Source organism: Miscanthus floridulus, chromosome 8, assembly GCF_019320115.1.
Source record: "Miscanthus floridulus cultivar M001 chromosome 8, ASM1932011v1, whole genome shotgun sequence".
NCBI classification, from domain to species: domain Eukaryota; kingdom Viridiplantae; phylum Streptophyta; class Magnoliopsida; order Poales; family Poaceae; genus Miscanthus; species Miscanthus floridulus.
Genome location: NC_089587.1, coordinates 2,272,635 through 2,416,813, shown reverse-complemented (window position 1 = coordinate 2,416,813; position 144,179 = coordinate 2,272,635). Strand labels below are relative to the sequence as shown.

Below are 144,179 nucleotides of genomic sequence, written 5' to 3'. Positions count from 1 at the left end.
TCAGTGGGTAGGCCCCGATCGCGACTACCGCAGTGGGGGGAGCAGCGGATCCGGCGACGTAGAGGCCAGATTCGATCTATGGGGGCTCGGATCTAGTTCGTCGGCCAGCCAACTCGCCGGAGAAGACGGGGAAGGCTGCGCCGGGGAAGGAGGTGACGACACCCGCGCACAGCGAGCGACGCCCCTTCCACCTCACAGACCGCAGATCCAGCATGGGGAAGGCCAGATTTGGCCCGGGGGGGGGGGTCCGGATCTAGGTCGCCGGTCGGCCAGCTCGTCGTAGTTGCCGTGGAAGGTCGTGGAGGAGAGATGGAGTGGGTGGGGGGGGGGGGGGGGGAGGGAGGAAAGGGGCTACAACGGGGCCCTTTTTTTCGAGCCGACGTGGGCCGTCAGAGAGGAGGCGGGAGGAGGCCACTGGAGCGGCGGAGGCTGGCCGCCCTGAGTCGCCCGTAGGGGGCGCTTGGGGGGGGGGGGGGGGGAGTCTATGAATATGTGGTTACAGATAACTGCTCAAATGGCTTCAGCTATCTATTTTGTTGAGGAAGAGGATACCCAAGTATGGCAGTACATTTCTAATGGTGTCCATTCCTTAACAGTCTCTACAAAATTATTAATTTTAGGGGCATTACTCCTATTCGCATTCCTGTTTACTTTGGCTGTTGTCCAAAAATAAGCTCTGGACTAGAGATAACTTAAGTTTGAGAAGGAAGGTAGACGACCCATTTTGCTTTTTCTTTGATTGTGTAGTTGTGAAACAACTCTCAGAAGAATTCTTAATAGACCTAGTGGTGCTAATTTCTTAGGATGTGGCTAAGTGATAAAATTTTTGTAGTTGCTAATAATATCTTTTCTGCCGCGGGCCTTTGGGGGCTTTAGAAATTGAGGAATGGGTTTGTGTTTTCAGGAGGATAGATATGTGGAAAGGATGTGAAGTCCTTGATCCTGAAAATTGCGATATCATGGTCCAGGGGCTGGTTGATTCTCTGCCCACCGGACCACCATCTGGAGTACAACTCCAAACTTACTTGCCGAATTCAGAAGAATTGCATCAAGTTCAGAAAGATTGACATGTTGAAGCATGCAAGAGATCAATGGGAGAATTAAGCTTCTTATTCCTGAATGCTACAAACGGGAATGACAACTACCTGGCGGCCGAAGCAGAAAGGGTTAATCGTTGTCCAAGAGTACTTCCTTTGAAGAAGCAGTTGGTTCGGACAAATGGGTGAATTTGGCTTGGCCCTATAATAAATCTAAAAAAGTTTTCGAAATAATAAACGACATGTTTGTTGGCCATTAGTTGAATGATGAAACCTGGCCTGATCGAGCAAAAGGAAAGAGGCTAAGTCAGTCCAAAGTGCTACACTACCTAGCCAGTATACGACGACGACGACATTTCATTTTTTTTTAAAAAAAAGTGAAAAGGAAAAAAGAAAAAAGAAGAAGATGCATCCACTGCACATCCTTGTCTGTCCGTAACAGAATACTAACTACACAATACAGAGAACGCGATACCTGAGATATGAGTTTTGTCTCATCAGGTCGGGGAATATATATAATGAGATGTTAGGGCCTTGTTTGGATTGCAAGTTTTTTCACTCTCTCTCCATTACATCAAATCTTTGGACACGTGCATGGAGTATTAAATGTAGATAAAAAAATAACTAATTACACAGTTTGATTGTAAATTACGAGACGAATCTTTTGAGTCTAGTTAGGCCATGATTGAACAATAATTGTCAAATACAAACGAAAGTACTACAGTGCCAAATACTAATTCCTAACCCCAATCTAAACGCTGGGCATCAGCAGCATGGGGCGCGAGAATTGAAGAGCAAAAGGAGACATGGTGTGTCATGTCTGTCTAACACCTGTCGTGCTAATCCGAGCAAGCTAAGGAAGGCATTAATTGAAGGAACTAATAACTAACTAACTGATCGTCGACGACGCTACAAGTATATTCACAATCACAAGACGGCACTCGATCGACCCGGCCGGCCGGCATATCTATCTCTGTCTCTCATGCATCCGATCCCTTTAATTTGCATTGCAGGCAGGCACATCATGCCTGCCCTCTGTAGCAAGCAGCATATACTACCTAGGTAGCTAGCTAGCTAGTATCCCTTTTGCATGTCCTCTTCTCTATCAATATATTTGCCTCGCATAATTCTGCCAGCAATTTTCGAAAAAAGAAAAAAAAAAGTATCCCTTTTGCATGCATGCTTATGCTTTTGCTTGTCAAGACAAGGCAGGCAGGCAAGAAACAGCAGGAAAGCAAACGCAACGACCCTGCCTGCCGCTGCCGGCATAGAAAAACGTGTATGCTAGGCTCATGCAACCCCGGCCCTTGTCGGTCGTCCATGATGATATATACTGTATATAATTTCATATAATTTATATATATGTATATGTATGTGTAGCCAGCCACACACACATATATTATTCCATTCGTGTCAAAAAAAAGTATATACGTACGAGAGATCATCACAGGATCCGGAAAAAAAATTATTTATCTGAATATATATTTCGATGCGAGGACGGGTCGGGTCGGAACCTAGCTATCATATGTGTGCGTAGCTTGGTAGAATGTGCAGATATATATAAACCAAAGTCTGAGACTCATGAGCGAGCATGTAGTGTCTGTCTAGTTGCTATCCTGGCAGTCAAATGCCTGTCAAGCAACCAATTAATCCTAGCCACCAGGATTGCTGCTTGTGCCTGGGTAAACAACCAAACACCCTCGTATAGCTAGACTTTTTTTTACCATGAAATAAAATTAATTTGTTTATATATTGCATATATATCGTTGTTATTGTTTTTTATGAACGTAAGTCTTTGTTATATTGTGGTTGGCCAGCTGGTATATATATATACGTGTAGTAGTCATCAAATCAAATAATTAGGCAACAATGTAAGCTAGGTTTGTTTACTACTGTACTTAATTACTTTGTGACACGAGCATCGTCTTATCTAAAGTTGCTTCATATAAAGTTACTATTGCACACATGCATCAATCATGCTGCAATGCATTAATATAATTGGTGCGTACTACTAGGTGGGTAGAGGTACCTGTCAAAGTAAAAGGCGAAGGGAGCGACGACGATGGCGCCGATGAGGTTGCGGTACGCGAGGAGGACGAAGGGCTCCATTCCCACGTTCAGCGCCAGCTTCGACAGGAGCAGGGCGCCCATGGTGAAGGCCTGCACCAGCACCATGCTCGCCGGCAGCATCACCGCCTCCATGGACCATGCCATCTTCGTCGTCGTCGTCTTCTCGCCCGGTCCACCTCCACAATCCTGATGTTCGACGCTGAACGTACGATCGATCTCGCTCGATCGTCGCCGACCAACGACGAGCTCGACGCCGCCGCCGCCGCCGCTTCCGGCCGATCCTATATATGAAGCCTGATCTGCAGTCGTCTCGTCTCCCTGCACAGACGACGACGACGATGGATGGATGGATGGATGGATTCTCACAGCACAGCAGACTAGCTAGCTAGCATATATATATATATATATATATATATATATATATATATATATATATATATATATATATATACATGCCATGTCCGCTTAGCTTATAAGCCGTACTTTTTTAGCCAATAAATATTATTTTTCTCTCACAACAAATCAGCCAACAATACTTTCAGCCATGACTTATCAGCCAAACGAATAGGGCAATAGCTAGCAGCTCAACTGCCTAGGTACCCATACCCATGGATGCAATGCAATTCGATGGATCAATGACAGAGCCTAGCTAGCTAGTACCTGAATAGCACTTGCGTAAGCGCATGGCAATCTAATTAGGCCATGTGTACATACTACTACATCTCCATGGATCCATGATGAACGAAATTGCCCGACAATCGATGCATGGACTGCATTGTATTCATCATCTCTACTCTTTTCATCTAGATAGATAGGAAAACTCCCCATTTGCTTTCCATCTCGGCCATCCGTTTTTATTTGCATTGGCTCTCTTCTTCCGTCTACATATCAACCAATCAATCAGCCGGCCGCCCATCCATGCATGCCAGCAGGAGAGTTTGGTTTCGGTGGACAACATACACAGCTTAATTACTATGCAATGTCAAAAAGAAAAAAGAGTCACTAGCTAGCTAGCTAGTCATTCAAAAAGCTAACTGAGACGATGAGAGCTAGCTGATATGATCCAGTGGTGCACGCAACTTAGTTTATTCGCTTTGCTTTGCATTAATATATAAAATATATAGGAGCAGGCAGGCAAGTCTCGCATGGTTCAATTGATATACAGGCACGCACAGTACTGTCATAGGAGATTATTGTATTGTACTTATAGCAACTTGTTACAATTAGCTACTAGTCAATAGGGACCAAGCACAGAGTTCAAACACAACAGCAAACTATAGTTTCTTTAAAGATTAGGTGAAGTACGGTCAAGAACACATACAAGAATATATATTAATAATTAAGCGCGTTATACACTGTGCTCAATCATGCATGCCACACAGCACATATATATATAGATAATAACATCACCTAGCTAGTACAAACGACGTTGGAAAAACTTGCCTATGAGTGAACGCAAGCGAGGCACAAAACTAGTATTATTTAATTTGACCTGATAATTGTAGTAGTATTTATTTGTGACTCATTAATTAGTTATTATCCACTACTATAGAAATTATTTTCACCAGCACCATTTTACCGCTGTTTTTCCTTTAAACCAATAGTGATAATATATCACCACCAGTCTGGTTTTCACCACCTGTTCGAGCCACGAGCCGGCGGTGAAAACCAGCCTTAAGTGTGTAACTAGAACCCTAGAGCATCCTCACTCTCTCCTACTCTTCTCACCTACAGGCATGACGATGGCGGACCTGCCCCTACGTCCTAGCCCGACAGCGGTAGACTCTTGGCTCGTCCCCCTTGTATCGGTGTGACGGTGTCACCTGCCACCCACTCGGCCAAATCCAACATGGATGGGGGGCGGCGCTGGCCTCGTCCTCCCTCCCTAGCCTGGTGGTGGCGGCGCTCCCCTACCTCTCCCAACAAGCCCACCTCACAGTGGCGGGCCCCTTCTCCTGGCATGACGTGGTGCCCACCAACCCCTTCAACTAGATCCACCATGGACAGGGGCAGCGACCCTGCCCTTTCCTCCCTAGCCTGCGGCATCCCTCCCGATGAGCACGGCTCGGCGGCGGTATGCCTTCTAGCACGACAATGGCACCCACCGCCACCCCCTCGTCCAGATCTGTTGTGGATGGGCATGGTGAGACACAAGCAAGGTAGATGGGGACGACGACACACAGACCCGTGACCAACTCCATTTTCACTGCTGGCGAGCAAAACCGACGGTGATAGAGGCTTTAATTAGGCCCGGCAGTGATGGTGTTATTGTAGTAGTGATCTCAGCCTACTATTTATTATGTTACTAGCTATTTATATATAGTAATCTTCTTTCGTAAAGTTTAGTTACAGTTTGGACTCTTCGTTGGATGTTACATACATACAACCGGACGTACATATACCTAGCTAGATGTCATGGAACCCTCTCCCAGGTATATATGGATATCCTATATGCATGATACATCCCAAATTTAACAATGCTTCTTCCATTTCGATAGCTATATATGCAAAGTCATTGCAGTATAAATGGGGAGTGATTATACTTACATACAGTATGTCCCATGAATTAGAATGTTATACTAGCATGGATGTATATTGAGTATATATGGTTCTAAATAGCCCGCTATAGGTCTGCTATATATAGTTTATTCATAGGGTCTATCGTACAATAGTGCCAATTGTTTCGCTATTGCCACTAATTAACGACGCTTTAGCTCCGCTAAACACCGTTAGGCTTAACCATAAATATTTTTCACACCGTTGATCCTGACTAAGACAAATATTCATTCCTTACTCTTGAGGACTATAACCTATGGCTTTCTTTATTTAATTAATTATGTAATAAACCCTTGGATAAACACTGAATTGTTGAATAAACTATAGCCATGAGTATGTGAATGTTGAGATCCTGTTGGCATAGGCAGGTTCACAGATCCCAATATTTCGCCATTCGCCATTGCTTTGTTGCCCCTAGTTCCTACTCTATCTCTGTTTTACCTATATATGCATGCAGAGGCAAGCTATATGTATAGAACTTGGCAGAAAGTCAAGAAAAGGGCAGAATCTAATCGATTAAATAAGGGTATAACCAAACAATTTAAGGAAACTTACTGTTATTGTTTAGTAATCCCTTTTGCGTCCGCTGCGACGATTATTCTTTGGAAACGCAAGAAGCTGGTGTGAAGTTGGAATTGATATGAAATCAACCTTATGGCTCGAGGTAATCATATCCATTTGCCACATGCATATTGAAAGAAAGGCTAGGATGGCGAGCATGATATAGCTAAAATGGATGGAAGGAAAATGCTGAAAGAAAGGCTAGGAAGACGAAGAAGAAATGAATGGATGCTATATATGTGGTGTTGTTGACCATGCACATGGATGTTAATTGTGGAGACAAATTAGTTTAGTTTGTCGGAGAGATCTCGAGAAACAAGCATGCATGGTCAGTATATGACGCACATGGAAAGTAGCTAGCTAGTCCTAACTATAAAAAGACTACTAAGTCTCGTGCATGTGGGCTTTTCTACACGCACCGTCTAACAGATGGATCGAGTGAAACGTGGGCAATTATTTCAGCCAATGACTCTCTTTTTTGCAGTTATGAACTAGAGGAGGAACGGAAAGGATGGAGGTGACCAAACATGTGACATATATGTGTGATGGGAGGGCAGCATTGTTTGCGGGTATATTAGTGCTGTTTAAGCAACAAACTAAGTGTGTAAATTGCAGTATAAAAAAGACTACTAGGTACAACAGCACTCCCGGCCCATCCAAAAAACCGAGAAAGTAACGAGCTTGCATTGTTTAATTTGCCCACAGCGATTGCACACTTGCACTGGCCAGAGCCATTCTTTTACATGCATGTGTAGATGCAGCAGGTGGCCGGTGGACTGATGACATGAATGCACAGAACGGTTTGCAGTTTTTGCAGCACATACAAAACCTTGACTACTACTTGTCTCTCTATTAGAGAATAAAAATTGTTTTCTTCTTCTTCTAGATCTTCCATCCACACGTACGTAGAGACTGAGACCACTGTACCTTTAATTTCTTCTCTTTTTTTCCTGTTTTCATGATTGCTCATCAGACAGCATCCTCTCTTTGTTGCGTCGCTTGCTTTGGTTTCTCTTGGCCGTCTATTGCATTAATATTGCTGGATGGAGGAGGAGCATCTGATGCCTCTTTGGTCTTTGCCCAGAGGACAAAGTATAACCCAGCAATTACAAGAGCAGAGCCCAGGGCGCTGCATGGATAATCATCAAATAATTAAAGCACGTAATAATAATCAATATTGTATTTTTTGACTAAGCAGTTGAATTAATTGGAATAAATTTTCACATTTATGTATACTAGCGAGGGTGATGCATGCATATGTATGTATACTAGTAGTAGCTAGGTACTGTACCTTCCAACATGGAGCTGTTCATGAGAGCGACGACGTTGATAGCACCTGCTATCAGCTGTATGAGAGGTGTGAATGCAGTGGTGAAGACTGGGCCTCTTTGCTCGATGCACCAAGACATGGCCAAGAAACAAACTCCAGACCCCATTATCCCCTTAATAATAAATTAATAACAGAGCAACACTAGTCAATAATTAATGGTCTATAATCATCGATCTAGGTTAATTATAAACTGAATTAATTTGCCTCTCATGTTAATTACATACCACAAAGAACACAGTGATGATCTCAAGCTTGGTTCTGAGGATCCACACTGACAGGTCCCTCTGTGTGGCCAGCCCCACAGCAGCCATCTGAAGGAAGCTGAGCAAGAACATGAGGGCATTTCCAGAGTAGAGTGCCGGGTACTTCTTCCCCAGTCTTGACTGAAGGATGAACCAAAAGGACCAACATGCCGCGCCTGCAAGTAGGGCCACAGACCCAATTGCCCATTGATGATGTGCGCCACCACCATGGCCCGCCGCAGCCGCCATTGCTGCTCCGGGTGCAGCAGGTGAGGGTTTGGTCAGTGATGGACCTTGGTAGAGTGCAAGCAGGATCGCTCCTGTGAACCCTACTGCTGTGCCAATCACCTTCGCTATGCCGGCTCCAGTCTTGAGGTCCAGTTTCTCCATCCTAGTAATGTATAGCATGCAGGTACACTTAATTACAGCATCAATTAATTAAGTAGCTAGGTACTAGCATATAATTTAATTAATTAATTACGTACCCAAAAGGAAGTGCCACAAGAAAAGTGAACATGGGAGTCATGTTGATGAAGGCACATGCAAATGTTGCTGTGGTGTATCGTAGCCCCACGAAGAACAGCCACTGCGTAAGTGAGGCACTACATATATACATACACATACGATATTATTGTGCATGTAATTAACAAAGGAATTAAGCTTTTTGATGATTAGCACAAGTCATGAAAAAAGCATCTCAACTACTACTATACTGAAGAAGAGCGATGAGAGATCACAACTACTTACCCAAGCACTGCACTGAAGAAGAGATACACAAAGATCTCAAGTGTCATCTTAGGCCTTGTCTTCCTACACGCAACATATATGTTATGCATGGTAAATCAGCAAGTAGCTAGAGTACATCTAATTATCAACCTTTACTTTTCTATGAAAATTTCATTCCAACTTCCACACAAGTACATGTACAGACAGACAAACTTAATTAGTGACGCCTGAAAGACACTTGAGCTGTCACTCACAAACTGTCACAAGCAAAGAGATCCTTAGAGATTGTCACGTGTTATAGGCTATAGCACGCAGCTAGCTAGCAATAGCATACCTCTCCCGGTAGTAGGCGATTGGGGCGAGGAAGAGGAAGGCGGTGAGCTGACGAAGCGTGATGAGGACAGTGGTGTGCATCCCTTGGTTGAAGGCCATCTTCGTCAGTGTGTTGAGCACGGCGAACACTACAACAACGGACAGCATTGTTGCCGTAGGCTTGCAGTCACCCCAAGCATGACGACCCATCGATGATCTCTCTAAAAAGGATATGAGATTGGAGATCAAGTGATGTGATGGTATCCGATCGATCCAGCAGCTGCAGGGCACTACAATAGAAGCTCTATGCTAGCTCTGGCTCCAATCTGTGTTTGCCTTACACATCCACACACATTGCATTCACGCAGGGGCTAGCTATTTATACATGTTCAGTTGGGCAATTAGCCATGGCCTCCAGCAAGCAAACTAACCTGCAGGGAGACCTATAGCTAGCTAGCTAGTTTGCTTTATGTGCACTCAAGAATGTTTACAGGTGGGCCTAGGGATATTTTTCTACACCATTCAACCGGGAGAACCTATCTGGCAAAAGAATAACGGTAGAATTGTGCATGTATGCAACTACTTTATGCTCAAATAAAATAGGGCAAATGAAGGATGCTTTCATTTGGAAAAGCTAAGCTTCAGAATTTTCCTTTAAAATAAGGAAACCGTTTTTTTGCATATACTATTAGTGCTAAGCATAGCCTTTGCCGAGCACTCCAAAATAATACACAATAATTTATTAGGTAATGTCCATTTTTCTACTACCTTGCACATCAGTCTGATTTTAAAACCATGAACTATGAAATTAGGGGAAATTAGGTATCAGACGTCCTCCAACTGTCAAAATTAGACAAATGTCATCCTCTTGCTGGTTTCAAGGTGGATTTATATTTTTGTAAGAATGAGAAATTTTGGTTTAATTTCTAAAAAATCATAACTAATATAACTAATAAATTATAAAAATATGAAACTCGTACCAATTCATTTCTAAAAGTTACCTATCTAGGTTTTTTTATATATTTATAATTATTTCAAACTTATTTATTTTTATTTCTATTATTTTATTGCTCATAGCCGTGCTCATTATTTATTAAAAAATGGATATAATCTAAATAACACCAAATAGAGTAGCAATAGATTTACAACAATTTTAAAGAAAACTGGCACTAGTTTCATATTTTTCTAGTTTTAAAAATAAATTAGTTATAAATTTTTAGAGATTAAACCTGATTTTATTGTTTTTATAATTAGAAAATAGAAACCTACCATTCAAACCAGTTTTAAGAATTAGAAAATAGAATCCTCACTTTGATCAAGTTTTATAAAATATACAATAACGTCAAATTAGTTTTATTAAATTTTCATGGCAGAGTCTTGATTTATTTTAACTTGTAGATGCAGTGGCAGATCTCACAGATTTGCCAGAGCAAGTTAAATCCCTTGCTGCGTAGCACTTGCAATTGTGTACGTCAATTGCATAACAGTTGTGTTACTAGTTGACTTGAAATTAACTGTTCTTATGCATATATCTATATATATATGCAAAATTAGCCCCACAGGGTTTGGATCCTGGATCCCACCACCACAGCATAGATGTTAACTTGACCAAAATTAGAGATTAGGACAAAACTAGAGTCGTTGCGCCTATAATTTAGAAGGGATGGAGTTAAAGAAAATGGTGGAGGAGAGAATTAAGCTTGCGTACGGAACGAAAAGAACAATCTGTTGAGGAAAAGGAGAAAGTAAAATGGAAAAGCAAGGGTATAGAAGAACCATGCAGCCCGTGCGTCAATGCATGCATATTTGCATGGTTATGGGGCGGTTGGGCCATGTTTGTTGAGTTGAATTGAAAAAGAAAAGAAACCAAAAGCACGCAGCATCTAATGCTATCTAGCCAGCAATGCAAGCAGCTTTGTTTCTCTCCATCCACAGTTGAGCGATGCGCGGTGGATGGATTACATTGCTTGCTCGCTTTTGCATGCAGTGTTGAGTCTTGTATATACGAACGCATGCATTTCGTTCCATCCATCCATGCATCCAGGCGTTACGTTTATAATGATTTCAGATCGATCGGTCTACGTTAGATACACTACAGCAGACGCGTGCTTTGCCAAGTACAATTGCACTTGGCAAAGCTTTTGCCGAGTGCTGTACTCGGCAAAGAGCTGTTGGCATATCCCTTCACGGTAAAGACTTCTTTGCCGAGTGCTTTTTGTCGGACACTCGGCAAAGCCTTTACCGAGTACCGGAAAAGCACTCGACAAAGATTTACACTCGGCAAAATGAAAATGCGAAAAAACCCAAAAATAATAGTAAAATTTTTCAAAAAAAAAATCGGGGAAGACCGCCACCAGCTAGCGCCCGCCCGTCTTCATCGAAGTCGGTGCATTTTTTGCGCTAAATTCATGGCTAATGCGGCTGGCGGGATTCGAACTCACGACCTCTCCCCCGCGTGTCTGCTGCTCTACCACTGCACTACACTATCACTTGTGTCTAGATTTCGTTATCTATCCTCATATATTATACTAAATCGAGAGTAAATTGCTTGTTTGAGGCCCTAAATGAATTCAAATCAAAAAGTGGTCAATTACAAAGTTTCATAACTTTTCGAGATCTACAATTTTCATTTAGTAAGTTTTTCCATCCGAGGTCATTTGAAAAATTCGAATTTTAAATTTGAGAGATTCAAACGTAGTTTTGCATGATAAGATGATTTCAAATCAAAAAGTTGTCAACTACATAGTTTCATAACTTTTGTAGATCTACAATTTTCATTTAGGAAGTTTTTCCATCCGAGGTCGTTTGAAAAATTCAAATTTTAAATTTTAGAGATTCAAACGTAGTTTTGCATGATAAGATGATTTCAAATCAAAAAGTTGTCAACTACATAGTTTCATAACTTTTGGAGATCTACAATTTTCATTTAGGAAGTTTTTCCATCCGAGGTCTTTTAAAAAAATTAAATTTTCAAATTTTCAAATTCAAACGTCGTTTTTGCATGACAAGATTATTTCAAATCAAAATGTTGCCAACTACAAAATTTCATAACTTCTCAAGATCTACAAAGTTTATTTTGGTCATTTGTACATCCGACATAGTGGTAGTAACATTGTTCACAAATCTTATATCTCTCTTCTACTCTCATGAAATTAATATGAAAGATATGAGAGATGTAGATTTTATGAACAACGTTATTGTCGCTTTGTCAAATGAAGAAATGACCAAAATAAACTTTATAGATCTTGATAAGTTATACAACTTTGTAGTTGAAAAGTTTTTGATTTGAATTCATTTAGGGCCTCAAAAATTGCTTTGAAAAACTGATTTGCCGAGGACCAAAAAAAAATGCACACGGCAAAATGCCTCTTTGCCGAGTGCCAAAATAAAGGCACTCGGCAAAATACATATTTGCCGAGTGCCAGAAAAAAGGCACTTGGCAAAGACGCATTTTGTCGAGTGTTTTTTTTTTGTCGAGTGGGCAAAACCTCCTGCACTTGGCAAAACGCTAATTTCCGGTAGTGATATAGGGCACATGCGTGGGCGACCGAGTGTAGACAAATGCAAAGACAACAAGGATCTATCTCCATCACTTTCCTAGTTCTCTCCATTGCTTTTATTATTTCCTTGCGTCACATGGTATTCTCAAGATCTCTTCATATCAGCTGGTCAATGTAATCAACTCAATGATACTACTTGCATGTCAAAATCAATCGATCAGTCATATCTGGTGGATACATATGCCATATATATAGCTAGAATGATCTATCGCCACTAACTAACATATATTCTGATCTTATGTTCCTCCAATATATAATAATGAGCATATAGGACTACTACTAGTAGAACAAAAAAAACAACAATGTTTTTTTCCTCGAACACGCAAAAGGCTTGCGCGTCATTCTATTAAGGTAAAGAATAATCGTTTACAACGCGCTTGATTGGCACCCTAAGGGTGGTATAGACAGATTAACATGAATGCTCATACCCCACTAGTGTACTATGTCTCTAGGTTGTACATTGGACAATAGACAACCAAGGTTCTTGGCACCAACCAAACCCATTGATCCACCTCGTGCTTGTGTTGCAGCTCAGTGGAGACCCAACGAAAGAATTGAATATGGTGTTCCGCTCCTTCCATAGCTCCCTGGCTACCAGGGCGAAGGCGGAATCGACGCCACGACTGTTGTTTGCAATCCACAACAATCTCCAAGCGGTCCACCGGTCGAAGTTTGTGGCATGGTCAGTGAAGAGCCCTATGGCTGCCCGAGTCTGATGAGGATGTTCCACCACACTTGTTTGGCAAAGGAGCAGGAACGTCAATGGCTCCAAACCTCTAATCCATGCTTGCGTTTATGGTGAATTCTTTGCGAACAAACCTCAAATACTTGGTTGCGGTTCGCTTGAAAAAAAGTGGCATGCCCCCTCACGGAGGAGGCTTCTACCATCATGGTGGCTAGTAGCACATATAGGCATACTTTTGGAGTGTGCACAACCACGCACGTATAGAGTATACTTCTATTCTGGATGTGCGCTTGAGCTATTTGGTCCCCTATTCTGTAGTTCGACGCTCTTGGCCAACACCGTCGATCCTTGCTCATCTTGTGGTGGCTTGCATGCCCTCCGCCCGACTCCTTGTTGTGTGAGGACACATGGGCGGTTACTGCAGACTCCGTGTTTGACGAGATAATGACCTCCAAGATGACCAAAACAGAGATTCACCAAAAGGCGCCCACGGAGCAGGCAATTGAGGTGCCCTTAGGGACCTCCGGTGTTTATATGACAGAACCCATGGTGCTACCGGACTGTCACCTCTATTGAGCATATTGTTTTGGTAGATTACACACCTGATCAGTGGCAGACCTAGCACTAGGGTCACTAGAGCTATGGTCCTAGTCTTAGCCCTTAATTACAGTGGACAAATTTTCATTTTTCCTATAGTCAAGCACAATTAGCATTGATGCTAAATGTAATGGCCCTAGTCTTTGGCCAATCCTGGGTCCGCCCCTGCATCTGATGATGAAGAAGTTGTCTATTTCTCATAACCATTGAACATTGCCCTACACACTACACGATCAAGGTCATCATAGAGGAGGCCGGTTGATAGAGGATCCACTAATAGAGGCAGCGTCCCCTATGGCCACCACTAATAGAAAGAGCGACGCTCTCACACCCTCCTATACGTCATTCGCCTTGCTTCATCGCCGACCATGACAACAAGACATTAAGGTAAGTCCTACAATAGATCACTATTTCATCGGAGTGCCCGTGCCTTGCACAACTCTATGTGCTAAAAGATTTAGACGGCAACACTTTCTTTAGTGCGTTTGATTAATTGTTTGCTGATGCTGCGAGTGAATTGTTGTTAGTAAAGTTGTCTTAGTCATTGTGATGATTGATATTGTGGTTGCTTTCTGTTGTGTCCCCCTCTGAGCCTGTTAGAAGATCTCTTGCTCGACTTGTAAAAAAAAACAGTCGATGAAATAAACATGCGGTCCTCGTGTCGACATATGCAAAGCGGTTGTTACAGTAGTCAGTGGCGGGCATGCAGGACATACACACAGCATCTCAACTCTGACTAAAAGTGAATCAATGAAGTAATAAGAGACACAAATTATAAAATAATAAAGCAAGCAAAGGCGTGCGTTCATGCGTCGAGGATCATGCTTGTTGTGTGCCAGCTTTTCGCTGGTGCCCTGCAAATCTGATGCTCCCTGACCCGCGGATGGACGCAAGCACGCAGAGATGAATTTCAAATTAATAAGCACTATATATTGACGCATTTACAAATTGGGAATCTAGTTATTAGTTCTTCCACACTGAAGAATTGATGCCTGTTACCGACATTAGAAATGCATGCTTAGCAAAGCAAAAGGAAAGCATAGTAGCCACGGAATCTCAGTCTCTTTCTCTCTATCGATCCATCAATCCAATCGACATGATAGAGCTTTTTAATTATTTCCCTTTTCACTCAAAAATAAATAATTAATGGCACGTAGTACGTCATTGAAATAGTAATCTCAAAAGTATATGTGATTCTCAGCGCGTAGCCAGTGCCTTGTCATTTAAACTAAATAGTGGTAGTATTAGTTTATCCGACCGAGCATGTCAATCAAGAAGTATTCATCTAGAAGAAGACAAATTTAAAACGGCAGTACTAGCGTCAGGACGTCTGGACGCCCGCATCAGGATGCCCGTAACTGCACTATGCTTCGTGTGCTCCACACGGGCCCATGTCGCCCGAGCGAGAAGAGGGGGAAGGGGCAACGCCTTTGGTTCGGAAGGACACGGCTGCTGTGTCGTATGGATGCCAGCCGGCTCTGGGAGGAGGACACACCAAGAAGACATAGCAGAAGGCGAGGAGGAAGATGCAATACATTTAAAATATGCAGATGCAACACTTGCAACATACGTATGAAGACAGATGAAATATTTGAAACATGCATCTGAAACACTTACAAAACACACCTGAGAAACACTTGAAACCATTGTAAACATACGCAATATCCAGATAAAACACTGACAAACATATGTATGAAACATATGCAACATCCAGATAAACACACTTACAACATATGTCTAAAAAATAAATGAAACATTGGGAACAGAAGATTGAAACATACGTGTACAACCATTGCAACATATGCAATATCCCGGTCTACTTTTGCAACATCCGTATGAAACACTTGCAACATACCTATGAAATATTTGAAACACTTGAAACATAAACTTGCAACATACGCTTTCAAGTGTAAAATCTACTTGCTGCTTGGACAAAATGGAGGCTGTGGAGCTCGACGCTGACACGGAGATCGATGCCGTGGAGTGGCGAGGGGATGCCAGCGGGCAGGCAGCTGCGTAGCCCCGACGAGCAACTGTGTTGCTCCAATGATAGGGCGAGCGGGTGTGGTTGTAGGGTCAAGATGTCAGACTAGAGGAGGGGTCAATAGTCTTTTCAAAAATTAATCGCGCCAGCTAACCGAAATAAATGTGGAATTAAAAATATCAGTCAAGCCAAGACTACACCCCTCTATCTAAGTTCACAAGCACCTTATAAAGATTCTAATTAGGTAACAAAGGTGTCGGGCTAGATAGAACTCACCTAATCAATTCTAGAGTAAGGTCACACAAACCTATGCACTGGTACTTTGACAACCAGAGAGCTCTTACAGATGCTAGTGATGTAAAAGCACAAAGCTCCTAAGCTCACTAGCAATGCTCAATAACAAGGCTACACAAGCCAAATTAGAGAGCGCAAAACACTTAGCTACATAAACTAAGCAAGGCAACTAATTTACTACAAAAGTAAACTAGTTACACAAGGGAGCTACTTCTGTGCTACACAAGCAAGAAGGTAACTAGCAAGCTACATAAGCTAACTAATTACAAGAGCAACTACATAAGCACAATATATAAATACAAGCTTGTGTAAAGAGGAATGCAAACCAACAGGAAGACAAGGATGACACGATGATTTTTATCCCGAGGTTCACTTGGTTGCCACCAAGCTAGTCCCCATTGAGACAAGTTCCAAGGTTACTGTCGTTCCTCTTGCTAGTGGTGACCTACAAGTCACACTCTTCCACATGGAGTGCTTACTACAAGCTCCAACACTTGACACAGTCGGACCACTTGTCGCCCTTCATGTCTCGCTCTACTGGAGTTGCTCTTCATGGCTCCCGCGGGGCGAGCACAACACCCCTCACAATCACTTCTCCAAAGCACCGCACAATCTTCTTTGCGTGCTTCGACGGAGACCACCGCCAAGCCGTCTAGGAGGTGGCAACCTCCAAGAGTAACAAGCACCAACCAGCTTGCAACTCGATCACCTAGTGCCAATAGATGCAATCACCCAATGCAACACACTAGAAATTGCTCACTTCGCAATTGGATCACACTCTTGCAAGCACAAGTGAGTGAGAGGGCTCTCAAACCAAGCACACATAAGGGCAACACATCCCTAAGGTGCTCAACCTCAGCCAAAGCCGAGCTCTGGACATAGGGTGGTGGTGCCCAATGGTCAAATTGCAACGGCTATTTCAAACTAGCCGTTGGGACCCTGGCACTGGACAGGGTGGCGGTGGCACTGCCCTAGGGGTGGCGGTGACCACCCGGCCAGCCCCCCAAAAAACACCCTCTCTGGAAAATAACGGCGGTGCACCGCCCTCCCAGCGGCGATGACCGTGGCGGTGACCAACCCGGTTTACCCCACTCTCTGGATAAAAACAGTGGTGGCACCGTGAAAGCTCTAGTTTGGTTTTGGTGAATTGATGAAGCCCTAAGTGCTAACCCTGTTATTCTAAGTGATCATGAGATAGGGTTGCACATTCCAAGTGGTGGAGCAAACAATGAAGATCATGATGATGGTGGTGATAGCCATGGTGATGATCAAGTGCTCGGGCTTGGAAAAGAAGAAAGAGAAAAACAAAATAGGTTCAAAGCAAAGGTGAAATCTATAGGGCTATTTTGTTTTGGTGATCAAGACACCTAGTGTGTGTGATCACATTTAGGATAGGTAGCCATACTATTAAGAGGGGTAAAACTCATCGTGAAATGCGGTTATCAAAGTGCCACTAGATGTTCTAACTCGTTGCATATGCATTTAGATTCTAGTGAGTGCTAACACCCTTGAAAATGTTTGTGAAAATATGCTAACACACATGCACAAGGTGATACACTTGGTGGTTGGCATATTTGAGCAAGGGTGAAGAAGTTGGTGAAGTGGAGGAGTTGTTTTTCACTGAAAACACTAATCAGACTATGCTGTCGAAGTAACCGGACGTAGAGTGGTGTGTCTGGTTGTTGACATAAAAATATGGTGATATGATCAACACATAACAAGCCGGATGATCTGAGTGGAACAAGACCAAAGATCTGCTTGGCTTCAACATAGAACCAGCCAATTCTGAAAACACAACGACATGCTAGTCAATTTGACCTGCAATTGACAAGGAGAGAAAATCTTATCAGTAATTTAAGGTGAAACATATTGGTGTTGCACCAGACCATTCCAAATGTACAGCTAGATAGGTGATTCAATAAGGCTATCGACTAAATAGTCAATATCCGACGTATCCATGAAATGAAGATCTTTAGATCAAGGATTATCGGCTAATATTAAATGATAATGATATGAATAAAAAATGATGCTCATAGAACATCAGAAAGCATTATCGGCTAAATGGAACATAATCGATATAAAGTGTCGAGCCAATAAGTTTGATGAAAAGAGTATAACATGCGAACAAATCGACTGTCTAATATAAATGAATCTACAAATAGTTTGAATTTAATCTATTATCATCAATAGTGAGGTTCGATAGGATCGATGCATCTATGATAATGATAACAAACTAAAGCCAAAGAATCTATAAAACCATCTATATGTTGATAGATTTATGAAAACATGCTATATGCGTGAGAGCATAGGCAAATCGGCTAGAATAGCCGATGTAGGCATAACAAACAAACAGAGTACATATCTCGATCATGAATAAAATTAATAATCAATAATTTCTAATCTAAAGTCTTACCAGTGAGGTTCGACCAGATCGATGCAGCTATGGTAGTGTTATTAGATTATATCTCATTAACTAGTGAGTTTATTCAAGATTGAGACATGTCTTTAGATGCATACTATGTTTGATTGGAATAGAGATAAAACAACCGATCTAGTGGAATTAAGCCATCAATTATAAGATTTAAAGCATGACCAGATCAAAGGATGACCAATTAAGAGGATATGATGCCGATCTATCTCTATCTCAATCAGGTGATTTATTATAATTAACAAAACATTAATTATAACAAGATTAATAACTGGTGAATCAATTAAAAACAACAAGGAAAATCTCACTAATCTTAGCAGATTCGATTACTGGTGATATTGTATTAAACAACAAATTATTTAACATAAGATCGATAACTTTAATCTATATTATGATTCATAAGAGATCAATCAGCTGATGCAGCCTTACAAACTACGATACAGATCGATAACTAACTTATATTATGACTCATAAAAGATCAATCAGCTGATGCAGCTTTAGAAGCACAATACAAGTCGTGACGGTACTCACAAGCAAGCTAAAGGTCGATCAGTCGATGCAGTCCTATTTGTCGAAGAACTTACCGAGATCTACAGTACTCCTACTCCTAATGCGATGGTGAAAGCTGAAAAGATTATATTGATTGAGTGTTCGTCCCCTTATACAATAACCAGTGTCTAATATTTATACCCAAAACCCAAATATGAATCATACTCAAATACGACTCATTACAATTCTTAGAATAAAAGAAAACTTTCTAACGTGACTCTTTTGAGTGCTTTATTCTCTTCCTAGGGGGAGTAATGATGAGGACATGACACCATCGGATACGACCATTGTTTATAAGGTGAGCTCGTTCCTACATTTGCATAGTGATTTTTGGTACAATTGGTTCCACATGTACATGTCGTTATTTGAATGTAGGTACAAATATGTCTCAACGTGCAAGTTCATCAAAGTTGAATTTTTGGTTCATCGGCAGCTCGACAGTGCATCATTGGGAAGGCCATAACTCAGACATCTGGAGTGCGATCGAGGTCAATGAGCACTTGATGGAAAGCTTGTTTGATAAGATTTCAAATGGATCTAGTCTCATCTTAATATCACATCAGCAACACCTCCAAACCATCAAAATATTCTGTCGCTGTTTCTGCTGGGAGCTACACTGTCGTTATGGGCTTGTTATTCATCCTTGGGACCCTGGCCCAAGTGGGAGCACACCCCAAGGACTTGGAGAACCCACCAAGAAAGCCCTTGGACATCCTCCTCCTTGGCCACCACCTTAGGAGGCCAGCAAGGACGTCCAAGCCAAGCCGGAGGCCCAGTCCAACTTGAGTTCGAGTCCATCTCGGGCTTCAGGACCAGCGTGTAGTAAAACGGATGTCCAGGTCGCATACGGACTCTGTTTTTTATGATACACATATAGATGGAAAGATAATTTCATAAGGAAACCAATGGAAGTGGTCCCACATCAAAATTCCATCATAATCAATGGGAATCATTAAAACAACTTGACATCCAGAATCTGTCACAGCGCTGCGTCGTCGTCTTTTGGGCCGTTGGGCATTGTAACATGTTGGGACACCTTTAGGACGTGAAGAGAGATCCTTGGATGTCCCTTAGGCTATATAATCAGTAGCCACCACCTACTTTAGGGTTTGGGTTTTGTTTTAGATCAATCTGTCATTGAATAGTCGCCGTTATCGGTTTGCAAGACCCCAACTTCGAGTGCTTAATCATTCATCTGCAATTGTCACTTTAATTGAGTTGCTTTTTATCTTGTTCTTGCTTGTGTTCTTCGATTCGCAGCAGGGATTAGCCTTCTTGGCGAGGTCAACCGGATTGTGACACGGTTGATAACCAGAGGAGACGTGGTGCTAAGGTTGCAGGGTTCGGGTCTTTGTGATCTGAAACCGGATCGGTGTGTTGCTCTCCGAACAAATCGTTGTTTATCTTGAACCTGATGGAAGATCGGGAACCCCGTCTCCATTAAGTGGTAATCAGAGCTCCAGGTATACCGTCAAGTTCGCATCTTACCCTTAGTTCGAGTGTTTTTGCTTTTATCCCATAGTCCAATGCTATATTTGTTTCCTATCCTATAACCATCCGTGCCATAGCCTTTGCATTATTTAGTTTCAGAGTTCGCTTTGTTGAGTTTGTGTCCTAGGTTAAAGTCTTGTTGCTAGTTTAGATTGTGTTCTTTTCTAGTTTGTGTTGATCCCTTCACCCGCCGCTATTCCGTATCATCATCGGTTTGCATCTTGTGTCCACTAAAACCCTGATTCGAGCAGCTTCCTTAAAACAGTCATAACTTTTGCATCCGAACTCAAAATGGGGCAAATTTTATATCTACGGAGAATGCCAGAAAATTTTAGATCTATTTCATCCCAGCGTTGCTGGGTTTGCAAAAATTAGATTTGTGAAATTCAATTAGGAAAATTGAGTTTCTGAGCCCACAAGTTTTGATATATTTTTTAGAGCACAGTCCTAATTTTCTATAGGCCACATCTTTTATTCAATTGAGCTCAAATTTTTTGTGGTTTATTCTTGTGTGCTCCTTGCTGAGAAAAAAATATCAAAAGAGCAAAAGCAAGAAAAAAGATTGGACAAAAAAATAAAATAAAAAAATAGTAAAAGAGAATATAAGATATCAAAAAGGAGCACATAAGGAACACTCAATAGCTCTATTGTTTGTGGTATCTTTTGCCTTGTTCATATCCGTTGCTACCTTTAATACTTGTTTCATTTTATCCTTGTTTCCTCTCTTGTTTATCACAACTGGTGATAGAAACACGTATAGGCCAGCAACTAGGACAAGTGCTCTGGACATTTATTCAATATTGTTGTCTGTCACTGACTTATGTGCCACATATATATATTTGTTCTTTTTCATGCCTCCCAAGCTCCACATATACTTTAGATCGGTACAGAAAAAGACCCTTGCAATCTTGGTGTCACACCCTCACAGGTATCACGAACCAGCCACCAGTTGTACCGTCCACTGCTTTGCGTTGGTAAGAACCTTGTAAGAACTTGGTAAGACGTGTGAGAGTGTGATTCCACTTACCCATAAATAGTTGATAGGGGATTTATATTAATTTCTAACAATATCAAACAACGAGTTTCTGTTTAAGAGTGAATTGCAGGAAATCATGGACCAGAAGTTTGCAAGGATGGACCGAATAAAGAACAATGAGCCCTCACATATAGACTATAATCATCAAGGTATGAGAGGTAAATTGACCATACCATCCTTTTTGGGTCATTATGATGCTGAAGGATACCTTAATTGGGAGATAATGGTAGAACAAAAGTTTAGTGCCCACCTTGTACCTGAGCAATATAGAGTTCAACAAGCTACTAGTGAGTTTAAGGACTTTGCCATTATTTGGTGGTATGGGCTAGTTGCAGAGGATGTTTTACCTGGTACATGGGAAGAACTTAAGATAGCTATGCGTGATCGTTTTATTCCTCCTTCTTATAAACATGAATGGCATAACAAATTGCAGTGCTTAGAGCAGGGCAATATGTCTGTCCAAGAATATTATACAGAGTTTCAAAAGTGTGCAATACGATGTGGGATAGTAGAGGACATGGAAGATAATATTGTTCGTTTTTTTGGTGGTTTGAGGCATGAAATACAAGATATTGTTTTCCATATAGAATTTTATACTCTCAAACGTTTGTTCTAGCTTGCTATGCTTGCAGAAAAAAGAATTGCAGGAATGTCAGCAAAAGAACCATACCAACATTGGCGACAACCTCAACTAGATTTTAGCAAGGGTGGAGCAACCATTTGCGAAGGTTGAGACTGCGATAAAAAAGCGAGTGGTTACTTTCGCCACTACAACAACATCTTCACCACCACCACCTCACACACATACTTTGGAGTCTGGTAAAACTTTAAACCATGCTGAAAATGCACAAACTAATAGAGATAGAGCTGCTAATGAAAGGAAAGAATTGGATGTTAAATCTAAATTGCCTTTGTCAAAATAATTATTCTAATAATGCTAGTGATAAAGAAGAGCTGTGTGAAAATGCTTTTATTATACGTATGCCACAACTAGTGAATGAGTATGATGCTTTGGCTTTGGAACCAATTACTTATGCTGAACATAAAAATTTGCTTCCCATTGCTACCGAAAAAGATGAAAAGAAATTATTGTATTCTTCAAATACTTTGGGTTATATTGAGTTTGATACTTTATATGCTCTTAGTAGTTTAGAAGAGAAACTTAAATGTGTTGAATTGTCATGGTTGTCTACTTGTACATATCATTTTATTAGAAAATATAATTGTAAAGGAGAGTATATGGTGCATCGTGTCTATATTTGTTCAAATCTGAAATCTCCTTATATTGTGCAAAAGTATGATCAACCAAAGGATTGCAATTGCTATAAGCTTGTCATGTCGAGTTCTCCTAGTTCTGTTATAAAGAAACTTGTTAAATTTCAAGAAGGGGAGCAATGTTGGCTACTACCAACAACGTTTTCTTCAGCTAATTCCAAACCGAGGACAGTTTGTTGTCAAGAAGGGAAGGATGATGAGGACATGACACCATCGGATACGACCATTGTTTATAAGGTGAGCTCGTTCCTACATTTGCATAGTGATTTTTGGTACAATTCACTTGGTTCCACATGTACATGTCATTATTTGAATGTAGGTACAAATATGTCTCAACGTGCAAGTTCATCAAAGTTGAATTTTCGGTTCATCGGCAGCTCGACAGTGCATCATTAGGAAGGCCATAACTCAGCCATCTGGAGTGCAATCGAGGTCAATGAGCACTTGATGGAAAGCTTGTTTGATAAGATTTCAAATGGATCTGGTCTTATCTCAATATCACATCAGCAACGCCTCCAAACCATTAAGATATTCTGTCGCTATTTCTGCTGGGAGCTACACTGTCGTTATGGGCTTGTTATTCATCCTTGGGACCCTGGCCCGAGTGGGAGCACACCCCAAGGACTTGGAGAACCCACCAAGAAAACCCTTGGACGTCCTCCTCCTTGGCCACCACCTTAGGAGGCTAGCAAGGACGTCCAAGCCAAGCCGGAGGCCCAGTCCAACTTGAGTTCGAGTCCATCTCGAGCTTCAGGACCAGTGTGTAGTAAAACGGATGTCCAGGTCGCATACGGACTCCGTTTTTTATGGTCCACATATAGATGGAAAGATAATTTTATAAGGAAACCAATGGAAGTAGTCCCACATCAAAATTCCATCAGAATCAATGGAAATTGTTAAAACAAGTTGACGTCCAGAATCTGTCATGGCGCTGCGTCGTCGTCTTTTGGGCCATTGGGCCTTGTAACGTGTTGGGACACCTTTAGGACGTGAAGAGGGATCCTTGGACGTCCCTTAGACTATATAATTAGTAGCCACCACCTACTTTAGGGTTTGGGTTTTGTTTTAGATCAATCTGTCATTGAACAGTTACCGTTATCGGTTTGCAAGACCCTAACTTCGAGTGCTTGATCATTCATCTGCAATTGTCACTTTAATTGAGTTGCTTTTTATCTTGTTCTTACTTGTGTTCTTCGATTCACAGTAGGGATTAGCCTTCTTGATGAGGTCAACCAGATTGTGACATGGTTGATAACCAGAGGAGATGTGGTGCTATGGTTATAGGGTTCAGGTCTTTGTGATCTGAAACCGGATCGGTGTGTCGCTCTCCGAACAAATCGTTGTTTATCTTGAACCTAACGGAAGATCGGGATCCCCGTCTCTATTAAGTAAAGTATTAATTATAAGTGTAAGTGTGGTGCTTAGACTTAGGTTAATCATGGATGCACCCAATATTCCGGATCGGTGGTAGCTCGCGAGGGTGACTCTTATAGCCTCGTTGAATCCTTTGTAATCCACCTCTCATTTGTAGGCCAAGTAGGACCCGGTTATGAAGGAAAGCATTCTCTATTGGTGTCTTTCCCTAGTAATGTCCCCAGTTGAATAGTAGAAGACATAGCTTACCGAAGTCAGAAATAGAGAACCTTAATTATCCTCTCTACGCTCTTGTTTATCCCAACCTTGTTGCTACCCATAGTTAAGTTAGACCGTAGTTAGTCTCACATGTTTCCTATGGATACGATACTTGAAATACTTCTGGGTGAAAGCTACAGCAGTATCCATGTGCTTACGGATTTATCTGTGTGCGTTAATAAATACCAATAAGCTTTCTAGCGCCGTTGCCGGAGAAACGGTTACCGAATTAACTACAAACATAGCTTAACCTTTTATCTTTTATTCTTTCTTTTGTTTTAATTTTTCTTTTAGCATGGATAACACACCTATATATCAATATGCTAAACCCACGAGCACAAGCCTAAAGCCACCAAAATCTTCAGAGCCTATCATAACACTTGGTTATGAGCTACGCCCATGTTTAATAAAATTGATTCGGGAACAATCCTTCTCGGGAGAAGGCAACAAAAATCCATACTCACACCTATGGGAGTTTGCATAGACCTATGCATGCTTGCATATCACTGGCATGTCTGACAAAACCTTAAGATGGAAGTTGTTTCTGTTCTCTTTGACGGGAAGAGCTAAACAATGGTATAGTCGAACCATAGGAAGTATGTAAGGAGATTGGGAACGTTATGTTCTAAATTTTATTTACGTTGCTTTCCCATCTCCAGAGTGGTTAGCCTTTGGAAAGAGGTTCTAAATTTTAGACAACTAGAAGAAGAATCTCTTGCCACATCATGGGATCATTTTGTTGACCTCATCATCACTGGCCTGGACCTTGCCATTCAAGACCCGGTACTTCTTCAACATTTTTATATGGGTCTTAGCAAGGATTCCATGGAATCCCTTGATCAAGCTTCTAGAGGAGGTTTCCTTAATTTATCTACTAGTGAAGCAAGGTTTATGCTTGATAGAATTAGTGGAAATACTCCCTGCACTAGCATTCATGATGAGCTCCTCAAGGACGAGATGGAATCATCTCCCGATCAAGAAGAGTAAGTTTTGATAGCCAAATCACAACCACTCCAATCCTAAGATTTAGCTATCAATCCCAAACCATCAATACTCCAAAATCCTCCAAGGGAAGAAGAAATTTAACCTTTTGAAATTTCTTATGAGGATGATCTTTTTTATGCTGATTTTAGGAAAAGTTTAAACTTTCTGTTACATAAGAGACCTTTGAGCGAATATAATTCAATTCCTCTCAAGAAGGGATCTCATAGAAAGCATCCTTATTCCCATGTAGGACGATGGAAAGAATTCAAAGATGGCATGTCTAGTGAACCCATAGAAGGAGAGCAAAGTCATTTAGAAGCAATTCCTATCTTCTCCCCTTCTTATGCCCACATTAGATGTCTCATTCAAACCCATCTTTGACCCTGATGATTCCTCTTATGCTCTTTCACATGAAACTCATGATGATTCTAGAAATCCACCAAGACACCCAAAGCATAGGAGTCATGAAGGCCACAAGGAAGACCAGGAAGAGCAACAACAAAGGCTAAAGGATATTAAGAACTTATGTGCCATTGTCATTGAATGGATGGATGAGGCCTTGGACAAGATCAACCCGAGAGTCACCAATCCAAAGAAAATCTTGGATAATAAAATGACCAATGAATGTCATAGGCATAGAAAGATGGAGACAATGTTTCTGCCTATAGATATTCATGAAGAAACAACCTTGGAGCCTGAAAAAGAAGATGACATCAACGAGCATGGAAGCTATTTCATGAACACCTCAAATTCATGCTCATATGAGAAATCTCCTAAATCAATGGGTCTCTCCAACATTACCACTCATGAGATCTTCAACCCTATCATGCTTCTTGTTCACAAAAATTTTGAAAGGGTGGTTGTAGATGCATATGTTTATCATAAATATTGCAAATCTCGTTGGCATGAATCTTGAGATAGGCACCCAAGGGTTGGTGTTGGAGGGGAACCACTTCACCAATTAGAAACATAATTTGAAGGTTTTCCAAGGACGAGCTTCTGTCCTAAAACAAGCACTTTCAGGAGAAACATGAGCTTTCAACTTTTGTTATAATGCCCTTGTAAAATGAGCATAAAAATATAATTATGAAAATATTCCTTCGTATATTGTTGCCACTAACCATTCTAGGTTTGAAGCAAAAAGAATGAAGGATGATGACACAAGGTATGTCCAACCAATCATCATGCAATATTGAATCACATTCACACATGAGAGTTCTAACATCCAAACTGGATTTTGTTGCAAAATTCAAGCTAGGGATAGACTTCTCTAGAAACATTTCATGCCATATTGCTAAATTATTTTGGTTGTCTCTACCTTTGAGCTACACTCAATTTGCTAAATAACAACCATGCTATTTCATCTCTATTTGAATAAATCTCTATAATGCTTTCATGCTACCTTTGTAAGCTATAGTATGATTAAGGTTTGGAGTATGTTCATACATCTTTTAAATTAAGCATGGTGCTTAGTTTAGGGGTGTTGATCTTACTTCCAAAGGCTTTTTAAATTAAGCATGGTGCTTAGGTTAAAATGCTTTCCTAGATTAAATTAGACATGGTGTCTAGTTTAATTTTTGAACCAAGAGTGTGCTTTAGTAGATACTGGATATTTTATTGGACTAACTCCTACAGAAAACTCTTAATTCAATCTGGGTAAGTCATGAGATGAATTCAAATCAGAGATAATGCAAGACACATGATGAACTCCAATAACTTTGCGAAAAGAAGACACATCTCATTCATCATGGATGGAAGAACTACATAAAACAATGAGTGAGCGGAAGGTCTAACAAGATGTCAAAGATCAAAGGGCAAAAAGATGGCATGACACAAGGATGAGAAAAAAGGGTGCAATCTAGGAGATAAGAAGCTCATGAACAACTCAAGACGCGAGGCTAGCCGAACAAGAAAAACTTCGAGCAAAAGGGAAGGACCATCACGAGTCATCTACTCTTTGTCACATGGTGTCATCATGCTCCAAGGACAAAGGTAACATCCTAAGGTAAATGGTCATCATTTAAAAAGTTTTCCCTTGATTCCGGTAGGCACACAAATAAGAAGCAAACATGTTTAAGTTATAGTTCTACTTGATCTAACCTGATTAACTCGATCTAACCTGATTAACTCAACATATTTAGCTTGTTCCTAGCACAACTTTCTTGATCTCATAGTCTTAACCAAATAAGCTTAAAAGTGCACACCCTATCTCTAGAAGATGATAGTCATAATCATATAAAGTTTGATACATTATGTAAAGATAGATAACCCTTTCATAGGTTAAGCAATTCAACCCTTTTGGCCAAATATCTTCAAATGCTACATTCATGCCCAATCTTCTGATCTTATCACCCATGATATAAATGAATAAAGCACATAACATCAACTTCATCTTGTTCAATGTGCCTAAGGTTAGAGAAGAATAAATAAAGTTTTGATTCTGTTCGTGTGTTCCCACCAACAGAGCCCCTACACTTGATGTCTACCTTGTCTTTATGAGCAGGACACATTTCAAGCAAAGTGTGAGAAGATAGTTGATTCCCTATATTTCTACAAGTGAAAGTTCTAAACTTATCAAATCAAAATCAAAACTCAAAACCAAGATAGGTTTGGCGGAAGAAGGTGGCATCACCATTAGAGGCGCCACCTCAAGAATCCTCATCTTTAGAGCGAACTGAGGTACTTGATCAATGAACTTCACAAGAAGAAGTTTGGTTCAAAGAACTTACAACACCGAACCCTCACTGAAAGAGCTAGCTTAGGGGAGAAGCACTCAAGTGTATCCAGGTAAGTATTCTTTCCCCTTTTATGTTAGTTTTAGTTTCTTTTAAATTGTTAAAAAATGATAAATGAAAAAACCAAATAAAAATTTATCTTTCTTTAGCCATAATGTGTGATATAGTAAAATTGAAAACAAAATAAAAAGGTGTGTCTAGTTTGCTTTAATTTGTTTTTAAGAGTTGTATAAAATAAAGAGGACTCAGAATAATATCTTAAATGGAAATGATGAATAGTTGTTCTATTGTAGTTTTATGGTTGTTTTTCTTTAAAAAAACAAATCCCGAAATACAATGGAAATACACATATATATACTATCATCCAGAGCCATCCGATCTAGGATTCACGGCCCAGATTAGAAGATACCCCTCCACCGACAACTTTGCAAAAGAGACCCTATACTTCCTGCAAATTATGCCCGCAATCCCTGTCTCAGATTTAAAAATCAGATTTTATTTATTTTAATTCATAATTAGTTCAGTTTATTTACGAAACTATCATCTAAAGAGTATTTTCAACATAACTTCTACGTTTTAGCTCCATTTTGACCTGTTCCCGTTGCGCTAGATTCGTAACGACGTAATCCACGCATTAGTAACAATGTTTACCATGTAGCTCACTCTAGAATTCATGTTTTAATTCCTATCTTGATTAGTGATTATGCAACTAGAATTATAAATAAAATATGATTAGAATATATTGTTTTTCAAATTCAAATATAAAATGACTTAACTCAATTTGGATATTTCTCTGAAATATCTTATATATGTTTTTATATATAGTTAAAATGAATGTAGCTAGTAGTTTTCTTTATCCCCTAAAAATAAATCTTAAGATAGTCATTTCTTTTTCATCGTAGCTCCGATTCATGTGCTTTTCTCACCTGTGTTCATAGCAACATGTAGAACGTCTTTAAAACCTTTTCACTCGCTGTTTCATATGTTTGGTGTACTGTTCTAATTTAGTTCTATTATTTGCTTTGTGTATGATTGCATGGATGCTTGTGTGGTGGGTTATGATCTTGTCCAGTCGGTGAGCTATACGTGGTGAATCGAGAAGCAATTCATTGAAGGTTTTGACTTGAAGAAGGATCTGAGTTTAAGGCAAGTATATCATAGGATCATCCTTGTTGTCTATATACCTTTAATCATTTAATTCATGCTGCATGTGTCTACCTTAACTACCACTAAGGATTTTCTAGTACTTTGTTATCTTGTACCATGATTCCTATGGGTTTATGCATTGGATAGTATGATGCTAGTGCTCAACTAAAACCATGATCTTATAACTTGACTAATGGTATATGCAATAAACACTAAAAGATGCTTTTTAGCAACATGGAACAAGGGGGCTAGAGCATTGGGCTGTTTTTATGGTGCTTTAGATTCCTCTCCCTAAGGACTTATCTGTAAGTGATCATCCGAGACTTATAGTATAACCATAAGTGCCACATGGCTCTGGCTTTAGTCAAGTATGAGGACCTTTTTTAGCTTGTTAGTGGTTACCTTTATGGCACAAGAGGGGCTCTGATTGGTTTGATCTCAGCCTGCCAAGGGAGTGCACTTTGGTTTCCTTAGTCACCCATTAGGGAAGGGATCTTACTGGTTGATGGGGAATCCTTAGCGCCCCTAACTTGTTAGATGAACCTTTGAAAGGCTTCATAGTGAACCCTGCCGACCTTCCTTGGTAGTGGGTCAAGTGGTTGGCTGCCTTGGGCGAAAGGGTACATCACGGCTCGTGGTGAAAGTGTATTACCTCTACAGAGTGTAAAACTGGTATATCAGCCATGCTCACAATCACGAGCGGACTTGAAACCCTTATGGAATAGATGATGAACACTGATGATACTGATGATGAAGATGCTCACTAACGATTACTGTTTATGCTATTCATTATTCATGTTTACCTGATCATGTATTTATATGGGCTTAAGATAAACTTGTGCTACTCAATCGCTTAAAATTGTGACTCATAAAAGCTAACCATAGTTAAACCAGTGTCACTATTTTGAGCCTCATGAACCCCATGTTATATTGCTGAGTACGACATGTACTTACGCTTGTTTTATTTTCAATACTTTGGATAAAAATCTCGGATGGGTACTAGATTGCTAGATTATAGAGCAGTTAGGCTTGTGATCAACCAGTCAGATGTCCTTGGCCTGAAGAATGTAGAGTCTTTCCGCTGTCTACTATCTAAGGTTGTATTCTTTATACTAATATGTTATATATTAAGCATTGTCTATTGATCTTACCTCTATTTGTAGCCATATGTGTGATTTGACTTCCTAGGCTCACATATGGTGTGTATCTGATTTTGTCCTTAAAACTAGATGCTACAACAGTCAATGACGGCTTTCACACTTTCTAGTTTCTATTCGAGCTCAGCACGCCTAATTCTCAGCTGAGCCAGTTCTTGTTCAATTTTGGAAGAAGAATTCTTTAGATTGTCGATCAATTGTGCTAATTCTTTGGCTTTCTGCTTGTTAGGGTTCTTCTTAGCCATCAAAGCTTCATGGTCAGTCAGGTTTCTTTGAGCCTTTTTCACCTTAGGAGCTTGATTTTAGATGTTGGACAGAGGTATCAATGCTTCAACAAGATTTGGGGGCAGATCATCCTTAATGGCTAAGAAGATTCTTCTAATTGGATCTGCATCCTGTACTAAATCAGCTATGTTCCTCTCGAGCATTAGTAGCATATCTTTTAGCTGATTTTTGGTCTCATCTGATAAAATTTCTTGAGAATAAATGGCTGATGAGCTTATCTCGCTTTCATCTATATATTTCTCCAAGTTGAAAGAATAGCCCAAGGATGGAGAGTTAAGTGCCTATATGTGAACAAAAGGAGTCTTATTAGAAATAGCAAATGAGTTGACAATGAGATGGATGGTGAGAGGGAGACATTACCTTTTCTAAAGGAGATCCTGGCTAAGGAGAAGGAATAGCTGATGATGTGTCAACATCCTTTTCAACATCCGGTTGAATCGGCTCTAGGTTTTTTATGTTAGTGTCTGCAGGCATCAAGAAGTTTTTTAGTTTATAATTGCTATAGAAGGATAAAATGAGCATATGAATTTATTACCATTGATTGTTTATCGAGCTGGAGAATCGACAGCTTGAGTATCAGTGTTAATAGGGTCCTCTTCAATTGGTGAGTTGTCAGATCTTTGCTCTTATGGAGACATTTTCCTTGGTGGTGTCTGATAAAAGAAAAGGATTAGAGAAGAGTGAGGACTACATAAGATTGAAGGCTTGAGGAGATACCTTGGTAGTATCAGGTGGTGAAGTAGAGAGGTTCTCATCTTCTATCGTCTGGGATCTGTCAGGGACATCAGTTGCTTCAATTATAATCGGCTCCTTAGGAGGATTAGCCGATGAGAGATTAGTAGATGCTAATTTAAGTGCCTAGGACAGCAGTTCAGCACCCAAAGCAGATTGAGATGCAATAGTCGATGACTGCAAGAAAGGAATTGAATTAGAAGTCGAATATCATCTTAAGAGAGAAGATAAGTTAATTTACTTGAGCAATTGATGATTTCATTCTATAAAGTCTCTTTCTAGTGGTGGTTTTCTGAGTTACACCTTGGGTTGCCTTGCGTTTTGAAGACTAATATGTGAGTATTGTTGGGGCAGCTGGGGTTTTCATCAAATTTTTCAGAGTGGGTGCAGTTGATCCCATTCTTGAGGCTGGGCATGGTGGATAATATTCTATGGGATGCCCTTTCCTATCAACACTTGGGGGATCAAATTCGGTATCCTACAAAAAATTTGTTAGATGAACTAACAAGAGAACTTGATAATCCTTCTAAAAGGAAAGTGATGGGTTACCTCACTATTAGAAGCAAAGTCATCGTCTAGGGCTAAATAGTTAGGATGAATTAAGTTGCAGAAGATGTGAGAGTGTCATTCTTGCCACTAGGAGTCAAATAGGTTTGAAAAGAAGGTGGCTCTTGTCTATTCATGCAGACAAAAAGAAGGAAGATTTTACCCTAATTAAACGACTCTGTAAGCTTCCATTATTTCACTGATACCTTCTCTTGGCTTCAGAGTATTCCTAAAGAATAGCCGAGGGGGTAGTTGACCAAGGCCGAATTGACGGGCCACAAAAGAGGGGTTACAGAATTCATAAGTTAGAAGATTATCTGGGAGACAAGCACCAGTAGCCACTTTGCCACGACCATGGTGAAATTCGGTAGGCAGCATGCAGGGTTTGATGAGGCAACTGAAAATTGCAGCGGTGAAAGCTCTATTTTGGTTTTGGTGAATTGATGAAACCCTAAGTGCTAACCTAGTTTATCAAGTGATCATGACATAGGTAGCACATTCCAAGTGATGAAGTAAATGAAGATCATAGCATGATAATGATGATACCATGGTGATGATCAAGTGCTTGGACTTGCAAAGGTATAAATCATAGGAGCCATTTTGTTTTGGTGATCAAGACACTTAGAGAGTGTGATCACATTTAGGTTTGATAGCCGTACTATTAAGAGGGGTAAAACTCATATCGAAATGCAGCTATCAAAGTGCCACTAGATGCTCTAACTCATTGCATATGCATTTAGGATCTAGTGGAATGTTAACACCCTTGAAAATGTTTGTGAAAATATGCTAACACATGTGCACAAGGTGATACACTTGGTGGTTGGCACATTTGAGCAAGGGTGAAGAAGTTAGAGGTGAAAAGGAGTTAGTCTTGCTCGTCACTAAGTGATCGGACGCTGGTCTCAGAAGGACTGGCGTGTCCGGTCAAGTGTGGCAGCATAGATGCCAATGTCGGTCAATCAACCAGACGCTGGGTCATGGACTGACCGGACGCTAGCGAGGTGTGTCTGGTCCTATTGTTGGATAGCGCTCAGAGGCTAGGGTCAATGACCGGACGATGGTAGGGTCCAGTCATGCTTGACCGGACACGTCCGGTGTGCAAAAGGTGTTTCTAGAACCTTACTGGAAACGACCGGACACTGGTGGCTCAGCGTTCGGTTAGTTATAGCATAGTGTTCGGTCAACTCTAGTGACCGTTGAAGTCGGGCGACCGGACGCTGAGGTCCAGCGTCCGGTCAACATGACCGGAGCATCCGATCAGCCCGTGTTGTGCCCAGTGAAGGGGTATAATGGCTCTATTTCGTGGGGGCGTCTATTTAAGCCCCATGGCCGATGGAAGCTCACACCTTTGGACATTTTCATTGACATAGCAACCTTGTGAGCTTAGCCAAAGTCCTCCCACTCATCTCTATTATTGATTCATCATCTTTGTGAGATTAGGAGTGAATCCAAGTGCATTGCTTGAGTGATTGCATCTAGAGGTACTTGGTGTTTGTATTTCGCTATGGGTTTTGCTTGTTACTCTTGGTGGTTGCCACCACCTAGATGGCTTGGAGCAGCGAGGATCATCGAGCAGAGGTTGGTGATTATCTCTGGCTCCGATCATGGTGATTGTGACGGGTTCTTAACCTTTCCTTGGTGGAGAGCCAAAAGGTACTCTAGTGGATTGCTCATGGCTTGTGTGATCCTCATCTTGTGTTGGTTGTATGGCACCCTATTGAGGATTTGGCATGTGAAGCCAATTAGCGCGTGAACCTCTAAGTGAGTGAATCGCCACAACGAGGACTAGCTTGCCGGCAAACAAGTGAACCTCGATAAAAATCATTATGTTCATCATTGATTCCGAGGTGATTGGTCTTCATTGTTATTCATCCTTGTGATTGATTGATTCCTTCATCTACATGGTGGTATAACCTCCTTGATCACTTTCTTTATATTACCACAAACTAGTTGTCAAGCTCTTTAGTGTAGCTAGTTATGAGAGCTTGCTTGGTTGGTTGGTGTGGCTCTTTAGTTAGCCTTTGAGAGCATACTAACATAGAGTAGTGTCATAGCTATTGTGTGAATAGATACTATCTAAACTAGAATTGTGGTAGGTGACTTGCATTTTGAGTAGGCTAGTGCAACACTTGCTTCGTCTCATAATTGTCTAACCATTTTGTTAAGTGTTGTTGTAGAAATTTTTATTAGGCTATTCACCCTCCTCTAGCCATTAGGACCTTTCAAGTGGTATCAGAGCCGAGGTCACCGTGATTTGAGGCTTAACAACCTTCGGTGTAAAAATGGCTCAAATCAACAACACCAAGAAGCCACCCCAATTTGATGGCACAAATTATCCTTATTGGAAGTCAAAGATGACTACACACATCAAGTCAATCAATAGAAAGGTGTGGAAGGTAGTGGAAACCAAAATTGAGATTGGTGATCTGGAGAATCCCACCACCGCCGAAGAAGTGCTTCTCCAAAACAATAACATTGCTCTAAGTGCTATTCATGATGCAATTGATGAGAGAACATTTGAGCAAATAAAGAATATTGAGACAACTCATGAGGCTTGGAAGAAGTTGGAAGAATCATTTGAGGGCACTCAAGCTGTGAAAGGTGCAAAGGCATACATCCTCAAAGAGAAGTTTATAAGCTTCAAGATGAAGGAGGATGAGAGTGTGCCAGAGATGTTCCATAGGCTTCAAGTGCTTATCAATGATCTTAAAGCACTTGGCGAAGAGGTGAAGGACAAGGACTTCTCCCACAAGTTCTTGAGATGTTTACCTTCAAGATTTGGCACATTGGTCACCATTCTAGTGAGAAGCGGTTTGGACACCATGACACAAAACCAAGTATTGGGGGATATAATGACCGATGATACATATAGAGATGATGATGAGAAGGAAGAAAAGGAGAAGAAAGATGAGAAGAAGGATGACAAGAAGAAGAGCATGGCATTCAAAGCCACGTCATCCAAGGGCAAAGCTAAGCAAGAAACATCAAGTGAAGATGATGATTTATGGGATGATGATGATGACGAGAAGATGGCTCTCTTTGTCAAGAGATTTGGCAAGTTCATGGTGAAGAATGGCTATCATGCTAGAAGAAAGAAGTCTTCATCCAAGAACAAAAAAGTGTCAAGAAGGTGCTTCAAGTGTGGAAGCAAAGATCATTTTGTTGCTCAATGCTCATACAATAGCGACAATGATGATGACAACAAGAAGAACAAGAAGAAGGACAAGAAGAAAAAGAAAGAGAAGAAGGACAAGATGGCATTCAAGAAGAAGAAGGGTGGTTCATATATAGTCACTTGGGATAGTGATGCTTCCTCAAGTGATGATGATGATGATAGTGATGATAACAAGACCACCAAGAAGAAGGTTCTTGCAAGCATTGCTATCAATGAGAAGCCCTCTCTCTTCGAATCTTCATCATGCTTCATGGCTAAAGCCACTAAGGTACAATCTTGTGATGATGAAAGTGATGAAGAACATGATGATGAAAATGAACATGAAAATGAAATTGATAGTGATAGTGATAATGATGAACCTACTAAAGATGAGTTATTTGACATGCTAGAAGATGCTAAAGAACACTTTGACATCAAGAGAAGGGAATGCAAAAGCTTGCATAAGGAACTAATAGCCCTTAAGCAAGCCTTTGATGAGCTAAATGCATCTCATGAGAGGCTAGAGGAAGCCAATGAGAAGCTTGGCAAAGCTCACAAAAAGCTTAAAAAGGCTCATTCCTCTTTGCTTGATGAGCAAAATAAAAAGAAGCATGTTGAAACTTGCAATGTAGGTTTAACTTGTGATATAATTGATGAATCATTATCTATGCCTATCATTGTTGCTCCTACTAACCCTTCTTGTAGCACTTCCACTTCTACCTCATCTAGTAGTGATGGTCTCACTTGTGATGCCTCACTAATGGTTGAGAATGAGAACCTCAAGAAGGAGGTCAATAAGCTCACTCACACCTTGGCTAAGGCTTATGGTGGTGAGGACCGCTTGCTTATGTGCTTGGTTAGCCAAAGAGCTTCTCTCTACAAGAGGGATTGGGCTACACCCCCAAGAAAGGCAAGGCAGCCTTTGTTCCTCACAAGACTAGTTTTGTGAAGAACAATGATCGGTTTTACACTAGTTGCAAGCAAGTTGGTCACGTAGAGCAAAAATGCATGAATAAGAAATCACAAGCTAATATATCCTTCATAAAGCTTGATTCATGCTATATGCTTACTAAGAATACAAATGGTGTGAAGGCTAAGTTCATTGATAAACCATGGATGGGCTCAAAGAAGAAAGCCATTTGGGTACCAAAGAGCTTAGTGACTAACCTTTAAGGACCCAAGCAAGTTTGGGTACCTAAAAAGAATTGATCTTCTTTTGTAGGTCAATTACAAAGTCGAAGGAAGGCATTGGGTTCTTAATAGTGGGTGCACTCAACACATGACCGGAGATGCAAGAATGTTCAACTCATTCAACACCAATGACAATGATGGTTATGATAGTATCACATTTGGTGATAACAGCAAAGGCAAGGTCAAAAGGCTTGGTAAGATTGCAATATCTAATGACATGAGCATATCCAATGTGTTGCTAGTAGAGAGCTTGAACTTCAATTTGCTATCCATGGCTCAATTGTGTGATCTTGGATTCAAATATATATTTGGGGTAGATGATGTAGAGATCATAAGTGTAGATGGCTCTAACTTGATCTTCAAAGGCTTTAGATATGAGAATCTATACTTTGTTGATTTCAATGCTAGTGAAGCTAGATTATCTACATGCTTGTTCACTAAGTCTAGCATGGGTTGGTTATGACATAGAAGGCTTGGTCATGTTGGAATGAAACAATTGAATAGATTGGTTAAGCATGACTTGGTTAGAGGCTTGAAAGATGTTGTGTTTGAGAAGGATAAACTTTGTAGCTTTTGTCAAGCCAGCAAACAAGTTGGAAACACCCATCCTAAGAAAAGCATGATGAGCACTAGCAAAGCATTTGAGTTATTACACATGGATTTATTTGGGCCAACACAATACATTAGCATTGATGGAAACAAATATGGCTTTGTGATAGTGGATGATTATACTAGATATACATGGGTATTCTTTCTAGTGGACAAAAGTGATGTGTTTGCAACATTCAAATCTTTTGTCAAAGGCATTCATAATGAGTTTGAAACAACCATCAAGAGAGTTAGAAGTGACAATGGTAGTGAGTTCAAGAACACTAGAATTGATGAGTTGTGTGATGAATTTAGAATTAGACATCAATTATCAGCCAAGTACACTCCACAATCAAATGGCCTTGTTGAGAGGAAGAATAGAACACTCATTGATATGGCAAGGTCTATGCTTAGTGAGTACAAGGTGAGTCAATCCTTTTGGGCCGAAGCTATCAACACGGCTTGCTATTGTAGCAACCGTCTCTATTGTCACTGATTGAAAGAGAAGACACCATATGAGCTCTTGAATGGTAGAAAGCCCAACATTGCATATTTTTGGGTCTTTGGTTACAAATGCTATATCTTGAAGAAATGCACAAGATTGAGCAAGTTTGACAAGAAATGTGATGAAAGATTCCTACTTGGTTATTCCACCACAAGCAAAGCATATAGAGTTTAGAATTTGGATAGTAGCACTCTTGAGAAAGTTCATGATGTTGAATTTGATGAAACCAATGGTTCACAAGTAGAGAATGAGGACTTAGAAGATGTAAGAGGCATTCAACTTTCAAATGCCATAAAGAACATGGATATTGGTGAATTGAGGTCTAAGCAAGTGGATGATGATGAAGATGATCAAAAGCAAGTGCTCTCTAACTCAAATGTGCAAGATGATGCAAATCAAGTTAGTGCAAGTGGATCTCACGACAATGAACAAGATCAAGTGGCTAGTACATCATCTCAACCCAATGATCAAGCAAGTGCAAGCAATCAAGTTCTAATCCTCCAACCAACCAATATTGCAAGAAATCATCCATTGGACACTATCATTGGTGATATTTTAAGAGGTGTACAAACAAGATCAAGATTGGCATCATTTTGTGAACACTTCTCATTTGTGTCATCCATTGAACCAAAGAAGATAGATGAAGCATTGAAGAATGTTGATTGGGTGAATGCTATGCATGAAGAATTGAATAACTTCACAAGAAATCAAGTATGGGAATTAGTAGAGAGACTAAAGGGACACAATGTGATTAGAACCAAATGGGCCTTTAGAAACAAGCAAGATCAAGATGGGATAGTAGTAAGGAACAAAGCAAGATTGGTAGCACAAGGCTATACACAAGTTAAAGATCTTAACTTTGGAGAAACATATGCCCTAGTTGCTAGATTGGAAGCAATTAGAATCTTGCTAGCCTATGCTTGTGCCCACAACATAAAGCTCTATCAAATGGATGTCAAGAGTGCATTTCTCAATGGCTACATCAATGAAGATGTATATGTTGAGCAACCTCTCGGTTTTGAAGATGATAAGAAGCCCAACCATGTGTACAAGTTGAAGAAGGCATTGTATGGCTTGAAGTAAGCACCTAGAGCATGGTATGAGAGATTAAGGGACTTCCTACTCTCTAAAGGGTTCACAATGGGCAAGGTTGACACCACTATTTTCATCAAGAAGATTGGAAAAGATCTATTTGTGTTGCAAATCTATGTTGATGATATCATATTTGGATCAACAAATCAAGATTTTTGTGATGAGTTTGGAAAGATGATGGCTAATGAGTTTGAGATGTCCATGATTGGAGAATTGAGTTACTTCCTTGGTCTTCAAATCAAGCAATTGAAGAATGATACATTTATGAGTCAAGGCAAGTACATCAAGGATATGATCAAGAAGTTCAGAATGATTAATAGCAAAGTCATTAGCACACCAATGGGAACCAATGGCCACTTGGATAGTGATGCAAGTGGAAACATGGTGGATCAAAAGTTATATCGGTCTATGATTGGAAGCCTACTCTATGTGACCGCATCAAGACCGAATGTCATGTTTAGTGTATGCATGTGTGCAAGATTTCAAGCCTCACCAAGAGAAAGTCATTTGAAGGCTACAAAGAGAATATTGAGGTACTTAAAGCATACACCAAATGTTGGTTTGTGGTATCCCAAAGGAGCAAAGTTTGAGTTAGTTGGTTACTCCGACTCGGATTATGCGGGATGCAAGGTTGAAAGGAAGAGCACCTCGGGCACATGTCAATTATTAGGAAGATCACTTGTTTTATGGTCATCAAAGAAGTAAAATAGTGTTGCATTATCAACTGCTGAAGCCAAATACATATCCGCCGGTAGTTGTGCATAAATACTTTGGATGAAGGCCACTTTGAGTGACTTTGGAATCAAGTTCAAGAAAGTGCCATTGCTATGTGACAATGAGAGTACAATCAAGCTAACCAACAATCTGGTTCAACATGCAAGAACAAAGCACATTGATGTCTGCCACCATTTCATAAGAGATCACCAACAAAAAGGGGACATTTGCATTGAGAGTGTAGGCACCGAAGATCAACTTGCCGATATATTCATCAAGCCATTGGATGAGAAAAGGTTTTGCAAGCTAAGGAATGAGTTGAACATATTGGATTTCTCAAATATGTGTTGATGCACCCCCCCCCCCCCCACTCATATGACATGCCTCTCCTTTGAGCTTTTTAAGGTAAAAGTTGATTGGCATGACATACATTCTTGCTAAAAACATGTTTAGTTCATCTAGTCACATTTTCAATCTTATTAGGACATTTCTAGTGGTTCCATTTTATTAGGCTCATTCATGAAAATCAAATGATTTTGTTGTTTATATGGTATCACTATTGCTTCTATGCTTGACTTGATCTAGTGATAGCATATGACATATTTATGGGCTTGTAAACCTAGTGTTTTGCTCTAGAAAATGAACTTTAAGTGTTTAACTCAACATGGTACAAGATAACCCTTATTTAGAGGTGTGAAGAAGCTTGTCCTTGGATCAAACCGAGTTAAATATCTTTGGTAAATGATCTAGATTAGACCAAATTTGAAAATCAAAATGATCCTCACCCCATTGATTGACATTGATAATCTCGACCCTACAAGTGGTACTATCTATATTTTAAGTCTTTGTGGTCATTGATGACAAAGGGGGAGAGAAACAAAGATATAAGTGAGACAAAGACATAAGTGACAAAGAGGGAGAGATAGTGCACAAAAATAAGTGAAAAGACAACACAAAGGGAAAGAGAAATAAAGATACAAGTGATAGGGGGAGAACTTGACATAAGAGGAGAGATATGATAAAAGGAAAGGGAGATTTTGAGCACACAAGTAGGGGGAGCAAGCTCATGAACTTGTATGGTGCATTTGAATGTGCATTTCATATGTTTGCTTTCATGGCATAAGTTTTAAATTTCAATATCCATGCTTGTGTGATGTATGCTAGTTGTAGGTTTGAATGATAAAATAAAAAACTAGCATGCATAGGATATCTAATGATTTCATTTTCAAGTATCTCCAAGTGGTATTAAGCTAATCATGGTGCTAAGGATGGTATAATGGTGCACTCCGATTGGTATCACGCTTCAAAGGTCCATCTTTTATACCTTAGCATCATTTGGTAGATATTGACTCCTATATTTCCTATCTAAGCATATGTGCAAGCTATAATCCAAACTCTTAGCACATATGTAGAGGGAGCAATTGCTACCATTTGGGGTTCATGAAACTTGTCCATATACTTTTACACATGGTAAATATGCTTGGGCAAGCAACATGGATTCAATTGAATTTTATTTCATATCTTTGTATAAGGGTTGTCATCAATTACCAAAAAGGGGGAGATTGAAAGCTCTATTTTGGTTTTGGTGAATTGATGAAACCCTAAGTGCTAACCTAGTTTATCAAGTGATCATGAGATAGGTAGCACATTCCAAGTGATGAAGCAAATGAAGATCATAACATGATGATGATACCATGGTGATGATCAAGTGTTTGGACTTGGAAAGAAGAAAGAGAAAAACAAAAAGGTTAAGGCAAAGGTATAAACCATAGGAGCCATTTTGTTTTGGTGATCAAGACACTTAGAGAGTGTGATCACATTTAGGTTTGATAGCCGTACTATTAAGAGGGGTGAAACTCATATCAAAATGTGGTTATCAAAGTGCCACTAGATGCTCTAACTCATTGCATATGCATTTAGGATCTAGTCGAATGCTAACACCCTTGAAAATGTTTGTGAAAATATGCTAACACATGTGTACAAGGTGATACACTTGGTGGTTGGCACATTTGAGCAAGGGTGAAGAAGTAGGTGAAAAGGAGTTAATCTTGCTGGTCACTAAGTGACTGAACGCTGGTCTCAGAAGGACCGGCGCATCCGGTCAAGTGTGGCAACATAGACGCCAGTGTCGGTCAATCGACCGGACGCTGGGTCATGGACTGACCGAACGCTGGCGAGGTGTGTTTGGTCCTATTATCGAACAGCGCTCAGAAGCTAGGGTCTCTGACCGAACGATGACAGGGTCTAGTCACGCTTGACGGGACGCGTCTGGTGGGCAAATGGCGTTTCTAGAACCTTACTAGAAATGATCGGATGTTGGTGGCTTAGTGTCCGGTCAGTTATAGCGCAGTGTCCGGTCAACTCTAGTGATCGTTGAAGTTTGGACACGTGGTTGTCGTTGGGCGACCGGACGCTGAGGTCCAGCATCCGGTCAACATGACTGGAGCGTCCAGTCAGCCAGTGTTGTGCCCAGTGAAGGGGTACAACGGCTCTATTTCATGGGGGCATCTATTTAAGCCCCATGGCCGGTTAAAGCTCACACCTTTGGCCATTTTCATTGACATAGCAACCTTGTGAGCTTAGCCAAAGTCCTCCCACTCATCTCCATCATTGATTCATCATCTTTGTGAGATTGGGAGTGAATCCAAGTGCATTGCTTGAGTGATTGCATCTAGAGGCACTTGGTGTTCGTGTTTCGCTGCGGGTTTTGCTTGTTACTCTTGGTGGTTGCTGCCACCTAGACGGCTTGGAGCAGCATGGATCGTCAAGCGGAGGTTGGTGATTGTCTCCGTCTCCGATCGTGGTGATTGTGAGGGGTTCTTGACCTTTCCCCGGCGGAGAGCCAAAAGGTACTCTAGTGGATTGCTCGTGGCTTGTGTGATCCTCATCTTGTGTTGGTTGTGCGGCACCCTATTGAGGGTTTGGTGTGTGAAGCCAATTAGCGCGTGAACCTCCAAGTGAGTGAATCGCCACAACGAGGACTAGCTTGCCGGCAAGCAAGTGAACCTCAGTAAAAATCATTGTGTTCATCATTGATTCTGAGGTGATTGGTCTTCATTATTATTCATCCTTGTGATTGATTGGTTCCTTCATCTACATGGTGGTATAACATCCTTGATCACTTTCTTTATATTACCGCAAACTAGTTGTCAAGCTCTTTAGTGTAGCTAGTTGTGAGAGCTTGCTTGCTTGGTTGGTGTGGCTCTTTAGTTAGCCTTTGAGAGCACACTAACATAAAGTAGTGTCATAGCTATTGTGTGAATAGATACTATCTAAACTAGAGTTGTGGTAGGTGGCTTCCATTTTGAGTAGGCTAGCACAACACTTGCTTTGCCTCATAATTGTCTAACTATTTTGTTAAGTATTATTGTAGAAATTTTTATTAGGCTATTCACCCCCTCTAGCTATTAGGACCTTTCAAGCAACTGTTTCACCTGAACAACCTGATTTAAACCAAAATTTAACTGACAGAACTAGCTCATTATCTTCATCTTCATCATAAGGCAGCCAAGCCAAGATGTTTGCATTAAATCCTCTGTAAAATTTCTTGAAAAGGTGTCCTACATCAACAACAATTGTTATGGTTGATGCAGCTTCATCATAATTCATACACTGTTGAGTTCTTCCTTCTTTTCCTTTATAATCTTTAGCAAAGTTGGAAGAAGGGAAGCTCAGATTCCTGAGATTGAGTCTTACAATCTTATGCATGTACAGATTCAGCCATAATTATATCATCCACCAAGGGCCACTAATGGTATGCACTGGTTCATTTTTTAACAATTGGGCAGCTACTTGGTGCATCAGATGATAAGTAGATCCCAGCAGATATTTTCTAAAGGGGATTTCATTACTGGTTGCTAAACGCTCTGCCAAGTACATATGATTATAGGTTGGACCACAGGCTGACCCACAAAAGATGAATTTTTCTAGCCACATATTCAAGAAAAGCTACATGTTCTCTATCATCAACAGTCAATCCATCCCTAATATGATTCAAAATGTAACTTGCTCATCCTATGTAGTCCAATATTTTGGCTAATTTCTTGGATCCAGCACTTAGAAAATCATAACGTTGCACTGATCCTGTTATTCTAAGGCCGGTTAACATGTAGATCTCGGCCAAAGTAATGGTCATTGGACCGTGACAAAAACAAAAGCAGTCAGAGTATTGGACCAAAAATAAGATGAAGAGATCAGAAGTTAATCATTTCTCTCCATTATAGATAGTGAGAGTGTCAAGCATTGGTTTAAATCAGAAATTTCCCAATCTCCAGCTTTCTTTTCTGATATCCTGCGAAACCAATCTTTTCATCCTTTAGGCATTTTGGGCCAGTTTCTAAAAGGAGTTTTGGTGTTCTAGGAAAATAAATCTATTACAGATTGTTTGAAGAGGATTTGGTTGGTTTCTTGGTTGATAAAATCAAATGGATCAGGATCGCCCATAGGTCCAAGATAGTAGGTATTAGGAACAACAGCTGATGAAATCAAAATTTTATTCCTCATTTCCTAGAATCCAGTTGGGATGAATTTAAGAAGAACAGAAAATACAGTGTAGCAGCTAATACTTAAAAGACATAAATCTGAAGGCATACCTCAGGAATGTGATTGCTGGTCGCCATTGCAGCTAAAATGGATCTGAATCTAAGGAAGGTTGTAGAAAGGTGACTTGAACATCAATTTGGCAGAGCAGAAGATCGGCTAGGGTTAAGGCTTTGATGGTGGTGGTTTTGACTGTTGAAGCTTGTTCAAGAGAAAAGGGGAAAGTAAGCAGGCCGAGCAAGTTGGAAATGATACTATTGGGGTATTATATAGAATTTGGCCCGAGAAATCAGGAGTCACGCATATATTTCAAAAATGAGCAGTTGCAACAAGGTGAGCAGATAAATAAAAATTTTGGAATAAAATTATTTTTATCCCAAAATTGGGGGGCATGTGTTTACACCAAAATTTGGGAAGAAGAACGCGAGAACTCGAAGCTTCTAGGATTGTGTCATCAAGGAATCGATTAGATGTGAATCGGTATTAGCTGATTTAGATGCTATATCAAAATCAACAATTTTATAGATGACGTCAGCAGACAACATCAATGGGCTATGCTTGAATGATGCCAGGAAGATGTGTCAGACTCTAAAAATAAGAAAAATTAGGGTCTAAGTTATGTCTCAGAAGTAAGCTCAAATAGAACTTGGATCCGCCAAGGTACAAGCCGTAGAGAGCACCGATAGGGCGGTACTTCCTCCAAACTATTCCCCCACACTCTATCTCACTATTATTTATAAGACTAGATCCTATGGAGGACTAATCTTCTCTTGATTGCTGGCTCTGATCCTGAAGATATGAATTAGGGTTTTAGGGATAGCCTCAGGGAGGAAGGTACATGGCGCCTTATATAGGGGAGATGGAGTAGGGGGTAAGGCATTGCCATGTCATCGATCCGCGTCAATTCCCTCGATCACCGTTGGATGAGCCGACATAAAGAAATGGCGTAGATTTAATCCTTAAGGCGGTGGAGAACCGTCGTAGCAAAGAGGGGCTAACAGATGGGGCCACTAGGCCAGCTGGTCTGCATGTGGGGCTGGTTGGCCCCACATGTCATGCTCTTGGGGTCTACTTCTATGGGTTGCCTTCTGGTGTCTTCTAGAGTCTTCTAGAGTTATTTTTGTCGCGGATAAACGTGATTAAATATGATGATTAGATCCTCCTTGACGGTTTTCTAGATAAACCCTCCTACATTCATAGATTCGCCAAAACTCATGGAATTTATTAGTTTAAACCCCTATACCTATGTTTGGTGATGGAATTAAGTATATAGGTAGGATATGTTGATGGTTTATAATTGATGTTAGTGAACGTCAACACGGTGCCACCGAACAGGGTGGCGATGCTCCATTTAAACTTCTCTGTCTCGGCCTCCACTAGCCGGTCATCGCCACAGGGGTGGAGGTGCACCGGACAGGGCATGGCGGTGCCCTCGGGGCAACACTCCGAGCCCGGTTTCACCTCCTTTTCTTCACCTTTTTCACCACCTTTGCAATGTGCTAACACTCCAAGTGTTTCACCATCACATGCAAGTGTGTTAGCTTTTCACAAATGTTTTTCAAAGGATTAGTCACCCAATTCACCACACCACTCGATCCTAACAACGATGCAAAGTTACATCACTCGAGTGGCACTAGATGACCGATATGCAAACAAGTTTGCCCCTCTTAATAGTATGGCCATCTATCCTAAACTCGGTCATAAACTTCTCTACACACCTATGACCGGTGAAATGAAATGCCCTATAGGTTATACCTTTGTCTTGCGTATTCCATTCCATCTCCTCCATTGTTGATGTAACACATACACCAACCATATCACAAATGAAATGATCCACTTCATATCATCATGTGACCTTGTTGGTTCATCGATCTTGACCTCACTTGCTTTTCACCGTTGCCTTCGTCCATCGGCGCCAAGTCTTTTTCAAGCTTCACCACCACACGATTCATCGCTCCAAAGCCTCCAACTTGCCCTTCACACTTGCAACCAGTCCATCAAGCCAAGTCTTGTCTTGATCTTCTCCACCTTAGTCACATGACTCCATGTCATGTCTCATATGCAATGAGCTCCTTCATCACATGTATAAGCTTTGCAACATATCCAAGCCATTTCACCTCTATGGCATGAGTTGCTCACACAAATGTACCTGTGGACTAATCACATGTGTATCTCACATTTAAATACATTAGTCTACCTAGGTTGTCACTCAATTACCAAAACCAAACAAGAACCTTTCAGCAGTCCCCCACGGTGAGGTGCCCTGGTAGTGGAGGTGGTAGCACTGCTCGCGGTGAGCGCATGCGCTGCCTGCGGGGACTGTGGTGAGGCGCCCTTGTGGTGGAGGTGGTAGCGCTGCCCGCAGTGAGCGACCCTGTGCTGGACAAGGTGAGCAATGGGCGGGTGGCGCGGTAGAGTTGGACGCAGAGGTTAGTATAGTGTGGTGGATAAGGCCTTCTGAATGAGCAGACTGGAGTGGGTCAACGGGTGCATCCGGGCGGACGGACGCCCTATTCTAATCATTATCGAATTTAAAATATCTATCCCTCAATTCCAAAGTGTATATTTTTTTATTAAATATAGAAAAAATAAAGATGTTCATGCATTCTTCTATAATGTTGACCAAACTTAGAAAAGATTGGCTGAGAATAAAAACAAAAAATAACCTACATTTTGGAATTGAAGAGTACTACAATAACTATCTTGCTATTTGCTTGCAGCCATTAAATCCTATTTTGACTGTCGAATAAAGGGTTATATATAGACAACTAGACAAGGTTCTATACTTTTTTTTAATTTTAAATGATGATAAAGTTTCATTAGTTAGGTTGAAATATGGTTGCGAGTCCCGGCCCAAGAAAAAAGGAACAATTTTGATGCAAATGTGGGGCCACTCACCCCACCAGCCCTCTCCTCAAGCATGGCTTCGTCTAAGCATACAAGCGCACAAGATGGGCTAGTGACACTTCACAATTTTTTTAGAAACAGTCAAAATCAATTTTTAGAGCTAGTTTTCAAAAATGTTACTACAACACTAAATGTAGAGATTAAACATTTTCATAATAAGTTTTAAAACCATCCTCAAAGTGGATTTTCAGGGACAATTTTCCCCTAAAAATCGATTTCCAAATGTTTTTTCACAATTTTAAAAATAATAAAAACAAAGCAAAAATATTTTCATGTGCCCAAGGGCTAGCGTATAGTGTTGACTTAGACAACCGCTCTTGAAAATTGATTTCTTAGACAACCGGGCCTGTTCGCTTGAACTTATCAGCCGGCTTATTAGCTAGAATCTACAGTATTTTTCTCTCACAACAAAACAGTTTCAGCCGGCTTATCAGCCGGCTTTAATACCAGTCGAACAGGCCCTAGACTACAACTATAACCGTACCTTGTGCACCTACCTTTCCCCATCTTGTTTAGAGACTTTGATTAATGTTCAATCAACATGTTTCACTCCTTTCTACTATGTCCCTTTCTCACATCACATCTTCGATCTATTAATCTATTCTACTTATTTCATGATTAATACGCATGCACATATGCACTAGTATATTATAGGGATCAAGATCGCCAACAAGAGTGATTGCCAAGCTGTGTACCAAAGCCATTGGGACATTATCCAAGGTAATCACCTCTATGAACCATGAAGCCCTTATTTGGATTTTAATTGCGCTGATTTTAATTTCTTAGCTCCAGATTAGCTCTATTTAGACTCATATGTTTGACTAGAACCAATCCTTTTCCATGTTCCTCTCTCCTTGATGATACTTACCCTCATCCTCATACATGTTTACTTAAGAGTCTCACTTAACATGCTTGGTGCTTCGCTACTTGTAGAAGTCGAGACGTGTCTATAGGTCATAACCACTCGTGAGCTTTAGGATACTTTACTTACTTTTGTAATGCCGATTATCATTGAATGGATAAATCATGATCTATAATGAATAATGACTCGAGGATTGAGCGGGCAACGGGACACGTTGAGAGTGGAATAATCCAAATGGCGTAGAGTTTGATGGTTTAAGTCTTGCAAGTACCTTCGTACTCAGTGATGTCTTTAAATTGTTTTACAGGTTCATCGAAGGCCGTTATGGCTGCAGTAACTTGCTCATTTGAGTGTGCGTGTGGAGTGAAGGCCGGTGGCTTAATGTGGCATGTTTTGGGCATGATCGTCGTCATTTATTACCTAGAGGGCTATTGAGTGTATACCAATGATGCGTGGCATCCGCTATGTTTTGAATCAAATTGGGGGTAAATATGATACCTATTATATTCATTAGAAGGTTGTTTGGTTGTTATTTTAATCATGCATCCTTGCAACACTCTCTGACATTGTGCTAGTGAGGTGACTCCCAGGTGAGCGGTCGAATGCTTGGTTTTTGGCGGATTAATTTGGGTGGTGCTCCACAATTAACGTGGAGGATAAGATGTGATAGTCGTTGGATCTATATATACTCTATTTTATACCATGTCTCATGATAATTAAAATAGAGCCTCCCATGTATACAAATATTGATTATTATTAATTGTCGACAATATAGCTAGATTTGTATCTTCTTTTTTTTTTGGTGAAGATAGTACTCCCTCCGTCCCGAAAAGAATGTGATTCTAACATTCATATGTTGTCTTAAAAAGAATGCAACTCTAAAAAGGCTGCTCTACTCTCATCTTATTTCAGTTTGTTTCAACTTATTCTCTCTCACAGAATACTATTCAATCATCCGAAATCATCCAAAATAAGTCAAATAGTGGAGCAACCGAACACCCCCGTAGTATCTTAAAAAAAGATGTGCTATATAGATGCAATAATGTAGTAGGGGTGGGCATTCAGGTTACCCAAAAATTTCGGATCGAATAATTCGGGTATTAGAAATTGCTACTTGATTTTTGGCCCTAAAAAAGCATTTCCCGAAATTTCGAGTACCCGATAATTCAGGCTTTACCTGATATACCTGAAATTGTGAAAACCAACTATTTTCGAAGAATTCTGGTAACATATTAAAGCAATAAACAACGGTCCTCCAAATCACATCATGTGTTCATATCAATTAACAACAAATCAATTTCAAGCTAGCATAGATCTACATTGAGCCATACCAAATAATAGATTTAGATTGTACTGAACCACTTTATGTCTTCATATTAAGAATAGAAGAGCAAATGTTTGTGATATTTTGGGTAGTTTGGGTACCGGGGAACATTACCCGAACTACACATACTAAATCCGGGCTTATACAGTTACCGTCCGAAATTATGATCGGGTATTTCGGGTTCGGGTAATTCGGGTCTAAAGATTGGGTATAAGATATTTTGCACCCCTACAATGTAGTATGCAATAAAGTATAGAGTTTTTATGTGTAATCATTTAAATTTTATCCGATCAACACATATGAAGAATAAAAAGAGTAGGTTGAGAGTATGCTATTGTCTTGGTTGTGTGCTAACTTCTTCTCGACACATGAGAATCGCATGATACGTGAGAATTGCTCGTCACAAAAAAAAGATACATGAGAATTGCAATCTTTTCTAGACGGAGGGAGTATATGTTATAATAAATACAGACCCATTGGTTGAACTAGTTGAATTGAATCCTGAATGAGCAACGGGTTCCTTCCCTCCGGGACCGTGTGGGCGGAATGAATTTTGCAAGGCCGCCAGCTGGAATTTTGGTGGAGTAGATGGCCACGTGGCATCACACTATAGGCCTGGAGAACAGTTGACTGGATGACTAGTGATGGGAGGTGGCTTGCACAGTCAGCATGTCAACATGCGGTGACAGCGAGGCTGTGACTTATGAGGGAGAGCCGAGGCAGCAGAGGGGCGCACTGCGGTGCAGCGGGACCGACTGACCGAGGGAGGGGCCAGCAGCGCAGCAGCCACTTTGCTCCTCCCCTCGTCTCTCATCTCTCTTCCACTCATCTCATCGTTGGCTCCTCTCCCCATGCATATGGCAATATAAACGATGAAGAACAGTAGATCAAACACAGGAGACACGAGATTTTAACGTGGAAAACCCTCCCAAGATGGAAGAGAAAAACCACGGGCACCAGCCAGCAAATCTTCACTATATCGGGTGAGGTTACAAATGCCGGAGATTTACAACTTGGGGATACCCTAACCTAGGGGCCTTCCCGTATACAAGTCTATGATGCCTATGAGGGAGGTGGTCCGTATATATAGGGAGAAAAAACCCCACACCCTCGTCTATTAGCAATACGGAACTAATAGATGGTGTAGTCCCTCTTAATGCTAATGGGCCGCTTTGCTTCGGCCCAAACTTGAATTTGGATCATAGCTCAACAAACTCCACCTTGAGACAAATTCCTTCTTGTAGCATAAAACGAACCTTCACCCTGAAACAACAAAGAAATACTTTCGGTGCCAAATAGCCTCTTGGACTAAACAGTTATACCAACTAAGCTTGAGCAAAGCTCAAACTTAGCAACAGGAACTGGCTTTGTCAACATATCAGCAGGATTATCATGTGTGCTTATCTTGCATACCTTCAGCTTACCTTGCGCAACCACATCGCGAACATAATGGTATTTGACATCAATGTGCTTCGTTCTCTCATGGATCATCTGATCTTTAGTGAGACATATAGCACTTTAACTGTCACAAAATAAATTAATGCAAGAATCATCTCCACAAAGCTCAGCAAACAAACCTTTCAACCAAACTGATTCTTTACATGCTTCAGCAATAGCCATGTATTCTGCTTCAGTGGTAGATAGGGCAACAACGGGCTGCAAAGTTGCCCTCCAACTCACAGCACAACCACCAATAGTGAACACATAACCTGTGAGAGATCTCCTCTTATCCAAATCAGCAGCAAAATCTGAATCCACGTAGCTAGTGAGTCCCTTATCAGTCCTGCCAAACTTCAAACAGGCATTTGTTGTACCATGAAGGTACCTGAAAATCCACTAAACAGCCTTCCAATGTTCTTTACCAGGATTAGCCATGTATCCACTAACCAAACTCATAGCATATGATAAATCAGGACGAGAGCAAACCATGGCATACATCAAAGAACCAACAGCACTAGAATATGGAACTCTTGACATGTACTCAAAATCCTCATCCGTACTAGCACATTATAAAACTGATAATTTGAAATGAGGAGCAATAGGAGTACTAACAGACTTTGCATCATGTATGTTGAAACGATGAAGAACTTTCTTAATGTAACTTTGCTGACTAAAAAATAACAAACCAGAATTTCTGTCTCTTGTAATTTCCATACCTAGAATCTTCTTAGCAGCACCAAGATCCTTCATCTCAAACTCACTACTCAACAGTTTCTTCAACGTAGTGATTTCTTTCTTGCTCTTGGCAGCAATTAACATATCATCAACATATAACAGCAAGTATATAGGTGATCCCTCAACAAATTTAATGTACACATAGCTATCAAATTTAGACCTCTTAAAACCATATGACATCATAAAAGAATCAAACCTTTTATACCATTGACGAGGAGACTGTTTTAAACCATATAAGGACCTCTTTAATTTGCAAACATGATCCTCCTTACCAGGTGCTATGAACCCTTCTGGCTGGTCCATGTATATCTCTTCCTCTAGCTCTCCATGAAGAAACGCAGTCTTTACATCTAACTGCTCAAGCTCAAGATCTCGTATAGCAACAATACCAAAAAATGTATGAATTGAACTATGCTTTACAACTGGAGAGAACACATCATTATAATCAACACCAGGAATCTGACTGAAACCTTTTGCTACTAACCTTGCCTTAAATCTTGGAGGCTCACTAGGAGACAAACCTTCCTTTCTCTTGAAGATCCATTTGCAACGAACGGCCTTCTTATGTTTAGGCAAGCGCACAACATCCCATGTGCCATTTTTCTCAAGTGACTGCATCTCTTCTTGCATAGCGGAAATCCACTTCTCGCGGTCACCAGAAACAACAGCTTCAGTGTACGTAGCCAGCTCATGAATGTTCTTAACCTGTTCAGCACAACTAAAGGCATAATGAACAATATCACATTTCTCAATTAAATGTGGACGAGGTCCACAACTCCTCTTTGTTCTGTGATCTACAATAGACTGATTTTGAGGCTGCAAAACAGGAGGTGAGTGCTGAACAATATCATGAACATTGTTATCAACAATTTCAGTTTCCTGATCATCTACGTGCTCCACCTGCACGCTAACATGTTCTTGCTCCTCATCAGAACCAACTGGTGAAACATCTGTGGACAAGCTATCATTAAACATAACAGATTCATTAAAAACAACGCTCCTACTTATGAAAGTCTTTTTAGTTTTAGGATTCCATAACTTATATCCTTTAACTCTAGAACCATAACCAAGAAACAGACACTTAATGGCTCTAGGTTCTAGCTTTCCATTATCAACATGAGCATAAGCAGTGCAACCGAAAACTCTCAACTGTGAATAATCAGCAGGCATACCAGATCATACCTCAATGGGAGTTTTCTTATTAAGTGGGATAGAAGGTGACCGGTTGATCAAGTAACAGGCAGTGTTAGCAGCCTCAGCCCAAAAACGCCTGTTCATATGAGCATTGGATAACATGCAACGAGCCCTCGAGATGATCGTTCGGTTCATGCGCTTAGCCACACCATTCTACTAAGGAGTGTACGGAATGGTGTGGTGCCTAACAATGCCTTCTTCCCTGCAGTAATCATTAAAAGCATCCGAACAGAATTCACCGCCATTGTCAGTACGAAGCAATTTTACCTTCTTTTCAGTTTGCCTTTCTATCATAACTTTCCACTCTTTAAAAGCAGCAAAAGTATCATCTTTACTTTTCAGAAAATAAGGCCACACTTTTCTAGAGTAATCATCAATAATGGTAAGCATGTAACGAGCACCACCATAAGATGGCTTACGAGACGGCCCCCACAAATCAGCATGTACATAATCAAGTGTACCTTTGGTGGTATGAATAGATGCATTGAATTTTACCCTCTTGTGCTTACCAAAAACACAGTGCTCACAGAACTTCATCTTACCCACAGTGCAGCCATCCAGCAGGTCTCTCTTGATCAATTCTGCCATACCAAGTTCATGTTAGGATTGATCTCCCACCAGTTAGGCCCAACGGCCTAACTGGGCCTTGTCCTCGCGCCCTGATCGGGGGCGCCCAACCCTACATGGTTGGTGGGCCCCTGTCGCACAGCGCTATAAAGGAAAGGTGGGGGCCGGGGCTCGCAGTACGAGGTTCACCGCACCACCAGTCACCCCACCAACATCCTAACCCTAGACCCGATCGAAAGAAGGGGCGCTGCTAGCGACGGGAAGTACTACCGACGCCGGCAACGCCACCCGACGCTCACGCCACCACCGAGGACGCCACAGTGCCACTCCCTCTCCACCGACCGTCGCTGCCGGCGCGCAGATGGCGTCCATCAACGAAACCCCGACCGGAGCTTCAACAACTACGGCATTCGATGGTTTGTGACCTATCACCTCTCTCTCTCTCTCTATGAAACCCGAACATCTATTACTACCAAGACCTCCCGATCTGATGAACATGCCTAAAAAGAAAACTAACAATGGTACCAGAGCCACGGTTCGACAAGAAATCAGATGCAGATCGGGAAAGAAAGTAGAAAACCGAACCCTAAGACCTAACCCTAATTCCCAAAATCAAAACTGAACAAGGGATTGAAGAAGGGGAAAAGGGAGGGTCAGATTCCAAGAACCCTAGACGTAAATCCAAAAGAGAGAAAAGGGGAAGAAGAAAGAAGAAGGGTCGAACCCTAACCCTAATCCAATTTTTTTCCATTCGGATGAACGAAAAGAAAGAAATAAAAGGCAAAGAAATCGAATCGGCAAGAACAAACTCTAAACCTAACCCTAGTTTTCCCCCATTCGGATAAAACCGAAAAGAACAAACTCAAAATCAGAAAGGGGAAAAATTAGGGTTAGGGTTCGTCTGATGAACCTTCACCGGCGCGGAAGAAGAAGAGTCGAACCGGTTTTTCGCCGGCGCCGGAGAAGAAGCCGAGCCGGGGCACGGGCTCGCAAGGCTCGGCCAAGGGAGCGCCGCGGCCAGGCCGCTCGACGGTGGCGTGCTCACCCGTTGGGGAGCACGCGCGCCGGCGAGGGGGCCGGCGACGGCGCAAAGGACCGCCCGCTCTGCTTTTCCTCGCTCGCGGCTGCTCGGTGGCGGCTGTCGTCGCTACGACTGAGAGAGGCGGGGAAGAAGAAAAGAAATGAACTCTAGGGTTTTCGGGGGCAGAGGTCAGCTGCCGTTTTGATGTGGCAAAATCACCGGACAGCCGTCGGATATGCCGAACGGTCGAGATGCGGCTGCGCTGGGGTGAAACCCTAGAGCACGTGCTCTGGGTGAGCTGGGCCACGCTGGGGCTGCTGGTCAGGCCGCGCGCTGCTGGCGAGCTGGGCCACGCTGGGGCTGCTGGCCAGGCCGCGCGCTGCTGGTGAGCTGGGCCGCACTAGGGCTGCTGGCCGGGCCGCACGCTGCTGGCCGGGCCGTGCGCTTGGGAGAGCTAGGCCGCGCTGGGCTGAAATGAAAGAATGAAGAAAAAATGAAATTTTGTTATTATTTTCCAGGAGTAATTTAAATGCATATTTTGATGAATTTGAATGATTTTGATGTAATTTTTCTGTGCAAATTTTATCCAACGATATTTTGCTCAGAAAAACAGTAAATTTTTAATGCTTCTAGAAAATAATAATATGAAAGATTATTAAAGTTTCCGCTGTGCATGATAATTATTGTTCTCTTTGATTAAATTTGAACCAACGGGATAATTTAATTTTAAGAGAAATGAATTCCTGATAATTTTGATGCGATTATGATATTGTTATTTTCTGACCAACGTTGTTAATAACAATATTATAATTTTTTGATCCATGAGAAATTGTACATTAATTTTACTTCTGCCCAACGGTGATGTAAAATGTTTGCATGGATGAATTATAAGTTTTAATTTGACCAACGTTGAGTTAAAGCATGGAATTTTATGTATAAATGTTTCTTACTTACTCTGGTGTGATTTCAGGAGGCAAATGCATTGTGAACATTGCCAACATCCCGACACTCAACGGAACTAATCACCGTGTGTGGCGGGAGAAATATGAATTGGAACTTGCATTGGGAGAGGTCGATTTTGCCATCACCTCACCGTGTCCTACTGAGCCTGAGGACCCGGTGAGAGGTGACAATGAATCTGACGCTGATTTCGCTTCTCCAAAGCGTGATCATGCTGAAATAAGAATGAAATATGACCTTGAACATAGGCAATGGACTCTCTACAACCGCAAGTGCCTGTTGGTAGCCAAAGCCACCATAGAAGAACAGATAAGGGGCTCAATCCCTGAATGTGCTACTGCTAAAGAATATCTTGAGAAAATCAAGAGTCAGTTTACTGGGTCTACCAAGGCCACAGCAAGTTCACTGATTAAGAAGCTTGTGAATGAGAAATTCACTGGTGGTAGCATAAGAGAGCACATTTTGAAGATGAACACTACGGCATCCAAGCTAAAAGAAATGAATTTGAAGGAGGAGGATTTCCTGATTCATTTGATTTTTGCTTCTTTGCCGAAAGAATATGACACCTTCATTGTGAACTACAATATGCAGCCTGAAAGATGGGGCATAGAAAGACTCATCTCAATATGTGCTCAAGAAGAGGAGAGGATAAAGTCCTCACAAGGTGAATCTGCTCATTTTGTGAAGGACAACAAAAGAAAGAACTTTAATGGCAAGAATTCTAAACCACAAGGGAAACCTAAGTGGGATAAGACCTCTTCCTCCAGTTCACAGGGAAAGAAACCCCAGGATTTTGAGAATCAGCAGTATGGTGGAGCAAAAAAAGATTAGTGCAAACACTACTTCAAGAAGGGACACTACAAGAGGGATTGTCTAGACTTCCTGAAATCTCTGCTAAAGAAAGGTGATGAATTTATTACATTTGTAGATGAATCCCTGTATTTATGTTATGACAAATCCACTTGGTGGGTTGATTCAGGAGCAACTACTCATGTTGCAAATTCTTTACAGGGGTTAAGTGGGATGAGAACCTTGCAAAGAGGAGAAAGAACGATTAAAGTTGCAAATGGACTGCAAGCCAATGTTGAAGCCATTGGAGATTTTTCTTTAGAATTGAATAATGGTTTTGTACTTAGACTTAAAGAAGTACTTTATGTTCCCTCTTTGCGTAGAAATTTGATAAGTGTTTCGAAACTTGATGATGATGGAATTGATTGCCATTTTGGTGATGGCAAGTGTAAGATACTAGTTAATAATAAATGTGTTGGTCTTGCCTTCCGACAAGACAAGCTTTATTTATTATCTCTTGCTGAGAATGCGAACAATGTATGTGATGAGAATATGAATGATTCCCCATCTACGGATGTAACTAAGAAGCGGAAGAGAATTGATACTGTCTCTTCGAAATTATGGCATTGTCGCTTGGGCCATATTTCGAGGGGGAGAATGGAACGATTGGTTAAGGAATCAATTCTCCCGCGCTTAGAATTTTTAGATTTAGAACAATGTATTGATTGCATTAAAGGAAAGTATGTTAAGAAAATTAAGAAAGATGCCAAACGAAGCATAGGAATTTTAGAAATAATCCACATAGATATATGTGGTCCTTTTCCTGTGAAAAGTGTAGATGGTTATGACTCGTTTATAACATTCACAGATGACTACTCTCGTTATGGCAATATTTATCCAATTAAAGAAAGATCGGAAGCATTGGATAAATTCAAAATATTTAAAGTTGAAGTTGAAAATCAGCACAATAAGAAAATCAAGATAGTACGATCAGACCGAGGTGGAGAGTACTATGGGCGACATACCCCATATGGCCAAATTCCTGGACCATTCGCAAGGTTCCTACAGGAAAATGGCATAGTTGCTCAGTACTCCACACCGGGGGAGCCTCAGCAGAATGGAGTGGCTGAAAGACGTAACCGTACCTTAATGGATATGGTAAGAAGCATGATGAGTTACTCCACATTACCGATTAGTTTATGGATGGAGGCACTGAAAACCACCATTCACATACTTAATCGAGTAACAAGTAAATCGGTGCCTAAAACACCGTATGAATTATGGACAGGAAGGGAACCCTCACTTAACCATTTGCGTGTGTGGGGTTGTCCAGCTGAGGCAAAAGTGTTTAACCCAAACATAGGAAAGTTAGACTCCAAGACAGTCAGCTACCATTTTATTGGCTATCCAGAAAGATCGAAGGGATATCTCTTCTATTGTCCTGATAGACATACGAAGATTGTAGAAACAAGACACGCTGTGTTCTTGGAGGACAACATGATCAGGGGGAGCATGGTAGCATGAGAAATCAGCCTACAGGAGAAGCGGGTACATGTACCCACTCCAATGGTTGAAGAACCATTCTTCACGCTACCTGCTGCTGTTGCACCGACAGTGCAGGACACTATAGTGCCAACACCTGTTGCAAGTTCACCCGTGGTGACAATGAATGAACATGAGGAACCTGTCCTTGAGGAACCTATCCTTGAGGAAACTATAGAACCAAATGTTGCACATGAGGAAGAACAACAACAGCCCAATGTGGAACAAGTGTCGGAGGCACCTAGAAGGTCTCAAAGAATAAGACGATCAGCTATTACTGATGACTATGAAGTTTATGAAACAGAAGAATGTCAGATGGGGGAGGATCCCACCTCATTTGAAGAAGCCATGAGAAGCGACCACTCATCAAAGTGGCTTAAGGCCATGGAAGATGAATTGAAATCAATGAGTACCAATAAAGTTTGGGACTTAAAAAATATTCCTAAAGGAGCCAAAACAGTAGGCTGTAAATGGGTCTACAAAACGAAATATGACTCCCAAGGGAATATAGAAAGATTTAAAGCGTGACTTGTGGCGAAAGGCTTCACGCAAAGAGAAGGGATTGATTACAATGAGACGTTTTCTCCAGTCTCATGTAAAGATTCCTTCAGAATTATAATGGCACTTGTAGCCCACTATGATTTGGAGTTACATCAAATGGATGTAAAGACGGCTTTCCTAAATGGAGATTTGGAAGAAAATGTTTATATGGCACAACCGAAAGGTTTTGTCGTAAAAGGAAAGGAAAATATGGGATGCTGCCTGAAGAAATCAATCTACGGATTGAAATAAGCTTCAAGACAGTGGTATTTGAAGTTTGATAGAACGATAAAAGGTTTTGGGTTTGAAGAAAATATTGAGGACAATTGCGTTTATGCAAAGTTCAAGAATGGAAAGTACATATTCCTAATTTTGTATGTGGATGATATCTTGCTTGCTAGCAGTGATATCAATCTACTAATGGAAACGAAGAAATTCTTGTCCTCAAACTTTGATATGAAAGATCTCGGTGAGGCGTCGTTCGTTTTGGGAATAGAGATTCACCGAGACAGGAGAAAAGGGGTTCTAGGATTATCGCAAAAGGCATACATAGAAAAGGTCCTGAAGAAATTTAGTATGCATGCGTGCAGTCCTTCACCTGCTCCTATAGTCAAGGGCGATAGATTTGGGGAACATCAGTGTCCTAAGAACCAATATGAAATTGACCGAATGAAAGCGGTACCGTATGCTTCAGCTGTTGGAAGTTTACAATATGCTCAAGTGTGTACACGCCCTGACTTAGCTTTTGTTACCGGGTTACTTGGCAGATATCAAAAGAATCCAGGAATTGAACATTGGAAATTAGTAAAGAAAGTCCTGCGTTATTTGCAGGGTACAAAAGGCCTCATGCTTACGTATAGAAGATCTGATTCCCTGCAGATAGAGGGGTATTCAGATTCTGATTATGCGGGAGACGAAAGAAAATCCACGTCAGGATATGTATTTACTCTCGCAGGAGGGGCTATATCGTGGAAAAGCTCCAAACAAACCGTAACTACATCCTCGACAATGTATGCCGAGTTTGTAGCATGCTATGAGGCAACGGGGCAGGTGAATTGGCTGAAGAAATTCATACCCGGATTGAAAGTGATTGATGATATAAATGAACCACTGAGATTGTATTGTGATAACAATCCAGCGGTACAGTACGCTCACAACAATAGGTCAAGTGGTGCTGCCAAACACATTGACATAAAGTACTATGTTGTGAAAGATAAAGTTCGAGATCATATAATAAATCTTGAGCATATAAGTACAGAGAAAATGCTCGTGGATCCGCTCATAAAGGGCTTACCACCCAACGTGTTCAGAGAACACGTAGCCGGCATGGGTTTAAGGGAAAGCCTATGATACCCGAACATACGAAGGGCCCAAAGAAAGTTTACATTTCAAAACGGAGAATTGTATTGTGGCTGTTAGTCTAACGGCACTAATTGTTGTGACGATGGGACAGTTCTATGCACTAATCTGTGATGAAATAGGATGGAAGCAAGAAAAATATGAATTGAAAGTTTTGAGTATGAAATTAAAGAACGAAGAATAGATGAGAGATCAAGGGGGAGAATGTTAGGATTGATCTCCCACCAGTTAGGCCCAACGGCCTAACTGGGCCTTGTCCTCGCGCCCTGATCGGGGGCGCCCAACCCTACATGGTTGGTGGGCCCCCGTCCCACAGCGCTATAAAGAAAAGGTGGGGGGCGGGGCTCGTAGTACGAGGTTCACCGCGCCGCCAGTCACCCCACCGACATCCTAACCCTAGACCCGATCGAAAGAAGGGGCGCTGCCAGCGACGGGAAGTACTACCGACGCCGGCAATGCCACCCGACGCTCATGCCGCCACCGAGGACGCCACAGCGCCACTCCCTCTCCACCGACCGTCGCTGCCGGCGCGCAGATGGCGTCCGTCAACGAAACCCCGGCCGGAGCTTCAACAACTACGGCATTCGATGGTTTGCGACCTATCACCCCTCTCTCTCTCTGTGTGAAACCCGAACATCTATTACTACCAAGACCTCCCGATCTGATGAACATGCCTAAAAAAACTAACAGTTCACTCATATGCCCAAGACGCATATGTCAGAGATTAGTTTTACTTGGTTCATCATTAGAAACAGCAGCAGCAGTGACGGAACCATGTAAAGTACTTCCTCTAAGAACATATAACTTTGCAGAGTTCATATCACCTATCATATAAATGAGAGAACCTTTTGATACCTTACACACTCCACCTGAACCGGAGTGTCTGTACCCCTCGGCATCAAGTGTGCTGAGGGAGATGAGATTTCTGGCCATCCCTGGTATGTGCCTCACATCTTTCAGTGTGCGTATCATGCCATCATGCATCTTGATCTGAACGGAGCCAATGCCCACAATCTCACGGGGGTTGTTATCTCCCATATGCACAACATCTCTACTCTGCATAGACTCATAAGAACTGAACCAATCTCTGTTAGAGCATATATGAAACGAGCATGCAGAATCAAGTATCCATTCATCACGACCAGCAACACAACCAGCAAAAACAACCAGAACATCTCCTGAATCAGAATTATCAACAGCGGAGACAACAGAGGCCTTACCATCACCATCGGATTTATTTTTCGGTTTATACGTACCGTTTCTTTTCTCCTTATTCTGCAGCTTCCAACAATCCTCAATGACATGAGTATCTTTCTTACAATACCTACAGAACTTATCCCTGCCTCTGGACTTCGAACGGCCTTTACCATTCTTGCTCTTGTCTCGATTATTGTTGTTGTTGTAGGTTTTCTGCTCGGGCCTGCCTCTAACCTGCAACACTTCGCCCTTGGAGGACGACACATCAGACTGAACCATACCTTTCATCTTCTCCCTCATCTGGAGGGCCTCATATACTTCCGCAAGAGTTAGTTCATCACGGCTTAATAGTATGGTATCTCGAAAATTTGCAAATGAAGTAGGCAGTGAGCATAACAGTAGAAGAGCTAAATCTTCATCATCATATTTTACCTCCATCGACACTAGGTCGGCAACGATCTCCTTAAAGATCGATAAGTGGTTCATCACCGAACCACTTTCTTGCAGCTTGTGCGTGAACAACTTCATCTTCACGTGCATCTTACTGGTTAGATCCTTGGACATCGAGCCCTTTTCCTCCGAAACCGTCCAGCGCCTCATCAAAATCCGAAGATTGTGCCAGAATCGCCCGCATCTTGACTTGCCACAGTGCAAATCTCGTCTTGTAATCCAGCAGCGGTAGATCAAACTTCATCGATGCCATCGCGAAACCCTAAGATCAAACCAAGCTCTGGTACCCTATCGTTTATAACAAGTGGTATCAGAGCTCAACATCCTCTACCTCGCCGGGCGCCAGCCAGCCATCATGCATGGCTGCCGTGACCGCCGCGGCCGTCTGACTGCGGCTGCTGTGCCGATTAAGGCCAAGGCGGTGCACGTCCCCATGCAGCCGGTGGTGCGGGTTGTCCGGCGTGGGAGAAGTTGTACATCCGATCCAGACGCGGGCCGGGCTCATGCGTACTACGTGCTAGACGTATGTAGCAACAGATTAAAGGACGGTACGCATGTTTCATCTTCTCCGATCCTTCCTTCTTACTGCTGTAGGCTCTTGGCCATTCAACTAACTAACCGCCTTGCTTGCATCATCACCGTATCCATCAGGGATCGACTTGATGGAGTACAAGAAGCAGCTCAACAAGGGCGCAGCAGGCAGCAGCCACCGCCGCCGGCGAAAATGAAGACCATCCTGGCCACGGAGACGATGGACATCCCCGAGGGGGTCACGGTCACGGTGGACGCCAAGCTGGTGACGGTGGAGGGCCCGCGCGGCAAGCTCACCCGCAACTTCAAGCACCTCAACCTCGACTTCCAGCTGCAGGACGGCGGCCGCAAGCTCAAGGTGGACGCATGGTTCGGCACCCGCCGCACCATGGCCGCCTTCCGCACCGCCATCTCCCACTTCCAGAACCTCATCACCGGCGTCAGTGCGTCACCAAGGGCTTCCGCTACAAGATGCGCTTCGTCTACGCTCACTTCCCCATCAACGCGTCCATCACCAACTCCAACTCCGCCATTGAGATCAGGAACTTCCTCGGGGAGAAGAAGGTACACGGATTACTTACTTCGTCTGTTAAAGGCAGGCTGTATGTTTCTGCGCCGTGTGCAATGAAATGTTTCCTTTAGCAGGATCAGGCGAACACATGTTGTCTTGCTATTAGGCCTTCAAATGCGCCTACTTACATTTCGTATGTATGTAGAGCTCCGAATTGGGAATGGTTTAGGTTTTCAATGCTAAATGCACATACTGGTACCTTGGGAATGGTTTAGATTTTCAATTGTAATTATACATACTGGCAGCAAAACTCATTCACTGGTGATGACTATGCTGTCACAAATCACAACCACTGCTGCTGATGTGCTACCTAGCTGTATATGTACATGATGATTGATAGAGGCCCCTCACACAATCCATTGCGTATTTGAATTGGCAGACCTATTATGGGACCAACTCTAAAGTTGAATCTATGTTGTACTATGGCATCCCGTGATTATGCAATGTTCTACATTTCAATGTTGTTTTACCTAGTGGCTCTCCTGTATGCGGTTGACAGCTTTGATATCGATGTGGGCTCATGTGACACATTCCGATTTCCTTTACCTCCATAGGTCAGGAAGGTTGATATGCTTGACGGTGTGACCATCTTGCGTTCAGAGAAGGTCAAGGATGAACTTATTCTTGATGGCAATGACATTGAGCTTGTCTCTCGCTCCGCTGCTCTCATAAACCAGGTTAGAGTCCTTGCATCTCTGTTTCTTGACTGCATTGTACATCCTATGTTTTACGCTCTACCATCTTGTTAAGACTTCCATGCCCACTAGTATAATGTCATATTGCTAACTGAACCTTAATTTTAGACCTTGTGTCCACAGTGTTCTTTATCATGATTACTATTTCGGTCTTGTATGTCAGCTAAGAATTCCTATAATTCAATGGAATAAGTTGACCTCACAATATTTTAACGGATGACGTTTGGCCTTCCATGAGAAGCAATCTTTCTTTCTGCAATTGTGGTCGCAGCATTGGAATGGTGTTATTAGTGAACATGCAACTTATCAGAAGTCCTGAACTACCATCCTTAATAAAGTTATATATATATAAATATATATTTTTTGGTCTTGAACAGAAATGCCATGCCCAGAAGAAGGATATAAGGAAGTTCTTGGACGGTATCTATGTGAGTGACAAGGGCCCCATCTCTGAGGAGCAGTGAGGTGCCCTTTGTTCCTAGCGCTAGCAAAAGCTGTGTTAGTGAGAGTTTATGAGGTGGACCTTTTTTGTGCTGTTTTTTTTTTTTTTTTGAGTCAGTTAATTACATCGTCGATTGGATACTGAAATTTTGTACTGTCTTAGGATGTTATTATGTAATTGGAGGTGGCATTCCTATGGTATCAACATTGTTTGTCAGCATATTTTTGTGTTCATCCAAGTACCTCCACTCCTCTCAGTTCCATTCTTGGTTGAAGAGTTTAACTGCTTGTTGAAATTGATGCGAGTGTGGTTGCAAGTGATAATCTTTTGCGATGTAGAAGACCCAGAGTAGAGCACAGTAATGCAAACATTGTATTGGCAGTTGACATGGGCGTTCACTGTATGCAAAACGAAAATTTGTTGAGAGATTCTTGGAGACGATTTGTACCTTATGCCTCGTCACAGTAGAAAATGCGTATAGTAAATGGATGGACGTGAAGCAGTGGTGCTCAGGTTGAAAGCACAGCTCATCTTATTGCCGGTTGTGCCTTTACAGTTGGCTTTTGGCACTGGATTGGTGTGCAAATTGATGAAGAAGATGTTGCTGCTCTTTGGCGCGTTCAACCACCGTCCACCATCCCTGCTGCCCACTTCAATGCCTTTCTTCTACTTTGTTGTTGGCGTCTCTGGAAGCACAGGCACGATGTTGTGTTCCGTTCCCTGTCTCCTTGCTACAATCGCCTCTTCGCGGGGTGTCGTGAAGATGCCGAGCTTTGGGCATGTAGGTTGCCCCCATTAGATAGACATGTTGCCCATGCTTGGGCTTTGTTGTTCTCCTCCCCACCCCATGCTAATTTCTTCATAAACGACATGTAACAAACTGCTCATGTATGCTCCTTTTATGAAATGAAAAGGTGGGGATGCTCCCCCCCCCCCCCCCCCCCCCCCCCCCCCCGAACTTCTCAAAAAAAAAAAAGACTGTACACCACGAATAAGAGCAGCAACACGCTTGAGACAAAGATAATGGGGATCCTGATTCTTTTATGGAGTGCTCCCACGGCTGCAGGGACCACAAGAGTCTTAACCTGATGACGGTAGCATGCTTACAGCAGCCTCAGCATCTGATGCCCACAGTTATCTGAAATTTTGAATGCAAGCAACATGGATGCACTTTGTACCATTCCTCGTCAACTGGTAGCAGGTGCTGAGGCTGCTATGCTGTCTGTCTACCCTCTGCTCCACCTCCAATTGCTTGCTCTGATGACGGGAACCAGATTGTTCCACTAGCCAAAAAAGAACACATGGCACTGATATGCTGCATGCCTGCATGCATCTTATGCCACGGTACACTGTTTTCAGTGTCCAGCTTTGAAGTCTCGTCGCTTTAGAACTAGAAAAACTCTACATGTCTGAAAGGTCAATGCATATCTGTGGGTATACATTGTTAGTGTTTCCAATGGCATGTCATTTTTTTATACTCCCTCCATACTAAAAAATGAAGTCGTTTTATAAATGGCTTGGGTCAAATATTGGGAATATAAATCATGAATAACTTTTAAGTTGTTGAGTTTGGAAATGTGAAAACCATATATATAGATTTGTCTTAAAAATACTTTCACAAAAATTTACATATATCACTTCTTGATAAATATCTTTATAAAAATAAGTAGTCAAAGTTAGGCTTTGGAGACCGTGTCACTGTCCAAAACGACTTTATTTTTTTTTAGTATGGAGATATATAAAAAAGACAATTGTGTGTTGTTTTGTGATATTTTCAGTATCCCCTGAATTCAACTAAAAACCTGCTAATGATATCCATTGTCTTTGTACCAACTTGGAATGTGTTCTTGTCTTCCTTGATCTTTCATCAACATTGAAATGCATGAAAAGTACTCTTTCAGGATCTGGATCTGGAATTTGATTTCAGGAACGCAAAACCAAAGCTGACAGCGGGGATCTTTGCCTACCCAAGTACCTATTCACGAGTGCGTTACTCAGGTAAACTTTCCTGATACCATTACATATATGCTTTCTGATTCTCTGACTATGGTAGTTTTCCTTTCCGCTGAATATACTGTTATGTATATGGGGCACTGTTTGCTCAGCAGTATCTGTTCTTGCTGGGGTTATTTTTATTTGACTAGTGTCAAGGTGCATGATGCATGTAGGCAAGGAGAAAGTGTCTTTGGTTTTGATCTTGATCAAGTTGGAAAGGCAGTGCTCAATTAACATGTATTGGGTGGATTCATCTTGACACTGTTTTCTTATTCGCTGAATATACTCTGTTATGAGCGGTGAACAATTTGCGTTCAAAAAAAAAAAAAGAGGAGCAGTGAGCAATCTCTATGCTCAATACAATCATTGAACCTATTACACCAATCTCTCTCGTTTACAGTAAGCAACTGAAGCTAATTCCAACGAGAGAGAAAGAAATGGCAGACAAGAAACACATTCTTTTTCTGGCACTGTACCATGGTGTCCAACGACTCTGGAATCTTGGTAGTGGAGCATTACAGGAGCGCTTGCTTGTGCTCTGATGCATATTGATGTAGTGGCAGGCTGGCTGACAATGGTGCTGGTGCACACATATATTCACCTCACCTACAAATCATATCATATCATAAACAATAAAGACCCAGTATGGGCAGTGCTACAGGACTTGTTATAGGGCTAGCTTTTGATCTCCATCCAATCCAAAGAGCATCACGCGTGAATGATGAATTCAGATGATTTATTTGCATTTTTGCTCTTGCTCCGATCCGCCTCTTCTTTTTTCAGGGAGTGGGAGTGTCAGGGATAGGCTACGTGCTCATGAGCCCTACTCAGATCATTTCTGCCGCAAGTCATCGACCTATTCATCCTCAACACCACCAACTCTCTACGACCTTGGCAGGTCACCTTTCTTACTTCAGATGGCAAAGATAAATAAGTATGCATGATTAGCCAAATCAACTTTGATATATTTGGTCCTTAACACATCATGCATGATTTATATTAGTCAGGGATAAAAGATTAAATACAATATCATCCATCTAATGAGGAAAGAAGCAGAACAAATTAAGCAGTAGAATATGAATGACTGCAATGTCATCGGCACTAGACTAAGAATCGGCATGTTTAGTTAACTGAAAGACAAGTTTTATTATGTCAGCAAGTGTACACAACTATCAACCAAAAGACAAGTTTTATGTCAGCATATAGCACTTGAGCGGCAAAATATGGGGACACATCAAAAGTCACTTGCGTGGTGTTAATCTGCAGTGCGATTGACTGCCATTGGGGGGCCTCTGTTTCCTTCCCTTCTCTTGAGGAAGAGCTAGCTGTTTGAGCCACCTACTACTGTCAGTTTTTTCTTGACAAAAATATGAGGAGAAGCAAGTCAATTCTTTTCTCGTTCGTCCTTGAAACGGAAATATCAAGTGGATTATAGTATATATTGCTGCAGCTATCTGATTTCACGTTGTATGTGCTATGCCCATGTGTTACGACAATTTTGTTTAAATAATTCAGTGCCAAGTTGTTACATGCTGGTATCATTAAACTGCCATTCTAATCTATCCCCCTTCCTACTAATTTCGGCTTCAAACTTTTGACAGCGTAAATCCTACTAAGCACACAATGATGTTATAACAAAAGATATGAATGGATTACTAGTTTTTACCGCCCACCACCAAAGCACTAAACCACTGACTGAGCAATCAGGACCACGTGCACACTAACAAATGCACAATCTGTGACTGCTCAAGCTTAAAATGGCATCACTGTACCACTGCATCCGATTTGCTATGCTCTTTTTTCCTGTCAAGCACTGGCGGTACAGTTCATCAGGTGCAGATGCTGATCCACCTCAACTTCCTCAAGGGCAATGCTTTTGACGGTTGTTCTTTAGGACCTTTCCCCTTCCTGAAACTCATGTTTACAGATTTCAGCATTAACTATTTACAATATGGTGTCAACAGTACAGTTGTAGTAGTGCAGACAACTTGTATAATATATAGGTGAAGAATGATATAGAGAGGAAATATGGGTGATGCAAGAGCACACACAAGGTGAGCACCCTCCACTACCCCTTTTATAGAAGGGTGAGGATCTATAATAATCCACATACACACCACCTGACAGTGAAGAGCTTTTCAATTCCCTGGAATTTTGTAAGCTGAGTTCATATCCAGCTTTTCTTCACTTTCTTGAAAACTTATGCAGTCAACAGTCACCATGCATAAAGCAGGAAAATATCAGTGCTTGGCTGAATCATGATGTTATAATTTCACTGGAGATCGAGCAACTAGGGATGCTCCTCATAGCATATACCTTTCTCCCTCAGAATGAATGAGAGCCGTCGCTTTAGTTTTCGTTCAGGGACATTGGTAAGTGGAAGGGCGCCAGCAGCCCTTATATACTATATAAATGTAGTCCCATCCATGACCTTTGCAATATCAACATATATATAGAGAAGCATCTTACAACACATTGACACATCTAGTCATATACTCGTATTGTTGGGGGCCGGGGATGCCACACTCACACATGGATGAGTGCAAGCCGGTGATGGCAATGCTGGTCTTCAACCTCATCTCTGCTGTGCTGACAGCGCTGGTGAAGAAGGCGCTGGAGCAAGGGCTCAACGCCCTGGTCCTCATCACTCTTCGCCAGTTGGTCGCTACTCTCTTCCTAGCGCCAATAGCCTACTTCAAAGAACGGTACGTACATGGTTTGATATTCCCTAACTGATGCAGCTACACATATGTATGCTAATAATGTTCTTCTTAGCTGTGTTTTCCTTTTTCTTTAATTTCCTGCAGGAACACAAAGGCCTAAGTTCACGCTAGAGATCTTTGTGTACCACTTCTTCAGTGCAGCGCTTGGGTACAACTAACACACATAGCTAGTATTATATACTAATATAGATATATGATTATATCAAATAAATCCAATACTTGTCACTTTTCTGGCAGATTCTGTACTTTTCAAAGAAAAATGCATATCTCTCAAAGTAAAAATCCAAATGCCACGAAATTTGGTGGAGATGTGCATCATTAAGTTATCTAGCAGTTTTAAAAATTTGAGCTTCATTTGACTTCTAGATTGCTACTAGATTTTAATTCTTCAACCACTGTTATATGCTGAAAACTGCTGCACTATAGCTGACAAGATCCACTCCAAAATCGAAGCATCTCTTATCCAATTCTCATGAAATTTGTATAGCATCTTATATCATTAGTCTAGAGCATGTAAATCAATTTTTTATGCCAATCTAATAAGTTTTGATTACTCGAACATGGCTAAGATCATAGCTAGCTCAATTTTTTAATAAAGGACAGATTTCAATCACTTGAGCTATACTTCATCAAATGTGAATCAAACTTAAAACTAACTTGTTTGAATACTTTCACAAGACATAAATCCATTCAATCCACTTACTAAATGTTATCTTATGAACTTATCCGACATAAATCAATCCAAACTTAATTACTAAGCTATTTATCCATTCAAATATCTCATAGCAAGCAACATTGCATATTTATCCAATTCAATCAACTCATATGCACCCAAATGAAATGACCAACAAGAGATATACATTGGTTAGCTCATGATTATCCAACTAGCAAGCTTCAACACAAATAATTTTGTAAGCCATCAAATAATTCAATAAATCACCCTAACTTGAATATGACAATTGTATGTTGATAGCACTTGGACTTCACTCAATTTTCAATTGGCATTGGGTTTAGATTTGCACTAAACTTCATAGCTTGACTCAACATATGATGATTAATATGAAATCAATTGAATCAAGTCTTCAATGCCGATGGTACCTACAATTAATCATCCACTTTTTGATGGTACCCAAACAAGTTTGGGTCCTCTCAAGTTAGGAACAACATACTTAGACAAAGTCTTAGTATGAGTAGTGGGATATTTTGCAATAGCAACCATAGAGGTACCATTACCATCCTTCCTAAGCACAACATGATCATCAATTAAAATGGGCTTAGAATTTTTACCTAGGGGACATGAATATGTCATGTGTCCCCTTTCCCGGCATGAGTAGCAAACTCTCTTTGATTGGGCCTTTTCTTCCTTGCTCATGTGTTGCTTCTCATTACCTTGCCTCTTCTCTTTTGCTTGAATCTTCTTCTCAAGCTTGGTAGGACACTTAAAGGCAAAGTGTCCCGTATTTCACACTTAAAGTACTTGATGTGAGCATAGACTTTCTTCTCATCTTGTGTCTTGCTCATCATCTTGGCATCTTGAGTTTGCATTGGATGCCTTGTCTTTCCACCCCTTCTAGTTTTCTTTTTCTTCGTCATCAAGTCACCATCTTCATGATAGATCTTGACTTGCTCTTGGAGTGTCTTCTCTTGCTCAACTTGTGGCTTTGGTTGAGGCTTCACTTGTTGCTTCACCGATTACTTGGTTGGGCACAGAGAGGTGAGATGACCCCATGTGCGGCACTTGAAGCACTTGACATGCCTTAGCCTCTCTTCTTCTTTCTTCGACTTGAGCTTTTCTTCATTGGGGCAACCATTTGCAATATGTCCCACTTCATGGCACTTGAAGCACATGAAATGAGAGAGCTTCTCTTATTCTTGCTTCTTTATCTCTCTTTCATATCTTCTCTTGCCTCATCTCTTGCCCTTGATCTTGCTCTTATTGAAGCCAATGCCACTCATGTCACCATAGCTTCTTTTGTTGTTCAACATATGCTCGAAGGTGACTTGAGAGTTGTAACACATCTCTAACTTGTTGCTCAAGTTTTTTTACTTGTTCATTGAGCTCATTGTTCTCCTTCAAAAGGTTAGTCTCACAAGACATAGAAGTAGAACAAGCATCTATGTGTGAAGAGCATGGCATTTCTAATAAATCATCACAAGAGGTGGATACATGTTTTTTCCCTACATCACAAGAGTTAGTCACATGTTGCAATTGATCACTTGACTCATGTGATGAGCTCTCATTATTTTTAAGTTTCTTTAAAAACACTTTAATGAGAGAAGCATGTTGTTCTAATAATTCTTTATGAGATGCAAGTAGTGTCTCATGAGTCAATTTTAGCTCACCATGTGAAGATTTAAGAACATCAAGTAATTTCTTATGTTCTTCACATGAGTTCTTTAGAAATGAGTTTTCATTTTCCAATTTTAATGTTTTAACTTTCTCATTTTCTAAAGACATAGTCATGCTAGCAAGTCTACTAACAAGCTCATCATATGAATTAATATGATCAACCACATTAGCATTTGATACCTTGGTGTCACCTTATGACATGAAGCAATGTGGTGATGTGGGATAGCTTGTAGTAGCAATGTCATCCAGGCATGATCCATACTCATAACCATTAAGTGTGCATGGGGTAGCATCATCATTTGCAACACTTGTGGCATCATCAATCTTATCAAGTGAACTTGTAGTGGATCGATCATCATCATCACTTGACCGTGAGGTGGAGCAATCTTCCACAATCACCAAGTTGTGGTCATGCTCAACATCCTCATGCGCCACTTTCTTGGGCTCATCCTCCTTGAACTTGCCATCATCCCATGTGGAGGAATCACCGAAGTGTGTTTGATGGACTCCCATATCTCATGAGCGGTTCCCGTGTAGTTTATCCTTTTCACTAAATTAAAGCTCAAAGCATCTATTAGATAACAACAAGCATGTGCATCAAGTTTATAGAGAACTCTTTGAGCTTTGGTGAGATTTCTATGGTTCAAGACATGGGTGAGACCACTAGTGACAATCCACCAAAACTTAGGTCCCTTTACACAAAAATGATCAAGCATGTGATTTTTCCAAAGTGCAAAGTTTGTGCCATAAAAAATATATGTCTCACAAACATCTAGCCCACTAGACGTCATCCTCTCGGGTCGGTGAAGACCACAAATGAAAGACCTAGCTCTGATACCACTTGAAGGGTCGAAGATGGCGGACTAGAGGGGGTGAATAGTCCTTTCTAAATTTAATCGCGCTGGCTAACCGAAACAAATACGGAATTAAAACTATCGGTCTAACCAAGACTACACCCCTCTATCTATGTTCTCTAGCACCTTATAAAGATCCTAATTAAGCAACTAAGGTGCCAAGCTAGCTAGAGCTCACCTATCTAATTCTAGGAGCAAGGTCACACAAACCTATGCCACTAGTATTTTGCACACCGAGGAGCTCCTACATAATTCTAGTAAGCAAAAGCACAAAGCTCTTAAGCTCACTAGCAATGCTAAATAACAAGGCAACCAATGCTAAATTAGAGAGCGTAAATACTTAGCTACACAAACTAAGCAATGTGACTAACAAGGTTATACAAACCAAATTAGCCACGTAAGGGAGCTACTTCTATACTACACAAGCAAGAAGATAACTAGTGAGCTACACAAGCTAACTAATTACAAGAGCAACTACACAAGCATAATGTATATGAAATGTAAAAACAAGCTTGTGTAATGAGGATGCAAACCAATGGAAATACAAGGATAACACGATGATTTTTATCCCAAGGTTTACGTGCTTGCTAACACGCTAGTCCTCGTTGAGACAAGCTCTAATGTTGCTGCCGGTCCTCTTGCTAGTGGTGACCCGCAAGTCACACTCTCCCGCGTGGAGTGCTTACCACAAGCTCTAGTACTTGACTCGGCCGGACCACTTGACGCCCTTCGCGTCTCGCTCTACTAGAGTTGCTCTTCGTGGCCCCCACGGGGCAAGCACAATGCCCCTCACAAAGCTCTTCTCTGAAGCATCGTACAAGCTTCTTGCGGGCTTCAACGGAGACCACCACCAAGCCATCTTGGAGGTGGCAACCTCTAAGAGTAACAAGCACCACTGGCTTGCAAGACGACCACCTAGTGTCATTTGATGCAACCTCATAATGCAATCGTACTTGAATCACTCACTCACATAATTGGATGATCACTATCAAGCATATGTGAGATAGAGGGCTCCTAAGTTCTTTCAAGCATGGACACAAAGTCCCCCAAGATGCTCTGCTCTCACCATGGCCGAGACCCCCTTCTATTTATAGCCCTAAGAAAATAGAGCCATTGTATCTCTTTCACTGGGCACAGCTCGGGGTGACCGGACGTTCCGGTTAGATCGACCGGACGCACCTAGCTAGCGTCCGAGCAACAGATGCATGCCACGCGTTGCCTCCGTTCGACCTCAGTCACTGGATCTCAATGTAGGATGTCTCACATCAATAGTCAAGTCGCGATCGGACACAGCACAGTGAGATGACCGGACGCTGCTATGCCTAAGTCCGGTCATTTCCAGAGAGCTCCCCGAGTCTCTGTTTTACGATCGGACGCGTCCGGTCGGTCACGATCGGATGTGGTCCTTCTCTTGTCTGCACTGCCACATCAGTGGGATCAGACGGACCCACCACGCGTTCGGTCGAAGACCGACGCCTGTGCTTTTACTGCTGCCACTGACCGGACGCGCTGGTCTAGTTAAGGCCAGTGTCCGATCACTCACAGTGACCACCATTCCTTCACCGAGTTGATCTGTTTCAACTCCAACATCTTCTCCTTTGCAAATGTGCCAACACCACCAAGTGTATGTGTGTTAGCTTTTCACAAATATTTTTCAAAGGATTAGCCACTCAACTTGCCACGTCATTCGATCCTAGCGATGATGCAAAGTTAGATCACTCAAGTGTCACTGCTTCACCCCCGTTCGTGCCACCACCGCCCATCGCTTCGCGTCAAACCCTAGGTGAGCGTTGGCCTCGTAGTTAGGTCAGCGTGGGTCCCATGTGGCCGGCGCAAGCGCCAGTACCACCACTCGCCACGCCAGAGCGCGCGGGGGAGGCCAGGGGCCTTGCCATTGTAAAGAGGAAAAAGATATGAGGTTTTCATTGCAAAGTCACTGTCTATAGAAATAGTAACGTGGACTATGGGTTGTTTTGCTCATAGTCTAGGGGCATTTTTGCTAATGTACCAGCGCGTACGGGACTCTCCCGCCGTGGGCCGCCTCGCGTGCAGGCCGGCCTCGCGTGGGCCACGCCTGTGGCCCGCCACGCATTTGCGCGCGTGCTACGCCGTGTGGGCCGTGTTGGGCCAAAATCCATTTAGCTTTTTCGTGGAGAATAGAAATAGATTTTCATTTGTATTTCTGAGCCGATCTTTGGTAAATTATATAAAATCATGTAGATATCCAAAAATTATGAAACCAATTTTGTTAAGTTCCTAAAATTGTGCTATATCTATTAGTGTATTTAGTTCATATATATACTTATCGATACTCTATTAAATCATTTGAGAGTGCTTAATATTATTAGGTTAAATATTGTAGGAATTGTTGTGGCAAAATGGTGATAGCTTTAGCTTTAAAAAATTTACAGTAGCTTCATGGTATTATTATGTGCTCCCTGTAATTTTTGTAGCTTTAGCATAGACTTAACATAAGGGTAGTTAAATGCTCTTTGTTTCAAATATACATTAAATCATTAGTAGAAATAAAGATATATCCTTCATTTATAATGCTAGGTGTCTGTTAGTTGAACCCAACACTTTACTTGATGAAGATGATAGTTAGCTTAGTATCTTAGTCATTAGAGCTAGCTTAGTAGTTTACCATGTGTATTCTTATTTTAAGAGTTGCTATTGCCGAAATACTAAGTGTTGCATCATCATCGCATACATGTAGACAATGAGTTGGCGGAGATTGTGACCATCGGAGATCACGAGTTCGATGAGGTGATCGAGGAGTACGAGGAGGACATCCTCGTGCAGGAGGAGGTCCCGAAGCCGCCACTGACTGACTGAGCTAACACCCTGCCTGCCCAAGGCAAGCCCTGGTACATAACCCTTATTTTAAATAATCATTGGAGATATATATATGTGTGTGTGTGATGTGCATTACGTTACAGGATTTATATTAAAACTATATGTATAGATACCTACCTATGAGTCCTACTAGCTTAGGTCGAATAGCTGTTATGCTTAAGTTTTTTGGTAGCGTGAGTAACCTGCCATTACTCACAACAGGTGATTATTAAATATTACTCTCATGATTAAAATGGTGAAATAAAATGGAGACCGGGTAGGGATATGGTACGGGTATTGGTGGGTGTAAGAGGTCGTGTCCCGCGGCCAACGGGGTATAGCTTAGTTACAGTTTTCCCTATCCGTGTTGGTTAAGGACCGACTGTTGCATTGAATTGTAGTCAGGTCACGGACTTATTATCCTGAGCACATACTTGCTTATGGGAGCGGGAAGGCTCGTTGCTCACTTGTCGTGGGTTCTGACTTTTTTGGACCGACTGATTGGAGGTGGGGATGGTGGAGGTCTAAGCACCACACTGAGTCCGGGACTCAGGTGTGGGGGCTTGGAGTCCAAGTTTAGACGGGGGCCTGAACCCTTTGACAGGAGAGTGGTGGGTTGGTCCTGCTTGTGCCTGGGGTACAAACGGGGCGTATGTTTTGGGGTACCTAGCTGGGCTACATTGATTCACGAATCGCCGTGTAATACGGTACGACTTGTCTACGATCTAGCACCGTAGTAAGAACTGAAAGATGAAAGAGAATGAATGGATCTGATTGCTCAACTCTGGCTTGAAAGTGGAACAGGTGCTAACATAGAATGGTTAGCTAATGAACTAATTATGACCGCTAATAAAATACTTATATAAGAATTCACTGCTAATATTGCTTTTTGCAAAAAGGAAACCCAGCAAACCATAAAGTTTATCATATCCTTTGGAGTCGGGAAATTATTCCCACTAGTCGGGTAAGTCTTGCGAGTACATTGTGTACTCAGGGTTTATTTACCCCTGTTGCAGGTGCAGCTTGAGGAGTAGCTGTTGCGTGGAAGATTCTTTTGGTGGGCATAGACGGATCCTTTTATCTTATCGTTAGATGTTTACTTTAAATTCCGCTATTTAAATTCCGCACTCTAAACTTGGTATTGTAATAATGTGTTTTTGAGAACTCTTGATGTATGAAATGGACTAAGTATTGTAAACTCATTCTCATTATTGGATCTTTAAGAAAAAAACGTGGATCGTTCGAGTTCTCTCTGGGGTATGGTCGACGGAACCATCTGATGTAGCTTGTTTTCGGGGTGCTTAGTGTCTGGTGGAAGACAAGCGCCTCCGAAAACGTACTATTTCAGACGGTTCTGTCATACATTCATCCCCATCATCCAGATCATGGTGGCCGTTATCGATTTCTTCTTCCTCCATGAGCCACTGTATCTTGGCAGGTACTGTGCATGCATATACGTATCAGTTCAGTTGTATGGACTGAGCATTCATGCATCTGCTATGTCCGAGCATGAAAAAGTTCTGAACTTTTCCCTTTCGAAACAAACAAACGGCCTGTTTGTTGGTCGGTTTCTGGGCTTGTTTGGGCTGGCTGGTGCTGGTTTGTTGTGAGAGAAAAATACTGTTGGCTGGCTGGTTTGGGCTGGCTGAAATCAACAAGCGAACAGGCTGAAAATTCAAAAAACTGCGTTCTAGGATCCGTGCTGATGATATTTGGGCTCTACCTTCTGCTGTGGGGAAAGAGGAAGGATGCCGCGGCGGCATGCTGTAGTACAGATAGCAAACATCAAGCAGATGATGAAGAGGCCGACATCAACAACAATAAGGAGCAACAAGTAGTGTGAAATCATAAGGATCACTATATATTATATACTACTGTCTGTGTGACTGTGTCTCAGAATATGTATGTAGCTTAATTAATTTTAATTTTTTCTTCATTTTTCCTTCCCTTTCCCAGTTAGTGACTACTTAATAATTACTGTAATGATGAATATGGAACACCGTAGCGTGCAAGTGTGCATTCTGGAGACTTTGTCATACTATATACTCCCTCCGTTTCAAATTATAATTTGTTTGACTTTTTTAACCTCAAAATACGGTTATATACCAGCCACAAAATACGGTCAAGTCAAATGTGTTTGGGGATTTACCAAATGGTATATGTTATATAGTTTCATGCAGTTGGAATTAATGGTCAAGTCAAATGATAAAACCGTATTTTGTGGCTGGTGGACCATGCATGCCCACCGCGTCCAAATATCACCTTTTTATTCATTGCTTGCAGGGAATATATAAAATGCTTTAGTTCAGTCAGCAATCAGCAGTGTTGTTCCCATTATGCGTGCATAGCCTTAGATATATGGTCGATCTACCAGAAAAAAGAAAAGTATTGGCGAGCATATAGTAAAGCCAATTGGGCACACCCAGTGCTCTACAATAGACAAATAGTAGTTGCATCTGTACTAAAAAGGATCTAATTCTGTACTGAGTTAAGCATCTTGACTTTGACCAAATGTATATATAAAAAGGTATCAATATATAATTATGATACTAAATAAGTATCATTAGATTTTTCATTGACTCTATTTTAACAGTATGCATATATGGTGTCATAAATATTGATATTTTTCTCTATAAACTTAGTTAGTTTTACATAGTTCGATTAAGGAGAGAAGATTAAACTTCCATGTTTTTTGGGAGGGAGATAGTATATCATTAGGGTGAAGTTCACTTTTGGCCATCCAGCTTTTGTCCGAGAGATTGATTTTAACCATGAAACTCTAAAACCATAAATCTTTAATCGCTAAACTATTAATACCAGACAAATTTGGCCATCTAGATTGTTTTGACATGTGCTTTTGTATTTCCTGAAAATAAAAAATTGGTTTGTTTTCTAAATATTCATAACACCCAGTGCTCTACAGTAGACATATAGTAGTAGTTGCATCTGCAATTATGCATATATATTGTGAGAAGAAAAGAAGAAGGTGGACTTATTGTATTACTCCATCCGTACGAAAAGGATCTAATTCTAGCTACTGAGTTATAGCATCTTGATTTTGACCAAATGTATAAAAAAGGTATCAATATTTATGATACTAAATAATTAAGTATCATTAGATTTTTTTTTCATTGAATCTATTTTAATAGTATGCATATTTGGTGTCATAAATATTGATACTTTCCTTACATAGTTTGATTAGAGAAGATTAAACTGTCATTTTGGGGGGGGGGGGGGGGGGAGATAGTATATATTATTAGGGTGAAGAAGTTCATTTTTGGCCATCCAACTTTTGTCCAAGTGATTGGTTTAATCATGAAACTCTAAAACCATAAATCTTTAATCGCTAAACTATTAATACCATACAAATAATTTGGCCATCTAGATCATTTTGACATGTGGTTTTGTATTCCTTGCAAATAAAAAATTTGTTTGTTTTCTAAATATTCATAACTAATTCATTTTCGCTTAGAAAACATGATATCAATATGATTTTTTAAAATATAAAATCTATCTTTTGGTGGGGTTCTATTTTGAGTGTTTTATTTGTTCCTATTTCTAGTGTTCTATTGCTTGTAATTATGTTCTTTACTTATTTAAATTGGAAAAAGTCTACGTAACCCCCCTCCCAACTATTCAGGGTGGACTACTTAACCCCCCAAAGTATAAAACGGGGTTTTCTACCCCCTGAACTTTCCAAAACCGGTCAAATAACCCCAAGCATTTTTGGACGGTGGTTTTGCTACAGTGATGGTGATTTTGTCTTTTTCTTTTTAATTTATTTCTGCTGAACCTTTAAAAAATCATAGAAAAATAATAAAATCAAAAACATATAATATAGTATTATTTAGTATAAAGTTTTTGTTGTAGCTTTAGATCTATGTTTTTCTATAATTAAATGGAATAATTCATAGCTGCAGCTTATATGGTCCAATTGTGGTGAAATTTTTATGGTGGGCTAATTATTGTATGCTTGAATTATAGTAAAATTTTCATACTCATTGGATCATGTATAACTTAGTTATAGATAAAACATAGATTTAACAAGGATAAACCTAATTATCATTTTCTGCTCTATGTCATACTCGAGATTGACCAAAAGAATCCACAGCAGACTACAGGCGAAGAAAAGATTTGGAAAATGACAACAACCTCGTAGGTGCCATATGCTCCAACCACATATAAATTGTATTTAGCCACTACAACTAGTATGGCATCACTAACCATTACTTAATTTGGTAAAACAACTTCTCGTAGTACACTGGAAGAAGGAAGCTAGGAGAAGCTGTGAGAACTGGTTTTCAAGAACTTCACATATTTTATTTTATCCCATTTGGTAAAAAAAGCTTCTGAAGTTATTGTTGTACGTGCCAAACGGAGCCTAAAGAAGAAGACCTAGCTTAGCTTAAAATAGCAGCAGTTGAAGCATTCAACGATGGATGGATGGAGCTGAGGCGCGCATGCAGGTGCGGCGGAGGGGCCGGACCGGGATTGGAGCTTGCGATCGAGGAGGAAGAGGAAGAAGAAGAAGAAGAAGAGGTCGTGGACCGTCTGTCCATCAGGAGCTTGATCGAGAGTAATCTCTCATCTGCATGCATGCATGGCAATGGCAATGCATGGGCAATAATATTCCTGCAAAAATACGGCAGGCAATGGCATGCACCACCACGCCGATGGGCTCATCCCATCCCATGCATCCATGGAAATGGAAGCATATATAGCTAGCGAGGCTTGCTCCCCGCCTCTCACTTGCCTCCGACCATCCCTCCGATCCTCCTCCATATCTGCCCGCAGCTCCCTCCATCGTCAAGCCTTCCGATCGATCGATCGATCTATTATATCCTAGTAGTAGTTGGTTCGTTCGATACCATCCCGTGCAGTAGTAGGTCGACCTGATCTGTCTCTCTCTTTCTAGCAGCAACAAACAGCAGCAGGCACAGGTGCAGTGCAGTGCACTGCAGATAGTAGATCGATCGTCCATCCAAGCTAAGTAAGTAGGTCGAAAATGGCGATGATGGGTACTACTCGTGGCGGTGGTGACAGCAGCAGCGGCCGGCGTGTGCTGGTCCTCGGCCTCTGCCTGCTGCTGCTTGGTGTTGCGCAGGCGCAGGCGCAGGCAGTGGAGTTTGAGTTGGTGCCTGATGCTGGTAGCATTGATCCGATGATGCTGCCTACCATGGATGGTGAGCCGCCGCGGGAGTGCGCGACCCCGGTGAGCGTGGAGGAGGCGTGCCGCGGCGCGTCGGAGACGCACGCCGGCGTGGACTACGACCACTGCATGGCGTCGCTGGGCGCCGACCCGCGCAGCAAGGAGGCCGGCAACAAGAACATGCACGGGCTGGCGATGCTGGCCACCAAGATGGCCATCGACCACGCCGCCAGCACCGAGTCCAAGATCGACGACCTTGCGGAGCTGGATGCGGAGGCGGAGTCGCCGCAGGCCCGCCGCGCCCGCTTCAACCACTGCCTGGAGCAGTACGGCGGCGCCGCCGACCTCCTCCGCGACGCGCTCGACAACCTCAAGGCCAAGATCTACGGCAAGGCCATGGAGCAGCTGACCGCCGCGATGGGCGCCTCCGAGAGCTGCGAGGACGCGTGGAAGGGCGAGGAGGAGCAGCACCGCGTCCCCGTCGCCGCGCACGACAGGGAGTACGGACGGATGGCGCACATCGCCTTCGGATTCACACACGCCGCCGCCGCATGAATCATATCAATCATCATGCATCCATGAACGCTTCTCTTCTTCTTGCATCCATCCAACATCCATCATCCATCATGCATCCGGCCGGCCGGCCGGCCATCATCTCCGTCGACTCGCCGGATCGATATATATGATCCCTTCTTGCAAGCATGCGTGCTTCCAATGACATACATATATATAGTAGTATATTCATATCTCCATTATATATGCATCCATCTCTGCTAGCTCTTGTTGCATGCATTGGTTCCTTCATCATACATAGTTGCCGGCCGGGCTTGGTCGACCATGTATGCATTGATGCATGCTTTCGCTCTATATATCTCGAGCAACAAGGCGTACTATCAATTATACATTCTAGTAATCATCGATTATATTTAATTTTGTGTGATTTTCTATTTTTTTCTTTACTTTATGTATGTGCTTCTGTTGGATACGTATATGTTGTAGGGTCTCCTCATCAGATGAAGAGAAACACAAGGAATAAAAAGCCTTATTCATTTATTATTAATCAGTTGTTCATCGTCAGTTTTTAGAGAGATATATATCTGTTGATATGTTTTATTTATAATTTTTTTGTTCTTTACATGTATGCATACTTTTTTTCGGCACTAGCGCCCAGACGTCTGGACGGAAAACCCCCCGTGCTCGGACGCACGCGTCTGCTACAACGCCCGTACCCGCGCCTGTTTCATGCACAGGTGGGGCCCGCCCGCGCCACTCCCCATGCTTCCCAGCTTCCCGTGCCCCTCCATGCCTGCTGCGCCACTTCATGCACGGCGCCCCAGCCTGTGGCAAGTGGCTCACATTGCAACATGCATAACACCCCGATCTAATTTTGAAACATCAAAATAAAACAATTACAACGTTAGTACGAACAGCTAAAACATTCAAATTATGCGCTTGAAACATATGCAAAAACACTTGAAAAACAATTGCAAACATATGCAACATCCAGATAAAACACTTACAATATATGTGTGAAATATGCAACATCCAGATAAACACACTTGCAACATACGTTTGAAAAAATATATGAAACATTGGGAACAGACACTTGCAACATAAGTGTACAATCATTGCAACATATGCAACATCCCGATCTACTTTTTTGCAACATCCGAATGAAACACTTAAAACATACCTACGAAACATGTGAAACACTTGAAACATGCGCTTGCAACATGGGAGAGCCCGGGGCTGGGCGATTCTGGCCGTCGCCGACGCCGCGCGAGCACCACCACCACCACCATCGCTAGCTGCACTGGGCTTGGATGGTCGGGCGGGCGGCGCGCGACGGTGCAGGAGCGAGCGGCGCGGGATGAGTGAGCGGTGCGGGATGGGAGCACGGCAGCAGCAAGGCGGAGTGGGTGCGTGGCATCTGGACAGAAGGCCGCCGCGTTGGATAAGGCCAGCGGTGGGCGGACGGCGCGGTGGATGCGCCCGCGGTCGCATGCGTGAGGCAGTGGGGAAAGAAAATGTCACTGTATTTTTTTTATTTTTTGGAGAAACCACGTTGTACTGAAAGTGGAGTGGAGGAGGTCTATTGGGCCCCATCGTTGGGCAGGCCAGGAACGAGCCGTCCGGATAGAACACGCCTGGATTGGACGCCCGTGTGCCAGCATTATCGCTTTTTTTTTTCGTGAAACACACATTACAGACGCTAGAACTTACACTCAACTCTGTGACCCTAACGTTTCAAAAAAAGAAGAAGAAAACTCTGCGACCCTAATGAACTTTCAATTTTTCATTCGAACTGTTGACTGTCCACACTCCACAGACTTTGAAATTGTCATATTCTTTTTTGTTTCTGTATCATGTGTAATTTTTGTTTGAGTTTTAACTGAAACATCTTGTCTACCGTAGATACGTACAATTCTGGATAATTTGAATATCCTATTTATCAATGTTTTTTTTTTTGTGATACCAAGTAAAGAAATTAAAACCAAATAAAACAAAACATGTTGTCTTTTACTGAAAGAATAATTAAAGATAATCCATTAAAACAAATAAATATTGAACCCACATGGATGTGTGTTCCACCGCAAGTGACCTAGCTCTAGTTGATCCTACTACCGTGGTTGCACAACAAACTCTGCATTTATTCAGTTGCATGCAAATGCAATCCTTTCGAGGGAGATTCGCAAGGACAAAACTGCAACGACCTTGAGCAACAAACGATCCAACAGGTTGCTTGCACGCTTGAGCGATCGACCTTGGCTGGGATCGGAGCTAAGCTAGGGACAAAGCACCAGACACATGACCCTACTGTTTTCTTCGGTCGGGTCCTCTTCAAATTAATTTGCCGATCCATTAGTATTCGTGCAAATGCAATCATTACTCTGCTTTGGCAGCTTAATTTGCTTAACGACGTAATACATATATTATATATACTGCTCCCTCTATTTCATTTAAATTATAAGATGTTTTGGCTTTTTAGATACGTCTTATAATTTGGAATGAAATATATATGTCAAGTTGAACGAAACCATACTTATCCAAATCAACAAGGCAAATGCCAATAAGGAAGGATCCCGTTTTCTTTCGCTATCACCAGGCCGGCTCACTTGTCACACGTCACAAAATTCGAACCTCCCTACATTATTTTTTTTTAAAAAAAAAAATACTTGTTTGCTGTCCACCAAAGTTATATATGCACAGGACTCCAACAAGTAGCAGATGATAGTAGCTAGCATGCAGTTGCAATGTACTATCACAAGATGCCACCACCACCTTGCTATTGCTCCTCTGTCTCTGTTCCATTTTTCTTCTCCTCCTTGATAACAATAACAATCCTCCTCCTACAACAGAACAATCCCTCGGCTGCAGCTGCAGCTTCAGCTTCAGCCATGGCCACCACCAACACAAAGTTTGGGCCGTCGCAGTTGACTGACGTCGTAACCGACACCTGCGAGAGATGCAGCCAGGGCAACCCACAGGTGAACTACACCCTCTGCGTCTCGTCTCTGTCGTCGGACCCCGAGAGCAGGCAGGCGGACCTCCACGAACTCGCCATGATCTCAGCCAAGCTGGTGAGGTCAGGCGCGGTGGGCATGGAGGCCAAGATGGCGGAGCTCAGCAGGAAGGAGAGGCCATGGTCTCCCCGGAGGTCCTGCCTGGAAGCGTGCATGGGGGTGTACCACAACTCCCTGTACGACCTCGACAGCTCCATTGCAGCCATCGAGGAGAGGAGGTATGCGGACGCCAAGACATCCATGAGCGCCACGATCGACGCGCCCGTCACCTGTGAGGATGAGTTCAAGGAGCAGGGCTTGGAGCCACCCATGAAAGCAGAGAGCAAACACCTGTTTCAACAGGCGGTCATCACCCTCGCCATCATCTCCCTTCTATGATACATACAGCTACTACTGTGCAATAGTGCAAACTCCAATATATTTATATGATGTATATGTTTATCAGCATGATATTATGCTTGCAAGAAACCAGTATGTAAGACAGAAGTGGTGCTAATTAATTGGTACATATGACGTTTCCATTTTATTTATTACCAGTTATACATGCATTAATTCTACGTCTAAACCAGACAGTAGTGATGCTAATTAATTGCTTGCTCTTGACAATAACAGCACCTATGTCACATGGACCAAGCCTGCAACAATCCAACTTTACAAGGACCTCCACAAACCACCATTCTATAGCTTTGCAATCTAGAGCTATCCTTCAGTTAACTTCAGTCGTGGAACAACATTCATCGCTTGCAACTCCTAGCAAAAATTAACAAACACACATGAGGACAACCGTTCATTAATGGCCTATCACAAACATTGCGCCACAACTCCAACAAAGCAGTGCAATACGGCAATACCTGGAACAAAAGCTTGCAAGCATATGGCAGCCTCATCTTGGCCATATTTTCCCCGTTCTTGCACATTGAACAATGCAGAGTCTTCAGTTTGTGATTGTAGTACCCCAACAAGCCACACTTTCTGCAAACCTGCCCCCAACATTCAGATCCATAAACAATGTGAGCCCACAGCCAATGCCCAATACAAGTGCTTTGTGATGGCACTGGTCAAATAAATCTAAAATCTACCATGTCATGAACAATGTAAACAGGGTTAACTCTTTTGAAATATTCGTCCATTAACGGATTAACATCTAATACATCAAATTTATTTTCCTGGATAGAGCGTTAAATGCTTAGCCACCTGATATTGTGTTAGGTTTCATAATCATACTAATCCTAAAACAACATCATGAGCAATTATGCCCCTTGAACAATTCCAGCTTCTTCCAAAAGGAAATAAACTACTTCGAAAAACTGGATAGCAATAGATGTTCAAAGATGAGCATGCTAGCACCATATGCAATCAAACAATCACGCTCCATTTCACCAAGACGAAGACCTATAAAAAAAACAAAATATTAAGCAAGGGCAACAAGATAATCAACAAGAAAGTGGACAGGGGCAAAGTCATATAATTGCAGAATATTTTAGTGTTGCAAAACCTCCATCACGACTTCGCCCTTCAGTAGGTTGCCTGGTCAATAACACTCGTGGTCCACTAGCTCGAGCATGCATCTTATCAAGAACCTGGAGAATTCACATGTCAACAAAATTGTTTACGGATTCAACACCACCAAGTTTTCTTGTAATGTGTTTATAAACCTAATAAATTGCAATGTTATGGGAGTACTTTTCAGTGGGAATATCCACATGGCGTTATCTTTCACCCCTGTTACTCATGGGCATATAGATAACCGGAGTTTAAAAGGTTAGATTAGACAAGTCTCAGAACAAAAGTACAGCATGACAAATGGCAGGTTTAGAAAACAAGGCCTCAATTAAAGCCAAGCAAAAAAAAAACAATACAGATAAGCTATCCCTACCATGTGCTTCAGTTTCTGAGAGTAGATTGGCCCCCATGAATATGTATGCCTCCAGAGGATGACCTAGAATGCCTGAAATGGGGAGGCGGGGGGGGGTCCAAAATCAGCTCTGAAGATCCATTGCAGGCCCAAGTAGCGAGGATGCTCACAATACAAAAAGAAAGCCATGTAATGTTTAAGAAATAAGAAATATGATGTTGTTCCACAGAAATTTGCATGATTAGAATAATGTAAGACAGCTACAGAAGCTGTAGAACCCACCATTTATCTAGATTTCCTAAGTGGATAATATAACTATAAATTTGTGTATGTTTACAAACTAGTCTGATCCAAAATACATGCAGTTTTAGAATTTGGAATGTCAAAAAAACAAAATCACTTCGAGAATCAATACATAAACAAATACATAGGTTCACAATTAAAAATAGATGTTAATAGATTCACCATGGAAAGCATTTTCAAAAAACCTAATTACCTTTATTTGCAATGTCACAATTTTTTGTTGAAATTATTGATCAAAGTTCCACCTTGTCGACCATGTTAATGTCCTAAATGACATTTACTTTTAATTGGAGGGACTAACAATTATCCTTTGTAATTTTCCATTAACCTAAGCATACATTGGTTTGTATCTAACCTATATTTGCACACTGGCAAATAACATGATTTGCAGATTTGGTGGAATAGCAAATAACATGAAATTTTAAAGCTTGTCAGCATTAGAATTTACCCGAGTACAAGAAATGTTTTCCGTTATAGCTGAAGCCATGCTTGATTAGAGTATTGCTGGTATAAAAGAAAAAACAGTGTTAAAAAGATCAATTAGACAAACTTGAGGTGTCAGTATGACAGAAGTATACCTTATGTCTTCAACCTTATCAGCATTCCCACTTGGTTCACCAAATGCACTGCCATAATGGAATCGACCACAAGACACGCCAGCCTTTCCACCGATAAGTTCAATCATTTTACCTATAGTCATACGACTGATGAGGCAAAAAGAAAAAAAAATGAGTCAAATGGGATGGAATCCAAAAATTGTACACTTAAACAAAAGATAACAATCTAGTTATATATAACCAAATTCAAATTTCTGGCCACATTTATAGAATTTGAATTTGAGCCTTTTTTAGGTCCAGAGTTTCAAATTCTGCAGAACAGATATTATAGGGTGGAATGAACTATATAATAAGATGCACGGGAAATGTAAGATAAAATACGGTGAGTCTTTCAGAACCAGTTTTTTTTTATTTGAGCTAGATTGCCTTAACATTCGAGATTTCTTCCCTGCTCATGTCTACAGGCTCAAACTCATGGAGCCTTAGTTATTTTGCCCATTTCATAAAATACAAAGGTCAACCAAACAGGCCATTTTTAGATTACTACCTTTTTAGAACAAGTCAGTGTTCAGAGCATATGTCAAACTTAAAATGATCTTAAGACGCAAGGAATCCACTGAACATATCATGTCCATTATCCAACTCTTTGAAGAATAATCCGAAGTGATACAAACAAAGAAAAATACAGGTTCAATTCTAAATTGGATATTCTCAAGCAAAGAATCGAACACAGAAACCAAGTTTTATATTAAATTAGAGCATAGCAGAATAAGACATGAACAAACATTCCATAAGTAAAACGGTTACACAAAATACAAATACTGCATCCAAAGGCAAATTAATGTTCATGAGAGCAGGAACTTTCTCATAGGCAAATTACGAGATATCAGGTTAAGAAAATTAACGAAGAGCTAAAACATGTAGAGAATGTAACAAAACTGATGTCAAACCTAGGGAATCCATGTGGATTCATAATTAAATCAGGGCATATTCCTCTCTCAGAGAAGGGGAAGTCTTCCTGCTGAACAATGGTGCCACAAACACCTTTCTGCCCATGTCTGCTACTAAATTTATCACCAACCTGGCTCGCAAATAGGAAGGACAAATTTAAATCCATCTTTATACAGTTGAAACCAAGTGAATGCAGCAAATAAGCCATACCTCTGGCCTCCTTGTATGGCGGATAATGCATTTAATAGACAGTTTGTCATTTGTATCTGAACAAAGCATTACACGATCTACAACAGTAATCTCACCATCAACACCTTTGTAAGTGGCTGGTGTGTTCTTGTAGTCCCTAGGTGGTAGATAATCAGAACTTCTGAGCAATAAAACAGAAGGCAGAAGTATGGAACAAAACAAAGAACGAAAAATATAAAAGGGGTGGATGCTCACCTGTCTGTTAACGGTGCACCTCTTTTATTGACAACCATGGGAGTTTGCTTGTTCACATAGATATCATGATTGCGAATTATTTGGCCAGGTGCAGCAATACCATCTTCATCCACTGCCTGTGAATAAGTTACGTTGGAAAATGGAAGGGAGGAATAAAGACAGAGAACAAAGAAAAAGAAACAAACAACAACAACAACAACATAGCCTTTCAGTCCCAAGCAAGTTGGGATAGGCTAGAGTTGAAACCCACCAAAAGCTCCAAGTCACGGTTCAGGCACTTCAATAGCTTCTTTCCAAGTACTCCTATTCAAGCATAGATCTCTAGGTATATCCCAACATTTCAAATATCTTTTTATTGCCTCCCCCCATGTCAATTTCGATCTTCCTTTACCTCTCCTCATATTATTAGCTTGGCTTAGAACTCCACAATGCACTGGTGCCTCTAGAGGTCTCCTTTGGACATGGTCAAACCACCTCAACCGATGTTGGATAAGCTTTTCTTCAATTGGTGCTACCTCTAGGCGATCACGTATATCATCGTTCCGAACTTGGTCCATTCTTGTGTGACTGCAAATTCATCGCAACATACGCATTTCTGCAACACTCAGTTGTTGAACATGTCGAATCTTTGTAGGCCAACATTCTGCTCCATACAACATAGTCGGTCTAATCGCCGGTCTATAGAACTTGCCTTTTAGCTTTTGTGGTACCCTCTTGTCACAGAGAATACCAGAAGCTTGTCGCCACTTGATCCACCCTGCTTTGATTCTATGGCTAACGTCCGCATCAATATCTCCATCCCTCTGTAGCATCGATCCCAGATACCAAAAGGTATCCTTCTTAGGCACTACTTGACCTTCCAAACTCACATCTCCCTCCTCATGTACAACTCCACCAAAGTCGCATCTCATGTATTCGGTTTTAGTTCTGCTCAATCTAAAACCTTTAGACTCAAGGGTTTGCCGCCATAACTCCAGTTTCCTATTTACTCCCGTCTGGCTTTCGTCCACTAACACTACATCATTAGCGAACAACATACACCAAGGGATATCCCCTTGTATGTTCCCGGTAACCTCATCCATTACCAAGGCAAAGAGATACGGGCTTAAGGCTGACCCTTGATGAAGTCCAATTTTAATCGGGAAGTAATCTGTGTTACCATCGTTTGTTCGAACACTAGTCACAACATTGTTGTACATGTCCTTGATGAGGGTCACGTACTTTGATGGGACTTTATGTTTTGTCCAAAGACTACCACATAACATTTCTTGATATCTTGTCATAAGCCTTCTCTAAGTCAATGAAAACCAAGTGGAGGTCCTTCTGCTCTCTAAACCGCTCCATAACCTGTCTTATTAAGAAGATTGCTTCTGTGGTTGACCTTCCGGGCATGAAACCAAATTGGTTTGTTGATATCTGCGTCGTTCCTCGCAGGCGCTGCTCGATGACTCTCTCCCATAACTTCATAGTGTGGCTCATCAACTGTTGCAATGCTCTCTTAATTCCTTGGGCACTTTCATCATTTTCTACGTGATAATTCCTAAAAGTTTGAACCCAAGGTGTCTGCCAATTTAAGTTACACTCAAGGTTATAACAGAACAAGAGTATTCTAGGATGACAGTACATATAAAGTCACAGGAGAACAGATGAGGACAATGTTAGATAGCCTCCAGAACAGAAGTCAAGGAAATAATGCACAGATTCTATGAACCTCAGCACATCACTACACAGAATAGTTTCCCTTCAAACAAATTCAACTTGCTTAAAGTATTCCTCCAGAAGTCAATGAATTTGGTTTTGTTCTGTGAAACTTGTTTCCTTCTATGATCCCTATAGTCCAAACAGAACAAAAGCAATTACTGAGACCTTCACAGCCTACAAAAGTTTCTTATGACCAACCCCCCCCCCCCCCCCCCAAAAAAAAAAAAAAAAAAATCACACCCCACCACACATTTCATAGTGGGGCTCAGTTTTCTGATCACTCAACTAAAACAAAACAGTCCTACTGAGAAAAACAATAAGGATTTTGTAAAATAGTTGCACAATACTGATCATGATCAATTGTAATCTTACCCGCATAGACCTTATCAAAATACCATCTTTATCTCTCTGTGGCTTAATAATCCTATCAGACACACCATCACCGTGGTTCTCCTTAATAACTGTGTACCTACAAGATGAGAACAAAATAGTGACTATAGAAAGGCGGCACTCAGGACATGCTCCCATGCACTACCTGAAATTAAATGAAAGAGCCGCTGGAAGTACAAAATTACTTTTTCATTGCTATACAACGACCAAAACCTCGATCCAAGGATGATTTGTTCATTACAATGGCATCTTCAATATCATATCCACTATAACCCATGACAGCAACAGTGGCATTCTGCCCAGCGCCAAGCTTATCATATCCCACCTGAAAAGGAACTCTAGTAAAATATCTGTCACATATTAAGTCTAAGTGAGCTGCAGATCAGAGATGAACCAACTCAATTGTTTTTGTTGTCAGCAGTGGACATTGCGCGTACGCAAGTAAGTAGAGCAGTGAATCTAATCTAAACAACTGCAGCACATTATAAAAATACATTAATTTCACCGCAAAAAGGGAAGAAACTAAAACAAGACAGGACCAGAATATCACAAATCCAAACACAACACAAAAGAAAATTGATTATATCTTATTGTATGGACAGATGCTTTTGAATGGTACAAATGCATCAAGCAGTTTCAACTAGACCAACCCATGTAGCAATCATCTGAGCACACAAGAGTGAAAGTAAAAAAAAAAAAAAAGGAAAACGAAACCAACTGTTGTATGCTGACTCGAACTACTTGGACTAGGACTAAAGCAAGGTGTGCTATTAGGATTTCTAGTCTTGGACATGAGCGATTAAGCATTAAATTCTACTGAGTAAGACTCCTACTTGCATGAGACAAGGCCTTGGAGAGGACTATATAAGCAAGGGTTGTAAAAGAGAAACAAAGTGGTTCTTTACCTGATTAAAGGGCGTACCCAGTGCAGAGAGCTCCCGCTCTGTGCGGGGTCTGGGGAAGGGTGTCAGTGGCCAGCCTTACCCTCGCCTGTGCAATGCGAGGAGACCGCGACTCGAACCCGGGACCTTTCGGTCACAGGCGGTAAGACTCTACCGCTTGCACCAGGCCCGCCCTTCGTTCTTTACCTGATTATATGCAATATTTCCCATAGCTTGTTTACCCATTGCACACTGCAAAACAGAAATTATCAATATAAAGTAACCCAAGAATCATTGGGATATATCATCAAATCTGCATCTGTCAAGGGCGTCGAACCCCCGACCAGCCGGACCGCGGCTACGCAGTTCGTAGCCGTCGGCCGTCTTCTCCGGTGAGGTTATTCCCCTCCACCGCAGGCTTAACAGAGAGAGAGAGAGATTAGGGATATAATTCTTCTTGCCTTCATTGTCCAGCGATTACAAGTATATATGGTCAATGGCCCAACCGAAATGGAGAAGGCTCTCAATTCTAGGAATTTCCAAACAACTAACTAATCTGAGTTTCTATCTTTAGCCACTAGAGGTAGATCCATGCAGCGCCTGCCCAGCGCGCTCAGCCGCGCGGCGCACGTCGCGGGCGCGCCCGCGCCTGGCATATGTGCGCCCGCACATGACATCTCTCCCCGCCTCGAAGTCCAGCTCGTCCTCGAACTGAAAGGAAAGGAAGGGAACCGAGCACAAAGGTCGTCCAGATCCTCCCATGTAGCCGAAACATGTGGTTCGCCCTGCCATTCCACGAGCACCTGGCGCACTCCCCGGGCCAGCTGAGCTCGAGTCACCCGGGCCGGTGCAGGCACCACAGCACCGTGCAGGAGCGGAGGCAGCAGCGGTGGAACGGCCGGCGGGGTACCGACAAACTTCTTGAGGACGCCGACGTGGAACACATCATGAAGACGAGCACCGGGAGGAAGCTGTAGCCGCACAGCCACCTCGTTGATGAGCTCCGCCACCTGGTACGGCCCGACGTATCGCGGCTTGAGCTTCCCTGTTGCCGAGCGTGGGAGGGATGCTGCTGCCCGCTGCCGAAGGCGAAGAAGAGCCCAATCGCCGACCTGGAAGGACACCGGCCAGTGGTGCTGGTCGTAGACGCGCTTCTGGACCGCCTGTGCCTGTTCAAGGCGATAGCGGATGTCGTCGAGGAAGGCAGCGCGCTCCTCCATCTCCTGGGCGACCGCTGCGACGCGGGTCTCGCCGGGCTCATAGGAGCGGATGGTCGGGGGGTCCCGACCATAGACTACACGAAACGGAGTTTCGCGGAGCGATGACTGATAGGCGGTGTTGTAGGTGTACTCCGCCCATGGCAACCAACGGAGCCACTGCCGGGGACGGTCGCCGGTGAAGCAGCGCAAGTACATGACGATGACCCGGTTGGCGGCCTCGGTCTGGCCGTCCGTCTACGGGTGAAAGGCGGACGACATGTAGAGCTTCGTCCCAGTGAGCCGCATGAGCTCCTGCCAGAACACCGAGGTGAACACTGGATCGCGGTCCGAGACGATGGACTGCGGAACGCCATGGAGGCGAACGATGTCGGCGAAGAAGGCGTGAGCTACGGACTCGGCGGTGTAGGGGTGCGCCAGGGGGATGAAATGGCAGTACTTGCTGAAGCGATCCACGACGGAGAGGATGACCGTCTTGCCTTGCACCTTGGGCAGCGCCTCGATGAAGTCGATGCCGATGTCAGCCCACACAGCAGACGGAACCGACAGTGGCTGCAGCAGACCGGTCGGCCTGAGGTGGTCGGACTTGTACTGCTGACAGGTGACGCGGGCCTTCACGAAATCCTGCACCAAACGACGCATGGTGGGAAAATGAAAATCCCGCCTGAGCCTGTGGAGGGTGCGGTGGATGCCTTCATGGCCGTCGTTGTGGACCGCGGCCAAGATCTCCTGCAGCAGCGGCGACGCCGGGGGAATGTACAGGCGGCCGTCGAAGGCGACCATGCCATCCAGCAGCGCCCACGGAGCGGTGCGGGTGCCAGCCCGGACCTCATCGTGGATGGCGACCAAGGCCGGATCAGTGGCCTGGGCGTGGCGGAGGCGCTCTATGAAGTCAAAGCGGGGCGCCGAAATAGCCATCACCTCCCCTTCGTCATTGTCGCGACGGGAGAGGGCGTCGGCAACGACGTTCGTGGCGCCCGACCGGTACTCCACCGAGAAATCGAACCCCAGGAGCTTGCCGACCCAGTGGTGCTGAGGGATCGTGGCGAGGCGCTGATCGAGGAGGTACTTCAGGCTGTAGTGGTCGGTCTTGACGATGAAGCGCCGCCCCCAGAGATACGGGCGCCAGTGCCGTACCGCCTGGACGAGGCCGATGAGCTCGCGCTCGTAGGCGGCTAGCGAGCGGTGGCGAGGCGCCACAGGCCTGCTGAAGAAGGCGACCGGATGGCCCTCCTGGACCAGGACCGCGCCGAAGCCGAACGTCGACGCGTCGCACTCGACGGTGAACAGCTTGGCGAAGTCGGGCATGGCCAGGACGGGGGCGGACGTGACGGCGGCCTTGAGCGCTGTGAAGGCCGCGGCCGCGGCCGCGGCGTCGTCCCAGGAGAAACCCTCCTTCTTGAGTAGGGCCGTCAGTGGAGCAGCGATCGCCCCGAAGTTGTGGACGAACTTGCGGTAGTACCCGGCGAGGCCGAGGAAACCGCGCACAGCCCGGGGCGAACGTGGAGCCGGCCAATCATGGATCGCCTGCACCTTGGCCGGGTCCATGGCCACACCCGCCGCGGATATGACATGGCCGAGGTAGGCGACGAAGGAAGCACCAAAAGAGCACTTGGTGCGCTTGACGAAGAGTTGGTGTCGGCGTAGTTCGTCGAGGACAGCCCGGAGGTGGCGAAGATGATCAGCCCACGACTTGCTGTAAATCAGAATATCGTCAAAAAAATACCAGGACGAAGCGGCGCAGGAACGGGCGGAGCACGTCGTTCATCAAAGCCTGGAATGTCGCCGGGGCGTTGCACAGGCCGAACGCCATCGCCAGGAACTCGTACAGGCCGTCGTGGGTGCGGAACGCCGTCTTGTGCACGTCCTCCGGGCGCATGCGCACCTGGTGGTACCCGGACCGGAGGTCCAGCTTGGTGAAGAACTTGGCGCCATGAAGCTCGTCGAGTAGCTCGTCGACCACCGGGATCGGGAAAGCATCCTTGACGGTGAGCGCGTTCAGCGCCCGGTAGTCGACGCAGAAGCACCACGAACCATCAGGCTTCTTGACGAGGAGGACGGGCGACGAGAACGGCGAGTCGCTGCGGCGGACAATCCCTTGATCAATCATGGCGGCACACTACCGCTCCAACTCGTCCTTGTGCGCCGCGGGGTACCGGTAAGGGCGGACGGCGACCGGTTGGGCGTCGGGCTTGAGAATAATGCGGTGGTCGTGCGCACGCTTGGGGGGCAGACCGACGGGGTCCGCGAAGAGCCCCCCAAACGAGAGCAGCAGCGCCTCCAGGAGGGGACCGGCCTCTGTTGTTGCGCCCAGGGCCGGCACAGAGGGGCTGGCCACGCCGGTCCTGGAGACGGGGCGCCCCTGGCGTTGGAAGGACATGCGCCGGCGGCCGAGGTCCCACACAATGGGCCCCAACTCGCCGAGCCATCGGGTGCCGAGGACGACGTCGTACCCGGCCAGTGGCATGACGTAGAGGTCGGCCGGGAACGACTCGCCGGCGATGAGCAGGGGCGCGTCGCGGATGACGCCGGCGCAGGTGACCCGCTCGCCATTTGCGACCAAGGCTGTGAGGCGGGGGCGTTGGCGGAGGGATAGACCGGAGCACCGCGCCGCCTCCTCCGAGATGAAGTTGTGCGTGCTGCCGGAGTCGAGTAGGGCGACGAGGGACGCGGCGCCGAGTGCCACGGCGATCTGCATGGTGCCTGCCATGGGAACCCCAGCCACAGCCTGCAGGGAAAAACAGGGCGCCTCGGCGTCGTGCTCCGCGTCTCCCGCGGCGCCCGCGGCGTCCTCGATCTCCACGCCTTCAAGGAAGAAGATGCGCCGGCAAAACCTGTTATGGCCACGGGTATATTTTTCATTGCAATTAAAACAGAGACCCAGACGGCGCCGTTCCGCCATCTCGTCCGGGGTGAGGCGCCTCTGGTTGCCCTCGCCGCGACCCTGCTGGGCGGCCACCGGAGGGGCCGGGAGCGCCAGCGGCTGGTGGGGCGCCTGGAGCGCTGGCCGAGGCGCTGGAGCGGGAAGGAGGCCGCGCGGGGGCGCCCGAGGGGGAGGCTGCACCGGGCGGTCGATCTCCATCAACTCTACTTGGCGCGCCAGGCTCATGGCGGCCGCGAGCGTCTCCGGGTTATGGATGCGGACGACGTGGCTGAGCGGCGGCAGGAGTCCGCCGGTGAAGAGCTGGACGCGCTGAGCCTCATCAAGACGACCCGCGCGAGGCAGGAGGGCCTGGAAGCGATTGGAGTACTCCACGGTCCCTGTACGTCGGCACTCGGTGAGCTCGAACAGCGGGGCCGAGCGGAGGGGAGGCCCAAACCGCAAGGTCAGGAGCTCCTTGAATCGCCCCCACGGCGGCGTGCCCTCGTCCTCCTGGAGTTGGATGTACCAGAGTTGCGCGACGTCCTCCAAATTGTACGAAGCCATCCACACGCGCTCCGCCATGGTGCGCTGTTGGCGAAAATAGGATTCGCACTTGTTGATGAAGAGCATCGGACCGGTCTTGCCGTCGTATCGGGGAAAATCCAATTTTTGGAATTTTGGGGGGGCGATCAAGATCGCGCGGCCCCTCCGGGCGGCCGCCGGCGCCGCTGTCCGACGACGAGGCCGACTTCTCCTTCATAGCCGCCATGTCGGCCTTCATGGTTGTCATCTCTGTGGTGATGGATTTCAACATCGCCATCACATCGGCGATGGTGGGATCGCTCATGGCTGCTGGCTGCGGTGTGGAAGCGGTGGAGGACTGCGGCGATGGAGGAGGGCTAGGGTGGTGGGCGGCGGCTGTGGAAGAATGGGTGGAGCGGGTGGGAGAGGACCAACGTGACCGTGATACCAGGTTGTCAAGGGCGTCGAACCCCCGACCAGCCGGACCGCGGCTACGCAGTTCGTAGCCGTCGGCCGTCTTCTCCAGTGAGGTTATTCCCCTCCACCGCAGGCTTAACAGAGAGAGAGAGAGATTAGGGATATAATTCTTCTTGCTTTCATTGTCCAGCGATTACAAGTATATATGGCCAATGGCCCAACCGAAATGGAGAAGGCTCTCCTCAATTCTAGAAATTTCCAAACAACTAACTAATCTGAGTTTCTATCTTTAGCCACTAGAGGTAGATCCATGCAGCGCCTGCCCAGCGCGCTCAACCGCGCGGCGCACGTCGCGGGCGCGCCCGCGCCTGGCATATGTTCGCCCGCACATGACAGCATCCTTGCCTGATAAGTGTTACGTGGAGATTGGTTATGGTGTGGATAAGGAATAAGTCCAGATACTACTCCTAGGATAGACAATGGCTCTATTTCAATGTACGTGATCTTGCTTCTTTCAACATCGTCAAGATCCACATGCTCATACAATGCAATCTGTTAAAATAAAATTAAAACATGTTCCCATAGTATAAATAAAGCAAAAAAAAGCAAGCAAAAAGAGCATGAGATACCAATGCATTGTTCTCTTCGTTGACATCAAGATATTCAATCAATCCATCACGCAGAAAATCATCGAAGGTACGGATACCGTCCTAGAAATTTTTTTGTAAGGCAAATAATAAATAATAAACAAATGAAATGTATCAAGAAATTGCTAACCCTCAGTTCTTTCATATGATATTCTTGGACCCTTGATATCCCCTTATCAGCAATTATAAGTGGGCGACATACACGACCACCATCAGACGCAATGTGAATGCAATGCTAGAAAAGATTTTTTACAAGGTTAGTACATTCAGCTTATCTTGTAAAACAATAAGAGAGCAAGGAAATATCTCAGAAGAATAGGAAAATAAAAACAGATGCTGATCACAAACAGATAGTAAACAAAACCATACTTTTCTGGACCTGGACCAAACTACACTCAAGGTGTATCCTTTGCATAGTTTCATAACGTACATAACACTGAATTATGAGACCTATAAATAATGGGATTAAGTCCACTTTTGGTCCCTCAACTATTGGGTTCGTCTAATTTTGATCCTCAACTACAAAATCATCTAATGTTGGTACCCCAACTGTCAAAACCGTTCACTTTTAGCACCTGGACGCGGGTAAGGTTGTTTTGTCCAACGTGGAGTGGTTTTGACCACGCCACGCTTGCGTTGACTGTCACGTAGGACCCAACCTCCATCTCAGTGATATGTGGGGCCCACGCGTCATCCACTCAACCCCTTTCTTCCTCTGGCACTCCCTCTGCTCCTTCACTTCCACCACAATGGCAACCACCACTGCTACTGTCACGGAAGAACCGAACAACACCGACGACCCATCGCCTCCATCTCCGACGTCTCCACCGCCCAAGGTCACGTACGACCTCGCCGCCCGGAACATCTACTACGCGAAGCCGGCCGCCGCGCCGAGGTCGCTCGTCGCGTAGCTTGTGAAGCCGTGCGGCGTGGCGGCGGCGCCGCCGGACTACATCCTCCGCGACATGTCCCTCACGGCTCGCGCCGGGGAGATCCTGGCCGTCGTGGGACCGAGCAGGCCGGCAAGTCCACGCTGCTCGACATCCTCGCCACGCACACGGCGCCGACGCACAGGCGGCTACTGCTCAACGCCGCGTCGCTGCGGTCGACGTCGTCGTTCCGCAGGCTGTCGGCACACGTGCCCCAGGTGGACGTCGCGCTCGACCTGCTGCGCCCGGAGTCGCAGGCCGCCGCCTCGGCTGCGGTCGCCGCACTCCTCGCCGACCTCAGGCTCGCCCACGTCGCGCACACGCGGGTCTCCCCCGCGCGGCTGGTTCTGGTGGCGGCGGAGACCGAGACGGCGAAGACGGGGACGGTGAAGCTGGTGGCCATGTACTACGTGCGGCCGCCGACAATCTGGCCGGCCGGGATGTACATGGAGCCGACCTCGCCGCCGGTGTACGCGACGTGGAGGGAGCTGTCGTAGTGCGCGAGCGGGGACCGGTTTGGGTTGCGCACGAAGGCCAGCTGATGGAAGGTGAAGGCCACGGTGCCGTTGGCCACGGCAAAGGCGGGCAGCTGCACGGCCGTCACGGCGATGGCCGACGCGCGCGGGCGGAAGAGCACGAACAGCGCCGCCGCCGGCGGCCAGGAGGAGGAAGAGGACCGCCACGACGCAGAGAGGAGCGGTGGTCGGACCCGCGGACGCGTAGTACTACGGCGGCAGCCCGGGCGCCGATCTGGCCATGGCCAGCCGGTCGAGCGAATCTTGGGGTTCTTGGTGGGGGAGCCGAGGAGAGCAGGGTGGGAGGATGGTCACTGACACACACGGGCGGGGTGGTAAGCGCGGGCCACGGTTGTGCAGGCGGGCGGCGACTGGTGTCCGGCAGCTGCGGCCAGCGCATCTGCACATGCGGGCGTTGCAGTTCCGTGGTGTGCTGGCGCAGGCCTAGTGCACGCTGCGGTGGTGGCCATGAGTCTGCCGCGTGCTGCCTTGCCGGAGGTGTTGCTATGCATCACTACACCCAGCCGGCAGCCGGCAGTGGTTGCCGCGCGCCAGGCCGGCGGCGATGCTCGTGTATTGCAAACCGGCGATGCAGGGAGCGGCTACAGCACATTGCGAGCCATTGGGAGGTATTGAGTCGATGGCGCGTGGGTCCCACATGTCACTGAAATGGAGGTTGCGTGTCAAAACCGCTCAACGTTGGTCAAAACAACCTTGCTCCTACCCAGGTGCTAAAAGTGAACGGTTTTGACAATTGGGGTACCGGTACTAGACGGTTTTGTAGTTGAGGGTTAAAATTAGACCGACACAATAGTTGAGGGGCCAAAAGTGGACTTAATCCTAAATAATGAGAAGAATATGACCACTGCAAGGTTATGGAAGCAAACTTCGCTATTTTGTTTCAACATAGGTAAAGGAGGGTTGTGATATGCCTGGCTAGAAAGGCTAAGAATCTGACCGCTCATATGGAGATGAAACTCAACCCAAAAAAACATTGAGGCATAACCCTCTTGATGACATGCCACGAATAAGGGAGACTGAATTGGATGATTGTACTCAGGCCCAATGGCGACTATATATAGAGTACATGAGAGACACAAGAGGGAAACCCTAGACTAGGAAATTACACTAATGCCCTTGACTATTATGCCTTAACAATTTGAACCCAAACTAGGTTTAAGTCGGCAGAGCATATGGAAGAACCAAATACAAAATCAGAGCAGCATAGCCAGTCTATGAGATTTTTCCCTTTCCCTTTTGGAAACAAAAGGGTTAATTCGGCAAGACATGAGAGGTAACATAATGATATCAAAGTATCCTTGGCCACGGAAGATTATGCATCATGGCAGATGCCAAGGATCTTGAAGGGTTAGTTGCATGATCTTAGTGGCACTCGCCTGTAATCAATAGGAGTGATTATGGGTCTTCTGCTCCTTTGGGTGTGTTTTTTCCTTTTTTTTTACCTGTGTGTGCATCGCGTGGTTATGGATGTAATTTGGTTCACAATTTATTTCTTATTACATAATAACGGCAGCTCTCCTGCTGGATCTATCTAGAAACAAATAGCAAGGGCATCTTCGAAAGCACAGTAATGAGTGTCTTTAGTGGTGCAAGTCCAAGCATCACAATATTACTGCAGACAATCACAAATGAATGCATCCTATGGTGCTCTGCTGGTGCAAAAGGACTCCAGGAGCTGCTGGCTGGGTCGCTTGTTGTGGGTTGATTCCTAAGTTTCTATTGGTCTTGTGTCTCACAGTCACAGGTCATGTGGAAGGCTAGTTGCTCTGGTCTACTGTTTCCCTTGGTGGTGTGTGTGTGTGTGTGTGGGGGGGGGGGGGGGGGGGGGGGGGGGGGGGGGGGGGTCTCTCCTAATGAAATGATGCACAATTCATGTTCGGGGGGAAAAGAAGGGCATCAATTTTCAGATCTAGATTTAACAACCCTTCCATATGCTTTCACTGTCACTGTCATGAATCCAAAAGGGAGTAACCACCAACACAAGCTGACTTACTCCAACTCACAGTAAGTGGCACTATACCAATAAAGCTTCTTGCAACTGCGTACCTCAAGGGACTAAACTATTCTTTGGCATCAAATTATTATCATCAATTATTAAAATTAAGCTTTCAATAGCAGTTCATTCCATGGTATATAAGTTAGCAGTAAAAGGTTTAATAACTAAGAAAAAAATATTAAATCAATTAACACTGGAAAGATGAGTATAGAGTTGTCAATAAACCTTTTAATTTATTATTATTAGCTATAAGGGACACAATCATCACTGAATCGTGCTAAGAATCATTATAAGTAGTAGTAATCAAGAGAAGAAATTATACCTGTTTTTCATTTACAAAAATGCTTACAAACTCTCTGATTTTGCCTGATCGACGCAACATTCTCATAGCATAAGCAAATTTCTGAAAGCAGCATGGACAGCTTGATGAAAATCATGAAAAAAGACAGATACGTTTAAAACCAATATAAGTTCTATAATGAATAAGACCTGAGGCTGCCTGTGTTTTCCCAGTATTAGTCCATTGAACATCATCAAAAATGAACCTGGTGCATGTATTTCTTCTCCTGACAGAAGCGATAAATCTTCCACGGCTAGACTTAGACAGGGCGTACCCAGTGCAGAGAGCTCCCGCTCTGTGCGGGGTCTGGGGAAGCGTGTTAGTGACAAGTCTTACCCTCGCTTGTGCAATGCGAGGAGACCGCGACTCGAACCCGAGACCTTCCGGTCACAGGCGGCCGCTTGCACCAGGTCCATGCCTAGACTTAGACATTACAGTAAAAATGAATACAAAATAACAGATAAATATTTCACATAAATTAACAGGCACAAAATATTCGTCAAAAGGTAAAATTACTAAACCAGGAAAAGAAATAAACCAGATTTATCAGTGGGCCTTCCTCCTGATCTGTTGTGACGTGAGTCAATAGAGCTAAATTTTTTGTCAACCCGCAAGCTTCTCCTTCAGGAGTATCACATGGGCAAAGCATACCCCACTGTTACCAATAAAATTGACAACGTTTTCAAAAAAATGACAAATTGCTAAGCAGTATATCAGCAATTTTTATGCTCTTAGTCTTCAAACAAATGTTTCTATATATGATGTAGAAACACTGCTACCATTTCTACCTCACCTGACTAGGTTGCAAAGCACGTGACCCACTTGTTTTCTGGGTCTTCTCAAACTGTGGTGTTATCCATGTCATGTAGCCTAATGATGCCATGTATGATAGCCTAGAAAGAACCTGCATAAAAGCAGAAGGGAAGAAAAACTCCAAGAAAAGATAATAGTATAAAAGGGGACCAAAAATTAGGTATCACAGTTAGCAGTTGGTACCTGTGATACACCTTTCCTATGCATCCTAAACCGTTTAATATCCCAATTGCCTGTGGAAATAGCCCTCTCCAAACCAGAGGTTATGCTTTCATGCTTTATCAACTGAAAAAGGGGGAGAAATTTAAATAGCTAAGGTACCATGTCTAAGCATCTCCAAGTGACTAATGATTATAACTAAATATGTTACATCATATTTGAGATACGTGCTTGGGAGGTACAAGATACCATCCCTCCAAAATATACAAACCCTTGATCTTATAATGGGCAATTTGTAGGATTTTTTTTCTCGAACACGCAGGAGATCTATGTATCATTATATTAAGAAGAAGAATGAGTCTAAGCGACTCAAACAATCCCTTAGAAGGGCATGACCAGTACAGCAGAAAAAAAAAACACACAAAACACAAAAACTAAGTAATACCAAGGACCGAAAAAACAGTCATGGCCATAAGCTACGGAGCCCTCTTGCCATACAGCACAACTTGGCCTCATCTCTAATATCCTGCATGATGGAACTAACGTTGGGCTGAGATCCCTCAATTTATACGAATATGAATTTTGTAGATGTGGTAAACTTCGTATCTATTAACTGTTCCTTGAGTTAATTGTCCTCCTATTGTCTCGCCATCTCAGATAAGATTTGCTGCCAATGCTGCTCTCCATCTGACTGACTGCTCCAGTGGTGCCCCTCAAAACATCGCCTGACAATTGCCTAACAATGCTTCCCTTCTTCGAGAAGCCTACTCCCAACTCCCACTGCAGCTTTCCCAGGCCAACTCCCTGTCCCTACTAGTCCCCCCCACCCCACCCCCACCCCCCGCCGTGTGTTGCATATTAGGGCTACAGCGGTGCTCACTGTAGAGAAAACCGAGTGTACGAAGTATCATCCACACATAAATTTACATTTAGTATGTGTCTTCTATTCTCTGACCATTGTATTTGAACAAGCCAGCAGCTATTGTAACTCCCAAGCACAGTAACATCTCTCCACAATATTATGTGCAGAACAAGATGAATAAATGTGTATCCAAAATTTAGGCACCCTCAGTAACTCCCCTACCAGGTTCCCATATGCTACAAACTGAATGAAGAATGCATTTCAACAACAGTCAAAATTGTTGTGTTTAAACTGTAAGCAATAGGGACAGGGCCCATACACGCATAAGGTGTATATATGATACATACTCCCTATGTCCCTTTTTAAGTGTCGCTATGGTATTCGTGTTGGTCAAACTTTCTTAAGTTTGAATAGGTTTGTAGAAAATATTAGCAACATTTGTATCTCCAAATAAGTTTATTATGAAAATAGATTCAACGATCAATCTAGTGATACTAATTATGTACCATAAATATTAATATTTTCTTATGCACGCGCTATTCTACACCCTAGGCGTAGAATCTATTCTACACCAAACTGCTATACTGAACAGAATTAAGTATCGTTCAGTAGTCGCGTTTTAGTATTATTCAGTATTTTGTGCTGCTGGGTGTAGTACTGAACGTTGTTCAGTAGTACTCAGTATTTTTTTCTGGTCAATTTTGGCTTGTGATGTAGAATATTATTCTACACAATATTCTACACCTAGGGTGTAGAATAGCGCTGCCGTATTTTCTTATATATATTTGGTCAAAGTTGAGTACGTTTAACTTCTCGGGAAGTGAGAACGGCAGTTGAAAAGGGACGGAGGGAGTACATGACTAACATAAACGATCATGAAGACTCTTCAAGTTATCAGAATTAAAAATGAGTAATAACTAATGAGTAAAATGAATAAGCTCCGCTCCTTGTTGTGAACTAGAGGTGTTAAAAATCACCAAAGATACTTCTGTTCTTACGCAAGTCTGCTCATCTAGGTAACGTGAAGAACATAGAAAATGTGTGATGCAATAGCAACATCAGCTATTCAGTTGAGCCTTCAATTTTCATTACAAAGGGATCAAATGAAGATCAACAAATATAAATCTCATTTTTTCATTACCTGGCTAAAATCCGATGGGCTAGAACGAGTCCTGTCACTATTTTTGTTCATCAGCTCTACAGCTTGGGAATTCATTGTTTTAAACAAATCCTTCAAAAAAGGAAAACAATTAGAGATATAAAACATAACATTTAGAAACCATATAAGAGAAAAAAAAACCCTCAAAAAGCAGGGATATTAGTTGACCCGACAGCTCCAGCCTCTTATTCCCTACATAATCCTGAAATATGTTCAGTAAAATATGTCAGCCGGGCGGTGAACATGTGGTCCAGATAAATTTGCAAGTAGAAACTAGGAACAATTTCTTCCCTTTAAGAACCCCTGTTCAAGAAGAAAAGTTTCATATAAATAGTGACCAATTACTTAACTTCAATGTATTTCTATTTGATGAAGCCATCTAATCGCTTGGACTATATAGATCATAAATTAGACCCCATTATACCGCAAATTTAAGAATATCTTGTGTAGCTCGTTCTAGTATTGACAAGGAATTATAATTGACTACCACCAAATGGAACATACAAATATTTAATAGCAAACTCAAAGGTTAAAAGGAAGGGGATTGTTTGGATAGACTGGCAAAGAAACAACACCGAGGCGAAACTGAATGCACATGTTATCCTACTTGCCACCCAGGCTCATCATGATCAGAGCTGTGCAATCTGACAGGTCCAATTATACTCTGGACAGCTTGGCAGAAACTATGTGAAACTGTACTTCAGCATGGATGGAACATGTTTGTTTCTCCAAAGAAAAATAGGCATGTAAGTTTCCCAGATTATCAGTATGTCATCCTTGCTGCAGGTTGTGGATAATTGAGGCAGAATGCATAGCTATAGTTCACCTCGAAAACCTAAATTATGCTCCGTTTGTTTTCAACAATATTTACCCAACCCACCCATACATACACACACAAGCAAAATATGAGTAAAATTAATGAGAAATGGGCCACACATTTTCTATAAATGGTATGTTAAGTGATCATATGCTAGTAGAAGTTATAATTCAGAGTGTCTTATATTCCATTTAGGCTGCATTTGGTTTGCCAAATTGGATCAGATGAATTTGGGGCTTCATGCCAGTACATGTATAGATGGAAATGGAACTACAATTCAATTTTATTGTATGGCTAGCAATGGACTTGGTGAAAAGAAAATCATATTAAATTAAGTCCAAATGTTGTTTGGTTGAACATTTTCAGAAACCCAAAAAGCAATGGTTCTAACACTCGTCGGGAACGGAGGCTAGTGGTCTATGGCAAGGACATGAACCTCAACCCTGTCCACATGCAGGAGTCGGACCTAAAAACTCGACCGGGGGGTTAAGACTGCCCCCGCAGCATTACAAATAAGAAGGACCTTCTCACCCGGCCGAGAAAACCCCCGAACCCCCGCCCCCACCCTTACACGGTGGCTTTCCGTCGCCCAAGTGAGAATTGGGCTGGTGCCCCCCAGTGCTTTGGTTATGGGGACGGACGAGGGGATTTTTTTAACCTCAGCCTGAAATTCGCTCCCACGGGGAGTCGAACCCAGGACCTGAGGAGTGCCGCTAGGTCACCTAACCGTTGGATGGGGCACATGGTATTTCCTACCTCGCTGCCCTAGCACATGAGGAAGGCTAGGTCAGGGTTGTTGGGGCTGGTCTTGGTCAGTATTTTGCAGTTTAGGTTTTTCTTCTTCTTGGATCCCTAGTGAGGATTGGTCTTGGCTCGTGTTGAGTGTTGTTTGTAAGGGTACTATATCCATTTTTTTCCTCTTCTTAATACAATGATACGCAGCTCTCCTGCATGTTCAAGAAAAAAAGTTCAGCAAGCGCATCCATCTGAGAAGATGTGGTAGCCTGGCGAGTTCCCCACTGCTTCTGCAGCTCGTGCCGTTCACAAGGAGCTCGGTAAGCTCATCATCCCAAGAAGGTGCACCGACCTGGCAAGTTCCTCACGGCTGCAAAAGCCCACGCCATCTGCTATGAGCTCGTCAATATTCAAATCCTAGGGCTGATGATGATATGCGCAGAACAAATTCGAGATCGAGACTGGTGATGATGACAGGGTTGTGCAGATCTGAGTGTCGGAGAGGAAAAGGCAACCTGTAGTGGCTGCAGCAGAGCTCTGCCATTAACCTCACCAGAGTTGATAGGGGTGTCAGGTTCCAAAATTAGAAGTGCTAAGATCTACAAATTCAGGCTGAATAGGGATGCAAATTCGAATTCCATGTGCATCCAAACAGCAGAATTCAGCTTCAGCGATTCCAATTCCTCAGTCATGGGCTCAGTTCAGTACACCAAATGAAACCTTAGGTACTTACACCAAAAAGGCATAATTTAAAATTGATGATGGCTAATTATGGACAAACCTTATCTGTGCGACTAATAGCAAGGTACAATTGTGCACAGCAAATCAACATAACAAGTACAAGTCCATGTGTTTGGCTGAACAACTACAATTCATGATTAAAAATGTGGGAGTGTATAATGCCAAACATGTCATGGCAAACAAATTGTATCCCATAACTATTGTAAAGGAAAATTGAGGGTAGGAAGGGTTAGACCGGATGCCTAAGAAAACCTTAGCAAGCCATGTATGCACTAGCCAAAATTGAAGCTCCACAAAGGTGACATGATAACATCCATTTCAATAAAAATATGATGTTACTATTAATGTTATGTTAATTCTGTTGCAACCCACACTGATTTAGCAGAAGGCACAGTAGCACTGGGAGTCTGCCCGCCTGGGTTAAGCCCGGGTTCCACATGCCTTCAAGCAAAGGCATGGACTTTGGTCCTTCCCAAAAAAAATACGCAAGCGCTGAATTTGAATGGATTTTCATTTCTTAAGCAGCACTGATAATGGTAAAGAAGATGATGACTTTTGGCGCATGGATATGTTTTTGGAGTCATTCACTAGAGTAATGCATAGGCCAGATTTTAACTTGCCTTGTCATCAAAGGTGTCAGCATTCAAGATCGCGTCGATCATGCGCCTCAACATTACACCAGTGTATATACATTTTTGTCGGAAGTTGCCATTCTCAACCTATAGGAGAGATTGACATGAAAACGAGAACAGTGGACTGCAAGCAAAAGTTATATAAAAACGTTTATCTCACCGGCACATGTGCAATAAACACATCACGCAGGATTGATCTTGCACGGCCTTCCTGAAAGTGACAAAGAGGCACATCAGAGGCCAGATGAAGTGTTCAAGAATGTGGACTATGTTTTGAACGCATGTTTTGGAACATGTGCCAGCTGTAGTTACTTAATGTGTAGTGAGAAAATAAGTTCATAGCTTGTCATGGATTTACTCTGTCAGTTCTATTACCTTCTGGTTTCCGGCACCCAGATAAGTAACCTGCCAAAAAAACACTCAGGATCAGGAATAGAAAGGATGATAATTTAAAAACAAAAAACAGATTGAGCAATGATAAACGTTCAAGACCATATCACCAACGACAAGCTTGACTAAGATAATCCTATCTCCTTGCCTTCTCACTTCCACCACACCATTCTTGAGGCTCTTATCAATCAAAACTCCTACTCCATTTCTATTCGCGACTGTCCCTGTGTACCAAAGCTTGAAACCTGTATTGTCCACCTCCTTCGCCTTCTGACCCTTCCATTTAATCTCTTGAACGCATAATATATTTACACGCCTCCTAGTCGCGGTATCAACTAATTCTCTTAACTTACCTGTAAGTGACCCTACATTCCAACTACCTAAACGGATCCTAGTTGGTTCGACTAGCTTCCTTACCCTTCGCACCCGTCGACTCAGATGCGAAGACCCTTGCTCATTTTTCACTACACCCGGGCGCCGATGTAGCGCGCCACTAAGGAAGCGACGACCCGATCCTTGGTTACTTGACACCATGCCCAGATCACGACACGGCGCGTCACGGGGGTGACGACCCGGCCCTTGCCCATTTAACACCATACCCGGGTTCCGATATGGCGCGTCGCTAAGAGGGTTACGCCCCAACGATTTTCTTTCGGGTTTCATCTCCATTTAAGTGGCTAAGTTTTTACATTGGCTCGCCACGCCTAACACAACCCTCCTCCTTTACCAGGGCTTGGGACCTGCTATGCTGGGACACCAAAGGCGCCCCACCATAGGCGGAGTTGAAGCACATTCCTAAGAAAGCAGAAAATTTTAATACCCTAAAATATAAAAGGCATAATTTATAACAAGAAAAAAGGGTGCAACAGAAATATCTAAAACATAGCACAAATCCAATTATCCACCTGTGCACTTGAGAGGCTATCCATTTTATCAAGAAAAAAATACCTGAATAGATGGGAATAGGAGGTCACCATATCTTGGATCTCTTCCAACCATTTGTACAATCTCTTGATCGCTTTCCATTCCCATAGCTTTCATGACCACCATTATTAGAATCTGTAAATTTTAAAGCTCAGAAACAAAGTCATAAAGTGTCCACTTCTTCCATGCCATAACATAGGACCCAAGGACCTTTTGAGCGTTCAATAAGGTGTCAGATGTGAAATTAAGAAAGCAGAAGGAAATTTAGATCATGGTGCAATTATCAAACAAGAAAACAACCCACTTAAATTTTGAAAGATTGCCTCCTTACATTAAGAACCTGAGTAAGTTGGGCAAAAGAAGAAAAAAAATTGAGCGTAAAATACAGCAGGGGAGGCCCCCACTGTACAGATTTATTAGGGAAAAAAAAGAGGCACTGTACAAAAGGGAGGCTTTACCCAAGCCAGAACACGCAAGGAGACCTGTGAAACTAGGAGAGGGAATACAGTGGAGGAACTCATGACGTTTGTTTTCACAAAATCTACAAGCCTGCAAACTAGGAGAGGGAATACGTGCTTGGGAGGTACAAGATACCATCCCTCCAAAATATACAAACCCTTGATCTTATAATGGGCAATTTGTAGGATTTTTTTTCTCGAACACGCAGGAGATCTATGTATCATTATATTAAGAAGAAGAATGAGTCTAAGCGACTCAAACAATCCCTTAGAAGGGCATGACCAGTACAGCAGAAAAAAAAAAGCACACAAAACACAAAAACTAAGTAATACCAAGGACCGAAAAAACAGTCATGGCCATAAGCTACGGAGCCCTCTTGCCATACAGCACAACTTGGCCTCATCTCTAATATCCTGCATGATGGAACTAACGTTGGGCTGAGATCCCTCAATTTATACGAATATGAATTTTGTAGATGTGGGTAAACTTCGTATCTATTAACTGTTCCTTGAGTTAATTGTCCTCCTATTGTCTCGCCATCTCAGATAAGATTTGCTGCCAATGCTGCTCTCCATCTGACTGACTGCTCCAGTGGTGCCCCTCAAAACATCGCCTGACAATTGCCTAACAATGCTTCCCTTCTTCGAGAAGCCTACTCCCAACTCCCACTGCAGCTTTCCCAGGCCAACTCCCTGTCCCTACTAGTCCCCCCCACCCCACCCCCACCCCCCGCCGTGTGTTGCATATTAGGGCTACAGCGGTGCTCACTGTAGAGAAAACCGAGTGTACGAAGTATCATCCACACATAAATTTACATTTAGTATGTGTCTTCTATTCTCTGACCATTGTATTTGAACAAGCCAGCAGCTATTGTAACTCCCAAGCACAGTAACATCTCTCCACAATATTATGTGCAGAACAAGATGAATAAATGTGTATCCAAAATTTAGGCACCCTCAGTAACTCCCCTACCAGGTTCCCATATGCTACAAACTGAATGAAGAATGCATTTCAACAACAGTCAAAATTGTTGTGTTTAAACTGTAAGCAATAGGGACAGGGCCCATACACGCATAAGGTGTATATATGATACATACTCCCTATGTCCCTTTTTAAGTGTCGCTATGGTATTCGTGTTGGTCAAACTTTCTTAAGTTTGAATAGGTTTGTAGAAAATATTAGCAACATTTGTATCTCCAAATAAGTTTATTATGAAAATAGATTCAACGATCAATCTAGTGATACTAATTATGTACCATAAATATTAATATTTTCTTATGCACGCGCTATTCTACACCCTAGGCGTAGAATCTATTCTACACCAAACTGCTATACTGAACAGAATTAAGTATCGTTCAGTAGTCGCGTTTTAGTATTATTCAGTATTTTGTGTTGCTGGGTGTAGTACTGAACGTTGTTCAGTAGTACTCAGTATTTTTTTCTGGTCAATTTTGGCTTGTGATGTAGAATATTATTCTACACAATATTCTACACCTAGGGTGTAGAATAGCGCTGCCGTATTTTCTTATATATATTTGGTCAAAGTTGAGTACGTTTAACTTCTCGGGAAGTGAGAACGGCAGTTGAAAAGGGACGGAGGGAGTACATGACTAACATAAACGATCATGAAGACTCTTCAAGTTATCATGAAGACTCTTCAAGTTATCAGGATTTGCAATGCATACCGGTTTCGTGAACTGATTCAGCTGTAGGTACACTTTCTCCTTATCCATAGTAATCACGGTCTTGCTTTTAATTTCATGTGTGCTGCTGATAACAGATGCAATTACCCTAATTGACAGAAAATACAGATGACCGCATAAGATGTTGAATAGTAACCCACTTCACGGAAGGTACTAAAACCTCTAGTGCTATAGGACCAAATAGCTAGCAATGAACTGCCATGAGCAAGAGCACACGAAAAGAATTTATTTCAGCAACGAGTGACCAACGGAACTCAACGCCTATGGTTTATATTAACCATGATGGTTGGAATTAGAGTTTCCTATCAACTTCTAGCCTGAATTCAGACTACAGTTAAGAGTTGTAAGGCTGCTCAGAAAGATGCTGAAACATTGCATGCCAGTAAATTTAGGACAAAGTCTATGTAACTTGTGACAATTGTCAAACTGAAACACTCATTTGCAAAGAATACAAAAATTAAAATAGTTGAGGAAGTTAATAAGTCCATATTGAATATTGAGTATGACCTTCCTTTACTATCGGTGTCGATAATAATACGATTCTTTGATAGCTGTTCTTGTATTAGAATGACCTGAAAAGTAACAAAATATCTCAAGATTATTGGTGCAGAAAAGGAGCACGGGAAACAGGTGCAACAAAACTAAAAGCACTTGCAGCTAGCCCTGTAACTAATGGGTTCATAGGTTTAGCAAGACTCGTTTTGGATTAGAAAAATGCATCGTTCCTTTCAGGTACCTTCTCGGTCCCTTTGACAATAAAGTAACCACCAGGATCAAGAGGGCACTCACCTAGGAACACAATGGTGAAACCATCAGAATAAACAGTAAGATGACACGATAAGCATTTCAGATATAGACTAACCGAGTCTTGCTAGCTCAGCTTCATCCTTTCCATGCAGAATACATCTATAACTTCTAAGCATGATGGGCATGTAGCCAATAAGAATTTTCTCCTGAGGAGAAAGTTAAGAAGGGCATGTATAGTTAAAAAAAATCACGTCAAGCGTGTAGAAGTTACTTAAAGCAGACTAATGGGTTACCTTCTGCTTCAGTTTTTGCTGCTTGCCTACGGTATATTCGATATCAACTCTTATAGGAGCAGAATAACTGAAGGTAGAAATGAAAAGATCAGAGCTGTTATCATAAGAAGTGATAAATCAGCAGGAAGCATGCACTGAGAAAACAGCCCTGCCAGAGTACCAACAAGATGAACAGGCTATGAGTTTGGCAAAGATGCAAGGCTGGCTGTCCGTTTCACATAATCAGATTATCCATGCGAAGTTATTGACAGGTTGATTTAATGCAAGCAGATAGATACATTATGAATCTGGGCGTGATCGGAGGCTTACGTGCGGCCAGTAAGGCGGCAAAAGTGCGGCGTGATATCTTCGATTTTGTAATCCACTTCAACAGAGGGCGTGCCAACATATACTTTGGTGTACCTGGACGGAATTGAATTGCAGTGGGCGGGCATAAACAGATAGGTACACAGCACGCACAGATCGGGCATGAAAACAAAACAAGCTACGGTAATGTATAGACGATTGCTGAAGAGGAGTACTGTCACTGTGGAATGAATGAACAGAATAGAACAGACCATACATACACAACAGACATACTTAAGGTAAATGTTTGGGTCATTCCGCGCTTCAATGCGATTGTTTGCCTCGATGATCTTCCTGATTCCCCTGGTGATGAAGTAGTTGAAGGAGTCAATGTGCTCCTTGACGAGGCCTCGGACCTTGAGGAAAGCGGGGAGCAGCGCGAACTTGTCGACGGGGTTAGTGACCGGCGCGGCCAGCGAGCGGTAGGACGGCTGCTGCGCCTCCAGCTCCTTCATGGCCGCACCGTCGTCACCTAGGGCTTTCTGGTGCTCGTCCGCCGCGGCAGCCACCGTCATGGCGAAGAGGAGGCGGGCGGCGCGGGTGAGGGCGGCCGGCTTGGCGGGCGGCGCGAGGATGAGGGTGAGGGTGAGGGCGAGGGCGATTTGGCGGCGAGGGGCGAGGGCGGCGTCTCGGTGGGGGAGGACGAACCTTGGGCCGCTGCCAAAGGCCTAAAGGTCGGTTATGGGCCGGCCTTTGTCTTCTTAGTATAGGTATATATAGGCAGGCCCATGTGATGTGATGTTGTGATTTTGATTTTTCCTTTAATTATTAACCAGTTGCGAAATGCATTTGCTCACATGCCATGTTCTATTATGCTATCTCCAACAACACCACCTAAAATACAAGACCCATTTGTTCTTTGAGTAGCGTTATAGGCAAAAGGTTCAATACCTATTAGGCATCTTCTCCAACAACAAGATCCAAAAGAGAATCCTTTCTGCAAATGGGTTTATAGAGGGAGGATGTCCATATTTGGGTTGTGCCTCTCAGGCAATCCAAAATAGGTCTTCCGTATAGGTAATCTGTTGGAGGTTGATTTGGGGTCTCTTGCTATCTTCCATAATTCCAAAAAAATAATAAGTAAATCAATGAATTTTTCAAGTAAAAGTTGGTGGCATATTTGTTGGGTTTCTCCAACCATTTTCAAAATCTCGTTTCCAAAAGATACTATGTAAGGCAATTTTGCATTAGGAATCTTAGACTATTTCCAAATCATAGCCGATGGGTGAACAATGGCTGATGGAAATGAGCAATTGCAGATAGCGCAACTCGCCATGAGTCTCTATGCTTACGGGTTACGGGTGAAGATTCATTCGAAGTGCAGTGTGAACTGAACATCACTATACTGATACATTCGGTTAAAGTTCAAAGTGCAGTGTGAGCTGACCATCACTGATTCTCACTGTATATATTGATAAATCTGACAAGAACTACTACACAGCTATTGATCCATTGAATGCAACCGGTGAAAGTTGCAGTTAGACATCAGTAGGAGATAAACAGAGGAAAAAGAAAACAACAATCCCCTGAGAATTCTTATCTCATCAGGATTCAGCAGAGAGACCTGGATGCTAGCATATACTCGATCACATTGCTCGTAGAATTGGCGGATCTCTGGTCTTGCAATCTGATCTGAGGAGTGCCTTCGAGGTCATGGAATGTCAGCTTCATTGCCTTGCCAACATCAGTTTGGACTTTGGAGTGCTTCTGCACATCAGTTGGCAGTAAGGGAGCCTGGAACGCAAGTGCTAACATAATGTGGGCAGCAGAATTGTCTATCTGATCATTTGGTTCTTGGAATTGGAAGAATCTATCTTTGAGACAGACAGGCAGACAGTGAAAGAGTCTGAGAGAGCAACACGATGAGAAAAGCAGAGCAACCCCTGCTCACTGGCCACTGGTTGTGTGGTTACCTTCATTTCCTTCTACTGAGTACTGAGTACTGGCTACTTGTCGACGGCGAGCTGCTGCACCCTGAGCTCCAGCTCCCGGATCCTCGCCGCCCACTCGGGCCTTATCACCACAGGCCTCACCTCCCGGACTTCCACGTCGCCACCCGCCGGCTTCTCCTTCCCCTGCCGCTGGCGCGCCGCCGGCCTCTTCATGTCTTTCTTCTTGTTCCTGGCGGCCTCCTTGGCCGCGGCGGCCCTCTGCAGCGCGCGCAGCACGTCGGACCCCCGCAGCTGGGGCGCTGGCGAGGCGGGACGTCGGGGGGAGGGCGTTGGCGCCTCCTCGTCCTGCTTTTGGCCGAAGAAGCCGTCGTCGACGTCGGAATCTGAGCCGCCGCCGTCATCGTCGTCCCACGAGCGTTCGCGGCGGGAGCCTCGGCTCGAGCGGCGCGGCTTGGCTGAGACCGCGGTGGGCGCCGGCGCGCGGCGGCAGGCGGGCGCGTGCGGGTGGGGGTACAGACTAGGGACGAGGCAGCGTGCGGCGGAGAACATGAACATCGGATGGGATGATAGTGACGACGGACGAGGCGTGCAGGCTCAGGGGGCTGAGGCTGGACAGGATCGGTTTTTCTGCAGACAAGTCTTCAGTTCCCTGTTCTAAAGTGCACAAAGTTTCCGTGTCTTTTTATTGACAAATGATATATATATATATATATATATATATATATATATATATATATATATATATATATATATATATATATATATATATATATAGTCGGCTATAAAATAAGTTATTCTATAGCCACCTCTATTTACGATAATTTTATATACTAAATTACGATAATGTCAATACATATTTATGATAGTTAGGTTACTATAACACACGGGAATATGTACCATAACGTTATGCTAAGCCACTTAGCAAGGAGTTATTATAATCTCGTAAATTAACATAGTAATTATCGTAACTCAAAGTGGCTACAGAATAAGTTATTTTGTAGCCAGCTACAGGGTAGTAGTTCTATATATGAGATTATATTCAGTAGCCAACTACAAAAATAAGTTATTTTATAGCCATATTTATTTACGATAATTTTATATACTAATTTACGATAATGTCAATACATATTTACGATAGTTAGGTTAATATAAGACATGGGGATATTTACCATAATATTATAGTAAACCACTTAGTAAAGAGTTACTATAATCTCGTAAATTAACATAATAATTATCGTAACTCAAAGTAGCTACAGAATAAGTTATTTTGTAGCCAGCTACAGGGTAGTAGTTCTAATATATATATATTGAGATTATATTCTGTAGCCACCTCCATTTACGATAATATCAATATCTATTTACGATAGTTGGGTTACTATAACACATGGAGATATTTATCATAACGTTATAGTAAACCACTTAATAAGAAGCTACTATAATCTCGTAAATTAACATAGTAATTATCGTAGCTCAAAGTGACTACAGAATAAGTTATTTTGTAGCCAGCTACAGAGTTTTATATATATATATATATATATATATATATATATATATATATATATATATATATATATATATATATATATACACGCGCGCGCGCGCGCACACACCGTATTTCTTTGTGTTTTGAAACCGTGTTTCATTTAAATGGTGTTCGATTTTGCATGAAGCACTACACAATTAGGGATGTGCTTGCGGTGGCTTGTGTAACTAAAATCAAAATGATATAAGTCCTTGTAAACTTCCTCGCGGGCCGCTTGAAGGCCAATATAATATAATACAGGTGGGGAACTCCCCCTGAAATTCAAAAGAAACTATGTTTCATTATCTAAAAAAATTCTCACCTGTCTCCACTCGCTCTTATCAGTTTCACAGTCATTTCTTATTCTCACTCTTTTTCTTGGATCCTTCAATCCATTGTTATCGTTTTTTTGAGAAGTTAAACATACTTAACTTTCACTAAATATATAAAAAAAAATATTAAAATTTATAGTACACAATTAGTATTCGGCCTGTTCGCTTGTCAGCCAGCCCAAACCAGCCAGCCAACAGTGTTTTCTTCTCACAACAAACCAGCACCAGCCAGTCCAAACCAGCTCAGAAACCAACCAGCGAACATGCCGATTATTAGACAGATTGTTGAATATGTTTTTATAATAAATTTATTTAGAGATACTAATGTTGTTAATGTTTTCTATAAACTTAACCAAAATTGGATAAAGTTTGACGGACATGCATCCACGGTGATAGTTAAATTGAGACTTATGGAGTATTCACTGGGGTCATCAGCCAAACCTGAGCTCATGCACGTTTGTGACATGACTTAGGCTTGGCGAGCATGTGTATACAACGATTCCTACGAATACATAAGTAGAGACGCGCGGATCCTATAAGCTCGTTCTAGTCGTCTCTAAAACCTTTTTCGTAACAGTGGTAGGATAACGTGACCGAATAAAGAGGTCTTGCCCATCATATGGCATTGGTAGAAAACTCTATGTCTATTTGTTACAATCTACAAATTATTCAATCTTTTTCTGATTGAGATGAGATAACTAGTGTAGTTGAACAAAATATTAAGGTCATGTTTGGACTGTGTCTACAGGTTACTTAACATGTCCCAAGTTAGGCACATCATAGTTTCTTATGTGAGTGTTTGGTTGTTGCTTTTGCTGCTACAATTTTAGAACAATTATTCACATATGATAAACTCACACGGTGAGTTCACCTATCATTACATGAGGTGCAATATGAGGTGCAATGAGGGTCTCACAATTTGTTAATAGTATCTTCAACACTATTTAATAAATAAGTATGTTAATATATAGTGTCGGGTTATGATACCTCGGGTATCTCAAGATATCGATTAGTCAGCCGCTCGGGGGGCCCATGGTACATGAGCTGGTATAAGTCCGAACGACTGAGGCCCAATTAAGCTACGTGGACCTAGGTCAAACACCAAAGCGGGAGTCGGCCACGACCTCTTCTCTTTGCCTTCACCGCACGCCACGCAGCATCACACGACCTCTCCTCCGTCCAGACCCCTGGGAGGAATGGGGAGAGATCGGACTCTGCCAGGCGCATCCGCTCTGACAAGAGCAGGCATGCCGCACTGACCCCGCAAGGACCGAGGGGACAACAGTCCCGTCTGTCCGGTCAGACGCCATCCCTGCGCCACGCAGCGAAGACAAGACAACAACACCAAGCAGTGGCAGCCACTACGATGACCCACCATTCAAATACATCCCAACGAGACGGGCGTACGACCCCTTGCTCGGGATGGGGTTCACAACAGCGGCCTTGATTTTTGAGGTCATCCAAACCAACAAAAGCCACGACCCTCGAGCTCGAGATCGTGGCCACCAGCTCTACAAGCAGCAAGACGACCAGCGACCTAGGGCGACTACCAACTTCCGTACGATGATCCTAGGAGATCAAGAGGCGATGACGAAGGCCACGAGCGAGACCACGGCGCATAGGATGGCTGGCAAATCACCACCATGCCTACAGTGCCGCCACAACCGGAACAATAGCACCACGCCACTCCATGCCACGACGTGGGCACAAGACCATGATGACAACCACGCCCCGGCGTGTGCTACGCCATGACAAGATGGTGTTCCTTGCAACCAAAGATAGCTAGTTTCCTCCCTCAGGCTCACGACTCCTCGGTCGGGAGAACCTCCTTCTTTGTATGTGACATGGCCCCGGACTCTATATAAGGACAGCCAGGGCACCCATCCAAGGGATCAGACCCCCAAAACCTTCATTCGGGCAATCCATCTTCTAGCTCTAGCTTCACTCTCCTACCTCTTCCATCATTCTTGCACCCCCATTGTAAGAACTTCAGGGCATTCAAGCGAGAAACACGCACTCAATCTTCTCTGAGACTGGACGTAGGGCCCCGGCCTGAACCAATATAATTCCTCATGTCTTTTGGATGCTACCATTGTTTTCTTCGAGCAACGCGATAATCGTATAAATTTACTAGTCGGTCTATGAAACACCGACATATAGAACTGTAGATATATCTCCTAATAAACAGACGTTAAGCCCTTGTATGTCTCTAAATAAAAAAAGACACTCCACACGTAAAAACCTTCATATTCTATGCTCGCTCATGCGATATAAGGGGCAGAGACGGGGGCCGGGGAGGGCCCCCTGAATGTGAAATTTTCACTGATTTTTTTAAATTCAAATAAATTATGAAAATTTAACACTCTTGACCCCTCTAGCGTAAAAAACAAATTCCTGGCTCCGCCCCTAGTGATACATACTAGGTATCAAATATAGCATGTAGTTTGATATTTAACAACAATACTTATATATTGCAACTAAATGAAATGATATAACTTTTTACTAGTGATTAATAAGGGCTTGTTTGACAGGGCTCTGGCTCCTCCCAAAATGGCTCTAGCTCTAGCTCCTCTGAAGGAGCAGCTCCTCTAGAGGAGCAGAAGCCGTTCTAAAAAACGTTGGCAAAACGGCTCCTCATGTTTTGGCTTCTTTGACCAAGGCCTCCACGGCCTTCATCTCCACCTCCTGGGCCGACAGCCTCGCCGCGATCATGTCGGCCTCGGTGGTCCCTGGGGCTCCGGCCTTCGCCATCGTGGCCTCAGTGGTCCCGAGGGCTCCGGCCTCTGCCATCATGGCCTCGGTGGTCGCGGCGGCGCCTGTCGCAGCGGCCTCGATGGTCCTAGGTGCCCCGGCCTCTGCCGCCTCGGCCTTAGAGACCAAGAAGGCCTCGACCTCGGCGGCCTCGGCAACTGAGGACACTTCGACCCTATCCGACTCGTGGGCCTCGCCCTCATGGGGCGGAGGCGCACCCTCCACCGCCTGTGTTAGGGCCGCCTCGGTAGCCCCTCCTTGGGTGGCCGGCTCCTTTGGGTTGGCCCTCGCCGACGCCGCGCCACGTTGTAGGGCGGCTTGCGCCTCCGCCACCCAGTGGGCGGTGGAGCCAGGGTTAACCTTGAGCGCTTTTAGGGGTGCCAAGGTAGGCACCTCCGTAGGTCGCTTCTGGCTAAGGACAAAACATTTACAAGGTCAGCACAAGACAAAAGAACGAACGGAAAGCACTGCGGCTCCACCAAAAATACATCTACCTCGAGCGGGGCTACAACCGCTTCGGCATGGCGACCCTTGTCTGCACAGGCGGTGGCGGTGGTGGCGGTAGAGGCACGGCCTTCGTGTCCATCGGCGCCGGTTGGTCCTCGATGGACCCCAGCACCCCCTCAGTTCTCTACGGGGGCAGTTGCGTCACCCCCGCCGCCACCTGCTCCACCGGTGCCATCGAGCCCACCGGGCTGACGGCACGCTTGCCCAGCGCCCACGCCTCGGGCGTGTCGGCCTCTGCCCCGGGGCAGGCAATTGCCGACCCCGGGACAGCTCCTCCTCCTCCCCCGGGGAGCGCCGGGCTGCTTGCCGATGCCCCGGGCACCGTCTCCCCTATGTCAGGGAGATGGTCCAGGGGACCCCACCCCATCTCACCCTCGTCATCCCCATCCGAGGCATCCATCGATAGCGACGGCGATGGGGACTCCTCCAACGGGAGGCCGTCCTTCCTTTACTGCCGGTGACGCTCATCTAGTTTCTCGCACGCAAGAATCTGCTTCGTGCGCTTCGCCGCCTTGGCGTCCTTCTGCTTTTTCTGTGCCTCGACGTGCGCCCGGTTGATCGCCCGCCGCCTCGCATCCTTAGGAACAGGCGCCAGAGAGGCTCGCACGTCTCTCATCCCCTGCAGGAACAGTGTAGATAGGGAGGTACTAAATGATGAAATGGTCATCATCCACCCCTCTGGCTCGGTAGGCGAGCCAAAAATCTTCAAGCCATATACTGGGGTTTGTCTCTCTGTTGTACTTGGCGATATTGGTGGGCGGTCGGAAGCACTGTGGAAACAGCGTTCTCTAAATGCGTTGGCCAAAGTCCTATGGTCCTAGGCCATCTAGGCTAGGACTTCGGTCATCCGGCCGACGACTGTGCCTGGTGTGCGTTTCACCACTCCCCGCGATGGTCCGGGCGGGGTCTGTGTTGCCTACCCTTATTGTCGCTCAATGGACATCATCTTCATGCCGGGACCGACGCCGGTTGCTGATGATGCTACGAGCATCTTGGTTTGGCCTGAGCCACTCGTGCATAGGTGGTCAGTGCGCAGTAGGCACTAGGTCAGGCCGAGGCATAGATACGGCCTCCAGTGCCATGCTTGGTGGCTATAGCGGTGAGCGGGTGGAACGATTTGTCTGGTGCGTCCCCACTACCCTGGTGGGGAGAGAGGTCGTGAGCTGGTGTCATGACACAGAGCTCTTCGCCTATTGAATGGCAGTGGTTTCCACAAGCGCCCAAAGGTTTCGGTGGACCGCCCGCTCCTAGGGGTCGATAGGCTTGGGGACGCCGCGCAAAAGCATCGCCATAGTAGCGATGTTCTGGTTGGCCTGAGCGAACTGTGGGGGATCGTTCCCTCCATCCATGATGTTGAGCTAGACCTGGTGGATGCAACCCTAGGCACCGCTCACTGGATTACGCACACGGGGCACAGTGTGGTGCACCGAGCATGCCAGCCTAGGTGGCGGTTGGCTCTACCGCCATTGTTGTAGCCCCTCACTGTGCTCTTGTGTAAGCACGAGGGCCCCCGTACGAGGGTCCGGTGGGGTGTGAGTCTTCAAGGACTCTGCTACCATCGATGGTTGTCCCAGAGCATCCACCATAGTGTACTCCTAGGACGGATGGTGGCTAGGTGCCACATCGTCGATGCTGGAGCCGTCACTCTCAACCTCATCATCTACAAGTTTGTAGAAATAGGTGGGAGCATAGCTCGCCATCCCCACAAATTTGGATGTGAAAGAAGGCGGCGTTAGCATTTTTTGAAGCCCTAGGTGTACGCATCTACGGGGGACATGAGGCCATAGGGGAACCGGTCGTATGGTGGTTGCAGTGCGGACAATGCGGTCCCTCCAGATAATCAGCGGAAGATAGTAAATAGCAAGTAAATAATGACATGTACATTACTCATAGTGGGGTTTGAGCAGAGCGTTTGCCTAGAATGAAGCGTAGGTGCCTCATCATTGAAGTCATCGAGTGTCCTAGAGCCGATGGGGGGCGCCCCTCCGATGGGCGCTGGAACAAGTGCCTCCTCACGGAGGTGTAGTACACCGAGCTAGTCGACAATAAAGTCCACGCTTCTGAAGAGGAAGGACTAGGATGGCTCGAAGATAGGTGGAACACACATCCCAATGGGTGGGAGTGCAGGGAACTCCAATGAGCTGAAGCGAGTCATATCACTTGAGTCCGCCATAGCAAAGATGGTGGAAAAGTGGGCCATCCAATGACCAAAAGTGTGAACGTACGACGTCTTCCCCATGGATGGTGCCAACTGTCGGTGCAGAAAGTGACCAACACGTAAATATTTATAGTTTTGCCATATGTTGTGATCGGATGTGGCCTAGCACTCAATAACACAAGGTTTATACTAGTTCAGGCAACATGCCCTACATCTAGTTTGAGTCGGTCGGTAATTTTATTCCTAAGCCTAGGTGCTCGAAGTTCGCAGTGGGGTTACAAATGAGAAGGAGAAAGATAGGGGTACAAGAGGTTTGGTCAGACTCTGGTCTGAAGGGCTAAGAGTGATGGAAACTTTTCTATGTGCTGAGTGTTCTAACGTATGCTCGAGGTCTGAACCTGGTGGTTCTGTTGTTGTGTGTTGAATCGATCTAAGTGAACTGATCTATTTTGGGAGAGCGCATTCCCTTTTATAGATGAAGGGGACAGCCTTACAAGAGAGAGTGTACATATGCTAAGTCTTGTTGCCCATGCCATCGGGTACAAGATGATTGTAGACGCCCATAACACTGTTAATGTTAGATGCATATGGGAGGTTGCATCGTCTTCTTCTGGTACGGCAGACGTCGGTGCCTGCCATACTGTTGATGCCTAGAGGTATGTAAGGGGTTTTATCGTGCTCGTCTGGTATGGGAGTTACGGGCGCTCATAACACTATAGGGAAAATATTGGTGCCCACAACACTAATTGGGTTCTAACATGCCTAGAAGGTTGTAGGAAACTCTTCTGACATGTCCTGTCGATATTGTCTGTAGGTGTACAGGGTATGGTCCTTGGTATTAAAGTTTGACTTTGAGTGCCCTGCCTTACTTGCTCTGTTTGTTTCTTGGTCCTCACCGAGCGGGCATCCCCGGTCGGTTGGTCCCCGTTGGCTCTGACTATGCCAGTCGGAGAAGAGCTATAAGTAGGGGTTCGGTGCGTCTCCGGTCGGAGATGCGGGTTAGAGTTTAGAAGCGGTGTTTTGGCTAGGCCTTTTGGTCGGAGAGGCGGGCCAGATTCGAAAGCGAGCGTTGTTCCTCTTTGTCCAGGCCTTCTGGTTAGAGAGGTAGGTCAGAAGTCAGAAGCGAGCACCGTTCCTCCTCAGCCAGACCTTCCGGTCGGAGATTGGATCGCCCCTCTGGCCTATCGTTTAGGTATTTTGGGCCGGCCTAGGAGTTGCACATCGTTCGCAATGTAGTCTGCTAGGCTAAGCCTTTGTTGGGAAGCCAGTCTATGAGGGACCCCAGGTTTATAAACCCGACACCACAGCTATCACCCTCGCCATGGCGGACGCTATGACAGCAGCAAGGACCGAAGCCCAAGCCTTGGCCTACCGGGGCCTCAGGCCTTCGGCCGACACATCCACAACATTGCCTTCCCACCAATGTATCGGCCACCAACCAACATCTCAAAGTACTCTAGGGAGACAAACTCTGAACTATGGCTTAAGGATTATCGGCTTGCCTACCAAGCCAGTGGTGCATATAATGATGATTTCATTATCCGCAACCTTCCACTGTTCTTACCCGATTCGACACGAACATGGTTGGAACACTAGCCGTCAAACAGAATCTAGATTTGGGTGGACCTGAAGGAGATCTTCGTGGGGAACTTTCAGGGCACATACGAGCACCCTAGGAACCCATGGGACCTCAAAAACTACCGACAGAAGGCCAGTGAGACCCTCCGTGGGTACATCCGATGTTTCTTTCGGTAGTGCAACAAGCTACCTAATGTCACCGACATGATTTATAGGGGCTTTCCTATCCGGGACCACCTATGAGTCTCTGGTTCATAAGCTAGGATGTAAGGGTCCATAAACCACCAAGGAACTCATTGACATCGCCACCAACCACGTCTCAATGGCAAGGCGAGGCGGGACGAGAACATTGGCGAAGGCGCCTCCAACCGTCCTGCCAAAAAGAAGAACAAGAAGCAATGACACGAGGGCTCTCTCATGGCCACCGCTAACCATAGGGGTGGTCAGAAGCCCACGGAGGGCACTTTGAACCACTTCGAAAAACTACTTGAGGGGCCATGCACAAACCATGCCTTCCCCATCAAGCATCTGTACAAGGACTGTGCCCTCATGAAGCAGTTCTTGTCTGGAGGCTCCAACAAAGGGGCGCATGGGAAGGACCCTAACCCTACCATGGACAGCGCCGATGGGAAGGATGATGGCTTTCCAACACCAGATGGCGGCCTCATGATCTTTGAAGGATCAAAGGCTTATGACTCCAAGTGCCGCCAGAAGATCACGCGCTGCAAGATCTATGCGACCGAACCAGCCACGCCTGCCTTCCTCCGGTGGTCAGAGTCCGCTATAACCTTTGATCGGACTGATCACCTAGAGAGCGTCCCATAGCTAGGGAGATACCTGCTCGTGGTCAACCCAATTGTTGGCATGAAGTGGCTCACCAAAGTACTGATGGATGGAGGCAGTAGCCTCAACATCATGTACGCCGAGACGCTCGACGCTATGGGCATTGACTGAGCACGCATCTGGCCAACCGGAGCACCCTTTCATGGCATCGTGCCTAGAAAAGCAGGCCATGCTGCTCGAGCAGATCAATCTACCCATCACCTTCGAGGGTCCATCCAACTACAGGACGGAGACCCTCACTTTCGAAGTGGTGGGGTTCCATAGAACTTACCACGCCATCCTGGGACGACCGTGCTATGTGAAGTTCATGGCTATCCCCAACTACACCTACCTCAAGCTAAAGATGCCAGGCCCAGGCGGGGTCATCACTGTTGGCACCTCCTTTCAGCGCGCCTACAAGTGCGAAGTCGAGTGCTGTGATCATGCCACAATGATTGTAGCCTCCAGAGAGCTCGGTGGACATCAGAAAAGAGGTCACCGAAGAAGCACCCGACCCCAAATGGTCAACTGAATCCTTTGAGCCACTAGAGGGCTCGAAGGAGGTCCTCGTAGACCCTGAGAGCACCAAGGGTAAAACAGTATTCATTGGTACCATGCTTTCCTCTGAATAGGAAAGTGCACTAATCGACTTACTCCGCGCCAACAGAGACATCTTTGTGTGGAAACCCTTGGACATGCTAGGTATTTCAAGGGAAGTCACTGAGCATGCCTTGAAGATCCACCTAGGCTCCAAGCTAGTGAAACAACGCCTATGTCGCTTCGATGAGGGGAAACGCAGGACCATTGGCAAGGAGATCGCAAAGCTTCTGGCGGCTAGATTCATCAAGAAAGTCTACCACCTAGAGTGGTTAGCCAATCCCGTTCTTGTACAAAAGAAGAGTGGGAAATGGAGGATGTGTGTTCACTACACAGGTCTCAACAAAGCATGCCCAAAGGATCCATTTCCTTTGCCGCGCATAGACTAGAAAGTTGACTCTATCTCAGGCTGCAAAACCCTCTGCTTCTTTGATGCGTACTCTAGGTACCATCAAATCATGATGAAAGAGTCTGACCAGCTCATGACATCTTTCATCACCCCCTTTGGATCATTTTGCTACATCGCAATGTCGTTCGGTCTAAAGAACGCTGGGGTTACGTACCGGCGTTGTATGCTCAAGTGTTTCAGAGACCTCATCAGGTGGACCATTGAGGCCTATGTTGATGACATCATGGTCAAGTCCAAATGGGCTGACCACCTCATAGTCGATCTTGAGCAGACCTTTGCAAAACTCTAAGCAAACAGCATCAAACTCAATCCTGAGAAGTGCGTTTTTGGGGTCCCAATGGGCATGTTGCTTGGTTTCATCGTCTCCGAGCATGGCATCAAAGCCAACCCGGAGAAAATCTTAGCCATCACTAGGATGGGCCCAATTCAGAACATAAAAGGAGTACAGTGGGTTATAGTGTGCCTTGCCACGCTCAGCCACTTCATCTCACGCCTCAATGAACGAGGTCTCCCCCTTTATTCACTTCTGAAGAAGGCCAACCACTTTGAATAGATGTCTAAGGCCTAGGAGGCACTTGACATGGTCAAGCTGCTTCTGATGAAGGCCTCAATCTTGGTTCCTCCTATCGATGGAGAACCCCTCCTACTCTACATTGTGGCCACCACACAAGTGGTCAGCGCTGCCCTAGTAGTGGAGCGGGAAGAAGAGGGGCACGCCCTCAAAGTACAGTGCCCTGTGTACTTCATCAGCGAGGTCTTATCCAACTCAAAGACCCGCTACCCCAAAATCTAGAAGCTTCTGTATGCCATCCTCATCACCAAGAGGAAGTTACGGCACTACTTCGAGTCACATCTGGTGACGGGCATAACATCCTTCCCCCTCAGTGAGGTCATCCAAAACCAGGATGCCACGAGAAGAACCGCAAAATGGGCACTCAAGCTGATGGGCCAGGGCATTGCGTATGCCTCTCGAACGGTCATCAAGTCTCTGGTGTTGGCTGATTTCATCATGGAGTAGATCAAGATCCAAATGCCACCAGCGGTCATCGACCAAGAGTACTGGACGATGTACTTCAACGGATCATTGATGAAGAAGGCCACTAGCGTAGGGGTGGTCTTTGTGTCACCCCTCGAGGTACACATGAGGTACATGGTCTGTATCCATTTCCCCTCCTCCAACAACATGGTTGAATACGAGGCGCTCATCAATGGCCTACGCATTGCTATCGAATTGGGCATCTAACGCCTTGTTGTTCGAGGAGATTCCTAGCTAGTCATCGACCAAGTCATGAAGGAGTCAAGCTACAACAACATCAAGATGTTAGCATATTGCCAAGAAGTATGCCGGTTGGAGGACAAGTTCAATGGCCATGAGCTCAATCATATCCCGAGGCGCCTCAACAAGGCGGTCAACACGCTTGTGAAAGCAGCATCCGGCCGAGAGCCAGTGCCAATGGACGTCTTTGCCAGCGACCAACACAAGCCCTTGGTTCACCATGAGGGGTTAGAATAAGGCAAAGACAGTCCATCCAATCCAGGCCCGGGGGCTGACCAACCTTTTGGCTACGTCTAGCCCCAAAGTCATGGAGCTCAAAGAGGACCCAGTGATAGAGCCCGACCCTCTAATCAACTGGCGGACACTCTACCTTGACTACCTCTTCTATGACACACTATCGATGGACAGATGGAGGCTCGACGGCTTGCACGTCTCACCAAGTCCTTTGTTCTTGTGGAGGGCGAACTCTACAAGCAAAGCCACACCAAGATCCTATAGTGTTGCATCCCCATCGAACAGGGGAAGTGTTTATTGAGCGATATCCATAGTGGGGTCTGCGGTCACCATGCCGCACCTAGAACCCTGGTCAAAAACGCGTTCCAATAGGGCTTCTACTGGCCCACCGCTGTAGCCAACGCCGAACGGATCGTACGCACCTGCGAAGGGTGTCAGTACTACGCTCGGCAGATTCACCTACTAGCCCAAGCACTCTAGACGATCCTTATCATGTGGCCATTCATGGTCTAGGGGCTCGATCTGGTTGGACCTGTTAAGAGGGCACCCTGAGGCTACACCCACTTGCTTGTCACTATAGATAAGTTTACAAATAGATAGAAGCTCGACCGATCTCCATGATCGAGTCTGAGCAAGCCATGTTGTTCTTCCTCGACATCGTCCATCACTTTGGAGTCCCAAACTCCATCATCATGGACAATGGCACGTAGTTCACCGAAAAGAAGTTCCTTCAATTCTATGATGAATACCACATTCGGGTCGATTGGGCCGCTGTCACGCACCCTCGAACGAATGGGTAGGTCGAGCGCACAAATGGCATGGTCCTATAAGGCCTCAAGCCCAGGATCTTCAACTGGTTGAACAAATTTGGCACACGCTGGGTCACCGAGCTTCCTTCAGTACTCTAGAGCCTGAGGTCAACCCCTAGTCGAGCCATCGGCTACACGCCCTTCTTCATGGTCTATAGTTCCGAGGCCATCCTCCCAACCAACCTCGACTATGGAGCACCAAGGATCAGGGCATATAATGAATAGGGAGCCAAGGCATCCCATGTGGATGCCATGGACTAGCTGGACGAAGCACGCGATGTCGCCCTCCTCCGCTCGACCAAGTACCAACAGGCGTTGCAACAGTGTCACAGCCAACGAGTGCGGGGCCGAGCCTTCAACATCGGGGACCTGGTCCTCCACCTCATATAGAGCAACAAGGACCACCACAAGCTCTCCCCACCATGGGAGGGACCATATGTAGTTGCAGAGGTGCTCCATCTAGGCGCTTACAAGCTCAAGACCATCGACGGCGAAATCTTCACCAATGCCTGGAACATCGAGCAGCTACATCACTTTTACCCTTAATAAACACACACTTTTTCTTATTAGTTTTGTTATCCAACTCCCCAATTTTTCAGTAACATCTGACCCCAGCAATGGCGAGGGGTTGGATCTCACTCAGGGGCTGATATGAGCGTATCTATCCGACAAACATTTTTTGGTGCCTTTCCCCCTTTTTACGTTAGGACCTAGGAGCTATGTCTATGGGAACAAGCTCTAAGTATAACTGGTCAAACTATGGGATACCTATGCCCCAGCGGCTATAGTGTCTTTGCTCACCAGCATAATCAGAATTGGCCCTTCCGCACTCCGAGCTTTTACGACCTTAACAACAAAAAGGGCCAGAATGCACTAACTCTTTATGCAAAAAGGGGAGAAGAGCTGAGAGACCATTTGCTATACCAAAATTCAAGAGCTTGTCCATTTATCATAAGTTTTCTCTGATTGTCCTATCTGCCTAACTAAATTCTTGCATAGGATGTCCTCATTCTCTATTTCCATAGGAAAAACTTGTCTCAATAGGTAACACGAGTCGATCAGACGGCTTGGCCACTAACGAGAAATGGGTAAGGAGCAGATTGGATTTCGCTCATATCTGGTGAAGGCTTCTCGAACCCATCACTCTTACCATCGAAGTAAAATCGGTACCTGGGTCGATCGAACAGCTCAAAACTGCCACTGAGAGACAAGCACCCTTACTTACGTACTTTATGTATTAATTTCGATACCGAGCCTCTGACCCTAGCAACGACAAGGGGTCGGACATCGCTCGGGGGTTGGTGGGAGTGTCTATTCGCTAGACTTTCTCTTTGCCCGACCCCTCCTTGTGTTTAAAAAGTGGAGGCATGGTGTGCGGGCACAAAACTTTGAGTAAACCTGGTTGGACCGCTAGGACCCTATGCCCCGGCGGCTACGGTGTTTTTGCCCACCAGCGCAATTAGAGTCTTTATCTCCGCACTCCAAATCTTAACCTCCACCTTCTTAGGAAGGGTATAGAGGGGCCTACCTATGGAATCTCCATCAAGAAAAGGCTGTTAGGTTGCCCAAGTCAATCAAATGACTTGGGCCACTGCCAAATCACAGATACGAAAGAATGGCAGGCTCATGCAGGTTACACCGGCCTCGTCACAAATGTCGGACCCAAACCTCGCACAGACACATCCGATAAGAACTCTTAGAACTCATCACTCATGCCATCAAGGTAACATTACCAACACCCACTATTTCTTTATATGATCATTCATTCAATCATTCATACACATCTAAGCATCACATATGCGATTACTGCATCACAATGCTTCGCGTTGCGTCATGAAGCGGTAGTCATCTCATTTGATATGAGCGACAACCCACCGAGGTTCGAAGGTTGGCCCATGAAGGGCTCGAGGCCGCCTCATGTCAAACAGAGCTAGGGGAGAAAAACCTCGAGCCAAGCCCACAGAATCTCCATTGAGGAGAGGCCAATGAGCCACCTGAGCCTATCGAATGGCTCATTCATCTATCAAGAGGTAGGTTAAGAAGTAGTGGAATGCCACATGAGGGCTCTACCAACCCCGTCAGCGGATGATGGATCCGGATTCCACTCGAACATGCCTGTTAGCGAGCTCGCTAAGTGTGACACTCAAGCTGTTGAGGCAAGTGTCATTAGCTCAGCCTCTCCGGTTGTGGAAACCGAGGGTGGGGTGACACATGAAACACGTCTGAGCCCTACCAAACCCCATGGGGCTCAGGGGCTCGAGCCGCCCGATCCTAGATCGAGAGACCAAGGTTCCAAGGCTGACTCACAAGGGGCCTGAGGCTGCCTCGCGTTGAACAAAAGCTAGGGGGAAAACATAGATGAGCCCTATCGGACTTTGCACGTCCCGCCTAAAAGCGGACAAGGTCATCTCAACCTTCTCGTTCGATCCAAACCTCCAGCCGAGCCCATAGAATCCCCATTGAGGGGGAATCTATTGGAAGGTAGGTTAAGGAGCAATGGAATGCCACATGAGGGCTTTGTTGACCCCGTCACAAGTGATGGAACCGAATTCCATTCAAACATGCCCATTAGCAAGCTCATCGAGCGTGTCACTAGAGCCATCGAGGCAAGTGACATTAACTCAACCCCTCTGGTTATGAAAACTGTGGATGGGGCGACATTCACAAAACACAAGCCGACTCTCGACCGAATCCCCGCTACGCGCGGGGGCTCAAGGAAGGTTGGACTTGTGAGGAGACCAAGCACATAGTCATAGAACGATAGTTAAGATCCTAAGGAGGGGGTACGTGTGAATATAAGAGATACTTTCTCCTACTAAGTTTTGCTATCCTCTCCTCGATTTTCAGTGACATTCGACCCCAGCAACGGTAAAGGGTCAGATCTCACTCGGGGGCTAATAAAGGTATAAGTACACCTTTTGAAACAACTATCATGTCAGACCTCTTCCTCACGCTAAGTCTGGTGGCAAGGTTTGTGGAAACGAACAACTAAGCATCCCTGGTCGGACTGCAAAAAGCCTACGCCTCGATGGTTACGGTGTCTTTGCTCACCAGCATGGTCAAAGTTCTGCTCTAAAAACCTTGAGCCCTATGGTCTTAACAAACAGAAGGGTTAGAATACATGAGCCCTTTCTTTCACATACAAAAAGGGAAGAAAGCAAGTTCAATCAAACAAAATGAAGTTACGAATTTAATTTTATAAGGGTCAACACTTGTTCATAGATTACAATAAGCATTCATCCGGACCCCTCGGGGTGAGAACTATGTCTTCGACTCTGTCCGCCAGGTCCCACGCAAGAGGAGCCACCACCGTCTCTATTTCATCCAGCTCGGAGGCTTTGTAGCCAGGTGCGAAACCGAGGCTCATCGTCTCCAAGTCAATGCTGTCTGTGTAGTGTGAATGAGCAATTGCAAAAGCTTGGGTGATCCCAACGTGAAGAGCTTCCCTCTTGTGCTGGCGCACCCATTGTCACAGAACCGACCAATTTATAAGAGCACAAGTACAAAAATAATCACCGAAATGATCAAATTTTCGCACTTGAGCCCATATAAACCCGGTAGTCAACTGAAACCACGAAGGATTTCAAACCAACTAGCATACAACCAAGATCACAGTAATTCAACATAATATATCGTATGTTACAACATTTCACAGATGGTTTGCAAATAGATTACAACACCTCAGAGTCATCGTTATTACAAAACAGGTCTTGTAAAGTATGCGAAAGCAAATAGTTTAACTTACACACCCGAGTTCAAATACAAATACTGGTGGGCTGATCACAACCCGCAAAAGCATTCAGATAAGAGAAACAGAGATCATGCCCATGATCTAGTCTTCGTCACCCACCGGGTGGAGATAATACTTATAGAAGCCCTGATATAGAAGGTCATCTACAACAAGAGGGAATAAACCCTGAGTACGAGAATGTACTCAGCTAGACTTACCCATCGGAAACCAAAACAAATGACACCAAGGATCATGCATAGCTTAATTTAGTGGATCTGGCTGACACTTTCTTTTTAGGGAAAAGCATAAGTAATAATGATCAACTCTTAACCTGAACTAGCAGTGACTTTTAGCCATTAACCTGTCATCTATATTAGCACTTGTACTAAGCAATCATTTGATTAAGATGCAAACATTAATAACCATAGCAGGTATAAATCATGACTTAACCTGCAAAATCAGAGAACCACTCTGCCATGAGTGCTCGGTGACTTAACCCGCCCTTGGGCTTATGCCAATGGCTCTCCGCACATCCTTACTTCTATCCAAATTGTGAACCCCTGCCGTGACCCTAGCCTGAATCGAGCTACTAGGCTTCGCGGTTGAAACAAGTTATCCGACCAGCTAAATGTTAGGCTACGTTCAACATGACATAAGGATGTACAACGTATCAGTCCTTAAATGACACAGACGGAGTCACTATGTCTAAACCTACACAAGACTTCGCCCGATCTTAATTCATTATTAACATGGTTCTTTTCCACGATAGCAAATATAGCCAACCGTGATCCACCTCATCCTAAAGCTTGCAGGTGACAGGAAATCACCTAACTTCTACCGCACTAAGCATGGCTAAGAATTTAACCCGTTCCTGAACTTAAATAGGATTCAAGTACGATATCTGGACAAGGATGAATATATAATGCAACAATTGGTTCCAACCAATTCCTATACTTAATGCATAATCAACAATAAGAGACACTCAAGGTATTTGTAAAAACATGGGAGACTTAGAATGCTCTGGGGCTTGCCTTTTAGGAAAGAGGATGGTTGGTGGTCAGGGCACTCGGGCAACTCCTCCTCGGCGGCTGCTTCGTCGATTTCCTACACCTCGGGCTCCTCCTCCTGGCTGGCTCCCTCAAATTCCAGCAGCGTTACTCCCTCCGGCACACCTATTGCATGTATGCGCATGATAAATATCATGGATGCACATGAACAAAGTTAGAAATGCTCAAGGAATGCACATGCTTACTGCAGTCCGCATTTTCCGACTTAAGCTCTATTCAAATCACTTTAACTTACCAAGTTTATACAATCTAATGTATAATTGCTCATCTTCAGTTAAGGACCTAGCACCTGCACCTAAGCATGTTCTCAAGTTAGGCTAACACCTAAACACTCAACAAGATTATCGTAACTGATCACACACAATCATTCGTATTTCAGCAAAACAGGAACTCATATAGCGGTATAGTAAACTGACCAAAACTGGAGATCCACAAATTGAAATGATAGGCAATAAGACAATTTGGAAAGCTTATAAAATTTCCTACAATTCATTTTCAGACCTCAAGGCATGATTCCAAACTTTACCCAGTCGAATTTACAGAACCACATAATCAGGTCCAACAAGATAGAGAGCAAGCAAAACTGTGATCTAACTTTGAATGACTGTAGCTCCTAAACTACTAGGCCAATTGCCACCAAATTTTACCAGAAGCTAGATACATAAGTTATCTATAACTTTTGTATTCACCATATTCCCAGCAAACCAAAATATCATGGGAAACTTTGTAAAGTCCTGAGAACTGTCCAGAAAGACATAATGCCAGGAAATATTTATTAACTTATGTTGCAAACAAACAATTGGACAAGACCAACTCTACTCACTTATCACACATGTCACAAGAACCCCATAAAGTAAAGTGTTCACCACCAATTCATTTCTTTTAATGCCTTTCTTAATTTATTTAATTAATTAGGGGAAATGGTAAACATATATGAAAACTACACCGTTTAATCTATAAAAATTATAGTAGGTACCACATACTTCAAGTAGACTACTATAAAAATTTCACATCATTTGAGCAAGTATAACATCCAATAAAAAAATGACAAGGCATAAAGGCTTAAAATGACATAATTGGGAAACCCTAGTGAAAAGTGTCAAGCAATAGATTTTATATTTTTCCTAGCATCCTTAAGGTACTAGGACATTCCCCACAAAATTTCATAGTCATTCGATTCATAGATAAATTACAAAAATTCACACAAGGATCATTCCATGATAAAAGGAAAATCTATAACTCAAGAACCATACATACAATGACTCTCAAATTTTTTCCAAAGCTTCTACTAAGCAAGAATAGCTCACCAACAAAATGGCATAATTTTTGGAGGATAGGAACTCAAGATATAATTTAAACAATTTTGCATGCATTAAACAACACATTTCAAGTTCCAATTTAATTCATCCAAAAATTCCACTACAAGTGTTCATGTTATATTTTTACTAAATACTACACTTCACTGTGATCCTAACAAAATTGGAACCATCCAATTTGGAGCTACCAAACTCTAGATATAGATTTTACAAAATAGCATCAAAACTAGAATTAATTGAATTGGCTTTTCCTCGTCGACGCGGAGGGCTCACGCGGTTGCGTCGTCATTGACGCCATCTCCGAGCCGAACTGCGTTGAGGGATATATGGGGCATGGTGAATGTCTCCTCGGAGCATGGACGGCGGCGGCCATGGCGGACAACAAGGATGCCCGACGGCATGCCGGCCAACTCCGACCATGGTATCACCTAGCGAAAGGCGCTAGAGTTACCTAGAGACCTAACGCAGAGATAACCTAAGGTAAGGGCGGCTAGGGTAGTGCCGGTGAGCTTGGCCACACGCATGGTCACACGACGGCGCCCCAAGCATCATGGTGGCAATGCTGTTTTGGCTCAATGGCGGTGAATCCTAGGACTACGTCTTCGAGGTAGACACTATGGCTCATAAGGGTCCTCATGCATGTGCTAGAAGAGGTAGGAAAGGTTCAAGGCGGCTGACCATGATGAGCTCGTGCTCGCAGCCATGGCAGACACGGTGAGGCGCATCGAAGCGTTCCTAGGCACACGCTCGGTAGCGTCTAGAGCTATTCCTACCAGAGCATCAGCAAGCTAGCACGGTGCTGGACCAGAGGAAGAGGCAGCGCATGGTGCAATGGAGTGCCATGGCCACGTGAATCGCAAGCACGACGTGCTCCGGTGAAGTCTCCGACGGCGGAAATCAAAATGTGCCTTACCAACGGTTCAAGGGAATAGAGCGAGAGGTTCGGGAGGTGGAGTGGAAGAAGATGCGGTGATGGCCAAGATGAATTGGCCAAAAGCACGGCATCGAAGGCGAGCTATGGTGGCAAAGTGAGCGGCGTCGGCACTGGCGAGCAGCGGCGTTGTGAGAGAGAGTGAGTGGGAGGCAAGGCACGTGTGGGTGAGCGAAGAGGTAGCATGCGTCCTCCACTTCATGCCGGCTAGCGCGCAACATGGTCAGGGCCAGCTGAGTGCATGGCATCCATGCGGCGGTAGGGCTCTGTTGCCGGTCGGCACTGTAGCGCCTGAAATTTCCGATTCAGTTACTGATCGTGCTGACTAACAAGCGTTCTTTGACAATGCATAACTCCTAATCGGCTCAGCCAAATTCTAATCCAATTGGACTACGTGATAGAGCTAAGTGAGTACTCCAAATGACTCAACATGAGCTCGAGCTAATTCGCTATGGATTTCCATCTACAAGGCTCCAAAGTCGTCTTCATGAAACTAGAAAGCAGTTCCAACACTTAGAAAATTTCTAAGTGTTGAAACAACACTGATTTCTGGCTTGGGGGCCCAATTTGAACATGTTCTGCACATTTTCATAACTTGGCTCCTAAACAAAGTTTGTTCCTTATAAAATTTGCTAAAACTTTGCTTTAGGTTGCTTGGACATGCAAATACTCTAAGCTACACTTTTTAAACAGTCAAACTCAGGAGCTCTAGGGGTCCATAATAGTCAAACCATGACTTGGAAACCTAATTAGGCAAAATGATCAGCATGAACATTGTTCCTAATGACATTCTAAGTATAACTAAGGTTCTTAGGGGAATAATTAGCCACACCACACATTGGTCACACCAAAATCAAGCATCACAGGCATTGAAACAAGAAAAATAAGTGACTTTGTTACTTCTGTTTCAAAACCATGTTTCATGAGTTTGTGGCAATGTACTAGCTAACCATGTTTCACTAAAGTGTGTTGCACATGTTGCACTTGAGTGTAGGGTTACACACTATTCATTTCCTAAAACAATCACACATAGAATGTAACAATATGTTGCAATGTTTTAAGGGCATGTTTCAGACAATTCTAAACTCATGAATGGATGAATGATGCTCATGTTTATGAAATACAAGTGCAAATGTGGAAGCCAAACACCAGGGGTGTTACAGCCCTCCCCTTTATAAAAATCTTGTCTTGAGATTTGACAAGCGTACCATTGTTGATAGAATTCCTTATAACTATCCCTTAAATAATCTTCTCTTTCCCACGTTGCATCGTGTTCGCTACCCTGATTACTCCACATGACCTTGTAAAACTTGACCACATGACTTCGAGTCACTCGCTCCTGAGTGTCAATTACTCGGACCGGCTTTTCTTCAAAGGTCAAATTAGATTTTAACTTGATATCCCCCAGTGGAACTCTCTCTTCAGGGATGCGAAGACATTTCTTCAATTGGGATACATGAAAGACATTGAAGATGGCACTCATCTCCGGAGGTAATTGGATCTTGTATGCTAACTTACCACTTTATCCAATGATTTCAAATGGACCGACATATCTCGGCACAAGCTTTCGCTTCACACCAAAGCGTTGGACACTCTTCATGGGTGAGACTTTCAGATAAACGAAGTCTCCAACTTTGAACTCAATAGGTTTCCTACGATGATTAGCATAACTTTTCTGCCTAGCTTGAGCTGCGGCCATATGGGTTTGGATAGTATAGACTTGTTCTTCAGCTTCTTGAACAAAATCAATTCCATAATATCTCCTTTCACTGGCTTCAACCCAATTCATCGGGGTTCTACACTTCCGGTCGTACAAAGCTTCAAACGGTGCCATCTTTATACTCTCCTGATAACTATTATTGTAAGAGAATTCAGCTAGGGGCAACCACTTTTCCCATGAACCCTTAGCCGAGATGACACATGCTCTCAGCATATCTTCTAAGATTTGATTCACTCGTTCAGTTTGCCCATTGGTTTGAGGATGATAGGCAGAACTTCTTACTAACTTAGTTCCTAATAATCCGTGTAAGTGCTCCCAAAAGCGAGCAATGAACTGTGGTCCTCTATCAGAGACAATAGTGCGAGGTATCCCATGAAGTCAGACTATCAGATTAAAGTATAACTCCACATAGTCAATTGGATGGAAATCTATGCGGATAGGAATGAAGTGTGCAGACTTGGTCAGACAATCTACAATCACCCAAATGGAGTTAAAATTCCTCTGAGTGGTAGGGAGTCCAATAATAAAATCTATACTTATCTCCTCCCATTTCCAACCTGGAATAGAGAGTGGCTGAAGCAATCTAGCTTTATGTGCACCGCTTTGACTCGACAACAAGTGTCACACCTAGCCACATAAGCGGCTATCTCTTTTTTCATTTTGGTCCACCAAAAGCGAGGCTTCAAATCATGATATATTTTGCTACTACCAGGATGAATAGACAATTTTGAGGAATGTGCTTCGAATAGGATTTGATTTCTAAGCTCTCTATCCTTCAGGACAACTAACCTATCCTTAAACCATAACACATCATTCTCATCCACCCGAAAATGCTTGGTTTCTTGCTCTTTCATCTTGCACTTGATGTGGAACACACCTGAATCAGTCTTCTGTAGCTCGATAATTCGACTCTGTAGAGTACAACTGACAGTGATGTTGTGAAGGACTGTAGGATGTAGGAGTTTTGACAAATGGAAGTCACTTTCAATCAAAGAGTGGTAATGAGATTTCCTGCTTAAGGCATCCACGATGACATTTGCCTTGCCAGGGTGATAGTGCACTTGGAGGTCATAATCCTTGATCAACTCGAGCCATTTTCTCTGACGCATATTCAACTCAGGTTGAGCGAAGATGTACTTAAGACTTTTATGATCAGTGTAGATGTTGCACACATTGCCGAGCAAATAATGTCTCCAGGCCTTCAAAGCATGAACAACTGCAGCGAGATCTAAGTCATGCGTTAGATAGTTCACCTCATGCTTTCGAAGTTGGTGAGAGGTATAAGCAATGACTCTACCCTCTTGCATAAGAACACCTCCTAAACCTGTACTGATGTATCGCAGAACACATTAAAAGGTTTTTCGATATCCGGTTGCGCCAAAACCGAAGCCGAGGTTAGAAGAGTTCGCAGGGTGTGAAAAGCCGCATCACACTTAGAAGTCCAGACAAACCTCATGTCTTTTTGCAGCAACCGAGTCATAGGCTTAGCTATTTTAGAGAAATCCAGGATGAAGCGATGATAATAGCCAGACAATCCTAGAAAACTCCGAACCTCATGTACCGAGATGGGAGCCTTCTAGTCCAACACTTCTTGCACTTTGGTGGGATCCACCATAATTCCACCATCGGACAGCACATGTCCGAGAAAAGGTACCTCACGAAGCCAGAATTCACACTTGCTGAACTTTGCATAAAGCTTGTGTTCACACAATCTAGTGAGAACCACTTGTAAATGTTCAACATGATCTTCCTCATTCTCAGAATAGACCAAAATATCATCTATAAATACCACCACAAATTTATCCAACTTGGGCATAAACACCGAATTCATTAAATACATGAAGTGTGCGGGGGCATTGGTCAATCCAAAAGACATAACAAGATACTCATACAGACCGTATCTTGTAGAGAATGCAGTTTTTGGAACATCCTCAGGCCAAATTTTGATTTGATAATAACCAGATCTCAAATCAATCTTGGAAAAGACTTTTGCTTTAGACAACTGATCAAATAAGATATCTATATGTGGTAGAGGGTACTTATTCTTGATTGTGACTGCATTCAAAGGCCTATAATCTACACACATGCGTAGTGATTGATCCTTCTTCTTCACAAAGATAGCTGGGCACCCCCACGGAGATGAACTAGGATGGATAAGGCCTTTCTTTAGAAGTTCATTCAACTAGGTCTTAAGTTTGGCTAGTTCATTGGGAGGCATCCTATAAGGCCTTCTAGAGATGGGCGCTATACCGGGTAGCAACTCTATCTTGAACTCCACGTCTCGATCCGGGGGCAATCTAGGCAAATCATCGGGAAAAACATCTAGAAAATCACATACTACTGGGATATCTGCCATAGCCTTTGCTTGCACCGCATTAGCCGTACAAGAAAGATTGATGTCCCTGGGTAGCTGTACTAGAAAACCTTCCTGATTACAAAGATCTCTGAGCATGACTACTCTAGTCGATGTATTAATAAGCACTCCATGACTGCTCATCTAGTTCATTCCCAATATCACGTCAATACCCAGCCCTGGTAAAACTACCAGATCAACCTGATAACTTCGCCCCTCTATTTCAAATTGCACTTCCCCAACTACAAGCTTGATTGGGATAGTACCACTGGTAGCCCTAATACAATAACCCTCACCCTCAACAGTGTATGTTTTCTACATAAACTTGGATGCAAATGCGGGACTAATAAAAGAATGTGAAGCACCCGAATCAAATAGTATGACTGCAGGGTGTTGATCCACCAGAAACTTATCGGCCGTTACTACCTATATCGACAGAATATCAGCAATATTAGTGTAGTTCACCTGCCCCTGATGGCCACCTTGGTAGTTATTCTTCTTGGGGTAAGGACACTTCCTCGACCAGTGACCTGGCTTGTTGTAGTTCCAGCACGGCATGTTGCTTGGCAGAACATTGGAACTACCTTGACTGGTAGTGCCCTTAGGAAGAGCAACTGTAAAAGCCTTACGAAACCTAGTCTTGCCTGGATTCTTCTTTAGCGGTGGGTGGAACTTAGCAGCTGATGACGGGGGACGGAATGGAGCCCTTTGGGTGACTAGAGCCTTGGATTGTGAGGCACCCGCCTCATAGGCCCTCTTATGATTCTTCGAAGCAGCATATATAGCATTGTTGTTCTCTTATGATAAAGCATTACTCACAAACTCATTAAAATGAGCACACTTGCAATTTCCCATGGTTTTCATCAATTTGGGGCTAAGTCCCTGCTTGAAACTAGCGATCTTTTTGGTATCAGTGTCAACAAACTCAGTAGCATACCTTGCGAGGTTATTGAAAGCCTACAGGTATTCATTCAAGCTCTTATTCCCCTAGGTCAGCTTCATAAACTCTGTATGCTTGATTGCCATGAGACCAGGAGGAATATAATTTCCCCTGAAAGCAGACTTGAACTGATCCCAAGTGATTTGGGCATTAGCGGGCATAGTGGACCGATGATGACTCCACCAAATACCAGCTGGCCCATGCAGTTGGTGAGATGCATACTCAGTCTTCAGCACCTCAGTCAAGCGAAGCAGATAGAATTTCTGCTCAAGAGTGTTCAACCACTCATCAGCTTGGAGGGGCTCTTTAGACTCCTTGAAGATCGGTGGTTTAGTATCAAGGAAATCTTTGAAGTCGCTATACTGATTTGGTTTTGGTCCTTGGCGTGCACCACGACCATCATGATTTGCAATCGTGCAGAGAGCCTCAGCCATAGTGCGCTGTCCTTCCATAAGAATTGCCATCAATTCCATTGGTGTGGGTGGTGGTGGTGGTGGCGGTGGAAGATCATCATCATCACCAGCCGCACCAGTGGAACGAGTGCGAGGCATATGCAATAATGTGCAACCAGCAATTATTGGTGATGTTAGCACATTGGAGAGGAACAATGTAATTATGCCAAACTAAATTTACTAGAGAGAATGAAAAATTCATACAATAAACAGAGGCAATAATTCATTCTCCAATCACCACATCATCAATTAGATTACTAGCACCATATGCAGTGCATTCCAACATGACAAGTTTTAAACTTAACCAACAAGATACGCATCCTGAAGGGAGCGGATTAAAGTACATTATATGCCAAGTTCGAATTAAAAGGTACATCCCACATCAGTCATAGTACTAAAGCCATTACACCACTGACTGCAAAAGCTTAAACTAGCGAGACTTGCTAACTAACTACTCATCGAAGTGATCATTGTCCACATCGGAGACGCCTTGGACTTCTTCTGGATCTTCCTCTTCTTCATTTGCAGGTTCAGCTGCATTGTCATCCATCTACACGTCCTCTTCTTCATCGGCCTCAATCACTTGAGGTCCACCCACATTAGGATACCTTGGTATGGGGTGAGGAATAGAAAACAGACGGTTGTTTAGTTGATGGTGCTCAACCTGAAGCTCTTCAAGCTGCTCTTGGAGCTCATGCTCCCTTTGAAAAGTGTTGTGGTTAGCCATGATCTAGCCTTGATGTCTTTCTTCTACTAACTCTAAAGCTACATCTCTATGACGGGTCACACGATCCAACTCCTGTGCTGCCTCATCTCTCTCTATGGTGAGGTTCATCAGCTGGTTATGAAGCTCGTCTCTCTCACGTGCTGTTTGACCCCACTGCTGTAGGTGATAATTTGCAATACCTCGAATCTCATCTACTTCTTGCTGAGCTCACCCACATGCATCCGCCCTATGGCGATATTTGTGGGCACGCAACCTGAACTTATGTTGGGCTGCCATTACCTTGCTAGCTTCTTCTAACACACTAGAAATGGTGTCCTGCCTGACTCGACAAAGCTTCAAGACGACCATCATAGCACTCATTCTAGCATTGTCGCTCTGATCACTTTCACCATGGCCTCGAACCAAGGCCTAGCCAACCTCTTGAGTCCACTCAGCCTCAGTAGGAGCCACTCGGGGAATGGATGAAGCTGGTCCACCCACTAACTCATCCCCAAAGCTCTGTGCTATATCCATAAGCACATCAAGGGCAGCAACTTGAGCGGCTTCCCATGGGCTTTGCCCATCAGTCTCAATGCTCCACCCATGCCACAATGGTCTCATGGGGTTCTATGGTACTATAAAGGTCACAACGTACCAAGGTACATCTCCCAATGGCATCGCCTGCCTCCACGTGTAGCGGGGTGCCTCCGGATACCCAACTAAACTGAGCACCCTCTAGAGCAAGGTGGGCGTATCGAACTGGTTCAAAAAGGTGCTGCTACCAGTAGGAAACATAGGCATGGCCATCTATATCAAAAAGGGATGCAACTCACGTGAGAGGATTATTTTGTTGAGAGATTGAACTAAATACTTGGGATAAGCAATTATAAGGGAGGGAGTAATGCAATATGAATGACATGAGTGAATATGATGCATGCTCGTTCCGTACGTCCTCACAAACCTAAGAAAATTTAAGTTTTAGCAGAATATACGGTGGCATACATACGTTCTCTCAATTAGCGGTAACTAGTCGATCTACACGGTGCGTTGTTAGCATACCTGCAGAAAACTTCATTGCAGCCCAACCCAACAAGATATAATGCTAATAATGAAAGTGGTAACTAAGATATTCTCCATATATATATCCCTAGATATATATATAACTTGGTATCCAAACTACCCAACAGATGTACCCACAATTAAATACCTTCATATATACATGTATGCAACATGTAAATACTCCAGTAACCATAACTAACTCTCCCCTAGACCGACAGTTGGACGGTCATGCTCTCACAACTCACACTTACCTTAGCGTAGAGGCAATTGATCCATATATTACCATTCAAACAAATGGCACCCATGCAATAGCACGCCGCATGGACGACGAAATAGAAACAATCAATTTCCCCCAAGTTAGTAATTATATATAAGCCACCTAGAAGTCCTTAAGTGGGCTACAAGGGATGTGATCACCAGTACACCATAAATTTTTTGATTTTTGAACACTTATATATATAACTATAAGTTGAAAAACTATTTTCATAACAAAAGCTTTTGTTTTAAATACCCATATGACATGTTTAGTGTTGAATCTAGCTCTGATGCCAGCTGTCATAGAACCGACCAATTTATAAGAGCACAAGTACAAAAACAATTGCCAAAACGATCAAATTCTCACACTTGAGCCCATATAAACCCGGTAGTCAACTGAAACCACGAAGGATTTCATACCAACTTGCATACAACCAAGATCATAGTAATTCAACATAACATATCGTACATTACAACATTTCACAGACGGTTTGCAAATAGATTACAACACCTCAGAGTCATCGTTATTACAAAATAGGTCTTGTAAAGTATGCGAAAGCAAATAGTTTAACTTACACACCCGAGTTCAAATACAAATACTGGTGGGCTGATCACAACCCGCAAAAGCATTCAGATAAGAGAAATAGAGATCATGCCACATGAGGGGGAATCTGTTGGAAGGCAGGTTAAGGACCAACAAAATGCCACATGAGGGCTTTGTCGACCCCGTCACAAGTGATGGAACCGAATTCCGTTTGAACATGCCCGTTAGCAAGCTCATCGAGCGTGTCACTAGAGCCATCGAGGCAAGTGACGTTAACTCAACCCCTCTGGTTACGGAAACTATGGATGGGGCGACATTCACAAAACACAAGCCAACTCTCGACCGAATCCCCGCTACGCGCGGGGGCTCAAGGAAGGTTGGACTTGTGAGGAGACCAAGCACATAGTCATAGAATGATAGTTAAGATCCTAAGGAGGGGGTACGCGTGAATATAAGAGATACTTTCTCCAACTAAGTTTTGCTATCCTCTCCTCGATTTTCAGTGACATCCGACCCCAGCAACGGCAAAGGGTCGGATCTCACTCGGGGGCTAATAAAGGTATAAGTACACCTTTTGAAACAACCATCATGTCAGACCTCTTCCTCACGCTAAGTCTGGCGGCAAGGTTTGTGGAAACGAACAACTAAGCATCCCTGGTCAGACTGCAAAAAGCCTACGCCTCGGTGGTTACGGTGTCTTTGCTCACCAGCATGGTCAAAGTTCCGCTCTAAAAACCTCAAGCCCTATGGTCTTAACAAACAGAAGGGTCAGAATACGTGAGCCCTTTCTTTCACATACAAAAAGGGAAGAAAGCAAGTTCAATCAAACAAAATGAAGCTACGAATTTAATTTTATAAGGGTCAACACTTGTTCACAGATTACAATAAGCACTCATCCAGACCCCTCGGGGTGAGAACTATGTCTTCGACTCTGTCCGCCAGGTCCCACGCAAGAGGAGCCACCACCATCTCTATTTCATCCAGCTCGGAGGCTTCGTAGCCAGGTGCGAAACCGAGGCTCATCGTCTCCAAGTCAATGTTATCCGTGTAGTGTGAATGAGCCATTGCAAAAGCTTGGGTGATCCCAATGTGAAGAGCTTCCCTCTCGTGCTGGCGCACCCATTGTCATAGAACCGACCAATTTATAAGAGCACAAGTACAAAAACAATCGCTAAAACGATCAAATTCTCGCACTTGAGCCCATATAAACCCGGTAGTCAACTGAAACCATGAAGGATTTCAAACTAACTAGCATACAACCAAGATCACAGTAATTCAACATAACATATCGTATGTTACAACATTTCACAAATGATTTACAAATAGGTTACAACACCTCAGAGTCATAGTTATTACAAAACAGGTCTTGTAAAGTATGCGAAAGCAAATAGTTTAACTTACACACCCGAGTTCAAATACAAATACTGGTGGGCTGATCACAACCCGCAAAAGCATTCAGATAAGAGAAATAGAGATCATGCCCATGATCTAGTCTTCGTCACCCGCCAGGTGGAGACAATACTTACAAAAGCCCTGATATAGAAGGTCATCTACAACAAGAGGGAATAAACCCTGAGTACGAGAATGTACTCAGCTAGACTTACCCATCAGAAACTAAAACAAATGACACCAAGGATAATGCATAGCTTACTTTAGTGGATCTAGCTGACACTTTCTTTTTGCGGAAAAGCATAAGTAATAATGATCAACTCTTAACTTGAACTAGCAGTGACTTTTAGCCATTAACCTATCATTTATATTAGCACTTGTACTAAGCAATCATTTGATTAAGATGCAAACATTAATAACCATAGCAGGTATAAATCATGGCAATATTATCATCATCATCCATTTAATCATATCGTTAAATTAATTGAATCTACGTTGTCGCTGCTCAATCAAGTTCTCACTATCTGAGAGAGATGGCGATTCGAATCGATTCCTATCCAGCTGGAGGGGTATTCCTAACATAAACCTTGCTTCCCCCGTTAGGGTCACAAACAAATCACCTTTGGTACAATTCAGGAGTCGTGAGTCCGATCAGTGCCGTAAAATCAGAGAACCACTCTACCATGAGTGCTCGGTGACTTAACCCGCCCTTGGGCTTACACCAATGGCTCTCCGCACATCCTTACTTCCATCCAGATTGTGAACCCCTGCTCGTGTCCCCGGCCTGAATCGAGCTACTAGGCTTCGCAGTCGAAACGAGTTATATAGCCAGCTAAATGTTATGCTACGTTCAACATGACATAAGGACGTACAACGTATCGGTCCTTAAACGACACAGATGGAGTCACTATGTCCAAACCTACACAAGACTCCGCTCGGTCTTAATTCATTATTAACATGGTTCTTTTCCACGATAGCAAATATATCCAACCGTGATCCACCTCATCCCAAAGCTCGCAGGTGACAGGAAATCACCTGACTTCTACCGCACTAAGCATGGCTAAGCATTTAACCCATTCCTGAACTTAAATAGGATTCAAGTACGATATCTGGATAAGGATGTATATATAATGCAACAATTGATTCCAACCAACTCCTATACTTAATGCATCATCAATAATAAGAGATACTCAAGGTATTTGTAAAAACATGGGAGACTTAGAATGCTCCGGGGCTTGCCTTTCAGGAAAGAGGACGGTTGGTGGTCAGGGCACTCGGACAACTCCTCCTCGGCGGCTGCTTCGTCGATTTCCTGCACCTCGGGCTCCTCCTCCTGGCTGGCTCCCTCAAATTCCAGCAGTGTCACTCCCTCTGGCATACCTATTGCATGTATACGCATGATAAATATCATGGATGCACATGAACGAAGTTAGAAATGCTCGAGGAATGCATATGCTTACTGCAGTCCGCATTTTCCGACTTAAGCTCTATTCAAATCACTTTAACTTACCAAGTTTATACAATTTAATGTACAATTGCTCATCTTCAGTTAAGGACCTAGCACCTGCACCTAAGCATGTTCTCAAGTTAGGCTAACACCTAAACAATCAACAAGAACATCGTAACTGATCACACACAATCATTCGTATTTCAGCAAAACAGGAACTCATATAGCGGTATAGTAAACTGACCAAAACTGGAGATCCACAAATCTAAATGATAGGCAATAAGATAATTTGGAAAGGTTATGAAATTGCCTACAATTCATTTTCAGACCTCAAGGCATGATTCCAAACTTTACCAGGTCGAATTTACAGAACCACATAATCAGGTCCAACAAGACAGAGAGCAAGCAAAACTATGATATAACTTTAAATGACTGTAGCTTCTAAACTACTGGGCCAATTGCCACCAAATTTTGGCAGGAGCTAGATACATAAGTTATCTACAACTTTTGTATTCATTACATTCCCAGCAAACCAAAATATCATGGGAAACTTTATAAAGTCCCAAGAACTATCCAGAAAGACATAATGCCAGGAAATATTTATTAACTTATGTTGCAAACAAACAATTGGACAAAACCAACTCTACTCACTTATCACACATGTCACAAGAACCCCAGAAAGTAAATTGTTCACCACCAATTAATTTCTTTTAATGCCTTTCTTAATTTATTTAATTAATTAGGAGAAATGGTAAACATATATGAAAACTACACCATTTAATCTACAAACATTATAGTAGGTACCACATACTCTAAGTAGACTACTATAAAAATTTCACATCATTTGAGCAAGTATAACATCTAATACAAAAATGACAAGGCATAAAGGCTTAAAATGACATAATTAAGAAACCCTAGTGAAAAGTGTCAAGCAATATATTTTATATTTTTCCTAGCATCCTTAAGGTACTAGGACATTCCCCACAAAATTTCATGGTCATTGGATTCATAGATAAATTACACAAATTGACATAAGGATCATTCTATGATAAAAGGAAAATCTATAACTCAAGAACCATACGTGCAATGACTCTCAAATTTTAACCAGAGCTTCTACTAAGCAAGAATAGCTCACCAACAAAATTGCATAATTTTTGGAGCACAAGAACTCAAGATATAATTTAAACAAGTTTGCATGCATTAAACAACACATTTCAAGTTCTTATTTAATTCATCCAAAAATTCCACTACAAGTGTTCATGTTATATTTTTCCTAAATACTATACTTCACTATGATCCTAACAAAATTGGAACCATCCAATTTAGAGCTACCAAACTCTAGATATAGATTTTACAAAATAGCATCAAAACTGGAATTAATTGAACTGGCTTTCAATTCAAAGTGACTGACAGGCGGGGTCCACCGGTCAACGATACGCAAACAGGGGAGGGACTGCCGTGGCACTCCAGCGAGCTTTTCCTCATCGACGTGGAGGGCTTAGGCGGTTGCGTCATCACCGACGCCATCTCCGAGCCGAACCGCGTTGAGGGATGTACGGGGCACGGCGAATGGCCCCTCGGAGCATGGACGGCGGTGACCATGGCGGACAGCGAGGATGCCCGATGGCACACCGGCCAACTCTGACCATGGTATCACCTAGCAAAAGGTGCTAGAGTTACCTAGAGACCTAACATAGAGATAACCTAAGGTAAGGGCGGCTAGGGTAGCATTGGTGAGCTTGGCCGCACGCACGATCACACGGCGG

The 144,179-nt window shown here is 43.6% G+C and overlaps 4 protein-coding genes, 1 long non-coding RNA gene and 3 pseudogenes across 8 annotated transcripts in view; 4 read left to right on the top strand and 4 right to left on the bottom strand.

The window, feature by feature from the left end:
• The window catches only part of LOC136470877 (WAT1-related protein At1g09380-like), a 13,687-nt gene extending 7,333 nt beyond the window's left edge, over positions 1–6,354 (bottom strand). Inside the window, exons 1-2 of one of the 2 annotated variants that reach the window (XM_066468607.1) lie at positions 6,219–6,354; positions 3,067–3,425 (exon numbers count right to left, since the gene is read on the bottom strand). In XM_066468607.1, coding sequence (XP_066324704.1) covers positions 3,067–3,251 — 185 coding nt within the window. In that variant the 5' untranslated portion in view covers positions 3,252–3,425; positions 6,219–6,354. Of the gene's footprint in view, positions 1–3,066; positions 3,493–6,218 lie in introns of those variants that run through there. The other variant, XM_066468608.1, reaches the window with a different exon arrangement.
• Positions 6,355–6,874: 520 nt separating this feature from the next.
• On the bottom strand, positions 6,875–9,169 carry LOC136470876 (WAT1-related protein At4g01440-like; annotated as a pseudogene).
• Positions 9,170–61,316: 52,147 nt separating this feature from the next.
• On the top strand, positions 61,317–62,979 carry LOC136470875 (large ribosomal subunit protein uL6-like; annotated as a pseudogene).
• Positions 62,980–67,394: 4,415 nt separating this feature from the next.
• Positions 67,395–74,742, top strand: LOC136475383 (uncharacterized). Its single transcript, XR_010763171.1, has 3 exons — positions 67,395–67,559; positions 67,662–67,725; positions 74,633–74,742. It is a non-coding gene; the product is annotated as an uncharacterized lncRNA (long non-coding RNA).
• A 3,615-nt stretch (positions 74,743–78,357) lies between these two features.
• LOC136470874 (putative invertase inhibitor) lies at positions 78,358–79,825 on the top strand. The gene has a single exon (XM_066468606.1). The coding sequence runs from the start codon at positions 78,622–78,624 to the stop codon at positions 79,318–79,320; it is 699 nt and encodes a 232-aa protein (XP_066324703.1). The 5' UTR covers positions 78,358–78,621; the 3' UTR covers positions 79,321–79,825.
• Positions 79,826–81,989: 2,164 nt separating this feature from the next.
• On the top strand, positions 81,990–82,802 carry LOC136475502 (putative invertase inhibitor). Its single transcript, XM_066472979.1, has one exon. It carries the CDS (start codon positions 82,020–82,022, stop codon positions 82,665–82,667), a length of 648 nt encoding a protein of 215 aa, XP_066329076.1. The 5' UTR covers positions 81,990–82,019; the 3' UTR covers positions 82,668–82,802.
• Positions 82,803–82,902: 100 nt separating this feature from the next.
• LOC136475503 (DNA-directed RNA polymerase III subunit 2-like) lies at positions 82,903–110,277 on the bottom strand (annotated as a pseudogene).
• Positions 110,278–110,963: 686 nt separating this feature from the next.
• On the bottom strand, positions 110,964–112,124 carry LOC136470872 (uncharacterized). 3 transcript variants are annotated; one of them, XM_066468603.1, is made up of 2 exons: positions 111,531–112,124; positions 110,964–111,431 (listed from the first exon to the last, which is right to left on the bottom strand). In XM_066468603.1, the coding sequence occupies exon 1, from the start codon at positions 112,062–112,064 to the stop codon at positions 111,564–111,566; it is 501 nt and encodes a 166-aa protein (XP_066324700.1). In that variant the 5' UTR covers positions 112,065–112,124; the 3' UTR covers positions 110,964–111,431; positions 111,531–111,563. The 3 variants fall into 3 exon arrangements, with proteins under 3 accessions (XP_066324700.1, XP_066324701.1, XP_066324702.1); XM_066468604.1 differs by having other exon boundaries at positions 110,964–111,324; XM_066468605.1 differs by having other exon boundaries at positions 110,964–111,321.
• Positions 112,125–144,179: the final 32,055 nt, after the last annotated feature.

What these genes read in the sequence shown, in the direction of transcription:
- LOC136470874 (XM_066468606.1), top strand. Translation starts at nt 78,622, where the DNA reads ATGGCGATGATGGGTACTACTCGTGGCGGTGGTGACAGCAGCAGCGGC.
- LOC136475502 (XM_066472979.1), top strand. Translation starts at nt 82,020, where the DNA reads ATGTACTATCACAAGATGCCACCACCACCTTGCTATTGCTCCTCTGTC.
- LOC136470872 (XM_066468603.1), bottom strand. Translation starts at nt 112,064, where the DNA reads ATGTTCATGTTCTCCGCCGCACGCTGCCTCGTCCCTAGTCTGTACCCC.